The 144,179-nt window shown below is 37.1% G+C and overlaps 2 protein-coding genes, 1 long non-coding RNA gene and 2 pseudogenes across 4 annotated transcripts; all 5 read left to right on the forward strand.

Annotated features, from left to right (window-relative positions):
* Positions 1 to 17,632: 17,632 nt before the first annotated feature.
* On the forward strand, positions 17,633 to 47,449 carry LOC121755592 (annotated as a pseudogene).
* Positions 47,450 to 53,813: 6,364 nt separating this feature from the next.
* LOC121755601 lies at positions 53,814 to 58,893 on the forward strand. 2 transcript variants are annotated; one of them, XR_006040832.1, is made up of 4 exons: positions 53,814 to 53,856; positions 58,036 to 58,134; positions 58,255 to 58,342; positions 58,844 to 58,893. It is a non-coding gene; the product is annotated as an uncharacterized LOC121755601 (long non-coding RNA). The 2 variants fall into 2 exon arrangements; XR_006040831.1 differs by lacking the exon at positions 53,814 to 53,856 and having other exon boundaries at positions 57,224 to 58,134.
* Positions 58,894 to 66,335: 7,442 nt separating this feature from the next.
* Positions 66,336 to 103,736, forward strand: LOC121755593 (annotated as a pseudogene).
* Positions 69,761 to 71,856, forward strand: LOC121754507 (65-kDa microtubule-associated protein 2-like). The gene is made up of 8 exons (XM_042149853.1): positions 69,761 to 69,902; positions 70,209 to 70,273; positions 70,515 to 70,551; positions 70,973 to 71,040; positions 71,145 to 71,219; positions 71,388 to 71,523; positions 71,624 to 71,691; positions 71,755 to 71,856. The coding sequence occupies exons 4-8, from the start codon at positions 70,993 to 70,995 to the stop codon at positions 71,854 to 71,856; spliced, it is 429 nt and encodes a 142-aa protein (XP_042005787.1). The 5' UTR covers positions 69,761 to 69,902; positions 70,209 to 70,273; positions 70,515 to 70,551; positions 70,973 to 70,992.
* On the forward strand, positions 72,312 to 73,600 carry LOC121755596 (protein MOR1-like). Its single transcript, XM_042150915.1, has 5 exons — positions 72,312 to 72,500; positions 72,682 to 72,756; positions 73,084 to 73,172; positions 73,266 to 73,380; positions 73,521 to 73,600. Exons 1-4 carry the CDS (start codon positions 72,395 to 72,397, stop codon positions 73,308 to 73,310), a joined length of 315 nt encoding a protein of 104 aa, XP_042006849.1. The 5' UTR covers positions 72,312 to 72,394; the 3' UTR covers positions 73,311 to 73,380; positions 73,521 to 73,600.
* Positions 103,737 to 144,179: the final 40,443 nt, after the last annotated feature.

Below are 144,179 nucleotides of genomic sequence, written 5' to 3' on the forward strand. Positions count from 1 at the left end.
AGAAATAGAAGCCGCCACCATGATACTCAATTCAAACCGAGCAATGTGATTTGGTAGACCCTCAATTCGTCCGAAACAGCATGGCCAATGGCAGGCTCAAGCCGAAACATTGGAGAGGGGTTAGGCTCGGAGTAAGTATCCCAAGCCATGCAGAACCTCAACGGCCACCGCGGCTTGCAATGATGGTTAAGTGGGAACCATCGGATCAGCCCTGGATAACACTCAACACAGACGGGTCCTTCATTGAAGCAACAAGAAAAGCCGGGGGAGGCGGTCTCATTCGAGACCATTCGGGTAATTTGCTCGTCGCCTATGCGCTCCCCCTCGAAGCACAGTCACCCCTCGAAGCCGAGCTGCTTGCCATGCACCATGGTTTGAAGTTGGCCAAAGATTTCGGGAAGCCAATTTGGCTTGAGTCCGACGCAGAACAAGCACTCAATCTCCTAACAGGGCCAAATTGGGGGCCTGCTCACACCCGTCAAGCCATGGCGCACATGGCCTTACATGAGCGCCTACTTACCCTCCGAACAACCTTCATACACTGAGAAGGCAATAAGGCGGCTGACCTACTTGCGAAGATAGGTGTTGATTTGAGTAATAGTCGAATTATGGAGGCCCAAGACATGCCGAGAGTCGTCCAAGATGTCATCCGAATGGAACGAATGGGGATCCCAAATATCCGGGTCCGCGCCGAGGAAGATGTTTAGAAGGGCACCGTAGAGTAGGCGGGTGTCGAGCCATTTGTGACACGACCTCTACTTACTCTTGTGGTGTTTTTTGTTTTTTGATAGTTCTTGCTTTTGGTTGTAATAGCTACGTGTAATCTTATGTCTTGAGTTAGGGCAATTGTAACCAAGAACTACTTTGCTATATAGGGATGAGGGACTCACGAACCCTCCACCGTGATGGTGTTAAAAAAAACCTCCAAATTTCCTAGGTCAAGTAAATGAATTCCCTAAAATAGCTAGACACAAGGCATGCAAAAGTAAACGACAAAACAGATTTCCCTAACTGGCTACTGACAGAAAGCTGCAACTAACAAACTAAAGCAAACTCGTCTATAACTACCAATCGACTTCATCTTCTTCAGCAAACGAACACGAACTAGAACGAAACATAGCATAGAAACAGAGCACACTTCAAATCGAACGTCAAAACGATTAAGCTAAATATCACCAAATCTAATCTACAAGGTCAAGCAAATTAACAATAACAGACAATTCCATGCAGATCTAGAAAATACGTACTCAGATTCAAACATTAAAAAGGAAATCTACACTAGATCCATCAGATTCAACACCAACAAAACTCAGATCCATAACCTCCAACTCCGATTCAAACCAACAACCAACGAATCCACTCACATCTCTCCGATCTCAACTTCAAACATCCAACAGTTGCGAAAAGCATACAGATCAGTAAATAAACAGTAAAGCATCAGAATCATAGCGGAAACAGAAAATAGAAACTAGATTAAGCATCAAACTGTAAATGTAGCCTCAAAACAGTAGCCGAACTTCCGGCAAGGAAGTCGGCGAGAGTAAGTACGTGCAGAAAATTAAAATTATTTCTTCGCCCTTATTAGGACGGTGTTACACTTCCAAACAACAGAAAACACCACACTATACTACCCCAGATCTCCCACCAAATGCGTGAGCTAAGTGAGTGAATTTAGAGAGCAAGACGAAACACTTAAGGAATTTTCTAACTAAGAGCCTCTCTTTTTTCGCTAGCTTTCTTGTATTTATAGGCGTGGCTCAAATCCCAAGGGAAACGGACTTCGTGATTTGACATTTGTGCCCTTGAGGATTTCACTCTTTTTCTTCACTTTTTCTCTTCTATTTCCTCTGCCCCGGTAATTGATCTTCATTCCTGGGTCTGACAGATTATTCACGCACCTGGACTTATAAGTACACGTTAGCACCGTAGAAAACACAGAATTTATACCCAAAATAGATGCATGAAACGAGCCTTATCAAACTGTTCACACTTAAACCATACTTGTCCTCAAGTATGAAAGACAAGAAAAAGACATAAGGCAAGTTTAAATGCATCCTCCCCTTTTAACCGTCCTAAAAAACGTAAACTCCTAGACCTAGACAAAAAGACTACCATGAAACAAACAGAAAACGCAAGACAGAAAAAGAGAAACATATAAGCGCATAAACTGGAACTTTTCCTAGCAGCCATCCCCACAAGTTTAAGGTCAATCCAAGCGTTTACAGCCTCAATTCTTCCCCCCCCCCTTCTTCTATCTAGTAAAGCTGTCAGTTCGTCAAGATAGCCTCAAATTTTTACTTTTCGTTGTATTCACTTGATCACTCATTCCTCACCAGGGATGTAAGGATCATTCACTCTTCATTTTGCCATACCATTGATGCCTTAAGATTGATTCCACAGAATAGCTCCTTAAGGTCTTTCACTGGGTTGTAATGGGGCTAGGGGATTACAGTGTTTAACGGTGAGAATTCTAAGGGACCTAAGTTCAGCAATATAGGTAAAAACATGACGCAGGCATGTGAACTTAGGGACAAAACTTGGTAACAACCTCCCATGTATGATATCTTCTTTCCCAACATATTGGAGATGTTCCTTGGCGATTTAGCCTTATTTCCCTACTCTATCTTTTCTGGGCAATACAAACTTTTTTCTGCCCCTTTTATTCATAACTCTTTTTTTTTTATTTCTTGGGTCAGGTAATGACTGTTCTGCCCATTTTTTCTAACTTTTCTTTTTCCTGGGCCTGATGACATGTTTATCTATTTTTTTTCTTGCCCACTTTTTCCCGGGTCAAGTTACAACTTCCCTTGCCCATTTATTATTTCATACTTTTTCTCATTTTTCCCTTGTTTCTCAATCTATCTTCTACCCCTACAATCGAGCTACTCCACCCTGCCCCCTCGTTCACATGGCATGAAGGGTAAAGGTTCCAATAAATGGATACAGTTTAGTATAGGCCGAAAGAGTTCACTAAGGGGTGCCTTTCCAATGAGGCAAGATCAGCAAGTTCAAAAGAATTAAGCTCAAAATGGTTATCCCTATTGCCTTTAGTCCTTACTTTCTGTGTCATGTTTCCCTTAGCATCAATGGCAGCCACTCTATTTTCTGTGTATTTAGTAGAAAGTGCTCTACTCTAGGCTTATAACTCCTTTTAAAGAGGGCTTCACAGTAAGCTTAAATTTAGGCATTTTCAATCGTTCTTACTTCTTCCAACTGACTCAGATTTATTAAGGAAAAAGGGATTCACAAATTAGCATGTATTCTCTCTTCAATTACTCTCCCGAAGGGGCTTTTTGCTATTTATTATACCAATTATGCATAAACATAGATCATATAAAAAAACTTCTACTAACTCTTAGACCTAGCAGAATATGTACATGACACTAACTGTACTAACTGCTTACCCCCTCCCACTTCATTTATGCTTGTCCTCAAGCAATCCTCATGAAGTGGAAAGCAGGGCAGTTAGTGGCGACACAAACAGAAAAACAGAAAAACACAAAGCACAAGCTTCTTACACTTAGACCAAACATTGGGCAAGTGTAAGAAGGCAAAGCACAACAACATATATGCAAAACAGTATTCTCACACTTAGGCCAAGCCATGAGCTAAGTGTGAGCATAAATACAAGAAACACAGAAAACAACACATACTAAGCACATAAACTTCTCACACTTAGGCTATGCCATGGCCTAAGTGGAAAAAGGCATAAAAGAAACCTCCTAGCATGCATACTAAAAAAAACTAAAAACATAAATTAAAAATTACTTGGTTACTAGGGGGTGTATCGGATCAATTCTGTCCCTGGTGCTGGTGCATCCTTTCTTGCCTTGGGCAGACTTGGCCTCGGGATCTCTTTGCTGACAATGACATTGGTGGTGGTGGTTCCTTCTTCTCATTTCTGTCTTTTGATTGGTGTGCCGGCAGATTCACTGGTAGTGGATGGGGTGGGATCCTTTCTCTTCTTCACTGGCATGGTAATTGGGGCAGTTGGGACGGACTTCTGTGGAGTAGTTCCTAGGGAAAAGCTTTGTTGAGGTTTAGGGGTCCTTTGTTCCACGAAGTTGACCATCTTCATCATCAGGGTCAAGGCTTCGGTCATTCTGTCGGCGTGTACCCCTAATGGCTCTTTCAGCCCCAGAACAGTCAAAGTCAACACGGATAACTCAGTCTTGAGATCCCGTATATCGGTCCGCACTCCCTCCAACTCCTTTTTCCATTCTAGCGTGGTCGTATCAATCACTGAGCTTCCTCCCGCCTTAATGGCCGCTTCAGTCTGTCCCACCTCATAGAAGTAGACTTCGTCGTCTTTCGTGTTCAACAACCCTTTATTAAGGAAGAAATCCACAATAAAATGCTCCGGGGGGTCACACATTTCTAGAGATGGCACTGACTTCACGATTTTCATCGTTACATTCCGCTGCAGATACGCCTCAAGAAGATGGCACGTATAGAGATGGCGAGAGGTGTGGGTAGTCATTAGATGGCACGCCTGAGCTAACCAGTACCCGAGGTGGACTTTCACACCCTTCAACATACACCAGGTGAAGTAAAGTTCAGGTGTTGTTAGGGTGGAGCTGACCTGCCCCATCAGATTATAGTCGATAAAAATCTGGGCAAAACGGAGAAGGTGGTTGGTGATGTGAACTCCCCGTGATATGCTGGTCTTGAAGCGCCCTCCACATTTGTGCGTGATGAGCTCCCAAGCTTGCTGTGTGTCAAATCCTGGGGTTTCCTAGGGGGACCGATCTGTCTTTCATCCCAACCCCCGCTGATGTCCTCCTCCATAGTCAACAGCCCCAACCTCAGGGACCACACTCTGATGCTCATCGTGGTATCAACATTGAACAGACGAAATAATATCGAGTCAGTGTCAGTGTCTGTGGTAAACTTGAACTTGAACATTGTGAAAAATTCCTTAGCAAGGGCCACCGACACCTCTATTGTGCTATGGCTCAGCAGCCATTCAAATCCGATTGCGCTGATATAAGATAGGAACTCTTCCTCTGATTCGATATCTTGAAGGGATTCGGGATGGTAGCTTTTCCCTGACTTAGCCTGCTTCCCCTTCGTTCCTCGCTCTGCATACGTTTGGGCTTTCTTAGGATCACTGAAATAGGCCATCTCTCCCAAGAGTTTCTTCGTGACCATAACTTCTTCTGGCAGATAAATGTGTTCCTCGGTACCGTCATTCTCGGATTCTCCGTCATCCTCCCCTGCATCCTCTTTAGTATATCTTGAGCGAAAGGCACTTTGATTGGCTTGGTAGTGGGTTCGCTCGTCTTCTCAGAGCTTATTGGTTTCTTGGATGTGGCTATTGTCGGTTGCTTTCCTTTGCGATTGCGCTGCATGCCATAGCTCTTGTTCGCGTTATCCTCTACCTCTTTTTCGCTCGCCGAGCGATCAGACCTCGATTTCTTCGGCCTAGTGGCCACTATCACCTCTTTCACCTGTTTATCCTTCTGCGTTTTCCTGTTGTCCTCCGGAGCATCCTCACTCTCCGGTTCCTCAATTTCTTCTTATTCTTCTTCTTCTTCTTCTTCTTCTTCTTCTATCACTTCATTTTCAGTCTCCTCGCCTTCTCTAACGGCTTCTTCGTTTTCCTCACACTCTTCTCCACTCTCATTACCCTTGTCGCCTTCCACTAAACCTTCATCCTTTGCAAACTCGTCTCCTTCCTCCAAACGAGTATGGTGCATGCAGAGGTCAGGACTGATTCCCACTAGGTCTGACAAAGTCCATCCTATGGCTTTCTTGTTCCTCCCGAGGACTTCCAGTAATTCCGCTTCTTAATCCCCGGTTAGGTTGCTGTTAACGATCACCGGGAATATCTCGTTCTCCTCCAAATAAGCATACCTTAGACCAGGTGGCAATGTCTTCTGCTCTTTCTTTGGTGAATTTGCCTCCTGAGGTAATGGATTCTTTTTCGTCTCCTTGGTGAGGAATCCTTCGGGTCCAGGCAAATTTTCTACACTGGCTGCGTAGGCTGATCCCTTAGACCTGGCAGATTCAGGACTCTTACAAAATTCGAAGATTGCTTCTGCTAACTCTTCATCTGTCATTCCAGTGTGTTTATTGCCTCGCACCAATTGGCCCCCTCCTTGTCAATGGAGTGACTCAACTCCGAATTTTCCACCTGTTCCTACATCAATTCTGTCTCAAGAAATTCTTGGACCAGTGGGTTAATTACATCTACAACATGCATATTTTCTATATCTAGTGGTTTTTTCATGGCCACATCAATGTTAAAAGTAAACTTATCTCCATGATAATCTAAGCAAATAGTTCCATCAAAAACATCAATGATTGTCTTAGCGGTGCGTAAAAATGGTCTTCCTAAAAGCACTCTGCTAGACTCAGTAGACTGGTACTCACTCATCTTAATAACATGGAAATCAGCGGGGTATAGAAAATCATGCACCTTGACTATTACATTCTCTAACACACCCTCGGGACTGATGCACGACCTATCAGCTAATTGAATTACCACTTCCGTATCAACCATTCTCATTCCTTCCAGTTTCTTATAAAGGGAAAGCGGTAAAATATTTATTGATGCACCTAGATCACCATAGCATGCTCGACTTTAATGTTCCCAATTGAAATGGGGAGAGTGAACATACCTGGATTAGTACGCTTGGAGGGCATTCTTCTCTTCTGAATCACTACCAATACGGTTTCTCCAATCACTATTTTGCCGTTGGGTTTAGTCTTCCCGGCAATAAACTCCTTGATAAACTTGCTGAAGATGGGCAGCTTTAAAGCTTGGAGAAACGGCATGTTAATTTCCAGCTTCCCGAAAATTTCCATGAAGTCCGCTGGATCCTCCTTTTTCTTCTTGAGTTACCCTCTGTCGGGAAAGGGTTTCACTTGCTTTTCCTGGTGGCTGATATCTCCCTTGGAAGATTCTCCAGCCTCTCTTCTGATTTCTTCTACCTCCACCTTAACTCCTGGGCCTGAGAAGTGTTGGTCAGCTTCTTAGGGTACTGGTTTTTCATCGTTTTTGCTCTGGTCATCATCCTCTGTTCTGACCTCCCCTGTTTTGACTTCCCCTGTTTCGGCTTCCCCTGTTTCCAGTGGAGTTGGAGTGGACCATTCATCCTTCTGTATTTTCGGACCTTCATACCCTCGTCCAGATCTGAGGGTGATCTGACTGATGTTCGCCCTATCTGGTGGCTTAACTGAGGCATGGATCCTTCCTTCGTTTCCGCGCATCTCACTCAAGGAAGTCGCGATTTGAGATAGCTGCTTTGCTAGCATGTCCATGGCTGCCTTCTGCTCGACTTGAGCGTCTTGAAGTTTATGCACCACGTCATTGTTGGACTGCATGTTGTTCTGAATGTGTTGTTGCGAGCTAACCAAATCGTTCACCATATCGTCTAGGTTCTTCGGCAGCCTGGAGTTCTACTGACTAGTGTTTGGTCCTTGCGGATGGTTCAGACCATGTCCTTGGTTCGGACGGAAGTTTTCTTGTCCTCCAGAATTGTTGTTGTATTGATGGCTCGACCCTTGATATCCTTGGTTTCCTTGGTAGTTGGGCTGGGAGCTTTGGTTATTGCTTTGGTAGTTCCTCTGGTGTGGTGGCACGTAGGAGTTGGCTGGGTTGTTCTGATTCATATTTACCCAATTAGATTGGCCGTCTTGCTGCCGATTGCCCCAATTGTTCCCCTCTTGATTTCTGGCCACCCAGTTTGGTTGTCGCTCCTGAGGGTTTGAATAGTTTGTGTTCTGTTGTTGGGGTGGCGGTTTGGGTTATTGTCGGACCATTTGAAGTTTGGGTGATCCCTCCAGGGGGCATCCCTCTGCTTGCATGGGTTCCAACTTCCATTCGGGTTCTAGCTTCCCATTGCATTCTCCTGAGCTTGGATTTCTCCATTGCCTTGTTGACCGTAGCATGGGTATCCCTCTTCTGGACCTGGTATTTGCTTGATCTTCTCGGCTGGGTCCGGTGAATTGTTCTTCCCTAAGGCGATCAGAATTGCCTTCTCCAGCTTATCCATCCTCACGTACATCCGATCTTCACTTTGCACGCTCACTGCTTCCACACTCCCCCTCTTAAGGATAGTACGAGGGGAGTCATACGCCTTCTTAGCATCAATCAACCTTCCCAAGATCTCTCTGGCTTCACTTACTCGTTTCTTTGGGAAATTCCCCCCGCTTGAAGAGTTTAGTAAATCATTAGATTCTGGATTCTCTCTTTCATAGAAAATGTTGTAGACTTCTGCTTCGCACATCCGATTGTTGGGACATGAATCAAGCAATCCTTTGAACCTCGACCAATATTGGCTCAAGGACTCATCATAGTCCTGTCTGCATGCCATAATCTCCTTCTTGATGGCATTGGTCTTGTTCGATGGAAAGAAATAATCCAAGAAAAGCAGCCTGAAGTCTGACCATGTACTGATATAATTGGCCGGTAACCTCAGTAGCCATGTGTTGGCCTCCCCCTTCAGTGCAAATGGGAGAGCTTGCAACCTATAATCTTCTTCTGTCGAGTTTGGGGGGCCTCTTCTGGATGCTGCAGAGTTTGCAGAACTCATGTAGAAACTCGTAAGGGCATTCTATCTTTCGGCCGTAGAAGTGTGGCATTACAGCCAACACATTGGTCTTGATATCGATCAATCTTTGGGCTGGGGTATCACTATGGCCTGGGCTGGCTCGCCGTTCAGATGGGCGTTCAGCGAGCCGATCTCTGGATCGTTGTCTGGTTCAGCCGCCATTTTAACGGCTTGTTCTTCTTCTGAGCCTGCAGTAGACTCGACTACTTCCTTCATTGGTGGGGCTAGATCTTTGTCACTTTCCGAACTCAACTGGACTGGATCTCCTGTTGTCAACCCAGACCGGGTGGTAACAGGGGAGACTGATTTCTTGATCTGCCAACTAGTTTGAGCGTCTTTCCAACCAAATGAGCTATTCCATTGTCCAGACCTTGTACCTCTGCTCATAAACTGAAAAAGAAAATCAAACTATATACGCCAAAACCTCTTAATGCAAACGTAAACAACGCCATCCATCCCCGGCAACGGCGCCATTTGAAGAGCGGGATGTGTGTGTGCGGTCGGCGTAAGAATGCTACTATTTGCAAAAGTAAACTCTTAGGTCCTGAAGATTCGCTAGAGCACATGGTCTAGGAGATCATGAACTTTCAGAATTCAGTCGTTGTCACAGCAACCCCGCTTCAAAACCTCAACCCTCTATACTATTGGCTAGTATAGGAAAGTCGGGATCGAATCCACGAGGATGGAAGGGTTAGAATGCATTAAGAACACTTTGGAGGGTTCGGCTGCTGCCACGCAACGAGAGGGTTGAGTTTTAACTACTAGACCTGAGAAATTAAACCTAATCTATCCTGACTACTAGATCTGAAGAATTAAAAATGCTTTAAATAACAATGCAATCATGATTCGAGAGAAACTTATGATCATCCTCTAAATTTCCTAGGTCAAGTAAATGAGTTCCCTAAAATAGCTAGACACAAGGCATGCAAAAGTAAACGACAAAACAGATTTCCCTAACTGGCTACTGACAGAAAGCTGCAACTAACAAACTAAAGCAAACTCGACTATAACTACCAATCGACTTCATCTTCTTCAGCAAACGAACACGAACTACAACGAAATAGAGCACACTTCAAATCGAACGTTAAACAAAACGATTAAGCTAAATATCACCAGATCTAATCTACCAGGTCAAGCAAATTAACAATAACAGACAATTCCATGCAGATCTAGAAAATAAGTACTCAGATTCAAACATTAAAAAGGAAATCTACACTAGATCCATCAGATTCAACACCAACAAAACTCAGATCCATAACCTCCAACTCCGATTCAAACCAACAACCAACGAATCCACTCAGATCTCTCCGATCTCAACTTAAAACATCCAACAGTTGCGAAAAGCATCCAGATCAGTAAATAAACAGTAAAGCATCAGAATCAGAGCGGAAACAGAAAATAGAAACTAGATTAAGCATCAAACTGCAAATGTAGCCTCAAAACAGTAGCCGAACTTCCGGCAAGGAAGTCGGCGAGAGTAAGTACGTGCAGAAAATTAAAATTGTTTTTATCGCCCTTATCAGGGCGGTGTTACACTTCCAAACAACAGAAAACACCACACTATACTACCCCAGATTTCCCACCAAATGCGTGAGCTAAGTGAGTGAATTTAGAGAGCAAGACGAAACACTTAAGGAATTTTCTAACTAAGAGCCTCTCTTTTTTCGCTAGCTTCCTTGTATTTATAGGCGTGGCTCAAATCCCTAGGGAAACGGACTTCGTGATTTGACATTTGTGCCCTTGAGGATTTCGCTCTTTTTCTTCACTTTTTCTCTTCTATTTCCTCTGCCCCGGTAATTGATCTTCATTCCTGAGTCTGACAGATTATTCACGCACCTAGACTTATAAGTACGCGTTAACACTGTAGAAAACACAGAATTTATACCCAAAATAGATGCATGAAACGAGCCTTATCAGTATGTCATAAATTAATTATCACTCTCATCCACTATTATTTTCTTGGAACTCTTGACGCACCGGAATAGACCGACCCTTATATTCAATGGGCTAAAACTCCATAGCATAAAAATATTCCTACCTCATATCCTAAGATGAGATGAGACTGATATAAACTACTCCTATGGAAATAGTTATTTTTTTATTTTTGTAATTTTGGTCTATTATACTCCCTCCGTCCGATAGAAATAGGTCATATTTCCTTCTTCGTCCGTCCCATAGAAATAGTCCTTATCCATTTATAAAAACTTTTCTCCTTCTTTTTCCTTTATCATTTATGGGCCCCACAGTCCACTACACAATTTCAACTACATTTTCCCCTTCTCTCTTATTTTACCAATTAAACATTAAAACTTATACCGACCCCAAATGACATATTTCTATAGGACGGAGGGAGTATAAAAATAGTCTCCTACAATTTTAGCTAGTTTTTCTTTCTTATGAAGTGAACTCATTCACCAATACTAATATTTGACATTAAAACTCGTGTCGTTCCCAAAATCTATATTTTTATGAGGAAAGGAAGTAGAATATAAAAATAAAAGATACTTTATGTTCCATAAAAATAGACAATAATTTCTTTACATGTCTGTTAGACAATAAAAAATCTTTTTTTTATTTTTATTCACTTTTTTGTCCCTAATGAAGTGAGCTACACTCCTACTTTATTGATATTTTCTTTCCATCTCTCTCCTACTTCACCAATTACGTATTAAAATTCGTCAAGTTTCAAAAGTGTCTACTATTATATCAGAGAAAGTAATATAAATACATTTCTTGTAGGACTACATTGTATTAAACTTTTAATATTCTTATTCTATTATAGTCATCACCCTTTTATAGGATGTTCTAAGTTTTCTTTTTATTTTTTTTAATTTTTATATTCAAAGAGGATTAACAATGGTTTCCTTTGTATCCCATGATGACTCGAACACCGGACCTATCATTAAAGTTGAAACGTCTTACCAACTGAGTTGTGCTTCATTGTCTCCAAGTACATGTATAAAATATTTTAGTTTGTATGTTTTTAAGGATCTTGATTTTATTCTCCTCGATTTCGTACACAATCATTGCTTGATTTCTTGATCTTAGATATTTTCATTCCAACACTCTCCTCAAGTTGTATTTATGCTTAATTTACAACGATCTTCAGTTTAATAAATAGTTTATACTCATATCCAAGAATTCTACAATTTTCCTTAATAATTTATGCTCATAATATGGAGCTTCTTTCTTTTTTATTGAAAGCTTAGGCTCATTTCAAGGAGTTTTTACAATTTCATTGATAGTTTATGCTTGTACCAAGAAGTTCTTCAGTTTTATGTTGACAACACTTCAGTTTTCATCATTGATAGTAACTCGGGTCAAATAGCTAATCCAGTCACTCTTAACCATGCCTGTGAAACACTTCAATTTTAAAATATAATATTGGATAATAAATTAGTACTATTATAAATAACATTGACGAATCATAGCTGCAGCATGCATGCCATGATAGATATTAGACCATGAAGATAAAAGACAATGCAAAAAGTAAAAGCTAAAATTCTTGAAGAACTACATTATACTTCCTACGTCCCACAATAGGAGTCACATTTGTTGTGGACACGAGTTTTAAGAAATACTATAAAGAATAGTGGTTGAAAAGTTAGTGGAATATGAGGTCTACTTTTTTATATTATTTTTATAATAGGATGTGAGTGAAATGGGTTAGTTGAATATAAGACATACTTACCATTTATGGTAAAAGTGAAATGTGACTCTTATTGTGAGATGAAGCAAAATGACAAAATGTGACTCTTATTGTGGGATGGAGGGAGTATTAAACTTTTAATATACTTATTCTATTCCATTCATCACTCTTTTATAAGTTGTTCTAAATACATAAATACGAAAGATTTTAACTTCTGAGTTTACAAGGATCGTGATTTGATTTTTTAATAATTATTCCCTTAAGAGTAAAGGTCAAATGTGGTCCTAAACATATGACGTTTTTACGATTTTGGTCTTAGACTTTACTTTTTGAATTATTTCATCCACATATTTGAAATCGAGCCAGACTCAGTCCAAAATGGACGGTGCCGAGAAAAACAAACGGTCAACAGTTGTTTAGCCAATTTTGACCCATTTAAGTATTTTAATTATGAAATTATTTTTTTAAAAATAAAAAGTTATTACTCTTAAAAAACTAAATATAAAGAACCCTTCCCTCTTTCTTATTCTGCTTTCCTGCCGCTTTTTCTTCACCGCCGCCACCACCCCCGCCCTGCCCCTTCGGCGACGCCGTCACATTCCTCATCACCTCCGCTGTCCTCCAAAACCCCCCACACCCTCCTCCCCGCCGACTTCCCCCCTCAAGATTCCTACCTCGCTGTCGAATTCGACACCAACGACAACTACATCGCAATCGCCATCGCCATCGCCATCGACAACTCCATCATCCTAATTTTCTCCTCCACCGCGAGAATCAGCCTCAAAGACGGCAAAGAAATAAATAGTAGTAATTAAATAGATTACAATAGCACACGAGGTAATTCCAAGATAGCTTACATAAGTTCCATTTCCACACCAACTTCAATAACATCCCGAATCTGTTTCTGCAGAATTGGAAACATACAACTCAATGATGCACTTTTTATTAGTACTATAAATACTTGCTAGTATACATAGTAGGAATAGTATAGCTAAAGGTTAGTACCATATATCGATCACGGGGAAAACAAACACATATTGTCTATCTTCTACTAAAACTCAATTACTATTTGGAAAAACGAAAGTTTTGGAGATTTTTAAAAACAAAGAACTTTTGAAAGTAAAGAAACAACTAATTGCAAATAAACACGAAGATAAAAGTATAGAGATAAGGGAATTCCAGGGATGTACTTTCACAATTATGGTTATACAAATTCCAACTACAACACCCTAGCACAGTTCTTGCTTTGATAGAATGAGTCACATAGGTTATGCTCATGCGATACAAACGTTGATTACAAACATTAGGGTTGTCAATCCTAAATACGTAAATCCTAAAAGCTCCTAAGACCCTTAAAAAGTCCCCACTCTCAATTAACATGTCGTTTTAAAGGAAGCTAATTGTAGTGTCTACTAAGTTGATCTAACTCGCCAACCTCCTCTCACGATTATGTAGCAAGTTATATTAAATCATCACTGAATGTGTCACTCAAGCGTGAAGCATTATCCATTAACTTAAGGAAGAAATAAAGTAAGAACAATCGGATGTTAAATAGAAAGAAGAATTGTATAAACCAATAAAAGTTACTAACACATCCCTAGAATCCTATGAGTTTAGTAACACATGATAGAATAAGCTAAAAACATAGATTGAAGGGAAAACAATGAAAGCATAAGAACTAAAGCAATAAAACTCAAAGGTTGAATTCTTGTAGCCTTGATTATCTTGAATCCTTTTTCAACTCCTTGCAGAATGAAACACTCTAACTTTTAAGCTTTGGAAATATTTGGCAAAGAGAAGATCTGTTTTTGATGAAGCTTTGGGGGCTATTTATAGGGGGAAAATCGTCCCTTATCAAATAAGGAAAAATATTGCAAAATATGGTAAATCTTGGAGAGAAAGTAGGGCAAATTCTGATCGCCGCTATTTCCCAGCAGGCCGCTGCACCTTGGCCAGCGGTCACTGATGGTTGGTCCGAGGCTTCTGTCTCCTGGCTGGCGGGCCGCTGCACCTGTTCCAGCGGTCGCTAGTCATCATCCCGTAACTCTCTAGACTCTCGGTAGCGGTCGCCACGCATTCTCTAGCGGTCGCTGGGCATGTCTTGACTTCATGCACAACTTTCCCGGAGCGGGCCGCTACTAGCTTAGCGGTCGTTGGGCGCTTTCCAACTTCACGTTTTGGCTCCCCTTTTAGGCTCAAATATGCACATTTCTCACAAAACATGTCAAAATATCAAAATAGATAAAATATGCAAATAATGGACATGTAATGCAACTTTGACATTGAAAACGGACCAAAAGATGACCTTAAAACCGTGCAAAATCTGAGCGTATCACTCAACAAGAAGAAGAATAAAATACAGTACAAGAGATTTCAGAATAAGAGATTAAATCCGCTGACCTTCGAAATTTAGCATTAAATTTGCAAACGTTTCGGAATATGGGATCGCGGTATGCAAATTTTACAGAATAAGAGATTTTCTAATTTTTCTCTCTTTTTTTATATATTTTACAGAATATGGGATCACGGCATGCAAAGATGAAATATGGACTTATTTTATACTATGTTCTATAAAGAACATTATAAAAAAAAGTGTATTGAGAGACAAAATTTTTCTAAACCACGATCAATTGCTGGAAGAATTGATATTGACTGTTATTTTTTAGAGTGATTAATTGTATAAAATCTCTAAGTTATGCTGATAAGTTGGACAAATTATAAACTAACTAACGGTGTTTAAATTATTTAACGAAATGTATTAACTTAAAACACTTCGTAAACTTTTTGTATGTAATATGTAAACTTAATACTTTTTGTACTAAATTGAAACAAATGTAAAATATTTTGTATAAGAGTGAACTACAAAAATGGTCCTTGGACTATGAGTTTATCTCGCCCATATTCCCTTGACTTTAAAAGTATCGCCAGACATCCCTAAACTAAGGGTTTATCTCTAAATTGGTCCTTTTGGCATTTTTTATACGAAAATAACCTTGTGAGGGTTTGGGCAATTTGGTCTTTTTACACTTTTAACATTTTAAATCTGATATTATTTCCGTGATGTACTAATTCTGATATTATTTCAAAATTATTATTCTTCTTCCCGTTTGTCATCCTTCATTTTGTTTATTTATTTCAATATTAGATTTAATTTTATAAAGTTTAATTTTAAATTAAAATTTTTAAATATAAATAAATTTTTATTAATTATTAAAATTATTAAATAACAAAAATTAATAGTTATAATCAATATTTGATAGTGTCTAATATTTAATCAATAAGGTATGCCGACGACAACTTAGTTTTAATCAATATTTAATAGTTTTAATCATAAATAGATCATATAACATGATTATTCTGAAATAAATATGCATCTAATGTAAGACTAATATAGTTTTCATTTATTTATTTGAAAATAATCAAAATTAACTAGAAAATTTAAACAAAATACTCCTATATAAATTTTAAAGTACTATCAAATTTTTAGTCAACTTCATAATATATAATTATAAGCAATTATAACAACCGAATGAAGGCTAAGTAGAATAGCTCTTATTTTTCCATCATGATTAATCTTATTTTTATGTACTTCTTCGATTCAACTAAATATTACAAAAATTAACAGTTTTAATCAATATTTATAGTGTCCATGAATTAATAATTTTAATTGATAAAAATTTATTGATATTTAAAAATCTAAATTTAAAATTTAGTTTTATAAAATTAAATCTAATATTGAAATAAAGAAACAAAGTGAATGATGACAAAAGGGAAGAAGAATGATGATTTTGAAATAATATCAGATTTAATACATTACTGAAATAATATTAGATTTAAAATGTTAAAAGTCTAAAAATACCAAATTGCCCAAACCCTCACAAGGTATTTTTATATAAAAAAATGGCAAAAGGACCAATTTCGAGATAAACCCTTAGTCCAGGGTTGTCTGGCGATACTTTTAAAGTCCAGGGAATATGGGCGAGATAAACCCATAGTCCATGGACCATTTTTGTAGTTCACTCTTTGTATAAAATACTTATGAATTAACCAAACTATCCCTATAATATTTTTACCCCAATTCTGATACCTCTTATTTTCTCCCCTAAAATTAAGTATTCCTCCGTCCCATGTTACTCGTACTTTTCATTTTAGGCCGTAAATTTGGGATTGATTTTTAAGCACAAACGAAACTAGAATTAATCTGATACCTCAAGAAATTTATAGAACTGGACAAGCACCTAGTGTCCGTTTCAATAACGGCGAGTGTTTGGGCATATCCAAAGAGTCTGGAGATGGTATCAACGGCTTTGAAGTGATTCTCGACGGAATAGTTGAATTCAGAACCCAAAATCTTCGGCGGAGCAGGCTGTTTGTATTTAGTTTTTTAAGAAATTAAATTTCGTAATTAAAATGCATAAATGGGTCAAAATCAGCTAAACAACCGTTGACCGTTTATTTTTCATGGTACTGTCCATTTTGGACCGAGTCTGGCCCGATTTCAAATATGTAGGAAAAAATCATTCAAAACGGAATGTCTAGGACAAAAATCGTAAAAACGTCATATGGTTAGGACCACATTTAACCTTTACTCTTCCCTTAAAAACAATGAGTCATACCTTTTTATAGTATTAGTTTTGTAATAAAATGAGAGTAGGATGAGTTAATGGAAAATGAAGTTTATGGTTTAGGATGAGTAGGATGAAGTTAATTACCAAAAATAGTGCTCCCTTTTCATTTTAGTCCATCCGCCAATAGGAGTCACGGTTCATTTTTACTATGTATGGCAATAGGTCTCACATTCCACTAACTCATTTCACTCACATTTCATTTAAAACTAATACTATATTCAAATGAGACCTATATTCCACTAATTTTTCTCCATCTACTTTTCTTAATATTTCTTAAAATCCGTGCAGCCAAGAAATGAGTTTTCTAATAGCGGACGGAGGGAGTAAAGAGTAAACGTGACAAGTACCGTTACATGGACAAAAAAAGAAAACTTATGACAAGTAACGGCAGACGGAGGTAGTACATTTTTCCGTTTTGGAACGTTTACCTACAAACACACATTTATTTATTTTTTTTCCATTTTTGGTAAGGAGTCCTACACCTGACGGGGTAGCATTCATCACCATTTTAGAATCACTTTACGTGCTATATTGTCGAATATTTGCATATTGAATAATAAATATATTCCCTAATTAAATATAATTAACTATAAAAATTAAAAATAAGGATAAAATATTTTCGAGAAATTCATTTATTATAAAATTGATAATCATAATTAATATATTACAATTCAAAATTGTATACTAATAAGGTTAAATAAGAATGAAAATATTATTAAAGAAAAAGAGAAACGATTCGAGCTGCCGTTTCATGTCATTTTTGCGTTTTCTCCTCGTACAATATGCCAATCTTCAAGTTTTCAACGGTTGGAAATCTGAAAATCTAATTCATCTCCCAAACCTAGGGGCAGTGAGAGAGACGATTGCACATGAAATCTAATTCATCTCCCAAACCTAGAGGGGGCAGTGAGAGAGACGATTGCACTTGAAATCTAATTCATCTCCCAAACCTAGAGAAAGAGAGAGGGGGAGAGTGCGAGAGACACGACTGCACAATTGGGAGAAAACTATTACGCTCGAGGTCGAATCGAGCGACAATGTCAAGGCCAAAATCCAATAAAGGGAAGGAATTCCTCCGGATCAGCGTCTGATCTTTGATGGCAAGCACCTGGAAGATGGCCGGACGCTCGCCGATTACAATACCCAGAAAGAATCGACGTTGCATTTGGTTTTGAGGCTTCGTGGAGGAATTATCGAGCTTTCCTTGATGATCTGCTGCAAATGTTACGCCCTATAGAAAGAAGAAGTGTGGGCACAGTAACCAGTTGAGACCCAAAAAGAAGGTCAAGCATCCAGTGTTCTGCAAATTATCAACGGTACCACTCCATTTGCAACTGCTTTTATTGGTAGCTCTCTATCTGCTCGAAAATATCCACTTCTCTCTCTCCCCTGATATGGTAATTAAGCAGTTCGTTGGTTGCTAGTTGGAGTTGCGCAGTTGGGGGATTGAAGAAATTCGAGTTGAGATAATTGTTCCCTCGGTCGGAGGGCGATTTGCTGGCGGCGAGATGAGTGCGTCTAGATTTATTAAGTGCTTGACCGTGGGTAAAACATGCACTAGCAACAATTTTCCAACGGATTATGTACCTACTGTTTTCGATAATTTTAGTGCCAATGTTGTAGTGGATGGTAGCACTGTTAATCTGGGATTGTGGGATACTACGGGTCAAGAGGATTACAATAGATTGAGACCGTTGAGCTACTGTGGGGCTGATGTCGTTATGCTCGCCTTCTCTCTAATTAGCAAGGCCAGTTATGAGAATGTCTCCTAGAAGTGGATACCTGAATTAAGGCGTTATGCTCCCGGAGTTCCAATAATCGTTGTGAGGACAAAGCTCAATCTTCGAGAGGATAAGCAGTTCTCCGTGGACCACCCTAGAGCAGTGCCTATCACAACAGCACATGGAGGGGAGATGACTTGAAGAAATCTATTGGAGCTGCTGCTTACATTTAATGTAGTGCTAAGACACAACAAAATGTGAAGGCTGTCTTTGATGCAGCGATCTGCAGCCACCCAAGCAAAAGAAGAAAAAGAAGAGAAAGGGGCAAAAAGCATGCAGCATATTATAATTGGCAAAGAGGATTCACATCAATTATTTGATGATTTCTCTTGTTGTTTAGAAGTGTACTACTCTACTCGTACTCCCCCTTGAAGATGCAATGACCTTTATATTTTGGACTGACTGTATTAGGGAGATATGTTGAAGCATTAACTTAGTCGATTTCACATTCTTAGCAGAAGTTTTCACTATGTACGTTTGTGATTGAGACGTGTGGTAGTATGAAAAATTGCTCCAATTAGGCCTTAGATTGAAAAAAAAAACTTCGGTAGTTAGAGGGAAGACCGACCCGGATTCATTTTTGTGGAAATTTTGGGATGCTTGGAGAGGGAGGGAGTGTTGTATATGGTGTCTAGACCCCACCACACTATTCCATCCGTCCTCTTCTCAATTTACTTATGTCTCTCTTTCTATCCTTCGCATCTCACTCTCGCTCACTCAACCATCACTCAAGCTACCATCAAAGTACATAAAACCTGAGCCTACATATCCCGCAACCCGACCCGCCTACTACGATCCGGTAACTCCTCCTCTCTGTAATTTGTTCCAAATGTTGAGAATGCTCGTGTAATGCTTGAGTGTTTAACTGTTGTGGAGTTGTATCTCGATTCAATTGACAATGGTTTTTAAAGAGATCCACTTACTCCGAAGTTGACTTTACCGATTATGTGTGTTGAATGTGAGTGTGCAGTGCTGCATTGAGTTTCTGATTATCGTCAATTTTTTGTCGAAGCTGCTATAAGATTAAGTTCTACATATACTTTGATATTCAAAGTTGCAGTTCTTGATCTTTTACGAATTAGGTCGAGCTGAATTAAAGTGATCCGTGTGGGGTTTAACTCACATTAGGTAGTGGTCTACTAGAATATGGTGAAATTCATGATTCATCTTTTTTTACAGGTTTCATTTGAACTAGTAGAATGGATATGAAGCAAACCACTTGCGGATCTTTGCTGCAGCAATTGCAGGTAATTTCTCATCGAAGGCTAATTTAGGATCTTGGCTGAGTGCTTCAGTTGCCCTCGAGTTGTTGCGTTCTGACACAGAAATGAATCTTTTTTCCTGCAGAAAATTTGGGATGAAGTTGGTGAAAATGACGAAGAACGTGACAAAATTCTTCCCAATTGGATCAAGAGTACTTGGATGTGTACAAGAGGAAAGTTGACCTGACTGTGAAATCTAGAGCCCACCTTCTTCAGACATTGGCAGATGCTAGAGTTGAACTCACCAATCTATTATCAGCTTTTGGAGAAAAGAAAGGAAAAAAAAGAAAAAATGGAAAAAGGATGAAAAAAGGAAAAGATAAAGAAAAAAAAAGATAAAAAAGAGAAAAAAAAGAAAAAAATATTGTTGTTGCAGTTGAAGGTATTAAAGCACCAGGCAACCTTGCAGGGTCTGAGAGCCCATTTTTCGGCCAGTTGTCGCTTCTTATTGCATCTACTACTGGTTAGTCCATAACTGTGTTATTTTATTTTTTAAATTACACTGCCCTATAAAAATGATAATGCATGTGTTTTTGAGTAGTTATTTGAATTTTTCATTCTAGGGGATTATCGTTGATGTGTAAATTGTACAAATGTCATATTTAGGTTTGCAATTGTTTCCTTTTCTAATTAGAGTTGGAATAGAGATAACACCCGGCAGCCCTTAGAGTTAATAAGATATAATCTCAGTCCAGTCACTCCCTAAGCTTGTAAATGCATCTGTGAATTTTGATTATTGCTTAATATGATGTTGATTTTTGGTGACGGTGTGTAGGAGAAATTGAAGGAGAAGGAAGAAACCTTCTTCAACGGGAGGCCCTTGCCCAACTCTTCAGGCAATGCTCAAGTCCGGATAGTTGCATGATCTTCCTTTATTTCAGTTCTGGACTGTGCAAGCCTCCTTGTGCTGCGTTATTGATCACATGCTAACTAAATGAAGTGTTCTCGAGCACTGGAATTAACGGTCTTAAGTTGCATAAGATATGAATGTATTTTCTAGTAGTTTCTGTTACCTACTTGGAAATATGTTCTGAAATTACTACAAAATCACATAATTTGGCTTACCTATTGTTTGAACCAATAAATTATATGCATGATTAATTAAGGAACAAAAGAAGATGTGGTTTTGATTTTGGTTTGTAATGAGAGAGTTCTTTCTACGGGTTTAATCCTACTGATTATTAGTTTTCTTGCAGATATGAAGGTGGCAGTGAAAAACAAAGTTCCTCTTGTAAGATCGTTGACGTTGAGCTGTGTTACATTACTGTATTAAAAGCGACCATACTTAAGGTTCACAAGGAATATGTTCCCATATATGCATGGAGGTTAGTTAGTAGCATAATGTGTTCTCTCACCTGATTTAGTTATATATTGGGTAACTGAATTATAGTTATATTTGATGTTTTTTTATAGGAATATGTTTTAACCTTTGTCATTTTACTCTCAGGTGTGGTTCAATCTCCTCGAGGAGTTATAACCACGGGGTAAATTTTCAAACGTAACTATATTTTTCTCATTATTGTGTAATGAGCTCATTGCGAAGCACTATTACGATTTGACTATAATCTGAAATAAAGAAGAGATCATGAAATTTAGAATCATTTTCTATTATCTTCTGACATACCAATGGGATGAAATTGATTGGTATCTTAGGGACTAACGTGTAACTTTGAAACCACATTCAATGTTCTTAAATGCTCTTGATTTCTTTAGGCTGTGCAGTAGCCTTTGATATAGTTATTTATAAAATCTTTGATAATATGGAGAGCTTAGCCCTTTAATGAGATTGTGTCCGTGATTCCATATGCACTCTTCTCCTTATCCTGAAATTATTGCTGATGTAAGTTGTGCCAGATTGCAGTGTCTACGAGGTATGGTGGAATTCATGATTCATCTTTTTTTACAGGTTTCCTTTGCACTAGTAGAATGAATATGAAGCAAACCACTTGCGGATCTTTGCTGCAGCAACTTCATGTAATTCCTCATTGAAGTCTAATTTGGGTACTTTGCTGAGTGTTTCAGTTGCCCTTGAGTTGTTGAATTCTGTCACAGAAATGAATCATTGTTGCATTATTCAGAGACTGGCAGATGCTAGAGGCTTGAGTTGAACTCACCAATCTCTTATCAGCTTTTGGAGAAAAGACTTATGCCGGAATTGTAAGTGATGGACCTCATGGTATTCAATAATGACATTTTCTTAAAGCTCTAGATGTTATAGCAATGCGGTAATCATTTCAAGCTAGTGGCATATGTGTAAAATTATTGTTGCTGAAGATAATCTCAATTAGTAAATTTACAATGTTTGGTTTGTGTACTTTTTTGCAGCCTGACAAGACGTCAGGAACGAATAAGGAACAGCTTCAAGCTATAGCTCCTGCACCGGATAAACTATGGAAACAAAAGGATGAGAAGACGAAAGAGAATTCTGATGTTCAATCTCAAATACAGAAGATATCTGCGGAGATTGTTGGAACTAGGGTCCAGGGTGAGAATATCACAGTTGAGGAGTTCAATCTATCCATCAAAAAAATAGATGAGTTTAATGCTCAGCTTCAAGATCTTCAAAAGGAAAAGGTGACTACTTTTTTCATGCTGAGTTTGGTAAATGCTTTTGGACTATCTCTCTAAAGTCGAAACAGTGAACTGTTCTTGGCTTGTTTATCTTGGTTTTCTAAAGTGACAGGCTGCACAAGGTTATTGACTTGTCACCACAGTCACAATCTTTGTGCTTGTCCTTGGCATGGACTTCTTTACTATTGTCACATAAGTACATCCAAGGCTGAATGACGCAACTAGTGTTCAGTCAGAAGCATCTGCAATGACACCCTTGCTGAGCTGGCGAGGCTGTTTTAGCACTAAAGGAAGACAAGAAGCAAAGATTGCAAAAGGTTGTTACTTTTTTGGATGATTTATGATTGTTACTTTTGAATGCAACATGTATAAAATGAATTTTCTTATGATCGAGATCATTATATCTTGCATTTTCTATTTTCCAGCAGGACAAGGAGCTCGAACCAGAGGAGCTTCTCCTAAGGCTGTGGGTTCTGTACCCACTGAGGAGAGTGTAGCTGATGGTATGTGTACAGTGTAGTCATTGTTTGGCATTTGAACAATGTTTCTGGCCAATGTTGTGAACTCCCCACGTAGCTTAGGATTGAGGCAATTCAATGCTGTCTCTTACTTTTGCAAAATCTGTCCACCCCCTGGCCTATCCCAATCCTCATTAGGTTCTAGGTTTTACTTGAACCACAATTTTATGTGCAACACTGTTTTGGCCCAACCATCTTAAGCTTTAAAAATTGAAGCTGGCTTTGTAAATGATACTGCTATTATACCTTCTTGTTTAGAGGCTTAGATTTATAGCTATCTTTTACGACTCTTAAGATATCTTCCTTGACATCTGGAGATAGATGAGTATGATGACCTTGTTTGTCCAGTTGATACATTCAATCCTTTGGAGAAGTCTGAATTTTGGGAAGGGTGGTACGTGGCCTATCTTTATCGTTTACCTATAACAAATATTCAAAAAATAATTTAATCTAACCTTTTATTCATACTTTTTGTGTTTTATTTTCAGAATGCTTCAAAACGGTGTGATATGAAATGGCTGTTGCTGAACTAACCGAACTTGCATCCACCAAAAAGATTGCTCCAGCTGATTTTTCAGAACCCTGTCAGCACCTGAGGAGATAGATGAGTATGATGACCTTGTGTGTCCAGTTGATACATTCAATCCTTTGGAGAAGTTTGGATTTTGGGAAGGGGTGGTAAGTGGCCTATCTTTGTCATTTACCTATAATAAATATTCAAACAATAATTTAATGTAGCCTTTTTATTCCTACTTTTTGTGTTTTATATTCAGAAAGCTTCAAAACGGTGTGAGAGGAAATGGTTGTTTCTGAACTAACCGAACTTGCATCCACCAAAAAGATTGCTCCAGCTGATTTTTCTGAATTTTGTTTAACATTAAAAAAGGTATGCTATGGTTTCCTTGACCACAAGTCCACAACTTAATCCAGGGTTTTTATTTTATTTTATGCAGAACATATTGTTGGTGTTATTATCGTGACCAAGTAATTGGTGTTGCCTGCACAACATATTTGAATTTTGCAGGTTATCACAGGTGTACATTACTGTGGGAAGAAAAAAAAGGAAAGAAAAAAGAAAAAAAGGAAAAAAGATGGAAAAAGGAAAAAAAAAAGATAAAAAGGAAAAGATAGAAAAAAAAAAGAAAAAGAAAAAAGAAAAAAAATATTGTTGTTGCAGTTGACGGTATTCAAGCTCCCGGACAACCTTGCAGTGTTCTGATAACTCATTTCTCGGCCAGTTATCGCTTCTTATTGCCTCTACTACTGGTTAGTCCATAACTGTGTCATATTATTTTTTAAATTACACTGCCCTATAAAAATGATAATACATGTGTTTTTGAGTAGTTATTTGAATTTTTCATTCTAGGGGATTATCGTTGATGTGTAAATTGTACAAATGTCATATTTAGGTTTGCAATTGTTTCCTTTTCTAATTAGAGTTGGAATAGAGATAACACCCGGCAGCCCTTAGAGTTAATAAGATATAATCTCAGTCCAGTCACTCCCTAAGCTTGTAAATGCATCTGTGAATTTTGATTATTGCTTAATATGATGTTGATTTTTGGTGATGGTGTGTAGGAGAAATTGAAGGAGAAGGAAGAAACCTTCTTCAACGGGAGGCCCTTGCCCAGCTCTTCAGGCAATGCTCAAGTCCGGATAGTTGCATGATCTTCCTTTATTTCAGTTCTGGACTGTGCAAGCCTCCTTGTGCTGCGTTATTGATCACATGCTAACTAAATGAAGTGTTCTCGAGCACTGGAATTAACGGTCTTAAGTTGCATAAGATATGAATGTATTTTCTAGTAGTTTCTGTTACCTACTTGGAAATATGTTCTGAAATTACTACAAAATCACATAATTTGGCTTACCTATTGTTTGAACCAATAAATTATATGCATGATTAATTAAGGAACAAAAGAAGATGTGGTTTTGATTTTGGTTTGTAATGAGAGAGTTCTTTCTACGGGTTTAATCCTACTGATTATTAGTTTTCTTGCAGATATGAAGGTGGCAGTGAAAAACAAAGTTCCTCTTGTAAGATCGTTGACGTTGAGCTGTGTTACATTACTGTATTAAAAGCGACCATACTTAAGGTTCACAAGGAATATGTTCCCATATATGCATGGAGGTTAGTTAGTAGCATAATGTGTTCTCTCTCCTGATTTAGTTATATATTGGGTAACTGAATTATAGTTATATTTGATGTTTTTTTATAGGAATATGTTTTAACCTTTGTCATTTTACTCTCAGGTGTGGTTCAATCTCCTCGAGGAGTTATAACCACGGGGTAAATTTTCAAACGTAACTATATTTTTCTCATTATTGTGTAATGAGCTCATTGCGAAGCACTATTACGATTTGACTATAATCTGAAATAAAGAAGAGATCATGAAATTTAGAATCATTTTCTATTATCTTCTGACATACCAATGGGATGAAATTGATTGGTATCTTAGGGACTAACGTGTAACTTTGAAACCACATTCAATGTTCTTAAATGCTCTTGATTTCTTTAGGCTGTGCAGTAGCCTTTGATATAGTTATTTATAAAATCTTTGATAATATGGAGAGCTTAGCCCTTTAATGAGATTGTGTCCGTGATTCCATATGCACTCTTCTCCTTATCCTGAAATTATTGCTGATGTAAGTTGTGCCAGATTGCAGTGTCTACGAGGTATGGTGGAATTCATGATTCATCTTTTTTTACAGGTTTCCTTTGCACTAGTAGAATGAATATGAAGCAAACCACTTGCGGATCTTTGCTGCAGCAACTTCATGTAATTCCTCATTGAAGTCTAATTTGGGTACTTTGCTGAGTGTTTCAGTTGCCCTTGAGTTGTTGAATTCTGTCACAGAAATGAATCATTGTTGCATTATTCAGAGACTGGCAGATGCTAGAGGCTTGAGTTGAACTCACCAATCTCTTATCAGCTTTTGGAGAAAAGACTTATGCCGGAATTGTAAGTGATGGACCTCATGGTATTCAATAATGACATTTTCTTAAAGCTCTAGATGTTATAGCAATGCGGTAATCATTTCAAGCTAGTGGCATATGTGTAAAATTATTGTTGCTGAAGATAATCTCAATTAGTAAATTTACAATGTTTGGTTTGTGTACTTTTTTGCAGCCTGACAAGACGTCAGGAACGAATAAGGAACAGCTTCAAGCTATAGCTCCTGCACCGGATAAACTATGGAAACAAAAGGATGAGAAGACGAAAGAGAATTCTGATGTTCAATCTCAAATACAGAAGATATCTGCGGAGATTGTTGGAACTAGGGTCCAGGGTGAGAATATCACAGTTGAGGAGTTCAATCTATCCATCAAAAAAATAGATGAGTTTAATGCTCAGCTTCAAGATCTTCAAAAGGAAAAGGTGACTACTTTTTTTCATGCTGAGTTTGGTAAATGCTTTTGGACTATCTCTCTAAAGTCTAAACAGTGAACTGTTCTTGGCTTGTTTATCTTGGTTTTCTAAAGTGACAGGCTGCACAAGGTTATTGACTTGTCACCACAGTCACAATCTTTGTGCTGTCCTTGGCATGGACTTCTTTACTATTGTCACAGAAGTACATCCAAGGCTGAATGACGCAACTAGTGTTCAGTCAGAAGCATCTGCAATGACACCCTTGCTGAGCTGGCGAGGCTGTTTTAGCACTAAAGGAAGACAAGAAGCAAAGATTGCAAAAGGTTGTTACTTTTTTGGATGATTTATGATTGTTACTTTTGGATGCAACATGTATAAAATGAATTTTCTTATGATCGAGATCATTATATCTTGCATTTTCTATTTTCCAGCAGGACAAGGAGCTCGAACCAGAGGAGCTTCTCCTAAGGCTGTGGGTTCTGTACCCACTGAGGAGAGTGTAGCTGATGGTATGTGTACAGTGTAGTCATTGTTTGGCATTTGAACAATGTTTCTGGCCAATGTTGTGAACTCCCCACGTAGCTTAGGATTGAGGCAATTCAATGCTGTCTCTTACTTTTGCAAAATCTGTCCACCCCCTGGCCTATCCCAATCCTCATTAGGTTCTAGGTTTTACTTGAACCACAATTTTATGTGCAACACTGTTTTGGCCCAACCATCTTAAGCTTTAAAAATTGAAGCTGGCTTTGTAAATGATACTGCTATTATACCTTCTTGTTTAGAGGCTTAGATTTATAGCTATCTTTTACGACTCTTAAGATATCTTCCTTGACATCAGGAGATAGATGAGTATGATGACCTTGTTTGTCCAGTTGATACATTCAATCCTTTGGAGAAGTCTGAATTTTGGAAAGGGTGGTACGTGGCCTATCTTTATCATTTACCTATAACAAATATTCAAAAAATAATTTAATCTAACCTTTTATTCATACTTTTTGTGTTTTATTTTCAGAATGCTTCAAAACGGTGTGATATGAAATGGCTGTTGCTGAACTAACCGAACTTGCATCCACCAAAAAGATTGCTCCAGCTGATTTTTCAGAACCCTGTCAGCACCTGAGGAGATAGATGAGTATGATGACCTTGTGTGTCCAGTTGATACATTCAATCCTTTGGAGAAGTCTGGATTTTGGGAAGGGGTGGTAAGTGGCCTATCTTTGTCATTTACCTATAACAAATATTCAAAACAATAATTTAATGTAGCCTTTTTATTCCTACTTTTTGTGTTTTATATTCAGAAAGCTTCAAACCGGTGTGAGAGGAAATGGTTGTTTCTGAACTAACCGAACTTGCATCCACCAAAAAGATTGCTCCAGCTGATTTTTCTGAATTTTGTTTAACAATAAAGAAGGTATGCTATGGTTTCCTTGACCACAAGTCCACAACTTAATCCTGGGTTTTTATTTTATTTTATGCAGAACATATTGTTGGTGTTATTATCGTGACCAAGTAATTGGTGTTGCCTGCACAACATATTTGAATTTTGCAGGTTATCACAGGTGTACATTACTGTGGGAAGAAAAAAAAGGAAAGAAAAAAGAAAAAAAGGAAAAAAGATGGAAAAAGGAAAAAAAAAAGATAAAAAGGAAAAGATAGAAAAAAAAAAGAAAAAGAAAAAAGAAAAAAAATATTGTTGTTGCAGTTGACGGTATTCAAGCACCCGGACAACCTTGCAGTGTTCTGATAACTCATTTCTCGGCCAGTTATCGCTTCTTATTGCCTCTACTACTGGTTAGTCCATAACTGTGTCATATTATTTTTTAAATTACACTGCCCTATAAAAATGATAATACATGTGTTTTTGAGTAGTTATTTGAATTTTTCATTCTAGGGGATTATCGTTGATGTGTAAATTGTACAAATGTCATATTTAGGTTTGCAATTGTTTCCTTTTCTAATTAGAGTTGGAATAGAGATAACACCCGGCAGCCCTTAGAGTTAATAAGATATAATCTCAGTCCAGTCACTCCCTAAGCTTGTAAATGCATCTGTGAATTTTGATTATTGCTTAATATGATGTTGATTTTTGGTGACGGTGTGTAGGAGAAATTGAAGGAGAAGGAAGAAACCTTCTTCAACGGGAGGCCCTTGCCCAACTCTTCAGGCAATGCTCAAGTCCGGATAGTTGCATGATCTTCCTTTATTTCAGTTCTGGACTGTGCAAGCCTCCTTGTGCTGCGTTATTGATCACATGCTAACTAAATGAAGTGTTCTCGAGCACTGGAATTAACGGTCTTAAGTTGCATAAGATATGAATGTATTTTCTAGTAGTTTCTGTTACCTACTTGGAAATATGTTCTGAAATTACTACAAAATCACATAATTTGGCTTACCTATTGTTTGAACCAATAAATTATATGCATGATTAATTAAGGAACAAAAGAAGATGTGGTTTTGATTTTGGTTTGTAATGAGAGAGTTCTTTCTACGGGTTTAATCCTACTGATTATTAGTTTTCTTGCAGATATGAAGGTGGCAGTGAAAAACAAAGTTCCTCTTGTAAGATCGTTGACGTTGAGCTGTGTTACATTACTGTATTAAAAGCGACCATACTTAAGGTTCACAAGGAATATGTTCCCATATATGCATGGAGGTTAGTTAGTAGCATAATGTGTTCTCTCACCTGATTTAGTTATATATTGGGTAACTGAATTATAGTTATATTTGATGTTTTTTTATAGGAATATGTTTTAACCTTTGTCATTTTACTCTCAGGTGTGGTTCAATCTCCTCGAGGAGTTATAACCACGGGGTAAATTTTCAAACGTAACTATATTTTTCTCATTATTGTGTAATGAGCTCATTGCGAAGCACTATTACGATTTGACTATAATCTGAAATAAAGAAGAGATCATGAAATTTAGAATCATTTTCTATTATCTTCTGACATACCAATGGGATGAAATTGATTGGTATCTTAGGGACTAACGTGTAACTTTGAAACCACATTCAATGTTCTTAAATGCTCATGATTTCTTTAGGCTGTGCAGTAGCCTTTGATATAGTTATTTATAAAATCTTTGATAATATGGAGAGCTTAGCCCTTTAATGAGATTGTGTCCGTGATTCCATATGCACTCTTCTCCTTATCCTGAAATTATTGCTGATGTAAGTTGTGCCAGATTGCAGTGTCTACGAGGTATGGTGGAATTCATGATTCATCTTTTTTTACAGGTTTCCTTTGCACTAGTAGAATGAATATGAAGCAAACCACTTGCGGATCTTTGCTGCAGCAACTTCATGTAATTCCTCATTGAAGTCTAATTTGGGTACTTTGCTGAGTGTTTCAGTTGCCCTTGAGTTGTTGAATTCTGTCACAGAAATGAATCATTGTTGCATTATTCAGAGACTGGCAGATGCTAGAGGCTTGAGTTGAACTCACCAATCTGTTATCAGCTTTTGGAGAAAAGACTTATGCCGGAATTGTAAGTGATGGACCTCATGGTATTCAATAATGACATTTTCTTAAAGCTCTAGATGTTGTAGCAATGCGGTAATCATTTCAAGCTAGTGGCATATGTGCAAAATTATTGTTGCTGAAGATAATCTCAATTAGTAAATTTACAATGTTTGGTTTGTGTACTTTTTTGCAGCCTGACAAGACGTCAGGAACGAATAAGGAACAGCTTCAAGCTATAGCTCCTGCACCGGATAAACTATGGAAACAAAAGGATGAGAAGACGAAAGAGAATTCTGATGTTCAATCTCAAATACAGAAGATATCTGCGGAGATTGTTGGAACTAGGGTCCAGGGTGAGAATATCACAGTTGAGGAGTTCAATCTATCCATCAAAAAAATAGATGAGTTTAATGCTCAGCTTCAAGATCTTCAAAAGGAAAAGGTGACTACTTTTTTTCATGCTGAGTTTGGTAAATGCTTTTGGACTATCTCTCTAAAGTCTAAACAGTGAACTGTTCTTGGCTTGTTTATCTTGGTTTTCTAAAGTGACAGGCTGCACAAGGTTATTGACTTGTCACCACAGTCACAATCTTTGTGCTGTCCTTGGCATGGACTTCTTTACTATTGTCACAGAAGTACATCCAAGGCTGAATGACGCAACTAGTGTTCAGTCAGAAGCATCTGCAATGACACCCTTGCTGAGCTGGCGAGGCTGTTTTAGCACTAAAGGAAGACAAGAAGCAAAGATTGCAAAAGGTTGTTACTTTTTTGGATGATTTATGATTGTTACTTTTGGATGCAACATGTATAAAATGAATTTTCTTATGATCGAGATCATTATATCTTGCATTTTCTATTTTCCAGCAGGACAAGGAGCTCGAACCAGAGGAGCTTCTCCTAAGGCTGTGGGTTCTGTACCCACTGAGGAGAGTGTAGCTGATGGTATGTGTACAGTGTAGTCATTGTTTGGCATTTGAACAATGTTTCTGGCCAATGTTGTGAACTCCCCACGTAGCTTAGGATTGAGGCAATTCAATGCTGTCTCTTACTTTTGCAAAATCTGTCCACCCCCTGGCCTATCCCAATCCTCATTAGGTTCTAGGTTTTACTTGAACCACAATTTTATGTGCAACACTGTTTTGGCCCAACCATCTTAAGCTTTAAAAATTGAAGCTGGCTTTGTAAATGATACTGCTATTATACCTTCTTGTTTAGAGGCTTAGATTTATAGCTATCTTTTACGACTCTTAAGATATCTTCCTTGACATCAGGAGATAGATGAGTATGATGACCTTGTTTGTCCAGTTGATACATTCAATCCTTTGGAGAAGTCTGAATTTTGGAAAGGGTGGTACGTGGCCTATCTTTATCATTTACCTATAACAAATATTCAAAAAATAATTTAATCTAACCTTTTATTCATACTTTTTGTGTTTTATTTTCAGAATGCTTCAAAACGGTGTGATATGAAATGGCTGTTGCTGAACTAACCGAACTTGCATCCACCAAAAAGATTGCTCCAGCTGATTTTTCAGAACCCTGTCAGCACCTGAGGAGATAGATGAGTATGATGACCTTGTGTGTCCAGTTGATACATTCAATCCTTTGGAGAAGTCTGGATTTTGGGAAGGGGTGGTAAGTGGCCTATCTTTGTCATTTACCTATAACAAATATTCAAAACAATAATTTAATGTAGCCTTTTTATTCCTACTTTTTGTGTTTTATATTCAGAAAGCTTCAAACCGGTGTGAGAGGAAATGGTTGTTTCTGAACTAACCGAACTTGCATCCACCAAAAAGATTGCTCCAGCTGATTTTTCTGAATTTTGTTAACAATAAAGAAGGTATGCTATGGTTTCCTTGACCACAAGTCCACAACTTAATCCTGGGTTTTTATTTTATTTTATGCAGAACATATTGTTGGTGTTATTATCGTGACCAAGTAATTGGTGTTGCGTGCACAACATATTTGAATTTTGCAGGTTATCACAGGTGTACTTTACTGTGGGAAGAAAAAAAAGGAAAGAAAAAAGAAAAAAGGAAAAAAGATGGAAAAAGGAAAAAAAAAAGATAAAAAGGAAAAGATAGAAAAAAAAAAAAGAAAAAAAAAACAAAAAGAAAAAAGAAAAAAAATATTGTTGTTGCAGTTGACGGTATTCAAGCACCCGGACAACCTTGCAGTGTTCTGATAACTCATTTCTCGGCCAGTTATCGCTTCTTATTGCCTCTACTACTGGTTAGTCCATAACTGTGTCATATTATTTTTTAAATTACACTGCCCTATAAAAATGATAATACATGTGTTTTTGAGTAGTTATTTGAATTTTTCATTCTAGGGGATTATCGTTGATGTGTAAATTGTACAAATGTCATATTTAGGTTTGCAATTGTTTCCTTTTCTAATTAGAGTTGGAATAGAGATAACACCCGGCAGCCCTTAGAGTTAATAAGATATAATCTCAGTCCAGTCACTCCCTAAGCTTGTAAATGCATCTGTGAATTTTGATTGTTGCTTAATATGATGTTGATTTTTGGTGACGGTGTGTAGGAGAAATTGAAGGAGAAGGAAGAAACCTTCTTCAACGGGAGGCCCTTGCCCAGCTCTTCAGGCAATGCTCAAGTCCGGATAGTTGCATGATCTTCCTCTATTTCAGTTCTGGACTGTGCAAGCCTCCTTGTGCTGCGTTATTGATCACATGCTAACTAAATGAAGTGTTCTCGAGCACTGGAATTAACGGTCTTAAGTTGCATAAGATATGAATGTATTTTCTAGTAGTTTCTGTTACCTACTTGGAAATATGTTCTGAAATTACTACAAAATCACATAATTTGGCTTACCTATTGTTTGAACCAATAAATTATATGCATGATTAATTAAGGAACAAAAGAAGATGTGGTTTTGATTTTGGTTTGTAATGAGAGAGTTCTTTCTACGGGTTTAATCCTACTGATTATTAGTTTTCTTGCAGATATGAAGGTGGCAGTGAAAAACAAAGTTCCTCTTGTAAGATCGTTGACGTTGAGCTGTGTTACATTACTGTATTAAAAGCGACCATACTTAAGGTTCACAAGGAATATGTTCCCATATATGCATGGAGGTTAGTTAGTAGCATAATGTGTTCTCTCACCTGATTTAGTTATATATTGGGTAACTGAATTATAGTTATATTTGATGTTTTTTTTATAGGAATATGTTTTAACCTTTGTCATTTTACTCTCAGGTGTGGTTCAATCTCCTCGAGGAGTTATAACCACGGGGTAAATTTTCAAACGTAACTATATTTTTCTCATTATTGTGGAATGAGCTCATTGCGAAGCACTATTACGATTTGACTATAATCTGAAATAAAGAAGAGATCATGAAATTTAGAATCATTTTCTATTATCTTCTGACATACCAATGGGATGAAATTGATTGGTATCTTAGGGCCTAACGTGTAACTTTGAAACCACATTCAATGTTCTTAAATGCTCATGATTTCTTTAGGCTGTGCAGTAGCCTTTGATATAGTTATTTATAAAATCTTTGATAATATGGAGAGCTTAGCCCTTTAATGAGATTGTGTCCGTGATTCCATATGCACTCTTCTCCTTATCCTGAAATTATTGCTGATGTAAGTTGTGCCAGATTGCAGTGTCTACGAGGTATGGTGGAATTCATGATTCATCTTTTTTTACAGGTTTCCTTTGCACTAGTAGAATGAATATGAAGCAAACCACTTGCGGATCTTTGCTGCAGCAACTTCATGTAATTCCTCATTGAAGTCTAATTTGGGTACTTTGCTGAGTGTTTCAGTTGCCCTTGAGTTGTTGAATTCTGTCACAGAAATGAATCATTGTTGCATTATTCAGAGACTGGCAGATGCTAGAGGCTTGAGTTGAACTCACCAATCTGTTATCAGCTTTTGGAGAAAAGACCTATGCCGGAATTGTAAGTGATGGACCTCATGGTATTCAATAATGACATTTTCTTAAAGCTCTAGATGTTATAGCAATGCGGTAATCATTTCAAGCTAGTGGCATATGTGTAAAATTATTGTTGCTGAAGATAATCTCAATTAGTAAATTTACAATGTTTGGTTTGTATACTTTTTTGCAGCCTGACAAGACGTCAGGAACGAATAAGGAACAGCTTCAAGCTATAGCTCCTGCACCGGATAAACTATGGAAACAAAAGGATGAGAAGACGAAAGAGAATTCTGATGTTCAATCTCAAATACAGAAGATATCTGCGGAGATTGTTGGAACTAGGGTCCAGGGTGAGAATATCACAGTTGAGGAGTTCAATCTATCCATCAAAAAAATAGATGAGTTTAATGCTCAGTTTCAAGATCTTCAAAAGGAAAAGGTGACTACTTTTTTTCATGCTGAGTTTGGTAAATGCTTTTGGACTATCTCTCTAAAGTCTAAACAGTGAACTGTTCTTGGCTTGTTTATCTTGGTTTTCTAAAGTGACAGGCTGCACAAGGTTATTGACTTGTCACCACAGTCACAATCTTTGTGCTGTCCTTGGCATGGACTTCTTTACTATTGTCACAGAAGTACATCCAAGGCTGAATGACGCAACTAGTGTTCAGTCAGAAGCATCTGCAATGACACCCTTGCTGAGCTGGCGAGGCTGTTTTAGCACTAAAGGAAGACAAGAAGCAAAGATTGCAAAAGGTTGTTACTTTTTTGGATGATTTATGATTGTTACTTTTGGATGCAACATGTATAAAATGAATTTTCTTATGATCGAGATCATTATATCTTGCATTTTCTATTTTCCAGCAGGACAAGGAGCTCGAACCAGAGGAGCTTCTCCTAAGGCTGTGGGTTCTGTACCCACTGAGGAGAGTGTAGCTGATGGTATGTGTACAGTGTAGTCATTGTTTGGCATTTGAACAATGTTTCTGGCCAATGTTGTGAACTCCCCACGTAGCTTAGGATTGAGGCAATTCAATGCTGTCTCTTACTTTTGCAAAATCTGTCCACCCCCTGGCCTATCCCAATCCTCATTAGGTTCTAGGTTTTACTTGAACCACAATTTTATGTGCAACACTGTTTTGGCCCAACCATCTTAAGCTTTAAAAATTGAAGCTGGCTTTGTAAATGATACTGCTATTATACCTTCTTGTTTAGAGGCTTAGATTTATAGCTATCTTTTACGACTCTTAAGATATCTTCCTTGACATCAGGAGATAGATGAGTATGATGACCTTGTTTGTCCAGTTGATACATTCAATCCTTTGGAGAAGTCTGAATTTTGGAAAGGGTGGTACGTGGCCTATCTTTATCATTTACCTATAACAAATATTCAAAAAATAATTTAATCTAACCTTTTATTCATACTTTTTGTGTTTTATTTTCAGAATGCTTCAAAACGGTGTGATATGAAATGGCTGTTGCTGAACTAACCGAACTTGCATCCACCAAAAAGATTGCTCCAGCTGATTTTTCAGAACCCTGTCAGCACCTGAGGAGATAGATGAGTATGATGACCTTGTGTGTCCAGTTGATACATTCAATCCTTTGGAGAAGTCTGGATTTTGGGAAGGGGTGGTAAGTGGCCTATCTTTGTCATTTACCTATAACAAATATTCAAAACAATAATTTAATGTAGCCTTTTTATTCCTACTTTTTGTGTTTTATATTCAGAAAGCTTCAAACCGGTGTGAGAGGAAATGGTTGTTTCTGAACTAACCGAACTTGCATCCACCAAAAAGATTGCTCCAGCTGATTTTTCTGAATTTTGTTTAACAATAAAGAAGGTATGCTATGGTTTCCTTGACCACAAGTCCACAACTTAATCCTGGGTTTTTATTTTATTTTATGCAGAACATATTGTTGGTGTTATTATCGTGACCAAGTAATTGGTGTTGCCTGCACAACATATTTGAATTTTGCAGGTTATCACAGGTGTACATTACTGTGGGAAGAAAAAAAAGGAAAGAAAAAAGAAAAAAAGGAAAAAAGATGGAAAAAGGAAAAAAAAAAGATAAAAAGGAAAAGATAGAAAAAAAAAAGAAAAAGAAAAAAGAAAAAAAATATTGTTGTTGCAGTTGACGGTATTCAAGCACCCGGACAACCTTGCAGTGTTCTGATAACTCATTTCTCGGCCAGTTATCGCTTCTTATTGCCTCTACTACTGGTTAGTCCATAACTGTGTCATATTATTTTTTAAATTACACTGCCCTATAAAAATGATAATACATGTGTTTTTGAGTAGTTATTTGAATTTTTCATTCTAGGGGATTATCGTTGATGTGTAAATTGTACAAATGTCATATTTAGGTTTGCAATTGTTTCCTTTTCTAATTAGAGTTGGAATAGAGATAACACCCGGCAGCCCTTAGAGTTAATAAGATATAATCTCAGTCCAGTCACTCCCTAAGCTTGTAAATGCATCTGTGAATTTTGATTATTGCTTAATATGATGTTGATTTTTGGTGACGGTGTGTAGGAGAAATTGAAGGAGAAGGAAGAAACCTTCTTCAACGGGAGGCCCTTGCCCAACTCTTCAGGCAATGCTCAAGTCCGGATAGTTGCATGATCTTCCTTTATTTCAGTTCTGGACTGTGCAAGCCTCCTTGTGCTGCGTTATTGATCACATGCTAACTAAATGAAGTGTTCTCGAGCACTGGAATTAACGGTCTTAAGTTGCATAAGATATGAATGTATTTTCTAGTAGTTTCTGTTACCTACTTGGAAATATGTTCTGAAATTACTACAAAATCACATAATTTGGCTTACCTATTGTTTGAACCAATAAATTATATGCATGATTAATTAAGGAACAAAAGAAGATGTGGTTTTGATTTTGGTTTGTAATGAGAGAGTTCTTTCTACGGGTTTAATCCTACTGATTATTAGTTTTCTTGCAGATATGAAGGTGGCAGTGAAAAACAAAGTTCCTCTTGTAAGATCGTTGACGTTGAGCTGTGTTACATTACTGTATTAAAAGCGACCATACTTAAGGTTCACAAGGAATATGTTCCCATATATGCATGGAGGTTAGTTAGTAGCATAATGTGTTCTCTCACCTGATTTAGTTATATATTGGGTAACTGAATTATAGTTATATTTGATGTTTTTTTATAGGAATATGTTTTAACCTTTGTCATTTTACTCTCAGGTGTGGTTCAATCTCCTCGAGGAGTTATAACCACGGGGTAAATTTTCAAACGTAACTATATTTTTCTCATTATTGTGTAATGAGCTCATTGCGAAGCACTATTACGATTTGACTATAATCTGAAATAAAGAAGAGATCATGAAATTTAGAATCATTTTCTATTATCTTCTGACATACCAATGGGATGAAATTGATTGGTATCTTAGGGACTAACGTGTAACTTTGAAACCACATTCAATGTTCTTAAATGCTCATGATTTCTTTAGGCTGTGCAGTAGCCTTTGATATAGTTATTTATAAAATCTTTGATAATATGGAGAGCTTAGCCCTTTAATGAGATTGTGTCCGTGATTCCATATGCACTCTTCTCCTTATCCTGAAATTATTGCTGATGTAAGTTGTGCCAGATTGCAGTGTCTACGAGGTATGGTGGAATTCATGATTCATCTTTTTTTACAGGTTTCCTTTGCACTAGTAGAATGAATATGAAGCAAACCACTTGCGGATCTTTGCTGCAGCAACTTCATGTAATTCCTCATTGAAGTCTAATTTGGGTACTTTGCTGAGTGTTTCAGTTGCCCTTGAGTTGTTGAATTCTGTCACAGAAATGAATCATTGTTGCATTATTCAGAGACTGGCAGATGCTAGAGTTGAACTCACCAATCTGTTATCAGCTTTTGGAGAAAAGACTTATGCCGGAATTGTAAGTGATGGACCTCATGGTGTTCAATAATGACATTTTCTTAAAGCTCTAGATGTTATAGCAATGCGGTAATCATTTCAAGCTAGTGGCATATGTGTAAAATTATTGTTGCTGAAGATAATCTCAATTAGTAAATTTACAATGTTTGGTTTGTGTACTTTTTTGCAGCCTGACAAGACGTCAGGAACGAATAAGGAACAGCTTCAAGCTATAGCTCCTGCACCGGATAAACTATGGAAACAAAAGGATGAGAAGACGAAAGAGAATTCTGATGTTCAATCTCAAATACAGAAGATATCTGCGGAGATTGTTGGAACTAGGGTCCAGGGTGAGAATATCACAGTTGAGGAGTTCAATCTATCCATCAAAAAAATAGATGAGTTTAATGCTCAGCTTCAAGATCTTCAAAAGGAAAAGGTGACTACTTTTTTTCATGCTGAGTTTGGTAAATGCTTTTGGACTATCTCTCTAAAGTCTAAACAGTGAACTGTTCTTGGCTTGTTTATCTTGGTTTTCTAAAGTGACAGGCTGCACAAGGTTATTGACTTGTCACCACAGTCACAATCTTTGTGCTGTCCTTGGCATGGACTTCTTTACTATTGTCACAGAAGTACATCCAAGGCTGAATGACGCAACTAGTGTTCAGTCAGAAGCATCTGCAATGACACCCTTGCTGAGCTGGCGAGGCTGTTTTAGCACTAAAGGAAGACAAGAAGCAAAGATTGCAAAAGGTTGTTACTTTTTTGGATGATTTATGATTGTTACTTTTGGATGCAACATGTATAAAATGAATTTTCTTATGATCGAGATCATTATATCTTGCATTTTCTATTTTCCAGCAGGACAAGGAGCTCGAACCAGAGGAGCTTCTCCTAAGGCTGTGGGTTCTGTACCCACTGAGGAGAGTGTAGCTGATGGTATGTGTACAGTGTAGTCATTGTTTGGCATTTGAACAATGTTTCTGGCCAATGTTGTGAACTCCCCACGTAGCTTAGGATTGAGGCAATTCAATGCTGTCTCTTACTTTTGCAAAATCTGTCCACCCCCTGGCCTATCCCAATCCTCATTAGGTTCTAGGTTTTACTTGAACCACAATTTTATGTGCAACACTGTTTTGGCCCAACCATCTTAAGCTTTAAAAATTGAAGCTGGCTTTGTAAATGATACTGCTATTATACCTTCTTGTTTAGAGGCTTAGATTTATAGCTATCTTTTACGACTCTTAAGATATCTTCCTTGACATCAGGAGATAGATGAGTATGATGACCTTGTTTGTCCAGTTGATACATTCAATCCTTTGGAGAAGTCTGAATTTTGGAAAGGGTGGTACGTGGCCTATCTTTATCATTTACCTATAACAAATATTCAAAAAATAATTTAATCTAACCTTTTATTCATACTTTTTGTGTTTTATTTTCAGAATGCTTCAAAACGGTGTGATATGAAATGGCTGTTGCTGAACTAACCGAACTTGCATCCACCAAAAAGATTGCTCCAGCTGATTTTTCAGAACCCTGTCAGCACCTGAGGAGATAGATGAGTATGATGACCTTGTGTGTCCAGTTGATACATTCAATCCTTTGGAGAAGTCTGGATTTTGGGAAGGGGTGGTAAGTGGCCTATCTTTGTCATTTACCTATAACAAATATTCAAAACAATAATTTAATGTAGCCTTTTTATTCCTACTTTTTGTGTTTTATATTCAGAAAGCTTCAAACCGGTGTGAGAGGAAATGGTTGTTTCTGAACTAACCGAACTTGCATCCACCAAAAAGATTGCTCCAGCTGATTTTTCTGAATTTTGTTTAACATTAAAGAAGGTATGCTATGGTTTCCTTGACCACAAGTCCACAACTTAATCCAGGGTTTTTATTTTATTTTATGCAGAACATATTGTTGGTGTTATTATCGTGACCAAGTAATTGGTGTTGCCTGCACAACATATTTGAATTTTGCAGGTTATCACAGGTGTACATTACTGTGGGAAGAAAAAAAAGGAAAGAAAAAAGAAAAAAAGGAAAAAAGATGGAAAAAGGAAAAAAAAAAGATAAAAAGGAAAAGATAGAAAAAAAAAGATAAAAAGGAAAAGATAGAAAAAAAAAAGAAAAAAAGAAGAAAAAAAATATTGTTGTTGCAGTTGACGGTATTCAAGCACCCGGACAACCTTGCAGGGGTCTGAGAACTCATTTCTCGGCCAGTTATCGCTTCTTATTGCCTCTACTACTGGTTAGTCCATAACTGTGTCGTATTATTTTTTAAATTACACTGCCCTATAAAAATGATAATACATGTTTTTTTAAGTAGTTATTTGAATTTTTCATTCTAGGGGATTATCGTTGATGTGTAAATTGTACAAATGTCATATTTAGGTTTGCAATTGTTTCCTTTTCTAATTAGAGTTGGAATAGAGATAACACCCGGCAGCCCTTAGAGTTAATAAGATATAATCTCAGTCCAGTCACTCCCTAAGCTTGTAAATGCATCTGTGAATTTTGATTATTGCTTAATATGATGTTGATTTTTGGTGACGGTGTGTAGGAGAAATTGAAGGAGAAGGAAGAAACCTACTTCAACGGAGGCCCTTGCCCAACTCTTCAGGCAATGCTCAAGTCCGGATAGTTGCATGATCTTCCTTTATTTCAGTTCTGGACTGTGCAAGCCTCCTCGTGCTGCGTTATTGATCACATGCTAACTAAATGAAGTGTTCTCGAGCACTGGAATTAACGGTCTTAAGTTGCATAAGATATGAATGTATTTTCTAGTAGTTTCTGTTACCTACTTGGAAATATGTTCTGAAATTACTACAAAATCACCTAATTTGGCTTACCTATTGTTTGAACCAATAAATTATATGCATGATTAATTAAGGAACAAAAGAAGATGTGGTTTTGATTTTGGTTTGTAATGAGAGAGTTCTTTCTACGGGTTTAATCCTACTGATTATTAGTTTTCTTGCAGATATGAAGGTGGCAGTGAAAAACAAAGTTCCTCTTGTAAGATCGTTGACGTTGAGCTGTGTTACATTACTGTATTAAAAGCGACCATACTTAAGGTTCACAAGGAATATGTTCCCATATATGCATGGAGGTTAGTTAGTAGCATAATGTGTTCTCTCACCTGATTTAGTTATATATTGGGTAACTGAATTATAGTTATATTTGATGTTTTTTTTATAGGAATATGTTTTAACCTTTGTCATTTTACTCTCAGGTGTGGTTCAATCTCCTCGAGGAGTTATAACCACGGGGTAAATTTTCAAACGTAACTATATTTTTCTCATTATTGTGGAATGAGCTCATTGTGAAGCACTATTACGATTTGACTATAATCTGAAATAAAGAAGAGATCATGAAATTTAGAATCATTTTCTATTATCTTCTGACATACCAATGGTATTATCGTTGATGTGTAAATTGTACAAATGTCATATTTAGGTTTGCAATTGTTTCCTTTTCTAATTAGAGTTGGAATAGAGATAACACCCGGCAGCCCTTAGAGTTAATAAGATATAATCTCAGTCCAGTCACTCCCTAAGCTTGTAAATGCATCTGTGAATTTTGATTGTTGCTTAATATGATGTTGATTTTTGGTGACGGTGTGTAGGAGAAATTGAAGGAGAAGGAAGAAACCTTCTTCAACGGAGGCCCTTACCCCAAACTCTCTAGGCAATGCACAAGTCCGGATGCTTGAGTCTAACTGACACTTTTGAAGGCATGATCTTCCTTTATTTCAGTTTTGAACTGTGTTTAACCTCTGCATAGTATCATTTCCATGTGCTTAGAAGTAGTAAGTATCTTGTTTGCTTGAGTCTAATGACACTGTTGAGTACACAGCTCTCAGCCTCTACAAAAAATGCAACTTGTATAAAATAAATATTCTTATGATCGAGATCATTATATCTTGCATTTTCCATTCATCAGGTTTGAGCAGGACAAGGGAGCCCGAACTAGGAGCTGTTTCTAAGGCTATGGGATCTGTACCAACTGAAGAGAGTGTTGTTGATGGTATGTGTACTCTGAAGTAATTGTTTGGCATTTGAACAATGTTTCTGGCCAATGTTGTCAAGTCACCACGTAGCCTAGGAACGAGGCAATTTAATGTTTTCTCTTACTTTTGTAGAATCTGTCCACCCCCTAGCCTAGCCCAATTCTAGGTTTTGTTTGAACTGCAATTTTATGTGCAACACTGTTTTGCCCAAGTCTCAACCATCTTAAGCTATAATAAATTGAAGTGTCTCTGTAAATGATACTGCTAGGTTTTGTACGAACCGCAATTTTATGTGCATCACTGTTTCTTGCCCAAATCCCAACCATCTAAACCCTAAATGGTACTGCTGCAATTATACTTTCGCTTAGTTTAACTTAGTGGCATTGATTTATGGCTGTCTTTTACGAGTCTAAGATATATTCCTATCAATCTCAGGATATAGATGAGTATGGATGACCTTGTCGGTCCAGTTGATATATTGAAGCCTTTGGAGAAGTCTGGATTTTGGGAAGGGGTGGTAAGTGGCTTATCAATGTCATTTATAAATATTCAAAAAATTATTTAATGTAACCTTTTATTCATACTTTTTTGTATTTTATTTTTAGAAAGTTTCAAAATGGTGAGAGAGGAAAGAGGCAGTTGCTGAACTAACCGAACTTGCATCAACCAAAAAGATTGCTCGTGAAGTTTTCTTGACCACAAGTCCGTAACTCAATCCAGGTTTTCTTGACCACAAGGCTTGATTGATCATTTACATGAATGTGGCTCATGCATTGTATTCTTTTAGATGTCTTGAAATGCCTTGGCGACAACAAAAAGCATATGCTTGAGTGTGCATTGTGTACCTTGGATACTTGGCTTGGTGTTGCTCATTCTGATAAAATGGTCTGTAGTCTATTCGGAAAAGAGTGTTTTTCGAACTCCTGCTTTGAGTATCGTTGACCTCATCGTTTGTTGCTGTCTTCCACTACCATATATTACAGCTGTTCTCACAGACGCTAAAGTAGGCGCAAAAGGGCGCAAGGATTTTTTTTATTGGCTATCAAGACAACTTGCTGGATTGGTTGAGTGACGGCGCCAGACCTATCTTATATCTCTCCCCTTATAGTGTCCAAAAATTTGAGAGATATACAAGGTTCTGTGCTTTAGCTATTATTGGCATACAACTGAAGCCATATGGAGCTTTGCAAGGTATTATGTTACTTTCCATTAACTCACTCATCTCCTAATAAAAAATATATTATGTTACTCCTCTTTTTCATATCATTTTATTATTTTTCTTATGCCACACATGCATTGCAGATAATTATGAATCTGGTGGATATGTTTCGTCAAGCACCACGTCAGAAAGCAGCCTAATGACAGCAAAACCAAATGGTCATGGCAACCACGAATCCTGGCATGGAAGCAGAAATGCATCTTCAGTATGTTTTCTGTGGTTAATATCTTTCTTCTGGACCATAATGTATTTTTTAATTGATGTCCTGTTTATTTAGATAGCTGAACCTAACAAGGGATCCAGGCAGTTTTTTCAAGACATTAACTTTCAGTTACAACAAGGTGACACGTTGTATTTTTAGGGAAACAAGGTGCAATTATTTTGGTAACGCTGCAAACAGTGCTGTATCTTTTATGGCAAGAAAGTAGATTATTAACTTAGTGTTACTCTCGCAGGATGACAGAGAAAGGATTATTGTTCGCAGATTCAAATTAGAAGAATTGCGTATAGAGGAAATTCAAGATCTTGAGGTTTCTGCTCTCTTTTAAGATTTCTATATTGATTTTATGAGATTAGCTTTTCAATACCACTGAGATGGCCTTCATACAACTTTTTTAGTAGAACTTTTTAGGACTTATTTTGATGTTGTGTGGCTTATGTATTGTTTTTGCATATGACGATATACTACATTCTTTATAGATGTTCGTAAGTGGCTTTGCTTACTTCTCAAACAGAATGATGTCATGAAACACTTTCGAGAGGATCTGCATTGGGCTGACTTCAAAAAGCTAAGTTGATGGAGTTGAGTCTCTAGTGCTTTCTTGTCTTTGTATGCTATATCTTTCCATGTGTTCCTCTTGGCAGATAAGTAGCCGGTTAAAATCCTTGCACTGCTGAACGAGATGGAGACACCCTCAAAGTTGCATCCAAATACTTTGGCGATAGGCTATAAGATTCTTGGTGAGCTTATAACTAACTATTGTTGGGTTGTTCATTTAGACTTTTCATACGAGTGATGGAGAAGAGAAAGGCAAGCCAGGAGATCCTAGAGCTGCCCTAAGATGCTCCGAGCGAGAATGTGTACGATTTTGACTGGTGCCTTTTCAAGATCTTGTAAATATGTCCTGACTGACCTTTTAACTAATAACGCCCCTAATATTGAAGATTCATGTCATGATTTTGATTAGTTGGGTGTTAATTGAGGTCTGAAGTTGTTATTGCTTTAGTTGCAGACTTTTTTTGAAGGCTTGCTTATACAGTTAAGGAGAGTACTCTTGATAGTTTCATCACGGAACTGTTGCTATGGCCTTTGGAAGTCAACTTTTGATAGGGTTCCACAGATGGATGATGGAAATCAACTTTTGAGAGCTTTGAATGTTCTGATGTTAAAGATTCTAGTAACTATCACTGTAAAACTTATTTGGCAAGCATGGCTAGTTTTTCTCTCTTCTTATGAATATAATTGTTGTTGGTGGCCGTATTGCACATGCAGGATAACGCATAACGCAGAGCGTACTTCATCATTTGATGTGCTTATAATCTCTTAAGATTTGATTATTACTACTTTGTCAACAATTGGTGCTCTTGGGACTGCAATGGGACAGCCACTTGAGAAGTCAAGCAAGGTATTCTCTTATACTATCAGTTACAGGTTTATTATGAGTCTTTTGCGCTACTAACATAGATTTACAATCATAATATTATAAATAGTTGAATCATTTAGAAACTCCCGAATTCTTCAAAAGACAATTATTGTACCTTCAAATCCCAATACTGAAACTCTTATGTCATGTATATAACTCCTGTGAAGGCTTGATCATTTACATGAATGTGGCTCATGCAGTGGCGCCACCCCAATGCTCTAGTTTCCCTGCCGCCCCCGCCTTAGTTGAATGATGTAATGATAATTAAAATTTTATTAATAAATAATAATAATCATTTTAATATAATCAAAAATATTAAACTTATTTTAAAATTTTCTTACTTAATTATTTATTAAAAACATAATAATAATAATAATAATTATTATTATTATTATTATTATTATTATTATTATTATAATGCATAATTTTAATAATTTGATTCAATTTTCATATTAAGTTAGTTCAAGTATGTAACATAATAATAAGAAATAATATAATAATACTACTAATAATAATTATAGTCATTATTTTAAATTTTCATAATTAGTTATTTCTAAATTATAATAAAAACATAAAATAATAAAAATAATTATTATTATAATGATGACGGTTTTGTGTTTTGATTATTGAACCATAAGTATTAGGCATATTATATAATTGGTTATGACATTATGCTTTCTTTAATAGCACATATATTACATTATGACATTGTTTTAATAGCAGATATAATTCATTTTTTTTATTTTCTAATTTTTGAATTGATATGTATGTATATTCATAATATTTTATCGATTGCCATATCCCGCGCCATACCTTTACGCCATATCCCAGTGGCGGTTTTTGCGTTGGCCGTCATACGCCATCCATAACATTGTTAATTACTAGTATTCTTTATGATAAATTTCTCTTATTTTTGCCGAGGATTATGGAATAGGAATACATCATTCGCCGTAAGTATATGATCACAAACATGCTCATGCTTAGTGGAAAGAAGCCTATTGTTGCCTTGGTAAGTACAATGTAAAATATTACTATTACACAAGGAGACACATTATGAGCACGTATTCTAGACGCCTAGCTACTTCACATAAACATATGGTTAACCACTGTTGACTCTCCCGTTTTGCTTGTTTTATGCACATCTCTTTCTTAGTCGGCTGCCACTAAGAAAGCCACGTCTGGAAAATCTTGTATTAACAAGAAGGGTGATGGAGGACAAAAAACAAAAGTTTCTAAGCCTATGGAGCATGAAGATGTCAAGGTCAGAGCTGCTGTTTTTCCCCTCTTACCTGTTGTATGCTGAATACATTATTAGGGACACCCACGATAGATTTTGACTAACTAAAACAGTTTTCTTTACAGCAAACTGAAATGAGTTTGGAAGAGATTTAGAGCAGATTAGGATCCCTTATTCAAGTAGAGACAATTACTCAACTAAAAAGTGTTGCGTGGAAAGAGCTGCTTGAAGGTTAGGGTTCAAATTACTGTTTGACCTTATTTGTAACAGTTGCATATTTAGGTCATATGTATGTGTTTTCCCACTTAAATTATGGTTTTGCATCGTGCGTACATTTTATTATATCCCACTTTTTTGGGTGTAAACCTGTCCCTCAAACATATGAATTGCAACTTACTGAAAACAATGATTGCATGTTTGACTGCATGCTTTAATGAAATATTGAGGGTTTGTGGATGAGAAACTGTATGAATATCCAAAAATTTTATTACTTGATTGAGGTTTGCATCTCTTTTAGCTGCCGGATGGCGCTAGACCTATCTTATATCTCTCCCCTTATAGGTATCAAAAAATTTGAGAGATATACAAGGTTCTGCTTTGGCTATTATTTGATAACGACTGAAGTCATATGGAGTTTTCAAGGTAGATTTGTTTAGTCAAGCATCGCGTTTAAAAGCAGCCTAAAGACAGAATAAATGGTCATGGCGACCGCGAATCTGGGCATGGAAGTAGAAATGCACCTTCAGTATGCGTTCTGTGGTTAATATCTTTCTTCTCAACCATATATCTTTCTTTTGAACCATAATTTTTTTGTTAATTGATGTCCTGTGTTAAAGACATCAACATTAGCATGAAGGATTCAACCAAGGTTGGTACAAATTTATTTGTTAGGGAAACAAGGTGCAAATATTTTGGTAACTACAGGCTACAAACAGTGCTGTATCTTTTATGTAAACAAAGTATATTATTAACTTAGTCTTACTCTCGTTGGTTGACACGGAAAGGATTATTGTTGCCAGATTCAAAATCGAAGAATTGCGTATAGAGCAAATTCAAGATCTTTAGGTTTCTGTTCTCTTTTAAGATTTCTTTATTAATTTTGTGGGATGCCTTCATACAACTTTTTAGAACTTTTGTCAGCTTTTGGGTTTGGGTAAATGGTGTAAGACCATCAGTGCTGACTTGTTTTTGCATCTGTGTGGCTTATGTAATTATTTTGCATCTGATGATATGTTTCATTCTTATAGATGTTAGAAAGTGACTTTGCTTACTTCTCAAACAGAATAATGTCATGAAATCTTTTGGGAGGATCTGATCGGAGGCTCTTAAGTGCTGACTTCAAAAGCGAGTTGATGGCATTGAGATGCTGCAGAAGGTTATTTCAACATAAATTCTAGTTTTGATTGTGTAACTTTTGAAATTTTCATTAAACCTTCGATTTGTTCATAATACACAGGCTCTTCCATCCATGGGAAGGGAGGTGATTGAAGTCTTAGATATATACTCTTGAAGTGGTTTGTGTTGTGGTTTTTGAATCCAACACATCATGCTTATTAAAGGTAAATAGGATTTTATTAATTTGTTTGCAGCATGCCCGTGGGCTTTGCTCTCTGAATTTATCAAATGGTATTTTTGAAAAAGAAATGAGTGATACCATATTTGATGAGTATACTCAGGAGACTTGTTATTGAACATTTGATTATTCAAAATGTTTGTGGAATTGATGAATTACAAATTGTTATTGATTCTCTAATATCTAGCTCTCTAAGAGTGTTATAGCCCGTTAATATATATGTTCTTATAATTCTTATTTACCATATTTAAACTATCTCGGATCATTTCTTGACTCTTGACCTTCTGTAACTTTGATAAGGTACTTGAATTTCTTCGCGTGCTTCAGGATATGTTGAGAAGTGTGGGCTACATTGTGGTACCCATCTTTCTTCCTAGCTTGGTTGAAAATGTAATGATGTGTTAAAGGTTTAGGGTTTACTGTCTATGTCTCAACCAGTATCCAAAGTCTTATTAAGCTAAGGAAGTTGTGGCAAGTGAATGCATAGTTATTACTCCCTCCGTCCCCCAAAATTCGTCACCATTTGACCCGGCACGGGTTTTAATAAATGTAATAGAAAGTGGGTTGAAAAAGTTGGTGGCATGTGGGTCCTACTTTTATATATTAGTTTTATAATAAAATGTGAGTGTGAATGAGTTAGTGGAATGTAGGGTCCACTACCAAAAATGGTAAAAGTGAAAGGTGACAAATTTTTAGGGACGGACGAAAAAGGAAATAGGTGACAAATTTTCAGGGACGGAGGGAGTACTTTTGTTTTGAACATCGTCTTTCTTGATAATTCTGCAAATTATGTAGGTGATAATATTTGGAGATATTTGGAAGCTTACTTAGAAGTTTAGTAAGTTGAGGTTCACATCAATTTTTCATCTGGTTCTTCCACTATAACAGTTCTTATGCCTTTTTGATTCGTGCACAAGAGATGGAGAAGAAGAAGGAATGCAAGCCTTGAGAAGCTAGAGCTGCCCTAAGACTACTCTCCGTCCGAGAAAATATGTGCAGTTTGTGTATACTTCCTAATCTGTGCAATGTGTATATTGTATTTATATTTGTATATAGTGTGTTTATAGCATGTGTATTATGTGCAGTGTGTATATGTGTGTAGTGCTTGTATTTTGTATTTAGTGCGCGTAATTTTTGTATAGTGTGTTTATAGTATGTGCTATGTGTATTTTCAGTTCATGTATATCTTGTATCTTGTGTATAGTGTGTATTTTTTGGTAGAATGTGTAGTGTGTTATTCGTATTTTTGCATAATGTGTGCAGTGTGTTACACTTTGTATATTGTGTGTGTAGTGTATATTTTCTATGTGTATGTCTAGTGCTTGCATTTTGTGTATATAGTGTATATTTGGTTTATAGCGTGTAATTTGCGTATTTTGTATATATAGTGTGTAATGTGTAGTGTTGTATATGTGTATATTTTGTGTATGCTTTGTATATTTTTTGTATGTGTGTGTAGCGCATTGTTATTTTGTGTTTACAGGGCATGTACTTTGTTTATAGGTTGCGTAAGTATGTGTGTTGTGCATGTATTTTTGTGTATATATGCCTGTAGTGTATATTTTTTGTAGTTGTGTGTTTGTATAGTGTGTGATGGATTTTTTGTTTACATTGCGTTTACTTTGTTTATAGGTTAGTATGAATGCGTAATGTGTGTACTTTGCTTATAAAATGTGTAGTTTGTGTATATTGTGTAATTTATGCAGTGTGAATTTACCTACATGAGTATTTTTTATTTATAGCGTAGGTGTTTGTATTGTGTGTGCGGTGTGTATAATGTATATATATTTTGTGTAATATAGTTTGTGTGTAGCGTCGTGTTTGTTATAGCTTGTGTATTGTGTGCAATGTAAGTAGTGTGGAGCGTGTAAAGTATGTGCATTGTTGTGTAAAGTATGTGCATTGTGGGTATAGTGCGTGCATAGTGTGAAGTATGTGTATTTTGTGGATAGTGCGTGTGATTTGTGTATATTGTATTTTGTCCGTTTGTCTTGTGTATAGTGTATTTTGTCCGTATTTTATGTGTAGTGTGAAGTTTGCACTTCGTGTATAGTGTGTGTGTAATGTGTTCAACGTATGTAGTGTGTAGTGTGAAGTTTGCACTTCGTGTATAGCGTGTGTGTATTGTGTTCATAGTGCATGTATAATTTATGTAGTGTATAGTGTGTGTACTACGTCGTAGCGTCGTAGTGTATACCGTTAGTAGCATATTTATTTTGTGTATATTGTGTGTATTTTGTGCAGTGTGTAAATTGTTTGTATTTTGTGTATGGTTCGATAGTTCGATTAATATGTTCGGTTTGTGTATGATTGAAATGTATTGTGTGTATAGTGTGTGTAATGTGTATTTTTGTTTAGTGCGTAGTATGTGAAATTTGTGTATTTTTTTCATAGTGTGTAAAGTGTACTGAGTGTTTTGTGTATAGAAAATTAGTATATTTGGTTGCAATGTATTGTGTTATTTTGTGTTTAGTGTACGATATGTGAAGTATGTGTATTTTGTGTTTACTTTGTGTATAGTGTGTGTTAAACTTGTATCCAGTGCGTGTATTTTGTGTGTTACTTGTACCCAGTGCGTGTATTTTTGTATAGTGTGTGCTATGTGTAGGTACATGGTGTGTGTGTTTTTTGTATAGTTTGTGACCAGTGCGTGTATTTTGCGTATAGTGTGTTATGTGTCTTATTTTCAATTTATCTATATTTTGTGTATATGGTGTGTTTTTAAAGCATATTTAGTATGTATATTTTGTGTGTGTAGTTGTGTATTTTTTGTAAAATGTTTGTAGTGAATTACACATTGAGAATTGTGTGTATAGTATGTATTTTCTGTATATATGCTAGTAACAGTATTTTGTGTGTGTAATGTGTGTATTTTTTGCATAGTGTATGTGTAAATTGTTTGTTTTTTGTGTATAGTTTGTATTGTGTGTATTTTTTGCATAGTGTATGTGTAAAGTGTGTGTTTTGTCTATAGTTTGTAATGTGTTTATTTTTCATAGTGTATGTGTAAAGTGTTTGTTTTTTGTGTATAGTTTGATTAGTATATTTGGTTTGTGTATGATTGCAATGTACCGTGCGTGCATGTAATGTGTGTATTTTTGTTTGCTGTGTAGTATGTGAAGTTTACTCAGTGTTTTGTGTATAGAAAATTAGTATATTTGGTAGCAATGTATTGTGTTATTTTGTGTTTAGTGTATGATATGTGAAGTGTGTGTATTTTGTGTATACTTTGTGTATAGTTTGTGTTATCCAGTGCGTGTATTTTGTGTGTTATTTGTACCCAGTGCGTGTATTTTTTGTATAGTGTGTGCTATGTGTAGGTACATGGTGTGTGTGTTTTTTGTATAGTTTGTGTCAAGTGCGTGTATTTTGCGTATAGTGTGTTATGTGTCGTATATTCAATTTATCTATATTTTGTGTATATGGTGTGTTTTTTAAGCATATTTAGTATGTATATTTTGTGTGTGTGTATTGTGTTCAACGTATGTAGTGTGTAGTGTGAAGTTTGCACTTCGTGTATAGCGTGTGTGTATTGTGTTCATAGTGCATGTATAATTTATGTAGTGTATAGTGTGTGTACTACGTCGTAGCGTCGTAGTGTATACCGTTAGTAGCATATTTATTTTGTGTATATTGTGTGTATTTTGTGCAGTGTGTAAATTGTTTGTATTTTGTGTATGGTTCGATAGTTCGATTAATATGTTCGGTTTGTGTATGATTGAAATGTATTGTGTGTATAGTGTGTGTAATGTGTATTTTTGTTTAGTGCGTAGTATGTGAAATTTGTGTATTTTTTTCATAGTGTGTAAAGTGTACTGAGTGTTTTGTGTATAGAAAATTAGTATATTTGGTTGCAATGTATTGTGTTATTTTGTGTTTAGTGTACGATATGTGAAGTATGTGTATTTTGTGTATACTTTGTGTATAGTGTGTGTTAAACTTGTATCCAGTGCGTGTATTTTGTGTGTTACTTGTACCCAGTGCGTGTATTTTTGTATAGTGTGTGCTATGTGTAGGTACATGGTGTGTGTGTTTTTTGTATAGTTTGTGACCAGTGCGTGTATTTTGCGTATAGTGTGTTATGTGTCTTATTTTCAATTTATCTATATTTTGTGTATATGGTGTGTTTTTAAAGCATATTTAGTATGTATATTTTGTGTGTTTAGTTGTGTATTTTTTGTAAAATGTTTGTAGTGAATTACACATTGAGAATTGTGTGTATAGTATGTATTTTCTGTATATATGCTAGTAACAGTATTTTGTGTGTGTAATGTGTGTATTTTTTGCATAGTGTATGTGTAAATTGTTTGTTTTTGTGTATAGTTTGTATTGTGTGTATTCTTGCATAGTGTATGTGTAAAGTGTGTGTTTTGTCTATAGTTTGTAATGTGTTTATTTTTCATAGTGTATGTGTAAAGTGTTTGTTTTTTGTGTATAGTTTGATTAGTATATTTGGTTTGTGTATAGTTTGATTAGTATATTTGATTTGTGTATGATTGCAATGTACCGTGCGTGCATGTAATGTGTGTATTTTTGTTTGCTGTGTAGTATGTGAAGTTTACTCAGTGTTTTGTGTATAGAAAATTAGTATATTTGGTAGCAATGTATTGTGTTATTTTGTGTTTAGTGTATGATATGTGAAGTGTGTGTATTTTGTGTATACTTTGTGTATAGTTTGTGTTATCCAGTGCATGTATTTTGTGTTTTATTTGTACCCAGTGCGTGTATTTTTTGTATAGTGTGTGCTATGTGTAGGTACATGGTGTGTGTGTTTTTTGTATAGTTTGTGTCAAGTGCGTGTATTTTGCGTATAGTGTGTTATGTGTCGTATATTCAATTTATCTATATTTTGTGTATATGGTGTGTTTTTTAAGCATATTTAGTATGTATATTTTGTGTGTGTGTATTGTGTTCAACGTATGTAGTGTGTAGTGTGAAGTTTGCACTTCGTGTATAGCTTGTGTGTATTGTGTTCATAGTGCATGTATAATTTATGTAGTGTATAGTGTGTGTACTACGTCGTAGCGTCGTAGTGTATACCGTTAGTAGCATATTTATTTTGTGTATATTGTGTGTATTTTGTGCAGTGTGTAAATTGTTTGTATTTTGTGTATGGTTCGATAGTTCGATTAATATGTTCGGTTTGTGTATGATTGAAATGTATTGTGTGTATAGTGTGTGTAATGTGTATTTTTGTTTAGTGCGTAGTATGTGAAATTTGTGTATTTTTTTCATAGTGTGTAAAGTGTACTGAGTGTTTTGTGTATAGAAAATTAGTATATTTGGTTGCAATGTATTGTGTTATTTTGTGTTTAGTGTATGATATGTGAAGTGTGTGTATTTTTGTGTGTATACTTTGTGTATAGTGTGTGTTAAACTTGTATCCAGTGCGTGTATTTTGTGTGTTACTTGTACCCAGTGCGTGTATTTTTTGTATAGTGTGTGCTATGTGTAGGTACATGGTGTGTGTGTTTTTTGTATAGTTTGTGTCAAGTGCGTGTATTTTGCGTATAGTGTGTTATGTGTCGTATATTCAATTTATCTATATTTTGTGTATATGGTGTGTTTTTAAAGCATATTTAGTATGTATATTTTGTGTGTAGTTGTGTATTTTTTGTAAAATGTTTGTAGTGAATTACACATTGAGAATTGTGTGTATAGTATGTATTTTCTGTATATATATGCTAGTAACAGTATTTTGTGTATATAGTGTATGTGTAATTTGCGTATTTTGTGTGTGTAATGTGTGTATTTTTTGCATAGTGTATGTGTAAATTGTTTGTTTTTTGTGTATAGTTTGTATTGTGTGTATTTTTTGCATAGTGTATGTGTAAAGTGTGTGTTTTGTATATAGTTTGTAATGTGTGTATTTTTCATAGTGTATGTGTAAAGTGTTTGTTTTTTGTGTATAGTTTGATTAGTATATTTGGTTTGTGTATGATTGCAATGTACTGTGAGTGCATGTAATGTGTGTATTTTTGTTTGCTGTGTAGTATGTGAAGTTTACTGAGTGTTTTGTGTATAGAAAATTAGTATATTTGGTAGCAATGTATTGTGTTATTTTGTGTTTAGTGTATGATATGTGAAGTGTGTGTATTTTGTGTATACTTTGTGTTTAGTTTGTGTTATCCAGTGCGTGTATTTTATGTATATGTGTGTGTGCAGTGTATGTTTTATGTACTTGTACGAATTTTCTGTATAGTGTGTGTATTGTGTATGGATTTTTTGTATAGTGTATTTTGTGTGTTTGCAGTGCATTGTATTTTGTGTTTACAAAGCATACACTTTGTTATGTGTTTGGAGTACTTGTATTTTGTGTATAGTATGTATTTTGTGCTTGTGTATTGTGAGTTTGAAATGCGTGTAGCATATGTAGTGTGTGTCTTTTGTGTATAGTGTGTTTATAGTATGTGCTATGTGTATTTTCAGTTCATGTATATCTTGTATCTTGTGTATAGTCTGTATTTTTTGGTAGAATATGTAGTGTGTTGTTCGTATTTTTTGGATAATGTGTGCAGTGTGTTACACTTTGTATATTATGTATGTAGTGTATATTTTCTAATGTATATGTCTAGTGCGTGCATTTTGTGTATATAGTGTATATTTGGTTTATAGCGAGTAATTTGCGTATTTTGTATATATAGTGTGTAATGTGTAGTGTTGTATATGTGTGTATTTTGTGTATGCTTTGTATATTTTTTGTATGTGTGTGTAGCGCATTGTTATTTTGTGTTTACAGGGCATGTACTTTGTTTATAGGTTGTGTAAGTATGCGTGTTGTTTATAGGTTGTGTAAGTATGTGTGTTGTGCATGTATTTTTGTGTATATATATGTGCCTGTATATTTTTTGTAGGTGTGTGTTTGTATAGTGTGTGATGGATTTTTTGTTTACATTGCGTTTACTTTGTTTATAGGTTAGTATGAATGCGTAATGTGTGTACTTTGCTTATAATATGTGTAGTTTGTGTATATTGTGTAATTTATATTTTTTATTTATAGCGTAGGTGTTTGTAGTGTGTGTGGGGTGTGTATAATGTATATATATTTTGTGTAATAGTGTGTGTGTAGCGTCGTGTTTGTTATAGCTTGTGTATTGTGTGCAATGTAAGTAGTGTGGAGCGTGTAAAGTACGTGCATTGTTGTGTAACGTATGTGCATTGTGTGTATAGTGCGTGCATAGTGTGAAGTATGTGTATTTTGTGTATAGTGCGTGTGATTTATGTATATTGTATTTTGTCCGTTTGTCTTGTGTATAGTGTATTGTGTGTATTTTATGTGTAGTGTGAAACTTGCACTTCGTGTATTGTGTTCAACGTATGTAGTGTGTAGTGTGAAGTTTGCACTTCGTGTATATCGTGTGTGTATTGTGTTCATAGTGCATGTATAATTTATGTAGTGTATAGTGTGTGTACTACGTCGTAGCGTCGTAGTGTATACTGTTAGTAGCATATTTATTTTGTGTATATTGTGTGTATTTTGTGCATAGTGTGTGTAAATTGTTTGTATTTTGTGTATGGTTCGATAGTTCGATTAATATGTTTGGTTTGTGTATGATTGAAATGTATTGTGTATAGTGTGTGTAATGTGTATTTTTATTTAGTGCGTAGTATGTGAAATTTGTGTATTTTTTTCATAGTGTGTAAAGTGTACTGAGTGTTTTGTGTATAGAAAATTAGTATATTTGGTTGCAATGTATTGTGTTATTTTGTGTTTAGTGTATGATATGTGAAGTGTGTGTATTTTGTGTATACTTTGTGTATAGTTTGTGTTATTGTAACACTCGTACTTTTTAAGTACTAAATTAATATATGTCATGAAATAATTAATTAAGATTGAAGTCCAAATGTTTATATAAAAAAATGGCTTTGGGCCATAACAATTTAAAAACCTAACCAATTAATAATATTACAAACTTGGGCTTACAACCAAATGAGTCCAAAACAATTTAATTAAAATATGTTGAGCCCAATACATTTCCAAGAATTTGGGAACAAGCCCAACATCCTTTTTCTTCCCTTCCTTTCTCTCCCTCACGGCTGATCACCCCCCATGAAGACTCCCCACCTTTCAACTTCTCCACTCTCCATCTTCCACAATAAATCCTACAACCAAAGGACACACACCCCCCATGAAGACTCTCCCTCACGTGCATTGTTGTGTAATGTATGTGCATTGTGTGTATAGTGCGTGCATAGTGTGAAGTATGTGTATTTTGTGCATTGTGTGTATAGTGCGTGCATAGTGTGAAGTATGTGTATTTTGTGTATAGTGCGTGTGATTTATGTATATTGTATTTTGTCCGTTTGTCTTGTGTATAGTGTATTGTGTGTATTTTATGTGTAGTGTGAAACTTGCACTTCGTGTATTGTGTTCAACGTATGTAGTGTGTAGTGTGAAGTTTGCACTTCGTGTATATCGTGTGTGTATTGTGTTCAACGTATGTAGTGTGTATTGTATTCATAGTGCATGTATAATTTATGTAGTGTATAGTGTGTGTACTACGTCGTAGCGTCGTAGTGTATACTGTTAGTAGCATATTTATTTTGTGTATATTGTGTGTATTTTGTGCATAGTGTGTGTAAATTGTTTGTATTTTGTGTATGGTTCGATAGTTCGATTAATATGTTTGGTTTGTGTATGATTGAAATGTATTGTGTATAGTGTGTGTAATGTGTATTTTTATTTAGTGCGTAGTATGTGAAATTTGTGTATTTTTTTCATAGTGTGTAAAGTGTACCGAGTGTTTTGTGTATAGAAAATTAGTATATTTGGTTGCAATGTATTGTGTTATTTTGTGTTTAGTGTATGATATGTGAAGTGTGTGTATTTTGTGTATACTTTGTGTATAGTTTGTGTTATTGTAACACTTGTACTTTTTAAGTACTAAATTAATATATGTCATGAAATAATTAATTAAGATTGAAGTCCAAATGTTTATATAAAAAAATGGCTTTGGGCCATAACAATTTAAAAACCTAACCAATTAATAATATTACAAACTTGGGCTTACAACCAAATGAGTTCAAAACAATTTAATTAAAATATGTTGAGCCCAATACATTTCCAAGAATTTGGGAACAAGCCCAACATCCTTTTTCTTCCCTTCCTTTCTCTCCCTCACGGCTGATCACCCCCCATGAAGACTCCCCACCTTTCAACTTCTCCACTCTCCATCTTCCACAATAAATCCTTCAACTAAAGGACACACACCCCCCATGAAGACTCTCCCTCACGTGCATTGTTGTGTAATGTATGTGCATTGTGTGTATAGTGCGTGCATAGTGTGAAGTATGTGTATTTTGTGTATAGTGCGTGTGATTTATGTATATTGTATTTTGTCCGTTTGTCTTGTGTATAGTGTATTGTGTGTATTTTATGTGTAGTGTGAAACTTGCACTTCGTGTATTGTGTTCAACGTATGTAGTGTGTAGTGTGAAGTTTGCACTTCGTGTATATCGTGTGTGTATTGTGTTCAACGTATGTAGTGTGTATTGTATTCATAGTGCATGTATAATTTATGTAGTGTATAGTGTGTGTACTACGTCGTAGCGTCGTAGTGTATACTGTTAGTAGCATATTTATTTTGTGTATATTGTGTGTATTTTGTGCATAGTGTGTGTAAATTGTTTGTATTTTGTGTATGGTTCGATAATTTGATTAATATGTTTGGTTTGTGTATGATTGAAATGTATTGTGTATAGTGTGTGTAATGTGTATTTTTATTTAGTGCGTAGTATGTGAAATTTGTGTATTTTTTTCATAGTGTGTAAAGTGTACTGAGTGTTTTGTGTATAGAAAATTAGTATATTTGGTTGCAATGTATTGTGTTATTTTGTGTTTAGTGTATGATATGTGAAGTGTGTGTATTTTGTGTATACTTTGTGTATAGTTTGTGTTATTGTAACACTTGTACTTTTTAAGTACTAAATTAATATATGTCATGAAATAATTAATTAAGATTGAAGTCCAAATGTTTATATAAAAAAATGGCTTTGGGCCATAACAATTTAAAAACCTAACCAATTAATAATATTACAAACTTGGGCTTACAACCAAATGAGTCCAAAACAATTTAATTAAAATATGTTGAGCCCAATACATTTCCAAGAATGTGGGAACAAGCCCAACATCCTTTTTCTTCCCTTCCTTTCTCTCCCTCACGGCCGATCACCCCCCATGAAGACTCTCCACCTTTCAACTTCTCCACTCTCCATCTTCCACAATAAATCCTCACAATACACTCCTTGCAACAAGAACAGAGAGAGAGGGGCACGACAGCAGTGGTGGGCCGACGACGAAGGGAGTGATGATGAGTTGTAATAACGAGAGGGAGGAGACGTCGATGGCGGTTGGTGAACGGAGCTGAGACGGCTGGAGCTCAGCGGTGACGGAGAGGCAGCAGCGCCGCGGCGGTAGCAGCAGCAGAGACTGAGCGACAACTGTGGCGACGGGCTGGTCTCAACGCAGCAGCATCAGGGAACGGCGGAGGATCGACGGATTTGAGAAGGGTACGCCGACAGCGATGGCACAGTGAGGTCTCGGAGTCGCGAGCAGCAGCGGCGATGCGACGTCGAATGCACCGTGACAGCAGCTCACGGACCGCAGCTCGCGAACAGCAGCAACGGTGCCGGCGTCGAGTGGGAACAGCTCCGTGACCGGCGGACAGCAGCTCGCGTTGATAAATCAGCGGCCAAGATGAGCAGCGACGGTGCTGTGATGGAGACGGTGAGGAGAAAGGCCGGGGCAGCGGCGTGAACCAGCAAAGTGACGATCTCGCCGCTGTGATTACCACGACAATGGTGCTGCAAATTAAGTGAAGAAGAGAGATTAGGAATTTCACTCCTATTTTGGCTTTTCACGTGAGGTGAGAAGTAATGAAGTTTTGGGCCTTTTCTTTATTTAAATGATTGGGCCATGTGAATTAATTTTAAGTGTTTGGCCATGTGAATTAATTTTAAGTGTTGGGCCATGTGTTTTGATTAAGGAAATGGATTACATTAAATCAAAGGGTGACTCTATGCACGCTCCTCGATAACGGAATGGAAGACAAGTTAAGGCTTTAAACGAATGAGGTGGGCTTTATTACTTAAACTCCTTTATTTGCAATGATATGTAAATGGTGAGATAAGGGTGGTTTAAATGTTATGTCATGCCGTACTTTATGTTTTGAATTGCCTATCTGATTGTCTACTAGGATAATATCCTACTAGACTTTGATGGTTAACGAATTCGGGTCTGACTAGGGAGTGAGTCCCTACTCAGACTAGTGCACTGATGGGGATCGTGAGCCGTCCTTTGTGGTCGGCCGGTCCAGTGATCGAGTTTGTGGCCACATTCTCGTTTCACATGATGGTTCAGATATGGTATAATGATGGAGGATGATGATGATGGGCTGCGCAGCCATGTTTTACGATGGAAATGATTTTAGTGTTTCTCGGCATTTTTTAAAAGTAAAACCCGAGTTTCACTCAATGATGGCTTGACATAACTTTATTGATGAAATGTATTTTTGGGCATGAGTTCACTGAGTGCATCAAGTACTCAGCCCCTGCATATGTTTTCCCTATGTGCAGGTTGAGCGTGGACGGGAGACGGAGGATGTTGAGCATTTGGACAAAGACAGTATTCAATAAATGTTCCGGTTGCTATTGTGTCTTCATACATAGTAGTAGCTAACTCTCAAATGCTTCCGCTACGTCAAGTTTTAGAACTCTGATGTTTTCTTTATTCCGTTGGATTATTTTTATTCAAACTATGTTGCTTCGTGATCTGAGACTATGATTTGATAATGAAGTTTCGTCTTTTGATCTACATATCGTACCCCCTTGATTGTTTTCCCCCTTCTTCCCCGCTTCTTAATTCCCCCATTAGTCGCGATCCACCGTGCTTTCTATATTTAGGAAGTGCGGTCGTGACAGTTATCCAGTGCGTGTATTTTGTGTGTTACTTGTACCCAGTGCGTGTATTTTTTGTATAGTGTGTGCTATGTGTAGGTACATGGTGTGTGTTTTTTGTATAGTTTGTGTCCAGTGCTTGTATTTTGCCTATAGTGTGTTATGTGTCTTATTTTCAATTAGCAACGACATGTATTTTTTAACAACGACTTGTATTTTTAACAAGTACGGCATGTACGGCAGAAAGGCTGCAATTAACAAGTACGGCATGTATGGCAGAATTAGCAAGTACGGCAGAAAGGCTGCAAATAACAAACTAAAACTCTAACTAACTACGACATGTATTTTTTAACTGAATCAAAAATGAAGATGAAGAAAACAGAGCATGTACCTAGATTCGAACAGAATATAAAAGTTGGGGTCGTCGAAAACTTGCAACAAACCGGAAATAACAATGATCTACATGTACTCAACGGAATGAAATGAAAACATGAAGGCTAGGCATAAATTTAAACCAACTCTGCTTGGATTCAGGTCGGATGCTTAATCCACTCCGGATCCAAGCGATCCGAACCAAACAACAACCTCAATCAACTCCATAACTTCCGATCTAACAGATCTAAACCGATCAACACCGAATTCAAACGATTCCACTCAACTCAGCTACAACACCAAATTCAAACCTCCGATTCAACCAACAACAAACTTGATCAACCCGATCCAGTCATTACTCTGCACAGATTCAGTGAACAATTGCGAAACGCATCCAACACAAGTAAACTAACTCAAACTCCAGATAATCACAGAAAGGAAATCAGAAATCAACATCAACAACATGACAGAAAATTAAACTTGCATTAAACACAGAAATATTCGGTAAAAAAAACAGAGGGCCGAGCTCCGAACAGCGAAGCTCGGTGAAATCCACAAAATACGAGAAAATAAAATGGAACTTGTTTCTTCGCCCTCGACAGGACGGTGTTACAACCCAACTGAAATGCGAGAAAGCGAAAAGTGAACCCAAAATGCAAACCCCCAGAATTTCCCTCTAAAGAACCCAAGTGTGTAAAAGAAAAAAGTGAGCTACGAGCCACAGACTATTAATGAGGCCTCCACCGAGAAGAGCCCTCCAGAATGCATGATTCCTTCCTTATATAGGTGCGGACATAATCTTCTAGAAGCCTTCGTAGAAATCTCCATTTTACCCTTCAGCTCCGAGATTTCCTCCGTCTTGCAATTTGCTCCACAATGCTCACTCATTCGCCAGTTTCCTCGGACCATGTGATTGTCCTCTCTCTTTCCTGAACCTGGCGAAATTCTTCTACACACCTGGCTTAAAACGTATGTTAGACCCCGTAATTATATGAATTTATCCCCTAGACCTATGCATGAAATTAGCCTTATCAACTATTATTTTCTTGCAACTCTTGACGCACCGGAATAGACCGACCCTTATATTCAATGGGCTAAAACTTCATAGCATAAAAATATTCCTACCTCATATCCTAAGATGAGATGAGACTGATATAAACTACTCCTATGGAAATAGTTATATTTTTTATACCATGCCCATGAAACACTTCAATTTTAAAATATAATATTGCATAATAAATTAGTACTATTATAAATAACATTGACGAATCATAGTTGCAGCAAGCATGCCATGATAGATATTAGACCATGAAGATAAAAGACAATGCAAAAAGTAAAAGCTAAAATTCTTGAAGAACTACATTATACTTCCTCCGTCCCACAATAGGAGTCACATTTGTTGTGGACACGAGTTTTAAGAAATACTATAAAGAATAGTGGTTGAAAAGTTAGTGGAATATGAGGTCTACTTTTTGATATTATTTTTATAATAGGATGTGAGTGAAATGGGTTAATTGAATGTAACACATACTTACCATTTATGGTAAAAGTGAAATGTGACTCTTATTGTGAGATGAAGCAAAATGACAAAATGTGACTCTTATTGTGGGATGGAGAGAGTATTAAACTTTTAATATACTTATTCTATTCCATTCATCACTCTTTTATAAGTTGTTCTAAATACATAAATACGAAAGATTTTAACTTCTGAGTTTACAAGGATCGTGATTTGATTTTTTAATAATTATTCCCTTAAGAGTAAAGGTCAAATGTGGTCCTAAACATATGACGTTTTTACGATTTTGGTCTTAGACTTTACTTTTTGAATTATTTCATCCCACATATTTGAAATCGGGCCAGACTCAGTAAAAAATGGACGGTGCCGAGAAAAACAAACAGTCAACAGTTGTTTAGTCAATTTTGACCCATTTAAGTATTTTAATTATGAAATTATTTTTTAAAAAATAAAAAATTATTACTCTTAAAAAACTAAATATAAAGAACCTTTCTCTCTTTTCCTGCCGCTTTTTCTTCACCGCCGCCACCTCGCTGTCGAATTCGACACCAACGACAACCACATCGCAATCGCAATCGCCATCGCCATCGACAACTCCATCATCCTAATTTCCTCCTCCACCGCGAGAATCAGCCTCAAAGACGGCAAAGAAATTAATAGTAGTAATTAAATAGATTACAATAGCACACGAGGTAATTCCAATATAGCTTACATAGGTTCCATTTCCACACCAACTTCAATAACATCCCGAATCTGTTTCTGCAGAATTGGAAACATACAACTCAATGATGCAATTTTTATTAGCACTATAAATACTTGCTAGTATACATAGTAGGAATAGTATAGTTAAAGGTTAGTACCATATATCGATCACGGGGAAAACAAACACATATTGTCTATCTTCTACTAAAACTCAATTACTATTTGGAAAAACGAAAGTTTTGGAGATTTTTAAAAACAAAGAACTTTTGAAAGCAAAGAAACAACTAATTGCAAATAAACACGAAGATAAAAGTATAGAGATAAGGGAATTCCAGGGATGTGCTTTCACACTTATGGTCATACAAATTCCAACTACAACACCCTAGCACAGTTCTTGCTTTGATAGAATGAGTCACATAGGTTATGCTCATGCGATACAAACGTTGATTACAAACATTAGGGTTGTCAATCCTAAATACGTAAATCCTAAAAGCTCCTTAAAAGTCCCCACTCTCAATTAACAGTGTCGTTTTAAAGGAAGCTAATTGTAGTGTCTATTAAGTAGATCTAACTCGCCAACCTCCTCTCACGATTATGTAGCAAGTTATATTAAATCATCACTGAATGTGTCACTCAAGTGTGAAGCATTATCCATTAACTTAAGGAAGAAATAAAGTAAGAACAATCGGATGTTAAATAGAAAGAGGAATTGTATAAACCAATAAAAGTTACTAACACATCCCTAGAATCCTATGAGTTTAGTTACACATGATAGAATAAGCTAAAAACATAGATTGAAGGGAAAACAATGAAAGCATAAGAACTAAAGCAATAAAACTCAAAGGTTGAATTCTTGTAGCCTTGATTATCTTGAATCCTTCTTCAACTCCTTGCAGAATGAAACACTCTAACTTTTAAGCTCTGGAAATATTTGGCAAAGAGAAGATTTGTTTTTGATGAAGCTTTGGGGGCTATTTATAGGGGGAAAATCGTCCCTTATCAAATAAGGAAAAATGTTGCAAAATATGGTAAATCTTGGAGAGAAAGTAGGGCAAATTCTGATCGCCGCTATTTCCCAGCAGGCCGTTGCACCTTGGCCAGCGGTCACTGATGGTTGGTCCGAGGCTTCTGTCTCCTGGCTGGCGGGCCACTGCACCTGTTCCAGCGGTCGCTAGTCATCATCCCGTAACTCTCTGGACTCTCGGTAGCGGTCGCCACGCATTCTCTAGCGGTCGCTGGGCGTGTCTTGACTTCATGCACTACTTTCCCGGAGCGGGCCGCTACTGGCTTAGCGGTCGTTGGGCGCTTTCCAACTTCGCGTTTTGACTCCCCTTTTAGGCTCAAATATGCGCATTTCTCACAAAACATGTCAAAATATCAAAATAGATAAAATATGCAGATAATGGACATGTAATGCATCTTTGACATTGAAAACGGGCCAAAAGATGACCTTAAAACCGTGCAAAATCCGAGCGTATCACTCAACAAGAAGAAGAATAAAATACAGCACAAGAGATTTCAGAATAAGAGATTAAATCCGCTGACCTTCGAAATTTAGCATTAAATTTGCTAACCTTTCGGAATATGGGATCGCGGTGTGCAAATTTTACAGAAGAAGAGATTTTCTAGTTTTTCTCACTTTTTTTATATATTTTACAGAATATGGGATCACGGCATGCAAAGATGAAATATGGACTTATTTTATACTATGTTCTATAAAGAACATTATAAAAAAAGTGTATTGAGAGACAAAATTTTTCTAAACCACGATCAATTGCTGGAAGAATTGATATTGATTGTTATTTTTTAGAGTGATTAATTGTATAAAATCTCTAAGTTATGCTGATAAGTTGGACAAATTATAAACTAACTAATGGTGTTTAAATTATTTAACGAAATGTGTTAACTTAAAACACTTCGTAAACTTTTTGTATGTAATATGTAAACTTAATACTTTTTGTACTAAATTGAAACAAATGTAAAATATTTTGTATAAGAGTAAACTACAAAAATGGTCCATGGACTATAGGTTTATCTCGTCCATATTCCCTGGACTTTAAAAGTATCGCCAGACAACCCTGGACTAAGGGTTTATCTCTAAATTGGCCCTTTTGGCATTTTTTTATACGAAAATACCCTTGTGAGGGTTTGGGCAATTTGGTCTTTTTACACTTTTAACATTTTAAATCTGATATTATTTCCGTGATGTACTAATTCTGATATTATTTCAAAATTATTATTCTTCTTCCCGTTTGTCATCCTTCACTTTGTTTATTTATTTCAATATTAGATTTAATTTTATAAAGTTTAATTTTAAATTAAAATTTTTAAATATAAATAAATTTTTATTAATTATTAAAATTATTAAATAACAAAAATTAATAGTTTTAATCAATATTTGATAGTGTCTAATATTTAATCAATAAGGTATGCCGACGGCAACTTAGTTTTAATCAATATTTAATAGTTTTAATCATAAATAGATCATATAACATGATTATTTTGAAATAAATATGCATCTAATGTAAGACTATTATAATTTTCATTTATTTATTTGAAAACAATCAAAATTAACTAGAAAATTTAAACAAAATACTCCTATATAAATTTTAAAGTACTATCAAATATTTAGTCAACTTCATAATATATAATTATAAGCAATTATAACAACCGAATGAAGGCTAAGTAGAATAGCTCTTATTTTTCCATCATGATGAATATTATTTTTATGTACTTCTTCGATTCAACTAAAATTAATAGTTTTAATCAATATTTATAGTGTCCATGAATTAATAATTTTAATTGATAAAAATTTATTGATATTTAAAAATCTAAATTTAAAATTTAGTTTTATAAAATTAAATCTAATATTGAAATAAAGAAACAAAGTGAATGATGACAAAAGGGAAGAAGAATGGTGATTTTGAAATAATATCAGATTTAATACATTACTGAAATAATATTAGATTTAAAATGTTAAAAGTGTAAAAAGACCAAATTGCCCAAACCCTCACAAGGTATTTTTGTATAAAAAAATGGCAAAAGGACCAATTTCGAGATAAACCCTTAGTCCAGAGTTGTCTGGCGATACTTTTAAAGTCCAGGGAATATGGGCGAGATAAACCCATAGTCCATGGACCATTTTTGTAGTTCACTCTTTGTATAAAATACTTATGAATTAACCAAACTATCCCTATAATATTTTTACCCCAATTCTGTTACCTCTTATTTTCTCCCCTAAAATTAAGTACTCCCTCCGTCCCATGTTACTCGCACTTTTCATTTTAGGCCGTAAATTTGGGATTGATTTTTAAGCACAAACGAAACTAGAATTACTCTGATACCTCAAGAAATTTATAGAACTGGACAAGCACCTAGTGTCCGCTTCAATAACGTCGAGTGTTTGGGCATATCCAAAGAGTCTGGAGATGGTATCAACGACTTTGAAGTGATTCTCGACGGAATAGTTGAATTCAGAAACCAAAACCTTCGGCGGAGCAGGCTGTTTGTATTTAGTTTTTTAAGAAATTAAATTTCGTAATTAAAATGCATAAATGTGTCAAAATCAGCTAAACAACCGTTGACTTTTTATTTTTCATGGTACTGTCCATTTTGGACTGAGTCTGGCCCGATTTCAAATATGTAGGAAAAAATAATTCAAAACGGAATGTCTATGACCAAAATCGTAAAAACGTCATATGGTTAGGTCCACATTTAACCTTTACTCTTCCCTTAAAAACAATGAGTCATACCTTTTTATAGTATTAGTTTTGTAATAAAATGAGAGTAGGATAAGTTAATGGAAAGTGAAGTTTATGGTTTAGGATGAGTAGGATGAAGTTAATTACCAAAAATAGTGCTCCCTTTGTCTGCGAATAAGAGTCCCGTTTTTTCATTTTAGTCCGTCCGCCAATAGGAGTCACGGTTCATTTTTACTATGCATGGCAATAGGTCTCACATTCCACTAACTCATTTCACTCACATTTCATTTAAAACTAATTCTATATTCAAATGAGACCTATATTCCACTAATTTTTCTCCATCTACTTTTCTTAATATTTCTTAAAATCCGTGCAGCCAAGAAATGAGTTTTCTAATAGCGGACGGAGGGAGTAAAGAGTAAACGTGACAAGTACCGTTACATGGACAAAAAAAGAAAACTTATGACAAGTAACGGCAGACGGAGGTAGTACATTTTTCCGTTTTGGAACGTTTACCTACAAACCCACATTTATTTATTTTTTTCCATTTTTGGTAAGGAGTCCTACACCTGACGGGGTAGCATTCATCACCATTTTAGAATCACTTTTCGTGCTATATTGTCGAATATTTGCATATTGAATAATAAATATATTCCCTAATTAAATATAATTAACTATAAAAATTAAAAATAAGGATAAAATATTTTCGAGAAATTCATTTATTATAAAATTGATAATCATTTATTACAATTCAAAATTGTATACTAATAAGGTTAAATAAGAATGAAAATATTATTAAAGAAAAAGAGAAACGATTCGAGCTGCCGTTTCATGTCATTTTTGCGTTTTCTCCTCGTACAATATGCCAATCTTCAAGTTTTCAACGGTTGGAAATCTGAAAATCTAATTCAAATGAAATCTAATTCATCTCCCAAACCTAGGGGCAGTGAGAGAGACGATTGCACATGAAATCTAATTCATCTCCCAAACCTAGAGGGGGCAGTGAGAGAGACGATTGCACTTGAAATCTAATTCATCTCCCAAACCTAGAGAAAGAGAGAGGGGGAGAGTGCGAGAGACACGACTGCACAATTGGGAGAAAACTATTACGCTCGAGGTCGAATCGAGCGACAATGTCAAGGCCAAAATCCAATAAAGGGAAGGAATTCCTCCGGATCAGCGTCTGATCTTTGATGGCAAGCACCTGGAAGATGGCCGGACGCTCGCCGATTACAATACCCAGAAAGAATCGACGTTGCATTTGGTTTTGAGGCTTCGTGGAGGAATTATCGAGCTTTCCTTGATGATCTGCTGCAAATGTTACGCCCTATAGAAAGAAGAAGTGTGGGCACAGTAACCAGTTGAGACCCAAAAAGAAGGTCAAGCATCCAGTGTTCTGCAAATTATCAACGGTACCACTCCATTTGCAACTGCTTTTATTGGTAGCTCTCTATCTGCTCGAAAATATCCACTTCTCTCTCTCCCCTGATATGGTAATTAAGCAGTTCGTTGGTTGCTAGTTGGAGTTGCGTAGTTGGGGGATTGAAGAAATTCGAGTTGAGATAATTGTTCCCTCGGTCGGAGGGCGATTTGCTGGCGGCGAGATGAGTGCGTCTAGATTTATTAAGTGCTTGACCGTGGGTAAAACATGCACTAGCAACAATTTTCCAACGGATTATGTACCTACTGTTTTCGATAATTTTAGTGCCAATGTTGTAGTGGATGGTAGCACTGTTAATCTGGGATTGTGGGATACTACGGGTCAAGAGGATTACAATAGATTGAGACCGTTGAGCTACTGTGGGGCTGATGTCGTTATGCTCGCCTTCTCTCTAATTAGCAAGGCCAGTTATGAGAATGTCTCCTAGAAGTGGATACCTGAATTAAGGCGTTATGCTCCCGGAGTTCCAATAATCGTTGTGAGGACAAAGCTCAATCTTCGAGAGGATAAGCAGTTCTCCGTGGACCACCCTAGAGCAGTGCCTATCACAACAGCGCATGGAGGGGAGATGACTTGAAGAAATCTATTGGAGCTGCTGCTTACATTTAATGTAGTGCTAAGACACAACAAAATGTGAAGGCTGTCTTTGATGCAGCGATCTGCAGCCACCCAAGCAAAAGAAGAAAAAGAAGAGAAAGGGGCAAAAAGCATGCAGCATATTATAATTGGCAAAGAGGATTCACATCAATTATTTGACGATTTCTCTTGTTGTTTAGAAGTGTACTACTCTACTCGTACTCCCCCTTGAAGATGCAATGACCTTTATATTTTGGACTGACTGTATTAGGGAGATATGTTGAAGCATTAACTTAGTCGATTTCACATTCTTAGCAGAAGTTTTCACTATGTACGTTTGTGATTGAGATGTGTGGTAGTATGAAAAATTGCTCCAATTAGGCCTTAGATTGAAAAAAAAAACTTCGGTAGTTAGAGGGAAGACCGGCCCGGATTCATTTTTGTGGAAATTTTGGGATGCTTGGAGAGGGAGGGAGTGTTGTATATGGTGTCTAGACCCCACCACACTATTCCATCCGTCCTCTTCTCAATTTACTTATGTCTCTCTTTCTATCCTTCGCATCTCACTCTCGCTCACTCAACCATCACTCAAGCTACCATCAAAGTACATAAAACCTGAGCCTACATATCCCGCAACCCGACCCGCCTACTACGATCCGGTAACTCCTCTCTGTAATTTGTTCCAAATGTTGAGAATGCTCGTGTAATGCTTGAGTGTTAACTGTTGTGGAGTTGTATCTCGATTCAATTGACAATGGTTTTTAAAGAGATCCACTTACTCCGAAGTTGACTTTACCGATTATGTGTGTTGAATGTGAGTGTGCAGTGCTGCATTGAGTTTCTGATTATCGTCTATTTTTTGTCGAAGCTGCTATAAGATTAAGTTCTACATATACTTTGATATTCAAAGTTGCAGTTCTTGATCTTTTACGAATTAAGTCGAGCTGAATTAAAGTGATCCGTGTGGGGTTTAACTCACATTAGGTAGTGGTCTACTAGAATATGGTGAAATTCATGATTCATCTTTTTTTACAGGTTTCATTTGAACTAGTAGAATGGATATGAAGCAAACCACTTGCGGATCTTTGCTGCAGCAACTGCAGGTAATTTCTCATCAAAGGCTAATTTAGGATCTTGGCTGAGTGCTTCAGTTGCCCTCGAGTTGTTGCGTTCTGACACAGAAATGAATCTTTTTTCCTGCAGAAAATTTGGGATGAAGTTGGTGAAAATGACGAAGAACGAGACAAAATTCTTCCCAATTGGATCAAGAGTACTTGGATGTGTACAAGAGGAAAGTTGACCTGACTGTGAAATCTAGAGCCCACCTTCTTCAGACATTGGCAGATGCTAGAGTTGAACTCACCAATCTATTATCAGCTTTTGGAGAAAAGAAAGGAAAAAAAAGAAAAAATGGAAAAAGGATGAAAAAAGGAAAAGATAAAGAAAAAAAAAGAAAAAAGGAAAAAAAGAAAAAAATATTGTTGTTGCAGTTGAAGGTATTAAAGCACCAGGCAACCTTGCAGGGTCTGAGAGCCCATTTTTCGGCCAGTTGTCGCTTCTTATTGCATCTACTACTGGTTAGTCCATAACTGTGTTATATTATTTTTTAAATTACACTGCCCTATAAAAATGATAATGCATGTGTTTTTGAGTAGTTATTTGAATTTTTCATTCTAGGGGATTATCGTTGATGTGTAAATTGTACAAATGTCATAGTATTTAGGTTTTGCGATTATTTCCTTTACTAATTAAAGTTGGAATAGAGATGACACCCGACAGCCCTTAGAGTTAATAAGATATAATCTCAGTCTAGTCACTCCATAAGCTTGTAAATGCATCTGTGAGTTTTGATTATTGCTTAATATGAGGTTGATTTTTGCCGACTATGTGTAGGAGAAATTGAAGGAGAAGGAAGAAACTTCTTCAACGGAGGCCCTTACCGAAACACTTCAGGCAATGCACAAGTCCGGATGGTTGAGTCTAACTGACACTGTTGAAGGCATGATCTTCCTTTATTTCAGTTCTGGCACATGCTATCTAAATGAAGTGTTCTCGGACACTGGAATTAACGGTCTCAAGTTGCATAAGATATGAATGTATTTTCTAGTGGTTTCTATTACCTACTTGGAAATATGTTCCGAAATATTCACAAAATCACCTAATTCGGCTTACCTATGGTTTGAACAAATAGATTATATGCATGGTTAATCAAGGAATAAAAGAAGATGGTGTTTTTATTATGGTTCGTAATGAGAGAGTTCTTTCTACAGGTTTAATTATTAGTTTTCTTGCAGATATGAAGGTGGCAGTGAAAAATAAAGTTCCTCTTGTAAGATCGTTGACATTCAGATGTGTTACATTCTGTATTAAAACAGTGACAAAGCAACCATACTTAAGGTTCACAAGGAACATGTTCCCATATGTATGGAGGTTAGTTAGTACCATAATGTGTTCTCTCAACTATACATATTTATTTTTTGATTTTTTTAATCAATTACTTCTTGACACCTGATATTGATTATTTAATCAATAATATGTCTCATAATCATATTGTTTGAATTGAATAGCTCTGATGTAAATAACTTTATATCTTATTTATAGATTTTGCTTAGCTATATGTACATTGTTTCAAAAAGCATGAAATTCTTTTTGTGTTGAGCCACTATTCAAATTGTTTTATCATTGTATCATTAGAAACTTTTTGTGTTCTCTAAATTTATCTGCATGGATTATCAGTCCCTAATGATGGAACTCCTGATGTGAGGAATGCAGCATTCTCAGCTTTAGCGGCTATTTCCAAGGTAATTATTTCAAGATTTTCCATCTATATCTCATTACTTTTAAATTTCCAATTTAGCTGTTTTGACATCTATGTTATTTAGATGGTTGGTATGAGACCCTTGGAGAAGTCTCCAGAAAAATCTAGATGCTGTTTAGGGTTTGGCTTCTGATTTAGTTATATACTACTGGGTAACTGAATTATAGTTATATTTGAGGTTTTTTTATTGGAAAATATTTTAACCTTTGTCATTTTACTCTCAGGTGTGGTTCAATCTTCTCGAGGAGTTATGACCACGTGGTAAATTTTCAAACGTAACTATTTTTTTCTCATTATTGTGGAATGAGCTATTGCGAAGCACTACTATGATTTGACTATAATCTGAAATAAAGAAGAGATCATGAAATTTAGAATCACTTTCTATTATCTTCTGACATACCAATGGGATGAAATTCATTGGTATCTTAGGGCCTAACGTGTAACTTTGAAACCACATTCAATGTTCTTAAATGCTCATGATTTCTTTAGGCTGTGCAGTAGCCTTCGATATAGTTATTTATAAAATCTTTGATAATATGGAGAGCTTAGCCCTTTAATGAGATTGTGTCCGTGATTCCATATGCACTCTTCTCCTTATCCTCAAATTATTGCTGATGTAAGTTGTGCCAGATTGCAGTCTCTACGAGGTATGGTAGAATTCATGATTCATCTTTTTTTACAGGTTTCCTTTGAACTAGTAGAATGAATATGAAGAAACCACTTGGCGGATCTTTGCTGCAGCAACTTCATGTAATTCCTCATTGAAGTCTAATTTGGGATCTTTGCTGAGTGTTTCAGTTGCCCTTGAGTTGTTGAATTCTGTCACAGAAATGAATCTTTGTTGCATTATTCAGAGACTGGCAGAAGCTAGAGTTGTTGAACTCACCAATCTCTTATCAGCTTTTGGAGAAAAGACTTATGCCGGAATTGTAAGTGATGGACCTCATGGTATTCGATAATGACATTTTCTTAAAGCTCTAGATGTTATAGCAATGCGCTAATCATTTCATGCTAGTGGCATACGTGTAAAATTATTGTTGCTGAAGATAATCTCAATTAGTTAATTTACAATGTTTGGTTTGTGTACTTTTTTGCAGCCCGACAAGACGTCAGGAACGAATAAGGAACAGCTTCAAGCTATAGCTCCTGCACTGGATAAACTATGGAAACAAAAGGATGAGAAGACAAAAGAGTATTCTGATGTTCAATCTCAAATAAAGAAGATATCTGCAGGTAATTTCTCATTGAAGGCTAATTTAGGATCTTTGCTGAGTGTTTCAGTTGCCCACGAGTTGTTGCATTCTGACACAGAAATGAATCTTTTTTCCTGCAGAATATTTGGGATGTAAGTTGGTGAAAATGACGAAGAACGTGACAAAATTCTTCTCAATTGGATCAAGAGTACTTGGATGTGTACAAGAGGAAAGTTGACCTGACTGAAATCTTAGAGCCCACCTTCTTCAGACATTGGCAGATGCTAGAGTTGAACTCACCAATCTATTATCAGCTTTTGGAGAAAAGACATATGTCGGAATTGTAAGTGATGAACCTCATGGTGTTCGATAATGACATTTTCTTAAAGCTGTAAATGATATAGTAATGCGGCAATCAGTAAATTTTTTGTAGAATTATTTTTGCCGAAGAGTATCTCAGTTAGTAAAATTTACAATGTTTGGTTTATTTACTTTTTTGCAGCCTAGGAATAAACAAGGAACAGCTTGAACCTATAGCTCCTGCACTGGATAAACTATGGAAACAAAAGGATGAGAAGAGTTTTCTGATGTTCAATGTCAAATATAGAAGATAAACTACGGAGATTTCTGATGTGTCCAATCTATCCATGAAAAAGTTAGATGAGTTTAAACTCAGCTTCAAGGTCTTCAAAAGGAAAAGGTGACTACTTTTTTTCATGTTGAGTTTGTTAAATGCTTTCGGACTATCTCTCTAAAGTGTAAACATTGAACTGTTCTTGGCTTGACTTTCTTGGTTTTCTAAAGTGACTGGCTGCACAAGGTTATTGCCTTGTCACCACAGTTCCACAATCTTTGTGCTGTCCTTGGCATAGACTTCTTTACTACTATCACAGAAGTACATCCAAGCCTGAATGACGCCACTGGTGTTCAGTCAAAAAGCATCTGCAATGACACCCTACCTGGGCTGCCGAGACTGTTTTAGCACTAAAGGAAGACAAGAAGCAAAGATTGCAAAAGGTTGTTACTTTTGGATGATTTATGATTGTTACTTTTGGATGCAACTTGTATAAAATTAATTTTCTTATTATTTAACGTATGCGACTCTCATTCTCTATTTAAAAAGCAACTTGTATAAAATGAATTTTCTTATGATCGAGATCATTATATCTTGCATTTTCTATTTTTCCGATTTGAGCAGGACAAGGTGCTCGAACCAGAAGAGCTTCTCTTAAGGCTGTGGGTTCTGTACCGACTGAGGAGAGTGTATCTGATGGTATGTGTACAGTGTAGTCATTGTTTTGCATTTGAACAATGTTTCTGGCCAATGTTGTGAACTCCCCACGTAGCCTAGGATTGAGGCAATTCAATACTGTCTCTTACTTTTGCAAAATCTGTCCACCCCCTGGCCTATCCCAATCCTCAATTAGGTTCTAGGTTTTGCTTGAACCTCAATTTTATGTGCAACACTGTTTCTGGCCCAACCTTCTTAAGCTTTTAAAATTGAAACTGGCTTTGTAAATGATACTGCTATTGTACCTTCATGTTTAGAGGCTTAGATCTATGGCTGACTTTTACAAGCCTAAGATAGCTTCCCTGTCAGCACCTCAGGAGATAGATGAGTATGATGACCTTGTCTGTCCAGTTGATACATTCAAGCCTTTGGAGAAGTCTGGATTTTGGGAAGGGGTGGTAAGTGTCCTATCTTTGTCATTACCTATAACAAATATTCAAAAAATAATTTATTGTAGCCTTTTATTCATACATTTTGTGTTTTATTTTCAGAGAGCTTCAAAATGCTGTGAGAGGAAATGGCTGTTGCTGAACTAACCGAACTTGTATCCACCAAAAAAAGATTGCTCCAGCTGATTTTTCAGAACTTTGTTGAAAATTAAAGAAGGTATGCTATGGTTTCCTTGACCACAAGTCCACAACTTAATCCAATTATTTTTTTTATAATTTTATGCAGAACATATTGGTGGTGTTATTATTTTGACGAAGTAATTGGTGTTGCCTGCACAACATTTTTGAATTTTGCAGGTTATCAGGTGTAAAAACATTACTGTACGAAGAAAAAAAAAAGGAAAAAAAAAAGAAAAAAAAGGAAAATGGATGAAAAATAGGAAAAAAAAAGAAAAAAGGAAAATGATAAAGAAAGAAAAAGAAAAAAGAAAAAAAGGAAAAGATAAAGAAAAAAAATATTGTTGTTGCTGTTGAAGGTATTAAAGCACCAGGCAACCTTGCAGGGTCTGAGAGCCCATTTTTCAGCCAGTTGTCGCTTCTTATTGCCTCTACTACTGGTTAGTCCATAACTGTGTTATATTATTTTTTAAATTACACTGCCCTATAAAAATGATAATGCATGTGTTTTTGAGTAGTTATTTGAATTTTTCATTCTAGGGGATTATCGTTGATGTGTAAATTGTACAAATGTCATAGTATTTAGGTTTTGCGATTATTACCTTTACTAATTAGAGTTGGAATAGAGATGACACCCGACAGCCCTTAGAGTTAATAATATATAATCTCAGTCCAGTCACTCCCTAAGCTTGTAAATGCATCTGTGAGTTTTGATTATTGCTTAATATGATGTTGAATTTTGGTGACGATGTGTAGGAGAAATTGAAGGAGAAGGAAGAAACCTACTTCAACGGAGGCCCTTACCGAAACTCTTCAGGCAATGCACAAGCCCGGATGGTTGAGTCTAACTGACACTGTTGAAGGCATGATCTTCCTTTATTTCAGTTCTGGCACATGCTATCTAAATGAAGTGTTCTCGGACACTGGAATTAACGGTCTCAAGTTGCATAAGATATGAATGTATTTTCTAGTGGTGTTTCTATTACCTACTTGGAAATATGTTCCGAAATATTCACAAAATCACCTAATTCGGCTTACCTATGGTTTGAACCAATAGATTATATGCATGGTTAATCAAGGAATAAAAGAAGATGTGGTTTTTATTATGGTTCGTAATGAGATAGTTCTTTCTACAGGTTTAATTATTAGTTTTCTTGCAGATATGAAGGTGGCAGTGAAAAATAAAGTTCCTCTTGTAAGATCGTTGACATTCAGATGTGTTACATTCTGTATTAAAACAGTGACAAAGCAACCATACTTAAGGTTCACAAGGAACATGTTCCCATATGTATGGAGGTTAGTTAGTACCATAATGTGTTCTCTCAACTATACATATTTATTTTTTGATTTTTTTAATCAATTACTTCTTCACACCCGATATTGATTATTTAATCAATAATATGTCTCATAATCATATTGTTTGAATTGAATAGCTCTGATGTAAATAACTTTATATCTTATTTATAGATTTTGCTTAGCTATATGTACATTGTTTCAAAAAGCATGAAATTCTTTATGTGTTGAGCCACTATTCAAATTGTTTAATTTATCATTGTATCATTAGAAACTTTTTGTGTTCTCTAAATTTATCTGCATGGATTATCAGTCCCTAATGATGGAGCTCCAGATGTGAGGAATGCAGCTTTCTCAGCTTTAGCGGCTATTTCCAAGGTAATTATTTCAAGATTGTCCATCTACATCTCATTACTTTTAAATTTCCTATTTAGCTGTTTTGACATCTATGTTATTTAGATGGTTGGTATGAGACCCTTGGAGAAGTCTCCAGAAAAATCTAGATGCTGTTTAGGGTTTGGCTTCTGATTTAGTTATATACTACTGGGTAACTGAATTATAGTTATATTTGAGGTTTTTTTATTGGAAAATATTTTAACCTTTGTCATTTTACTCTCAGGTGTGGTTCAATCTTCTCGAGGAGTTATGACCACGTGGTAAATTTTCAAACGTAACTATTTTTTTCTCATTATTGTGGAATGAGCTATTGCGAAGCACTACTATGATTTGACTATAATCTGAAATAAAGAAGAGATCATGAAATTTAGAATCACTTTCTATTATCTTCTGACATACCAATGGGATGAAATTGATTGGTATCTTAGGGCCTAACGTGTAACTTTGAAACCACATTCAATGTTCTTAAATGCTCATGATTTCTTTAGGCTGTGCAGTAGCCTTCGATATAGTTATTTATAAAATCTTTGATAATATGGAGAGCTTAGCCCTTTAATGAGATTGTGTCCGTGATTCCATATGCACTCTTCTCCTTATCCTCAAATTATTGCTGATGTAAGTTGTGCCAGATTGCAGTGTCTACGAGGTATGGTGGAATTCATGATTCATCTTTTTTTACAGGTTTCCTTTGAACTAGTAGAATGAATATGAAGAAACCACTTGCGGATCTTTGCTGCAGCAACTTCATATAATTCCTCTTTGAAGTCCAATTTGGGATCTTTGCTGAGTGTTTCAGTTGCCCTTGAGTTGTTGAATTCTGTCACAGAAATGAATCTTTGTTGCATTATTCAGAGACTGGCAGATGCTAGAGTTGAACTCACGAATCTCTTATCAGCTTTTGGAGAAAAGTCTTATGCCGGAATTGTAAGTGATGGACCTCATGGTATTCAATAATGACATTTTCATTAAGGTCTAGACGTTGTAGCAATGCGGTAATCATTTCAAGCTAGTGGCATATGTGTAAAATTATTGTTGCTGAAGATAATCTCAATTAGTTAATTTACAATGTTTGGTTTGTGTACTTTTTTGTAGCCCGACAAGACGTCAGGAACGAATAAGGAACAGCTTCATGCTATAGCTCCTGCACTGCATAAACTATGGAAACAAAAGGATGAGAAGACAAAGGAGTATTCTGATGTTCAATCTCAAATAAAGAAGATATCTGCAGGTAATTTCTCATTGAAGGTTAATTTAGGATCTTTGCTGAGTGTTTCAGTTGCCCTCGAGTAGTTGCATTCTGACACAGAAATGAATCTTTTTTCCTGCAGAAAATTTGGGATGAAGTTGGTGAAAATGACGAAGAACGAGTCAAAATTCTTCTCAATTGGATCAATAGTACTTGGATGTGTACAAGAGGAAAGTTGACCTGACTGTGAAATCTAGAGCCCACCTTTTTCAGACATTGGCAGATGCTAGAGTTGAACTCACCAATCTATTATCAGCTTTTGGAGAAAAGACCTATGTCGGAATTGTAAGTGATGAACCTCATGGTGTTCGATAATGACATTTTCTTAAAGCTGTAAATGATATAGTAATATTGCAATCAGTAAATTTTTTGTAGAATTATTTTTGCTGAAGAGTATCTCAATTAGTAAAATTTACAATGTTTGGTTTATTTTGTTTATTTACTTTTTTGCAGCCTAGGAATAAACAAGGAACAGCTTGAAGCTATAGCTCCTGCACTGGATAAACTATGGAAACAAAAGGATGAGAAGAAAAGAGTTTTCTGATGTTCAATGTCAAATATAGAAGATAAACTACGGAGATTTCTGATGTGTCCAATCTATCCATGAAAAAGTTAGATGAGTTTAAACTCAGCTTCAAGGTCTTCAAAAGGAAAAGGTGACTACTTTTTTTCATGCTGAGTTTGTTAAATGCTTTCGGACTATCTCTCTAAAGTGTAAACATTGAACTGTTCTTGGCTTGACTTTCATGGTTTTCTAAAGTGACAGGCTGCACAAGGTTATTGACTTGTCACCACAGTTCACAGTCTTTGTGCTGTCCTTGGCATAGACTTCTTTACTACTATCACAGAAGTACATCCAAGCCTGAATGACGCCACTGGTGTTCAGTCAAAAGGCATCTGCAATGACACCCTAGCTGGGCTGGCGAGACTGTTTTAGCACTAAAGGAAGACAAGAAGCAAAGATTGCAAAAGGTTGTTACTTTTGGATGATTTATGATTATTACTTTTGGATGCAACTTGTATAAAATGAATTTTCTTATTATTTAACGTATGCAACTCTCATTCTCTATTTAAAAAGCAACTTGTATAAAATGAATTTTCTTATGATCGAGATCATTATATCTTGCATTTTCTATTTTTCCGGTCTGAACAGGACATGGTGCTCGAACCAGAAGAGCTTCTCCTAAGGCTGTGGGTTCTGTACCGACTGAGGAGAGTGTATCTGATGGTATGTGTACAGTGTAGTCATTGTTTTGCATTTGAACAATGTTTCTGGCCAATGTTGTGAACTTCCCACGTAGCCTAGGATTGAGGCAATTCAATGCTGTCTCTTACTTTTGCAAAATCTGTCCACCCTCTGGCCTATCCCAATCCTCGATTAGGTTCTAGGTTTTGCTTGAACCTCAATTTTATGTGCAACACTGTTTCTGGCCCAACCTTCTTAAGCTTTAAAAATTGAAGCTGGCTATGTAAATGATACTGCTATTGTACCTTCATGTTTAGAGGCTTAGATCTATGGCTGACTTTTACGTGCCTAAGATAGCTTCCCTGTCAGCACCTCAGGAGATAGATGAGTATGATGACCTTGTCTGTCCAGTTGATACATTCAAGCCTTTGGAGAAGTCTGGATTTTTGGGAAGGGGTGGTAAGTGTCCTATCTTTGTCATTACCTATAACAAATATTCAAAAAATAATTTATTGTAGCCTTTTATTCATACATTTTGTGTTTTATTTTCAGAGAGCTTCAAAATGCTGTGAGAGGAAATGGCTGTTGCTGAACTAACTGAACTTGTATCCACCAAAAAAAGATTGCTCCAGCTGATTTTTCAGAACTTTGTTGAAAATTAAAGAAGGTATGCTATGGTTTCCTTGACCACAAGTCCACAACTTAATCCAATTATTTTTTTTATAATTTTATGCAGAACATATTGGTGGTGTTATTATTTTGACGAAGTAATTGGTGTTGCCTGCACAACATTTTTGAATTTTGCAGGTTATCAGGTGTAAACATTACTGTACGAAGAAAAAAAAAGGAAAAAAAAAGAAAAAAAGGAAAATGGATGAAAAAAAGGAAAAAAAAAGAAAAAAGGAAAAGATAAAGAAAAAAAAGAAAAAAAGAAAAAAAAGGAAAAAAAAAGAAAAAAAATATTGTTGTTGCAGTTGAAGGTATTAAAGCACCAGGCAACCTTGCAGGGTCTGAGAGCCCATTTTTCAGCCAGTTGTCGCTTCTTATTGCCTCTACTACTGGTTAGTCCATAACTGTGTTATATTATTTTTTAAATTACACTGCCCTATAAAAATGATAATGCATGTGTTTTTGAGTAGTTATTTGAATTTTTCATTCTAGGGGATTATCGTTGATGTGTAAATTGTACAAATGTCATATTTAGGTTTTGCAATTATTTCCTTTTCTAATTAGAGTTGGAATAGAGATAACACCCGGCAGCCCTTAGAGTTAATAATATATAATCTCAGTCCAGTCACTCCCTAAGCTTGTAAATGCATCCGTGAGTTTTGATTATTGCTTAATATGATGTTGAATTTTGGTGACGATGTGTAGGAGAAATTGAAGGAGAAGGAAGAAACCTACTTCAACGGAGGCCCTTACCGAAACTCTTCAGGCAATGCACATGCCCGGATGGTTGAGTCTAACTGACACTGTTGAAGGCATGATCTTCCTTTATTTCAGTTCTGGCACATGCTATCTAAATGAAGTGTTCTCGGACACTGGAATTAACGGTCTCAAGTTGCATAAGATATGAATGTATTTTCTAGTGGTTTCAATTACCTACTTGGAAATATGTTCCGAAATATTCACAAAATCACCTAATTCGGCTTACCTATGGTTTGAACCAATAGATTATATGCATGGTTAATCAAGGAATAAAAGAAGATGTGGTTTTTATTATGGTTCGTAATGAGAGAGTTCTTTCTACAGGTTTAATTATTAGTTTTCTTGCAGATATGAAGGTGGCAGTGAAAAATAAAGTTCCTCTTGTAAGATCGTTGACATTCAGATGTGTTACATTCTGTATTAAAACAGTGACAAAGCAACCATACTTAAGGTTCACAAGGAACATGTTCCCATATGTATGGAGGTTAGTTAGTACCATAATGTGTTCTCTCAACTATACATATTTATTTTTTGATTTTTTTAATCAATTACTTCTTCACACCTGATATTGATTATTAAATCAATAATATGTCTCATAATCATATTGTTTGAATTGAATAGCTCTGATGTAAATAACTTTATGTCTTATTTATAGATTTTGCTTAGCTATATGTACATTGTTTCAAAAAGCATGAAATTCTTTTTGTGTTGAGCCACTATTCAAATTGTTTAATTTATCATTGTATCATTAGAAACTTTTTGTGTTCTCTAAATTTATCTGCATGGATTATCAGTCCCTAATGATGGAACTCCTGATGTGTGAGGAATGCAGCTTTCTCAGCTTTAGCGGCTATTTCCAAGGTAATTATTTCAAGATTGTCCATCTACATCTCATTACTTTTAAATTTCCTATTTAGCTGTTTTGACATCTATGTTATTTAGATGGTTGGTATGAGACCCTTGGAGAAGTCTCCAGAAAAATCTAGATGCTGTTTAGGGTTTGGCTTCTGATTTAGTTATATACTACTGGGTAACTGAATTATAGTTATATTTGAGGTTTTTTTATTGGAAAATATTTTAACCTTTGTCATTTTACTCTCAGGTGTGGTTCAATCTTCTCGAGGAGTTATGACCACGTGGTAAATTTTCAAACGTAACTATTTTTTTCTCATTATTGTGGAATGAGCTATTGCGAAGCACTACTATGATTTGACTATAATCTGAAATAAAGAAGAGATCATGAAATTTAGAATCACTTTCTATTATCTTCTGACATACCAACGGGATGAAATTGATTGGTATCTTAGGGCCTAACGTGTAACTTTGAAACCACATTCAATGTTCTTAAATGCTCATGATTTCTTTAGGCTGTGCAGTAGCCTTCGATATAGTTATTTATAAAATCTTTGATAATATGGAGAGCTTAGCCCTTTAATGAGATTGTGTCCGTGATTCCATATGCACTCTTCTCCTTATCCTCAAATTATTGCTGATGTAAGTTGTGCCAGATTGCAGTGTCTACGAGGTATGGTGGAATTCATGATTCATCTTTTTTTACAGGTTTCCTTTGAACTAGTAGAATGAATATGAAGAAACCACTTGCGGATCTTTGCTGCAGCAACTTCATGTAATTCCTCTTTGAAGTCCAATTTGGGATCTTTGCTGAGTGTTTCAGTTGCCCTTGAGTTGTTGAATTCTGTCACAGAAATGAATCTTTGTTGCATTATTCAGAGACTGGCAGATGCTAGAGTTGAACTCACGAATGTCTTATCAGCTTTTGGAGAAAAGTCTTATGCCGGAATTGTAAGTGATGGACCTCATGGTATTCACTAATGACGTTTTCATAAAGCTCTAGATGTTGTAGCAATGCGGTAATCATTTCAAGCTAGTGGCATATGTGTAAAATTATTGTTGCTGAAGATAATCTCAATTAGTTAATTTACAATGTTTGGTTTGTGTACTTTTTTGTAGCCCGACAAGACGTCAGGAACGAATAAGGAACAGCTTCATGCTGTAGCTCCTGCACTGGATAAACTATGGAAACAAAAGGATGAGAAGACAAAAGAATATTCTGATGTTCAATCTCAAATACAGAAGATATCTGCAGGTAATTTCTCGTTGAAGGTTAATTTAGGATCTTTGCTGAGTGTTTCAGTTGCCCTCGAGTAGTTGCATTCTGACACAGAAATGAATCTTTTTTCCTGCAGAAAATTTGGGATGAAGTTGGTGAAAATGACGAAGAACGAGACAAAATTCTTCTCAATTGGATTAATAGTACTTGGATGTGTACAAGAGGAAAGTTTACCTGACTGTGAAATCTAGAGCCCACCTTTTTCAGACATTGGCAGATGCTAGAGTTGAACTCACCAATCTATTATCAGCTTTTGGAGAAAAGACTTATGTCGGAATTGTAAGTGATGAACCTCATGGTGTTCGATAATGACATTTTCTTAAAGCTGTAAATGATATAGTAATGTTGCAATCAGTAAATTTTTTGTAGAATTATTTTTGCTGAAGAGTATCTTAGTTAGTAAAATTTACAATGTTTGGTTTATTTACTTTTTTGCAGCCTAGGAATAAACAAGGAACAGCTTGAAGCTATAGCTCCTGCACTGGATAAACTATGGAAACAAAAGGATGAGAAGATAAAGAGTTTTCTGGTGTTCAATGTCAAATATAGAAGATAAACTACGGAGATTTCAAAAAGCATATGCAATGACACCCTAGCTGGGCTGGCTAGACTGTTTTAGCACTAAAGGAAGACAAGGAGCAAAGATTGCAAAAGGTTGTTACTTTTGGATGATTTATGATTGTTACTTTTGGATGCAACTTGTATAAAATGAATTTTCTTATTATTTATTTAACGTATGCAACTCTCATTCTCTATTTAAAAAGCAACTTGTATAAAATGAATTTTCTTATGATCGAGATCATTATATCTTGCATTTTCTATTTTTCCGGTCTGAGCAGGACAAGGTGCTCGAACCAGAAGAGCTTCTCCTAAGGTTGTGGGTTCTGTACCGACTGAGGAGAGTGTATCTGATGGTATGTGTACAGTGTTGTCATTGTTTTGCATTTGAACAATGTTTCTGGCCAATGTTGTGAACTCCCCACGTAGCCTAGGATTGAGGCAATTCAATGCTGTCTCTTACTTTTGCAAAATCTATCCACCCCCTGGCCTATCCCAATCCTCAATTAGGTTCTAGGTTTTGCTTGAACTGCAATTTTATGTGCAACACTGTTTTGGCTCAACCATCTTAAGCTTTAAAAATTGAAGCTGACTTTGTAAATGATACTGCTATTATACCTTCTTGTTTAGAGGCTTAGATTTATAGCTGTCTTTTACGACTCTAAGATATCGTCCCTGACATCAGGAGATAGATGAGTATGATGACCTTGTTTGTGCAGTTGATACATTCAATCCTTTGGAGAAGTCTGAATTTTGGGAAGGGTGGTACGTGGCCTATCTTTTGTAGGAATATATGTAGGTTTTTAAAGAGATTGAATACTTGGATAATTTAGAATCGTGTGAAAAACACTTTCAGATCAAGTATTTTGTGGATACAAAATCTATGATCGGATAAGACTAAATTCATCTATATCTTTTAGTTTAGAATTTCTGTTTATATTTATACACAACACTACAGAATTAACTGCCACGACAGTTAATTTAACCGCCAAAATGGGTAACTGTTTTGTGCAGTTTTGGCGCTAATGACAAACTGTTATTAACTGCCAAACAGTTAACGTCATTTAAATGTATAACAGAATTATGAAATACTGAGTTTCATAATAACCTTAATACATTTAATACCAGCAAATCATATCATTAATATATTATAAAGTATTTAGTAATACTTTCATATAATACACTAAAATTCCAACATTCCTCCCCCATTTTAGTGTTACCATAAAACAAAACAGAAAATAAAATTGTGCATAAATGAAAATATCCTAAGGATTGAATTTTCATCTTAGCATGTTAATATACAAATATTCGAATATAAGAGTGTTCTGAGAATTGAACTCTTATTATTACATTGAATATCAGATTTAACATACACACAATTTTCAAACTAAAATCTAAACATGACACTTATTTAAAACAAGTCTAGTGTCCTTATCCTTCAATGAACATGTATAAAGCTAAGTCCAAAGCTTTACTGGAACAACTTGGATTCCATGTTCATATAGGTAATCTTTTCATCTTGTTCTGCCAAAACACTTGTCAAAAGATTATTAAGAAGTGAAACTTCAACCTTAGTTATGCTGACAGTTGTAAACACATACCTTGAGTGATTAAACATGTGTCAAATCCTACTGTTTGGCTTTCCACATTGAATTTCACATTTAACATTTAGTTAAAAGGAAATTGGGTATCCAAACATTAGAATTATATGAACTTTAAACCCACCCTTTTAGCAGACTTGTGCACTAAGTCTCTTGCTAAACCCTTGGTTAGATGATCTGCCAGATTTTGTTGAGTCCCAACAAATTCTACTGATATCACACCATTCGTGATCAATTCCCTAACCATGCTATGTCTAACACCTAAATGTCTAGACTTGCCATTGTAAACTTGACTATATACCTTAGCCAATGTAGCAGCACTATCACACCTCATGGATATAGGTGAGATAGGTTTTGGCCACAGAGGAATTTCATAGATTAAATTCCTTAACCACTCAGCCTCTTTGCCTGCTGCTGCTAATGCAACAAATTCAGACTCCATGGTTGAATTTGTTATGCATGTTTGCTTCTTTGATGCCCAAGAGATTGCTCCTCCTCCAAGTAGAAATATCCATCCACTTGTTGAGGAATGATCTTCTAAGTTAGTAATCCAACTAGCATCCGAATATCCTTCTAAAACAGACGGAAATTCATTGTAAGCCAAGCAATAATTCTGTGTTCCTTTCAAATACTTAAACACCCTCCTTATGGCCTGCCAGTGATGAATGCTAGGATTATGAGTATACCTACTCAATTTTCCCACTGCAAATGCAATATCAGGCCTTGTACTAATCATTGCATACATCAGACAGCCAATGGCCTTTGAGTATTCCAATTGCGAAATTGCATTGCCTTTGTTTGGCAATAATTTGATATTGGGATCAATAGGAGTACTAACGGGTGCACAGTCACCATGATTGAATTTCTTCAACACCTTCTCAATATAGTGAGATTGAGAGATAGAAATCTCCTTAGAGGAATTTCTTTTGATCCTAATTCCCAAAATGACCTCTGCCTCTCCTAAGTCTTTCATAGAAAACTTAGAAGATAGAAAATCTTTGGTTTGATCAATCTGATCTTGACTGGTTCCAAAGATGAGCATGTCGTCAACATAAAGACAAATGATGACCCCATTTCCTGATTTGTCAAATCTGGAATAAACACATTTATCTGCTTGATTCAGTGTGAATCCATTTGATAAAACAGTGTCATCAAACTTTTGATGCCATTGCTTAGGTGCTTGTTTCAATCCATACAAGGATTTTACCAATTTGCACACTTTGTATTCATTACCAGGAAGTATAAATCCTTCAGGCTGTTTCATGTAGACTTCTTCATTCAAGTCTCCATTTAAAAATGCTGTCTTTACATCCATTTGATGGATTAAAAGTTTATGAATAGCAGCCATAGCTACTAGCAGCCTTATGGTTGAAATCCTAGCCACAGGTGCATAGGTGTCAAAATAATCTATGCCCTCCTTTTGTCTAAAACCTTGAATCACAAGCCTTGCCTTGAATTTATCAATTGACCCATCAGTTTTCATTTTTTTCTTGAAAATCCATTTACATCCCAGAGGTTTACAACCAAGGGGTAAATCAGTCAATTCCCATGTGTTATTTTGCAGAATGGAATCCATTTCATCATCAATGGCTTCCTTCCAAAATGACACATCTCTAGAATTCATAGCTTCATTGAATGTCTTAGGATCTTCTTCTATGTTGAAACAATAGAAGTACTGAGATTGAATCTCATCTCTCGATCCTTCAATCAAATGGAGCTGAAAATTTCCATCCATGCCCACAGGTTTCCTTGGTCTTACACTTCTTCTTACCCAATGCTGAGTAGAAGGTTCATCAGAATCTTGTTGATCATTCAACATTCTGTTTTCTTGAATTGGGTTTAAATCCTTAGGTCTTGAAATAGAAGTGAATCTATTTTCATCAAATATAGCATCTCTGGATTCCATAACAGAATTCACAGAAACAGCTTTGTTTGGTTCTAGGACAAAGAACCTATAAGCTTTAGAATGTTGTGCATATCCAATGAAAATGCAGTCAATTCCTTTTTCACCTAAGGTTTTTCTTTTAGGATCATTTAACCTGACCACAGCCCTGCAGCCCCAAACCTTAAAGTAACTCAGGTTTGGAGGTTTTCCAAACCATAATTCATAGGGAGTTGCCTTACTTTTGTTGTTTGGTACCCTATTTAAAATGTAACAGGCTGTTAACATAGCTTCTCCCCAAAATCCTTCATTTAAACCAGAATAAGAAAGCATAGAGTTTACCATTTCCTTTAGCACTCTATTTTTCCTTTCTGAAATTCCATTTTGTTGTGGGGTATATGGGGCTGTTACTTGATGTATTATTCCAACTGATTGAAAGTATTCAGGGTCATAATACTCACCTCCCCTATCTGATCTAAACACTTTAATCATCTCACCCTTTTGGAGTTCAACCTCTGTTTTGTATATCTTAAATTTGTCCAAAGCCTCATCTTTGGTGTTTAGAAGATATACATAACAATACCTAGTTGAATCATCTATGAAAGTAATGACATACCTTTTATTTCCCATAGATGGGGTTGAGTGAAAGTCACATAAATCACTGTGGATTAATTGCAAAGGTTTAGATTCCCTAACAACATCCTTAAATGGGAGCCTGGTTATTTTGGTTAACATGCATGTTTTACATCTGTCATTGTTGACAGTAAATGCAGGAATAAGACTGTTTTTGGACATTTCTACAATTCTTTTATAGTGCACATGTCCTAGTCTTTCATGCCAAAGCTTAGAGTTTGGAGAATTACTAGAAGTGACGACAAAGGCATTTTTGTCTTTAAATGGTAAATTAAGATTCAGCCTAAACATTCCATCACATAAATATCCAAAGCCAACAAATACACCATGCTTAGATAATACATATTTATTAGATTCAATAACTTGTTTATATCCAAGGTTATTTAGAACCGGACTAGACAACAAGTTTTTCCTAACATTAGGTACATACAATACATTTCTTAACAGTAAACAGTTTCCAGAAGTAAATACTATCTTAATATTTCCTATTCCTTCAATTGATTCAGAAGTCCTGTTGCCCATTCTAACTTCAGACCCATCCACATTAGTTTGCAATGATGTGAACCACCTTCTATCCTTGCAAACATGACTTGTGGCCCCTGAATCAACCCACCAATTGTTCTCATCATCCTGCAAATAAGTTGCAGTTGATGTTTCAGAAATTTGGTTTAAATTAGGAATATTAAGATAAGGTAAAACCATACCCTTTTGTGCATCCGGATCTTGTGATCCAGAGTTGTCAGGTTTGGTTCTACTAGAACTTGCACCATTCTTCTTGTTCTTTTTACCACTTCTGCAGTCCTTCTTAAAGTGACCCTCCTTTCCACATTTCCAACAAGTAAATTTGGATTTCTTGTTTGTGTAATTGTCACCAAAGTTGCCCTTTCTTTTGCCTTTGGACTTGTTACCAGTATCCATCATGTTAACAGATGGATTAACAGCCACACCCTTATCTTTGGGTTTTCCTTTCTCTTGATTCCTTAAGGATTCTTCAATTCTGAGATGGCTGCCCAATTGGACCAAGGAAAGTTCTTCCTTTTGATGTTTAAGGGTGTGTTTAAAGTCCCTCCAAGATGGGGGCAGTTTGTCAATCACACTGGAAACAGAAATGGATTCATCCATTTTCATGTGGTGTTGTTCAAACTGTCCCAGAATCCGGAGTAGTTCATTGTATTGTTCCATAACTGGCCTTGAGTCTATCATTTTGTAGTTATTGAAATCACTTACAAGGAATTTCCGGCTTGAAGCATCTTCAGCCATGTATTTGGCTTCCAAAGAATCCCAAAGTTCCTTGGCAGATTCTGCATTTTGATAGATGTCGAACAGGGAATCATTCATACCAGTCAAGATGTGCCCTAAGCATGTGTAGTCATCAGTTTCCCACTTCTTTCTCCTTCTGGTCTGTTCCAGGGTTTCTTCTTCTCCTTCATTAGACACAGGCATCGGGGTACTCAGAACATACACCACCTTCATTGATGTCAGAAAGAAGTGCATCTTTTTCTGCCATCTTCTGAAATCTACCCCTTCAAACTTGTCGAGTCTTGTGATTCTGGATGCCATGTCTCTCACAGTTTCTCCTCCAGTCATCTTGTACAATTTACTTGATCTTTGTAGGAATATATGTAGGTTTTTAAAGAGATTGAATACTTGGATAATTTAGAATCGTGTGAAAAACACTTTCAGATCAAGTATTTTGTGGATACAAAATCTATGATCGGATAAGACTAAATTCATCTATATCTTTTAGTTTAGAATTTCTGTTTATATTTATACACAACACTACAGAATTAACTGCCACGACAGTTAATTTAACCGCCAAAATGGGTAACTGTTTTGTGCAGTTTTGGCGCTAATGACAAACTGTTATTAACTGCCAAACAGTTAACGTCATTTAAATGTATAACAGAATTATGAAATACTGAGTTTCATAATAACCTTAATACATTTAATACCAGCAAATCATATCATTAATATATTATAAAGTATTTAGTAATACTTTCATATAATACACTAAAATTCCAACATCTTTATCGTTTACCAATAACAAATATTCAAAAAATAATCTAATTTAGCCTTTTATTCGTACTTTTTGTGTTTTATTTCCAAAAAGCTTTAAAACGGTGTGATAGGAAATGGCTGGTGCTGAATTAACCGAACTTGCATCCACCAAAAAGATTGCTCCAGCTGATTTTTCAGAACTTTGTTGAACATTAAAGAAGGTATGCTATGGTTTCCTTGACCACAAGTCCACAACTTAATCCAGTTTTTTTTTTAATTTTATGCTGAACATATTGTTGGTGTTATTATCGTGACCAAGTAATTGATGTTGCCTGCACAACACTTTTGAATTTTGCAGGTTGTCACAGGTGTAAACATTACTGTATGAAAAAAAAATGAAAAAAGGAAAGAAAAGAAAAAAAGGAAGAGATAAAGAAAAAAAAGAAAAAAGAAAAAAAAATTTGTTGTTGCAGTTGAAGGTGTTAAAGCACCAGGCGACCTTGCAGGGGTCTGAGAACCCATTTTTCGGCCGGTTGTCGCTTCTTATTGCCTCTACTACTGGTTAGTCCATAACTGTGTTATATTTTTTTAAAATTACACTGCCCTATAAAAATGATAATACATGTGTTTTTGAGTAGTTATTTGAATTTTTCATTCTAGGGGATTATCGTTGATGTGTAAATTGTACAAATGTCATATTTAGGTTTTGCAATTATTTCCTTTTCTAATTAGAGTTGGAATAGAGATAACACCCGGCAGCCTTTAGAGTTAATAATATATAATCTCAGTCCAGTCACTCCCTAAGCTTGTAAATGCATCTGTGAGTTTTGATTATTGCTTAATATGATGTTGAATTTTGGTGACGATGTGTAGGAGAAATTGATGGAGAAGGAAGAAACCTACTTCAACGGAGGCCCTTGCCCAACTCTTCAGGCAATGCTCAAGTCCGGATAGTTGCATGATCTTCCTTTATTTCAGTTCTGGACTGTGCAAGCCTCCTTGTGCTGCGTTATTGATCACATGCTAACTAAATGAAGTGTTCTCGAGCACTGGAATTAACGGTCTTAAGTTGCATAAGATATGAATGTATTTTCTAGTAGTTTCTGTTACCTACTTGGAAATATGTTCTGAAATTACTACAAAATCACCTAATTTGGCTTACCTATTGTTTGAACCAATAAATTATATGCATGATTAATTAAGGAACAAAAGAAGATGTGGTTTTGATTTTGGTTTGTAATGAGAGAGTTCTTTCTACGGGTTTAATCCTACTGATTATTAGTTTTCTTGCAGATATGAAGGTGGCAGTGAAAAACAAAGTTCCTCTTGTAAGATCGTTGACGTTGAGCTGTGTTACATTACTGTATTAAAAGCGACCATACTTAAGGTTCACAAGGAATATGTTCCCATATATGCATGGAGGTTAGTTAGTAGCATAATGTGTTCTCTCACCTGATTTAGTTATATATTGGGTAACTGAATTATAGTTATATTTGATGTTTTTTTATAGGAATATGTTTTAACCTTTGTCATTTTACTCTCAGGTGTGGTTCAATCTCCTCGAGGAGTTATAACCACGGGGTAAATTTTCAAACGTAACTATATTTTTCTCATTATTGTGGAATGAGCTCATTGCGAAGCACTATTACGATTTGACTATAATCTGAAATAAAGAAGAGATCATGAAATTTAGAATCATTTTCTATTATCTTCTGACATACCAATGGGATGAAATTGATTGGTATCTTAGGGCCTAACGTGTAACTTTGAAACCACATTCAATGTTCTTAAATGCTCATGATTTCTTTAGGCTGTGCAGTAGCCTTTGATATAGTTATTTATAAAATATTTGATAATATGGAGAGCTTAGCCCTTTAATGAGATTGTGTCCGTGATTCCATATGCACTCTTCTCCTTATCCTGAAATTATTGCTGATGTAAGTTGTGCCAGATTGCAGTGTCTACGAGGTATGGTGGAATTCATGATTCATCTTTTTTTACAGGTTTCCTTTGCACTAGTAGAATGAATATGAAGCAAACCACTTGCGGATCTTTGCTGCAGCAACTTCATGTAATTCCTCATTGAAGTCTAATTTGGGTACTTTGCTGAGTGTTTCAGTTGCCCTTGAGTTGTTGAATTCTGTCACAGAAATGAATCTTTGTTGCATTATTCAGAGTCTGGCAGATGCTAGAGGCTTGAGTTGAACTCACCAATCTCTTATCAGCTTTTGGAGAAAAGACTTATGCCGGAATTGTAAGTGATGGACCTCATGGTATTCATTAATGACATTTTCTTAAAGCTCTAGATGTTATAGCAATGCGGTAATCATTTCAAGCTAGTGGCATATGTGTAAAATTATTGTTGCTGAAGATAATCTCAATTAGTAAATTTACAATGTTTGGTTTGTGTACTTTTTTGCAGCCTGACAAGACGTCAGGAACGAATAAGGAACAGCTTCAAGCTATAGCTCCTGCACCGGATAAACTATGGAAACAAAAGGATGAGAAGACGAAAGAGAATTCTGATGTTCAATCTCAAATACAGAAGATATCTGCGGAGATTGTTGGAACTAGGGTCCAGGGTGAGAATATCACAGTTGAGGAGTTCAATCTATCCATCAAAAAAATAGATGAGTTTAATGCTCAGCTTCAAGATCTTCAAAAGGAAAAGGTGACTACTTTTTTTCATGCTGAGTTTGGTAAATGCTTTTGGACTATCTCTCTAAAGTCTAAACAGTGAACTGTTCTTGGCTTGTATATCTTGGTTTTCTAAAGTGACAGGCTGCACAAGGTTATTGACTTGTCACCACAGTCACAATCTTTGTGCTGTCCTTGGCATGGACTTCTTTACTATTGTCACAGAAGTACATCCAAGGCTGAATGACGCAACTAGTGTTCAGTCAGAAGCATCTGCAATGACACCCTTGCTGAGCTGGCGAGGCTGTTTTAGCACTAAAGGAAGACAAGAAGCAAAGATTGCAAAAGGTTGTTACTTTTTTGGATGATTTATGATTGTTACTTTTGGATGCAACATGTATAAAATGAATTTTCTTATGATCGAGATCATTATATCTTGCATTTTCTATTTTCCAGCAGGACAAGGAGCTCGAACCAGAGGAGCTTCTCCTAAGGCTGTGGGTTCTGTACCCACTGAGGAGAGTGTAGCTGATGGTATGTGTACAGTGTAGTCATTGTTTGGCATTTGAACAATGTTTCTGGCCAATGTTGTGAACTCCCCACGTAGCTTAGGATTGAGGCAATTCAATGCTGTCTCTTACTTTTGTAAAATCTGTCCACCCCCTGGCCTATCCCAATCCTCATTAGGTTCTAGGTTTTACTTGAACCCCAATTTTATGTGCAACACTGTTTTGGCCCAACCATCTTAAGCTTTAAAAATTGAAGCTGGCTTTGTAAATGATACTGCTATTATACCTTCTTGTTTAGAGGCTTAGATTTATAACTATCTTTTACGACTCTTAAGATATCTTCCTTGACATCAGGAGATAGATGAGTATGATGACCTTGTTTGTCCAGTTGATACATTCAATCCTCTGGAGAAGTCTGAATTTTGGGAAGGGTGGTACGTGGCCTATCTTTATCATTTACCTATAACAAATATTCAAAAAATAATTTAATCTAACCTTTTATTCATACTTTTTGTGTTTTATTTTCAGAATGCTTCAAAACGGTGTGATATGAAATGGCTGTTGCTGAACTAACCGAACTTGCATCCACCAAAAAGATTGCTCCAGCTGATTTTTCAGAACCCTGTCAGCACCTGAGGAGATAGATGAGTATGATGACCTTGTGTGTCCAGTTGATACATTCAATCCTTTGGAGAAGTCTGGATTTTGGGAAGGGGTGGTAAGTGACCTGTCTTTGTCATTTACCTATAACAAATATTCAAACAATAATTTAATGTAGCCTTTTTATTCCTACTTTTTGTGTTTTATATTCAGAAAGCTTCTAAACAGTGTGAGAGGAAATGGTTGTTTCTGAACTAACCGAACTTGCATCCACCAAAAAGATTGCTCCAACTGATTTTTCTGAATTTTGTTTAACATTAAAGAAGGTATGCTATGGTTTCCTTGACCACAAGTCCACAACTTAATCCAGGGTTTTTATATTATTTTATGCAGAACATATTGTTGGTGTTATTATCGTGACCAAGTAATTGGTGTTGCCTGCACAACATATTTGAATTTTGCAGGTTATCACAGGTGTACATTACTGTAGGAAGAAAAAAAAGGAAAGAAAAAAGAAAAAAAGGAAAAAAGATGGAAAAAGGAAAAAAAAAGATAAAAAGGAAAAGATAGAAAAAAAAGAAAAAAAGAAGAAAAAAAAGGAAAAAGAAAAAAGAAAAAAAATATTGTTGTTGCAGTTGACAGTATTCAAGCACCCGGACAACCTTGCAGGGGTCTGAGAACTCATTTCTCGGCCAGTTATCGCTTCTTATTGCCTCTACTACTGGTTAGTCCATAACTGTGTCATATTATTTTTTAAATTACACTACCCTATAAAAATGATAATACATGTGTTTTTGAGTAGTTATTTGAATTTTTCATTCTAGGGGATTATCATTGATGTGTAAATTGTACAAATGTCATATTTAGGTTTGCAATTGTTTCCTTTTCTAATTAGAGTTGGAATAGAGATAACACCCGGCAGCCCTTAGAGTTAATAAGATATAATCTCAGTCCAGTCACTCCCTAAGCTTGTAAATGCATCTGTGAATTTTGATTATTGCTTAATATGATGTTTGTTGGGATTTACGCACACAAGGTTTTCACACACTCAATAAGATCACACACACACTCACTGTTGTATGAGATCACACAATGCAGAAAACACACACACTCACACTTTGAGTATTGAAGATGATAATCTTGGAGATAAAACTGGAAAACTCTTTATTGATTAAACTCTACTCTAAACTACATACACGGTGAGCTATTTAAAGCTCTATAATCACGTAGCAACTGCTACTAACTAACTACAAGAAGAATCAAGAAAGCAAGAAGAATAACCGCTACATCTCAGCTAACTAACTGCTGCTCCAACGGCTAGTTCGGCTAGGTTGCTTCTACCTTCTCGGTTCAAGACCGAACTCCTTCTTCGGCTCAATACCGAACTCCTTCTCGGCTTACAACCGAACTCTTCCTTCTCGGCTCATTCCAGCTCAACGCCGAGCTTCCTTACCGAGCTTCCATACCGAGCTTCCATACCGAGCTTCTTTACCGCTGAGCTTACCGACTTCTGCCTTCTTCTTCTTCTCGGCTAGTTCCAGGCTAGTTCCAGCTCGGTAAGCCGAGCTTACCGAACTCCTTTCTAGCCGAGCTTCTTCCAACTGAAATGAGCACTCCATTATTACAATTCTCCACCTGAGGGCTCATCTCAGTTCTTGCACAAACATTGATCCATTTCTTGCAATGATCAAACTTGTCTCTACCTAGAGACTTTGTTAGCATGTCAGCCGGATTGTGCAAGGTGTTAATCTTAATCACCTTCACTCTCCCCTTTTCAATCTCATCTCTAATGAAATGCAACTTTATGTCTATGTGCTTGCTCCTTTCATGAAAACCCGGATGTTTAGCCAAGCACATAGCTGAGCTGCTGTCACAATGAATCACCATTGTCTTTTGGTCAAAACCAAAGTCAGAAATCACTCCCTGAATCCAAAAACTCTCCTGTACAGCTGCAGTGAGAGCTATATACTCTGATTCTGTTGTTGAGAGAGCAACAACACTTTGCAACCCTGACTTCCAGCTGATTACAGTTCCAAACATGGTGAAAAGATAACCTGTTTGGGACTTTCTGTTGTCCAGGTTTGCAGCATAGTCTGCATCACAATAGCCCTGCACAACCTCCTCAGATTCACCTTCCCAGCCATTGAACACAATCCCCCAGTCCTTAGTTGACTTCATGTACCTCAATATCCACTTAAGAGCATTCCAATGCTCCTTCCCCGGGTCTGCCATGTATCTGCTAGTCACTGAGATAGCATGAGCCAAATCTGGTCTTGTACAAATCATAGTGTACATAACACTTCCAACCACACTAGCATAAGGGATAGCCTCCATCTCATCAGCCTCTTGCTTAGTTTTAGGGGCTTGTTCCTTTGATAGCTTAAAACTCTGGGACAGAGGAGTTGATGCAGCTTTTGCATTTTCCATTTTGAATCTCTGCAAAACTTTCTCAATATAGTCAGTTTGCAGCATCCACAGCTTCTTGCAGCCTCTATCTCTCTGAATATGTATGCCTAGGATCTTCCTTGACTCTCCTAGATCCTTCATTTCAAAGCTTGACTTCAGATCTTGTTTAACTTTCTGAATTTCTGTCATAGAAGGCCCTGCAAGTAGCATATCATCCACATAGAGTAATAGGTAGGCAATGGGAGTCTTGCCTGCCTTCTTGATGTAGATGCAATCATCATATTCTGACTTGGAGAAGCCAATCTTCTTCATCTGTGCATCAAACTTCTTATTCCACTGTCTAGGACTTTGCTTAAGTCCATAAAGACTTTTCTGTAACAGGCACACCTTGCCTTCTTCTCCAATCTTCACATAGCCCTCTGGCTGTTCCATGAAGATAGTTTCCTCTAGATCTCCATTGAGGAAGGCTGTCTTCACATCAAGCTGTTGTAGCTCCCAGTCAAGCTGATTCACCACAGCCAATAGAATCCTAATCGAAGTGTGCTTCACAACAGGTGCAAACACTTCATTGAAATCGATTCCCTCCTGCTGTGTAAAGCCTCTAGCCACCAGCCTTGCCTTGAACCTGATTCTGTCTTTATCAGTGGTTTCTACCTTCTTTTTAAACAACCACTTGCAACTGATCAGCTTCCTCTCCTTTCCATCTGTATTCAGCTTGGATTTGTCCACCAAAATCCATGTTTTGTTCTTGAGTAAAGACTCTATTTCCTCATTCATGGCTTCAATCCATCTTTCTCTATCTTTACTCTGCATAGCTTCTTTATATGTGAGTGGATCTGCACCATCAATACCTTCAGCTGCACACAGAGCATAATACACAACATCAGAGAACTTTGTTGGGGGCCTTGTTTCTCTTCTAACTCTGTCCCTTGCAAGCTGATAGTCCCTGATAGAGTCTGATATAGACTCACCAGCCTGGTTGCCCTGAGTTGGAGCCTCTTCTTTATCTGAATCAGACTCACTCCCTGAGTCAATAACTCCACCTGCTCCTAGGCCAACCCCCACAGGCTCCACCTTGAAGAAATCACCCTCATCTTCATTGGAGTCCGGCTTATCTTTCAGGAATGGCATCTGATCCTCCAAGAACACCACATCCCTACTCACCAAGACCTTCTGCTTACCGGGCTCAATACACCAGAGCCTATACCCCTTAACACCTCTCTGATACCCCAGCAAGATACATTTCAGAGCCCTAGCTTCAAGCTTACTTTGCCTAGCATGAGCATAGGCTGCACACCCAAACACCTTGTATTTTGAGTAGTCACTGTGAGCTCCATACCACATGTAATCAGGAGTTTCAGATTTCAGGGCAGTAGATGGGCATTTATTGATGAGATAGGCTGCTGTATACACAGCCTCACCCCAGAATCTGCTGCTCAAACCAGACCCAAGAAGTAGGCACCTCACCCTCTCTAGGATTGTCCTATTCATCCTCTCCACAACACCATTTTGCTGAGGATTACCAGGAACAGTCCGGTGCCTCTTCATACCCTTCTCTTTACAAAACAGATCAAACTCAGCAGACAAGAACTCTAGGCCATTGTCTGTCCTTAAGCATTTAACACTTCTACCCTTCTCTAGCTCAACCTCCTTACACCATATCTTGAACTTTGTGAGTGTTTCAGATTTTTCTTTAAGAATATATACCCACAACTTCCTTGTATAGTCATCAATGATAGCTAGATAATACTTTCCTCCACCAATTGAACACACCGGTGAAGGCCCCCAAAGATCACTATGTATGTAGTCTAAAGGGGCTGTAGAAGAGTGAATACCTGTAGGATAGGGTGCCTTCTTAGCCTTCTTAGCCTGTTCCAGCATTCCCAATGAGATGAGGTTCCTCTTTACTTCTGGAATATACCTCACCCCAGTTAGGATCTTTATAGAGCCATCTTGTAGGCTTAGCTTTACCTTCCCTATTCCTTTGATCTGACAAATGTGGTTATTACCAAGAACAACCGTACCCGATGCTTCTTGAAGATCATGAAACCAGCTTCTATTGGGGCACATATGGAAGCTGCACCCCGAGTCCATAATCCACCTATGACTGACCCCACTATCACTGATATTCATGAGTTGAGCCGGGGGATCAGCACTCTCCACACAATCAGATTGATTGTGTCCCTCTGAGGCCATCTTTCTCTTCCATGCATGACAATCTTTCTTCAAATGTCCAGGTTTCTTGCACCAATAGCAAGCTCTGGTTTCCTTCTGAGCATCTGAACTTGAGGGTTTAGGGCCCTCAAACTTCTTCTTGAAGTTCTGCTTCTTGAACTTCTTCACATTCAAGGCCTCTGCAGCTTGAACATTGGAGCTTGCAGAGCCTCTGTTGGCTGTCTTCTGGAGTTCTTTGGCCATCAAGGCTGAATAGACTTCTGCATAGGTGATAGGTTTATCTCTTCCATAGATAATTGCATCACTTAGCTGGTCATACGAGCTAGGCAAGGCATTCAATGTGAGAATGGCCTTATCCTCATCTGAGATCTTGACATCAACAGATCCCAGGTCATCAATGATCTTGTTGAACTCCTCTAGCTGCTCAATGATGGACCTATCTCCAGAAAAACTATAGGCATACAGCCTCGTCTTGAGATACAGCCGGTTAGCCAAGGATTTGGCCAAGTAAACTTCATCTAACTTGTCCAAGATCTCCACCGCAGTCTTGGCTTCTTGAACTTCCCTCAAGACCTTATCTCCAAGGCACAGAATCACTGCAGAATGTGCCTTGAGCTGCATCTCCTCCATCTTTGCCTGAGCTTTTTCATCAAGCACTGGAGCCTTTCCTTTCTCATCTGGTTTTGCAAGAACTGCCGCCAAGCCTTGTTGAATTAAAACCGCCTTCATCTTCATCTTCCACAGGCCATAATCATTCTTGCCTGTGAACTTCTCTGCATCAAGCCTTGCTGCCATCTCTGAAACCGTTTGATCCTCTGCAAATCAGCTTCAATATCCCTTTCCCACAGACGGCGCCACTTGTTGGGATTTACGCACACAAGGCTTTCACACACTCAATAAGATCACACACACACTCACTGTTGTATGAGATCACACAATGCAGAAAACACACACACTCACACTTTGAGTATTGAAGATGATAATCTTGGAGAGAAAACTGGAAAACTCTTTATTGATTAAACTCTACTCTAAACTACATACACGGTGAGCTATTTAAAGCTCTATAATCACGTAGCAACTGCTACTAACTAACTACAAGAAGAATCAAGAAAGCAAGAAGAATAACCGCTACATCTCAGCTAACTAACTGCTGCTCCAACGGCTAGTTCGGCTAGGTTGCTTCTACCTTCTCGGTTCAAGACCGAACTCCTTCTTCGGCTCAATACCGAACTCCTTCTCGGCTTACAACCGAACTCTTCCTTCTCGGCTCATTCCAGCTCAACGCCGAGCTTCCTTACCGAGCTTCCATACCGAGCTTCCATACCGAGCTTCTTTACCGCTGAGCTTACCGACTTCTGCCTTCTTCTTCTTCTCGGCTAGTTCCAGGCTAGTTCCAGCTCGGTAAGCCGAGCTTACCGAACTCCTTTCTAGCCGAGCTTCTTCCAACTGAAATGAGCACTCCATTATTACAATGTTGATTTTTGGTGACGGTGTGTAGGAGAAATTGAAGGAGAAGAAACCTTCTTCAACGGAGGCTCTTACCCCAAACTCTTCAGGCAATGCACAAGTCCGGATGCTTGAGTCTAACTGACACTTTTGAAGGCATGATCTTCCTTTATTTCAGTTTTGAACTGTGTTTAACCTCTGCATAATATCGTTTCCATGTGCTTAGAAGTAGTAAGTATCTTGTTTGCTTGAGTCTAATGACACTGTTGAGTACACAGCTCTCAGCCTCTACAAAAAATGCAACTTGTATAAAATAAATATTCTTATGATCGAGATCATTATATCTTGCATTTTCCATTCATCAGGTTTGAGCAGGACAAGGGAGCCCGAACTAGGAGCTGTTTCTAAGGCTATGGGATCTGTACCAACTGAAGAGAGTGTTGTTGACGGTATGTGTACTCTGAAGTAATTGTTTGGCATGTGAACAATGTTTCTGGCCAATGTTTTCAATTCACCACGTAGCCTAGGAACGAGGCAATTTAATGTTTTCTCTTACTTTTGTAGAATCTGTCCACCCCCTAGCCTAGCCCAATTCTAGGTTTTCTTTGAACTGCAATTTATGTGCAACACTGTTTCTTGCCCCAAGTCTCAACCATCTTAAGCTATAATAAATTGAAGTGTCTCTGTAAATGATACTGCTAGGTTTTGTACGAACCGCAATTTATGTGCATCACTGTTTCTTGCCCAAATCCCAACCATCTAAACCCTAAATGGTACTGCTGCAATTATACTTTCGCTTAGTTTTACCTTAGTGGCATTGATTTATGGCTGTCTTTTACGAGTCTAAGATATATTCCTATCAATCTCAGGATATAGATGAGTATGGATGACCTTGTCGGTCCAGTTGATATATTGAAGCCTTTGGAGAAGTCTGGATTTTGGGAAGGGGTGGTAAGTGGCCTATCAATGTCATTTATAAATATTCAAAAAATTATTTAATGTAACCTTTTATTCATACTTTTTTGTATTTTATTTTTAGAAAGTTTCAAAATGGTGAGAGAGGAAAGAGGCAGTTGCTGAACTAACCGAACTTGCATCAACCAAAAAGATTGCTCGTGAAGTTTTCTTGACCACAAGTCCGTAACTCAATCCAGGTTTTCTTGACCGCAAGGCTTGATTGATCATTTACATGAATGTGGCTCATGCATTGTATTCTTTTAGATGTCTTGAAATGCCTTGGCGACAACAAAAAGCATATGCTTGAGTGTGCATTGTGTACCTTGGATACTTGGCTTGGTGTTGCTCATTCTGATAAAATGGTCTGTAGTCTATTCGGAAAAGAGTGTTTTTCGAACTCCTGCTTTGAGTATCGTTGACCTCATCGTTTGTTGCTGTCTTCCACTACCATATATTACAGCTGTTCTCACAGACGCTAAAGTAGGCGCAAAAGGGCGCAAGGATTTTTTTTATTGGCTATCAAGACAACTTGCTGGATTGGTTGAGTGACGGCGCCAGACCTATCTTATATATCTCTCCCCTTATAGTGTCCAAAAATTTGAGAGATATACAAGGTTCTGTGCTTTAGCTATTATTGGCATACAACTGAAGCCATATGGAGCTTTGCAAGGTATTATGTTACTTTCCATTAACTCACTCATCTCCTAATAAAAAATATATTATGTTACTCCTCTTTTTCATATCATTTTATTATTTTTCTTATGCCACACATGCATTGCAGATAATTATGAATCTGGTGGATATGTTTCGTCAAGCACCACGTCAGAAAGCAGCCTAATGACAGCAAAACCAAATGGTCATGGCAACCACGAATCCTGGCATGGAAGCAGAAATGCATCTTCAGTATGTTTTCTGTGGTTAATATCTTTCTTCTGGACCATAATGTATTTTTTAATTGATGTCCTGTTTATTTAGATAGCTGAACCTAACAAGGGATCCAGGCAGTTTTTTCAAGACATTAACTTTCAGTTACAACAAGGTGACACGTTGTATTTTTAGGGAAACAAGGTGCAATTTTTTTGGTAACGCTGCAAACAGTGCTGTATCTTTTATGGCAAGAAAGTAGATTATTAACTTAGTGTTACTCTCGCAGGATGACAGAGAAAGGATTATTGTTCGCAGATTCAAATTAGAAGAATTGCGTATAGAGGAAATTCAAGATCTTGAGGTTTCTGCTCTCTTTTAAGATTTCTATATTGATTTTATGAGATTAGCTTTTCAATACCACTGAGATGGCCTTCATACAACTTTTTTAGTAGAACTTTTTAGCACTTATTTTGATGTTGTGTGGCTTATGTATTGTTTTTGCATATGACGGTATACTACATTCTTTATAGATGTTCGTAAGTGGCTTTGCTTACTTCTCAAACAGAATGATGTCATGAAACACTTTCGAGAGGATCTGCATTGGGCTGACTTCAAAAAGCTAAGTTGATGGAGTTGAGTCTCTAGTGCTTTCTTGTCTTTGTATGCTATATCTTTCCATGTGTTCCTCTTGGCAGATAAGTAGCCGGTTAAAATCCTTGCACTGCTGAACGAGATGGAGACACCCTCAAAGTTGCATCCAAATACTTTGGCGATAGGCTATAAGATTCTTGGTGAGCTTATAACTAACTATTGTGGGGTTGTTCATTTAGACTTTTCATACGAGTGATGGAGAAGAGGAAGGCAAGCCAGGAGATCCTAGAGCTGCCCTAAGATGCTCCGAGCGAGAATGTGTACGATTTTGACTGGTGCCTTTTCAAGATCTTGTAAATATGTCCTGACTGACCTTTTAACTAATAACGCCCCTAATATTGAAGATTCATGTCATGATTTTGATTAGTTGGGTGTTAATTGAGGTCTGAAGTTGTTATTGCTTTAGTTGCAGACTTTTTTTGAAGGCTTGCTTATACAGTTAAGGAGAGTACTCTTGATAGTTTCATCACGGAACTGTTGCTATGGCCTTTGGAAGTCAACTTTTGATAGGGTTCCACAGATGGATGATGGAAATCAACTTTTGAGAGCTTTGAATGTTCTGATGTTAAAGATTCTAGTAACTATCACTGTAAAACTTATTTGGCAAGCATGGCTAGTTTTTCTCTCTTCTTATGAATATAATTGTTGTTGGTGGCCGTATTGCACATGCAGGATAACGCATAACGCAGAGCGTACTTCATCATTTGATGTGCTTATAATCTCTTAAGATTTGATTATTACTACTTTGTCAACAATTGGTGCTCTTGGGACTGCAATGGGACAGCCACTTGAGAAGTCAAGCAAGGTATTCTCTTATACTATCAGTTACAGGTTTATTATGAGTCTTTTGCGCTACTAACATAGATTTACAATCATAATATTATAAATAGTTGAATCATTTAGAAACTCCTGAATTCTTCAAAAGACAATTATTGTACCTTCAAATCCCAATACTGAAACTCTTCTGTCATGTATATAACTTCTGTGAAGGCTTGATCATTTACATGAATGTGGCTCATGCAGTGGCGCCACCCCAATGCTCTAGTTTCCCTGCCGCCCCCGCCTTAGTTGAATGATGTAATGATAATTAAAATTTTATTAATAAATAATAATAATCATTTTAATATAATCAAAAATATTAAACTTATTTTAAAATTTTCTTACTTAATTATTTATTAAAAACATAATAATAATAATTATTATTATTATAATGCATAATTTTAATAATTTGATTCAATTTTCATATTAAGTTAGTTCAAGTATGTAACATTATAATAAGAAATAATATAATAATACTACTAATAATAATTATAGTCATTATTTTAAATTTTCATAATTAGTTATTTCTAAATTATAATAAAAACATAAAATAATAATAATTATTATTATTATAATGATGACGGTTTTGTGTTTTGATTATTGAACCATAAGTATTAGGCATATTATATAATTGGTTATGACATTATGCTTTCTTTAATAGCACATATATTACATTATGACATTGTTTTAATAGCAGATATATTTCATTTTTTTTTATTTTCTAATTTTTGAATTGATATGTATGTATATTCATAATATTTTATCGATTGCCATATCCCGCGCCATACCTTTACGCCATATCCGAGTGGCGGTTTTTGCGTTGGCCGTCATACGCCATCCATAACATTGTTAATTACTAGTATTCTTTATGATAAATTTCTCTTATTTTTGCCGAGGATTATGGAATTGGAATACATCATTCGCCGTAAGTATATGATCACAAACATGCTCATGCTTAGTGGAAAGAAGCCTATTGTTGCATTGGTAAGTACAATGTAAACTATTACTATTACACAAGGAGACACATTATGAGCACGTATTCTAGACGCCTAGCTACTTCACATAAACATATGGTTAACCACTGTTGACTCTCCCGTTTTGCTTGTTTTATACACATCTCTTTCTTAGTCGGCTGCCACTAAGAAAGCCACGTCTGGAAAATCTTGTATTAACAAGAAGGGTGATGGAGGACAAAAAACAAAAGTTTCTAAGCCTATGGAGCATGAAGATGTCGAGGTCAGAGCTGCTGTTTTTCCCCTCTTACCTGTTGTATGCTGAATACATTATTAGGGACACCCACGATAGATCTTTTTGACTAACTAAAACAGTTTTCTTTACAGCAAACTGAAATGAGTTTGGAAGAGATTTAGAGCAGATTAGGATCCCTTATTCAAGTAGAGACAATTACTCAACTAAAAAGTGTTGGGTGGAAAGAGCTGCTTGAAGGTTAGGGTTCAAATTACTGTTTGACCTTATTTGTAACAGTTGCATATTTAGGTCATATGTATGTGTTTTCCCACTTAAATTATGGTTTTGCATCGTGCGTTCATTTTATTATATCCCACTTTTTTGGGTGTAAACCTGTCCCTCAAACATATGAATTGCAACTTACTGAAAACAATGATTGCATGTTTGACTGCATGCTTTAATGAAATATTGAGGGTTTGTGGATGAGAAACCGTATGAATATCCAAAAATTTTATTACTTGATTGAGGTTTGCCAACTCTTTTAGCTGTCGGATGGCGCTAGACCTATCTTATATCTCTCCCCTTATTGGTATCAAAAAATTTGAAAGATATACAAGATTCTGCTTTGGCTATTATTTGATAACGACTGAAGCCATATGGAGTTTTCAAGGTAGATTTGTTTTGTCAAGCATCGCGTTTAAAAGCAGCCTAAAGACAGAATAAATGGTCATGGCGACCGCGAATCTGGGCATGGAAGTAGAAATGCACCTTCAGTATGCGTTCTGTGGTTAATATCTTTCTTCTCAACCATATATCTTTCTTTTGAACCATAATTGTTTTGTTAATTGATGTCCTGTTTAGCCTAACAAGGGATACAGGCAAGAATCCATCTTGTGTGTTCAAGACATCAACATTAGCATGAAGGATTCAACCAAGGTTGGTACAAATTTATTTTTTAGGGAAACAAGGTGCAAATATTTTGGTAACTACAGGCTACAAACAGTGCTGTATCTTTTATGTAAACAAAGTGTATTATTAACTTAGTCTTACTCTCGTTGGTTGACACGGAAAGGATTATTGTTGCCAGATTCAAAATCGAAGAATTGCGTATAGAGCAAATTCAAGATCTTTAGGTTTCTGTTCTCTTTTAAGATTTCTTTATTAATTTTGTGGGATGCCTTCATACAACTTTTTAGAACTTTTGTCAGCTTTTGGGTTTGGGTAAATGGTGTAAGACCATCAGTGCTGACTTGTTTTTGCATCTGATGATATGTTTCATTCTTATAGATGTTAGAAAGTGACTTTGCTTCTCAAACAGAATAATGTCATGAAATCTTTTGGGAGGATCTGATCGGAGGCTCTTAAGTGCTGACTTCAAAAGCAAGTTGATGGCATTGAGATGCTGCAGAAGGTTATTTCAACATAAATTCTAGTTTTGATTGTGTAACTTTTGAAATTTTCATTAAACCTTCGATTTGTTCATAATACACAGGCTCTTCCATCCATGGGAAGGGAGGTGATTGAAGTCTTAGATATATACTCTTGAAGTGGTTTGTGTTGTGGTTTTTGAATCCAACACATCATGCTTATTAAAGGTAAATAGGATTTTATTAATTTGTTTGCAGCATGCCCGTGGGCTTTGCTCTCTGAATTTATCAAATGGTATTTTTGAAAAAGAAATGAGTGATACCATATTTGATGAGTATACTCAGGAGACTTGTTATTGAACATTTGATTATTCAAAATGTTTGTGGAATTGATGAATTACAAATTGTTATTGATTCTCTAATATCTAGCTTTCTAAGAGTGTTACATCCCGTTAATATATATGTTCTTATAATTCTTATTTACCATATTTATACTATCTCGGATCATTTCTTGACTCTTGACCTTCTGTAACTTTGATAAGGTACTTGAATTTCTTCGCGTGCTTCAGGTTATGTTGAGAAGTGTGGGCTACATTGCGGTACCCCATCTTTCTTCCTAGCTTGGTTGATAAGGTAATGATGTGTTAAAGGTTTAGGGTTTACTGTCTATGTCTCAACCAGTATCCAAAGTCTTATTAAGCTAAGGAAGTTGTATTTAGAGCGTGTAATTTTTGTATAGTGTGTGTCTTTTGTGTATAGTGTGTTTATAGTATGTGCTATGTGTATTTTCAGTTCATGTATATCTTGTATCGTGTGTATAGTGTGTATTTTTTGGTAGAATGTGTAGTGTGTTGTTCGTATTTTTGCATAATGTGTGCAGTGTGTTACACTTTGTATATTGTGTGTGTAGTGTATATTTTCTATGTGTATGTCTAGTGCGTGCATTTTGTGTATACAGTGTATATTTGGTTTATAGCGTGTAATTTGCGTATTTTGTATATATAGTGTGTAATGTGTAGTGTTGTATATGTGTGTATTTTGTGTATGCTTTGTATATTTTTTGTATGTGTGTGTAGCGCATTGTTATTTTGTGTTTACATGGCATGTACTTTGTTTATAGGTTGTGTAAGTATGTGTGTTGTGCATGTAGTTATTTTTGTGTATATATGCCTGTAGTGTATATTTTTGTAGGTGTGTGTTTGTATAGTGTGTGATGGATTTTTTGTTTACATTGTGTTTACTTTGTTTATAGGTTAGTATGAATGCGTAATGTGTGTACTTTGCTTATAATATGTGTAGTTTGTGTATATTGTGTAATTTATGCAGTGTGAATTTACCTACATGAGTATTTTTTATTTATAGCGTAGGTGTTTGTATTGTGTGTGCGGTGTGTATAATGTATATATATTTTGTGTAATATAGTTTGTGTGTAGCGTCGTGTTTGTTATAGGTTGTGTATTGTGTGCAATGTAAGTAGTGTGGAGCGTGTAAAGTATGTGCATTGTTGTGTAAAGTATGTGCATTGTGGGTATAGTGCTGCATAGTGTGATTTGTGTATATTGTATTTTGTCCGTTTGTCTTGTGTATAGTGTATTTTGTCCGTATTTTATGTGTAGTGTGAAGTTTGCACTTCGTGTATAGTGTGTGTATTGTGTTCAACGTATGTAGTGTGTAGTGTGAAGTTTGCACTTCGTGTATAGCGTGTGTATATTGTGTTCATAGTGCAATGTATTGTGTTATTTTGTGTTTAGTGTATGATATGTGAAGTGTGTGTATTTTGTGTATACTTTGTGTATAGTTTGTGTTAAACTTGTATCAGTGCGTGTATTTTGTGTGTTACTTGTACCCATTGCGTGTATTTTTTGTATAGTGTGTGCTATGTGTAGGTACATGGTGTGTGTGTTTTTTGTATAGTTTGTGTCAAGTGCGTGTATTTTGCGTATAGTGTGTTATGTGCCTTATTTTCAATTTATCTATATTTTGTGTATATGGTGTGTTTTTTTAAGCATATTTAGTATGTATATTTTGTGTGTGTAGTTGTGTATTTTTTGTATAATGTTTGTAGTGAATTACACATTGAGAATTGTGTGTATAGTATGTATTTTCTGTATATATGCTAGTAACAGTATTGTGTATATAGTGTATGTGTAATTGCGTATTTTGTGTGTGTAATGTGTGTATTTTTTGCATAGTGTATGTGTAAATTGTTTGTTTTTTGTATAGTTTGTAATGTGTGTATTTTTTGCATAGTGTATGTGTAAAGTGTTTTTTTTTGTGTATAGTTTGATTAGTATATTTGGTTTGTGTATGATTGCAATGTACTATGCGTGCATGTAATGCGTGTATTTTGTTTGCTATGTAGTATGTGAAGTTTACGTATTTTGTTCACAGTGTGTGTGTTTTGTGTATAGTTTAAGTAGTATGTTCGGTTGCAATGTATTGTGTGTATAACGTGTATAATGTGTATGTGTGTATTTTCAGTTCTTGCATTTGTTGTGTATGGTGTGTGTTTTTTATAGTGCACGCGCGGTTTGTATCTTCTGTATGTATGTATAGTGCGTGCATATTGTATATATAATATGTATTTGGTTTATAGTGTATGTGTAACTCGTGCATTTTGTGTATAGTGTGCGTAATGTGTACCGTGTAGTATATATGTAGTGTTATATATTTAGTAGGGTGTGTAGCTGATAGTATTTTTTGCATAATGTGTGCAATGTGTTTCACCTTTTATATTATGTGTGTGCAATATGTATTTTGTGTGTGTTGTGTGTTTTGTGTAGTGCATGTATTTTTTGTATATGTGTGTGTGCAGTGTATGTTTTATGTACTTGTACGAATTTTCTGTATAGTGTGTGTATTGTGAATGTATTTTTTGTATGGTGTATTTTGTGTGTTTGCAGTGCATTGTATTTTGTGTGTACAAAGCATACACTTTGTTATGTGTGTTTTGAGTACTTGTATTTTGTGTATAGTATGTATTTTGTGCTTGTGTATTGTGAGTTTCAAATGCGTGTTGCATATGTAGTGTGTGTCTTTTGTGTATAGTGTGTTTATAGTATGTGCTATGTGTATTTTCATTTCATGTATATCTTGTATCTTGTGTATAGTCTGTATTTTTTGGTAGAATGTGTAGTGTGTTGTTCGTATTTTTTGGATAATGTGTGCAGTGTGTTACACTTTGTATATTGTGTGTGTAGTGTATATTTTCTAATTTATATGTCTAGTGCGTGCATTTTGTGTATATAGTGTATATTTGGTTTATAGCGTGTAATTTGCATATTTTGTATATATAGTGTGTAATGTGTAGTGTTGTTGTATATGTGTGTATTTTGTGTATATGTGTGTGTAGCGCATTGTTATTTTGTGTTTACAGGGCATGTACTTTGTTTATAGGTTGTGTAAGCATGTGTGTTGTGCATGTATTTTTGTGTATATATATGCCTGTAGTGTATAATTTTTGTAGGTGTGTGTTTGTATAGTGTGTGATGGATTTTTTGTTTACATTGCGTTTACTTTGTTTATAGGTTAGTATGAATGCGTAATGTGTGTACTTTGCTTATAATATGTGTAGTTTGTGTATATTGTGTAATTTATGCAATGTGAATTTACCTACATGAGTATTTTTTTATTTATAGTGTAGGTGTTTGTATTGTGTGTGCGGTGTGTATAATGTATATATATTTTGTGTAATATAATGTGTGTGTGTAGCATCGTGTTTGTAATAGCTTGTGTATTGTGTGCAATGTAAGTAGTGTGGAGCGTGTAAAGTATGTGCATTGTGTGTATAGTGCGTGCATAGTGTGAAGTATGTGTATTTTGTGTATAGTGCGTGTGATTTGTGTATATTGTATTTTGTCCGTTTGTCTTGTGTATAGTGTATTGTGTGTATTTTATGTGTAGTGTGAAGTTTGCACTTCGTGTATTGTGTTCAACGTATGTAGTGTGAAGTTTGCACTTCGTGTATAGCGTGTGTGTATTGTGTTCAACGTATGTAGTGTGTATTGTATTCATAGTGCATGTATAATTTATGTAGTGTATAGTGTGTGTACTACGTCGTAGCGTCGTAGTGTATACCGTTAGTAGCATATTTATTTTGTGTATATTATGTGTATTTTGTGCATAGTGTGTGTAAATTGTTTGTATTTTGTGTATGGTTCGATAGTTCGATTAATATGTTTGGTTTGTGTATGATTGAAATGTATTGTGTGTATAGTGTGTGTAATGTGTATTTTATTTAGTGCGTAGTATGTGTAATTTGTGTATTTTTTTCCTAGTGTGTAAAGTGTACTGAGTGTTTTGTGTATAGAAAATTAGTATATTTGGTTGCAATGTATTGTGTTATTTTGTGTTTAGTGTATGATATGTGAAGTGTGTGTATTTTGTGTATACTTTGTGTGTAGTTTGTGTTATCCAGTGCGTGTATTTTGTGTGTTACTTGTACCCAGTGCGTGTATTTTTTGTATAGTGTGTGCTATGTGTAGGTACATGGTGTGTGTGTTTTTTGTATAGTTTGTGTCCAGTGCGTGTATTTTTTGTATAGTGTGTGCTATGTGTCTTATTTTCAATTTATCTATATTTTGTGTATATGGTGTGTTTTTTAAGCATATTTAGTATGTATATTTTGTGTGTGTAGTTGTGTATTTTTTGTAAAATGTTTGTAGTGAATTACACATTGAGAATTGTGTGTATAGTATGTATTTTCTGTGTATATATGTTAGTAACAGTATTTTGTGTATATAGTGTATGTGTAATTTGCGTATTTTGTGTGTGTAATGTGTGTATTTTTTGCATAGTGTATGTGTAAATTGTTTGTTTTTTGTGTATAGTTTGTATTGTGTGTATTTTTTGCATAGTGTATGTGTAAAGTGTGTGTTTTGTGTATAGTTTGTAATGTGTGTATTTTTTGCATAGTGTATGTGTAAAGTGTTTGTTTTTTGTGTATAGTTTGATTAGTATATTTGGTTTGTGTATGATTGCAATGTACTGTGCGTGCATGTAATGTGTGTATTTTTGTTTGCTGTGTAGTATATGAAGTTTATGTATTTTGTTCACAGTGCGTGTGTTTTGTGTATAGTTTCGGTTGCAATGTATTGTGTGTATAATGTGTATGTGTGTATTTTCAGTTCATGTATATGTTGTGTATGGTGTGTGTTTTTTTAGTATGTGTAGTGTGTGTAGTTTGTATTTTTTTACATAATGTCTGCAGTGTGTATTGTGTGTGCACGCGCGGTTTGTATCTTCTGTATGTATGTATAGTGCGTGCATATTGTGTATATAATGTGTATTTGGTTTATAGTGTATGTGTAACTCGTGCATTTTGTGTATAGTGTGCGTAATGTGTACCGTGTAGTGTATGTGTAGTGTTATATATTGAGTAGGGTGTGTAGCTAATAGTATTTTTTGCATAATGTGTGCAGTGTTTTTCACCTTTTATATTATGTGTGTGCAATATGTATTTTGTGTGTGTTGTGTGTTTTGTGTAGTGCATGTATTTTTTGTATATGTGTGTGTGCAGTGTATGTTTTTTGTACTTGTACGAATTTTCTGTATGGTGTGTGTATTGTGTATGGATTTTTTGTATAGTGTATTTTGTGTGTTTGCAGTGCATTGTATTTTGTGTTTACAAAGCATACACTTTGTTATGTGTGTTTGGAGTACTTGTATTTTGTGTATAGTATGTATTTTGTGCTTGTGTATTGTGAGTTTGAAATGCGTGTAGCATATGTAGTGTGTGTCTTTTGTGTATAGTGTGTTTATAGTATGTGCTATGTGTATTTTCAGTTCATGTATATCTTGTATCTTGTGTATAGTCTGTATTTTTTGGTAGAATGTGTAGTGTGTTGTTTGTATTTTTGGATAATGTGTGCAGTGTGTTACACTTTGTATATTGTGTGTGTAGTGTATATTTTCTAATGTATATGTATGTCTAGTGCGTGCATTTTGTGTATATAGTGTATATTTGGTTTATAGCGTGTAATTTGCGTATTTTGTATATATAGTGTGTAATGTGTAGTGTTGTATATGTGTGTATTTTGTGTATGCTTTGTATATTTTTTGTATGTGTGTGTAGCGCATTGTTATTTTGTGTTTACAGGGCATGTACTTTGTTTATAGGTTGTGTAAGTATGTGTGTTGTTTATAGGTTGTGTAAGTATGTGTGTTGTGCATGTATTTTTGTGTATATATATGCCTGTAGTGTATATTTTTGTAGGTGTGTGTTTGTATAGTGTGTGATGGATTTTTTGTTTACATTGCGTTTACTTTGTTTATGGTTAGTATGAATGCTTAATGTGTGTACTTTGCTTATAATATGTGTAGTTTGTGTATTATATTATGTATAGTGTGTATTGTGTATGGATTTTTTGTATAGTGTATGTTTTTTGTACTTGTACGAATTTTCTGTATGGTGTGTGTATTGTGTATGGATTTTTTGTATAGTGTATTTTGTGTGTTTGCAGTGCATTGTATTTTGTGTTTACAAAGCATACACTTTGTTATGTGTGTTTGGAGTACTTGTATTTTGTGTATAGTATGTATTTTGTGCTTGTGTATTGTGAGTTTCAAATGCGTGTTGCATATGTAGTGTGTCTCTTTTGTGTATAGTGTGTTTATATTATGTGCTATGTGTATTTTCAGTTCATGTATATCTTGTATCTTGTGTATAGTCTATATTTTTTGGTAGAATGTGTAGTGTGTTGTTTGTATTTTTGGATAATGTGTGCAGTGTGTTACACTTTGTATATTGTGTGTGTAGTGTATATTTTCTAATGTATATGTCTAGTGCGTGCATTTTGTGTATATAGTGTATATTTGGTTTATAGCGTGTAATTTGCGTATTTTGTATATATAGTGTATAATGTGTAGTGTTGTATATGTGTGTATTTAGTGTATGCTTTGTATATTTTTTGTATGTGTGTGTAGCGCATTGTTATTTTGTGTTTACAGGGCATGTACTTTGTTTATAGGTTGTGTAAGCATGTGTGTTGTGCATGTATTTTTGTGTATATATATGCCTGTAGTGTATAATTTTTGTAGGTGTGTGTTTGTATAGTGTGTGATGGATTTTTTGTTTACATTGCGTTTACTTTGTTTATAGGTTAGTATGAATGCGTAATGTGTGTACTTTGCTTATAATATGTGTAGTTTGTGTATATTGTGTAATTTATGCAGTGTGAATTTACCTACATGAGTATTTTTTATTTATAGTGTAGGTGTTTGTATTGTGTGTGCGGTGTGTATAATGTATATATATTTTGTGTAATATAGTGTGTGTGTGTAGCATCGTGTTTGTAATAGCTTGTGTATTGTGTGCAATGTAAGTAGTGTGGAGCGTGTAAAGTATGTGCATTGTGTGTATAGTGCGTGCATAGTGTGAAGTATGTGTATTTTGTGTATAGTGCGTGTGATTTGTGTATATTGTATTTTGTCCGTTTGTCTTGTGTATAGTGTATTGTGTGTATTTTATGTGTAGTGTGAAGTTTGCACTTCGTGTATTGTGTTCAACGTATGTAGTGTGTAGTGTGAAGTTTGCACTTCGTGTATAGCGTGTGTGTATTGTGTTCAACGTATATAGTGTGTATTGTATTCATAGTGCATGTATAATTTATGTAGTGTATAGTGTGTGTACTACGTCGTAGCGTCGTAGTGTATACCGTTAGTAGCATATTTATTTTGTGTATATTATGTGTATTTTGTGCATAGTGTGTGTAAATTGTTTGTATTTTGTGTATGGTTCGATAGTTCGATTAATATGTTTGGTTTGTGTATGATTGAAATGTATTGTGTGTATAGTGTGTGTAATGTGTATTTTTATTTAGTGCGTAGTATGTGAAATTTGTGTATTTTTTTCCTAGTGTGTAAAGTGTACTGAGTGTTTTGTGTATAGAAAATTAGTATATTTGGTTGCAATGTATTGTGTTATTTTGTGTTTAGTGTATGATATGTGAAGTGTGTGTATTTTGTGTATACTTTGTGTGTAGTTTGTGTTATCCAATGCGTGTATTTTGTGTGTTACTTGTACCCAGTGCGTGTATTTTTTGTATAGTGTGTGCTATGTGTAGGTACATGGTGTGTGTGTTTTTTTGTATAGTTTGTGTCCAGTACGGTTATTTTGCGTATAGTGTGTTATGTGTCTTATTTTCAATTTATCTATATTTTGTGTATATGGTGTGTTTTTTAAGCATATTTAGTATGTATATTTTGTGTGTGTAGTTGTGTATTATTTGTAAAATGTTTGTAGTGAATTACACATTGAGAATTGTGTGTATAGTATGTATATTCTGTGTATATATGTTAGTAACAGTATTTTGTGTATATAGTGTATGTGTAAATTGTTTATTTTTTGTGTATAGTTTGTATTGTGTGTATTTTTTGCATAGTGTATGTGTAAAGTGTGTGTTTTGTGTATAGTTTGTAATGTGTGTATTTTTTGCATAGTGTATGTGTAAAGTGTTTTTTTTTTGTGTATAGTTTGATTAGTATATTTGGTTTGTGTATGATTGCAATGTATTGTGCGTGCGTGTAATGTGTGTATTTTTGTTTGCTGTGTAGTATGTGAAGTTTATGTATTTTGTTCACAGTGTGTGTGTTTTGTGTATAGTTTCGGTTGCAATGTATTGTGTGTATAATGTGTATGTGTGTATTTTCAGTTCATGTATATGTTGTGTATGGTGTGTGTTTTTTTAGTATGTGTAGTGTGTGTAGTTTGTATTTTTTTACATAATGTCTGCAGTGTGTATTGTGTGTGCACGCGCGGTTTGTATCTTCTGTATGTATGTATAGTGCGTGCATATTGTGTATATAATGTGTATTTGGTTTATAGTGTATGTGTAACTCGTGCATTTTGTGTATAGTGTGCGTAATGTGTACCGTGTAGTGTATGTGTAGTGCTATATATTGAGTAGGGTGTGTAGCTGATAGTATTTTTTGCATAATGTGTGCAGTGTTTTTCACCTTTTATATTATGTGTGTGCAATATGTATTTTGTGTGTGTTGTGTGTTTTGTGTAGTGCATGTATTTTTTGTATATGTGTGTGTGCAGTGTATGTTTTTTGTACTTGTACGAATTTTCTGTATGGTGTGTGTATTGTGTATGGATTTTTTGTATAGTGTATTTTGTGTGTTTGCAGTGCATTGTATTTTGTGTTTACAAAGCATACACTTTGTTATGTGTGTTTGGAGTACTTGTATTTTGTGTATAGTATGTATTTTGTGCTTGTGTATTGTGAGTTTGAAATGCGTGTTGCATATGTAGTGTGTCTTTTGTGTATAGTGTGTTTATAGTATGTGCTATGTGTATTTTCAGTTCATGTATATCTTGTATCTTGTGTATAGTCTGTATTTTTTGGTAGAATGTGTAGTGTGTTGTTCGTATTTTTTGGATAATGTGTGCAGTGTGTTACACTTTGTATATTGTGTGTGTAGTGTATATTTTCTAATGTATATGTCTAGTGCGTGCATTTTGTGTATATAGTGTATATTTGGTTTATAGCGTGTAATTTGCGTATTTTGTATATATAGTGTGTAATGTGTAGTGTTGTATATGTGTGTATTTTGTGTATGCTTTGTATATTTTTTGTATGTGTGTGTAGCGCATTGTTATTTTGTGTTTACAGGGCATGTACTTTGTTTATAGGTTGTGTAAGCATGTGTGTTGTGCATGTATTTTTGTGTATATATATGCCTGTAGTGTATAATTTTTGTAGGTGTGTGTTTGTATAGTGTGTGATGGATTTTTTGTTTACATTGCGTTTACTTTGTTTATAGGTTAGTATGAATGCGTAATGTGTGTACTTTGCTTATAATATGTGTAGTTTGTGTATATTGTGTAATTTATGCAGTGTGAATTTACCTACTTGAGTATTTTTTTATTTATAGTGTAGGTGTTTGTATTGTGTGTGCGGTGTGTATAATGTATATATATTTTGTGTAATATAGTGTGTGTGTGTAGCATCGTGTTTGTAATAGCTTGTGTATTGTGTGCAATGTAAGTAGTGTGGAGCGTGTAAAGTATGTGCATTGTGTGTATAGTGCGTGCATAGTGTGAAGTATGTGTATTTTGTGTATAGTGCGTGTGATTTGTGTATATTGTATTTTGTCCGTTTGTCTTGTGTATAGTGTATTGTGTGTATTTTATGTGTAGTGTGAAGTTTGCACTTCGTGTATTGTGTTCAACGTATGTAGTGTGAAGTTTGCACTTCGTGTATAGCGTGTGTGTATTGTGTTCAACGTATAGTGTGTATTGTATTCATAGTGCATGTATAATTTATGTAGTGTATAGTGTGTGTACTACGTCGTAGCGTCGTAGTGTATACCGTTAGTAGCATATTTATTTTGTGTATATTATGTGTATTTTGTGCATAGTGTGTGTAAATTGTTTGTATTTTGTGTATGGTTCGATAGTTCGATTAATATGTTTGGTTTGTGTATGATTGAAATGTATTGTGTGTATAGTGTGTGTAATGTGTATTTTTATTTAGTGCGTAGTATGTGAAATTTGTGTATTTTTTTCCTAGTGTGTAAAGTGTACTGAGTGTTTTGTGTATAGAAAATTAGTATATTTGGTTGCAATGTATTGTGTTATTTTGTGTTTAGTGTATGATATGTGAAGTGTGTGTATTTTGTGTATACTTTGTGTGTAGTTTGTGTTATCCAGTGCGTGTATTTTGTGTGTTACTTGTACCCAGTGCGTGTATTTTTTGTATAGTGTGTGCTATGTGTAGGTACATGGTGTGTGTGTTTTTTGTATAGTTTGTGTCCAGTGCGGGTATTTTGCGTATAGTGTGTTATGTGTCGTATATTCAATTTATCTATATTTTGTGTATATGGTGTGTTTTTAAGCATATTTAGTATGTATATTTTGTGTGTGTAGTTGTGTATTTTTTGTAAAATGTTTGTAGTGAATTACACATTGAGAATTGTGTGTATAGTATGTATTTTCTGTGTATATATGTTAGTAACAGTATTTTGTGTATATAGTGTATGTGTAATTTGCGTATTTTATGTGTGTAATGTGTGTATTTTTTGCATAGTGTATGTGTAAATTGTTTATTTTTTGTGTATAGTTTGTATTGTGTGTATTTTTTGCATAGTGTATGTGTAAAGTGTGTGTTTTGTGTATAGTTTGTAATGTGTGTATTTTTTGCATAGTGTATGTGTAAAGTGTTTTTTTTTTGTGTATAGTTTGATTAGTATATTTGGTTTGTGTATGATTGCAATGTATTGTGCGTGCGTGTAATGTGTGTATTTTTGTTTGCTGTGTAGTATGTGAAGTTTATGTATTTTGTTCACAGTGTGTGTGTTTTGTGTATAGTTTCGGTTGCAATGTATTGTGTGTATAATGTGTATGTGTGTATTTTCAGTTCATGTATATGTTGTGTATGGTGTGTGTTTTTTTAGTATGTGTAGTGTGTGTAGTTTGTATTTTTTTACATAATGTCTGCAGTGTGTATTGTGTGTGCACGCGCGGTTTGTATCTTCTGTATGTATGTATAGTGCGTGCATATTGTGTATATAATGTGTATTTGGTTTATAGTGTATGTGTAACTCGTGCATTTTGTGTATAGTGTGCGTAATGTGTACCGTGTAGTGTATGTGTAGTGTTATATATTGAGTAGGGTGTGTAGCTAATAGTATTTTTTGCATAATGTGTGCAGTGTTTTTCACCTTTTATATTATGTGTGTGCAATATGTATTTTGTGTGTGTTGTGTGTTTTGTGTAGTGCATGTATTTTTTGTATATGTGTGTGTGCAGTGTATGTTTTTTGTACTTGTACGAATTTTCTGTATGGTGTGTGTATTGTGTATGGATTTTTTGTATAGTGTATTTTGTGTGTTTGCAGTGCATTGTATTTTGTGTTTACAAAGCATACACTTTGTTATGTGTGTTTGGAGTACTTGTATTTTGTGTATAGTATGTATTTTGTGCTTGTGTATTGTGAGTTTGAAATGCGTGTTGCATATGTAGTGTGTGTCTTTTGTGTATAGTGTGTTTATAGTATGTGCTATGTGTATTTTCAGTTCATGTATATCTTGTATCTTGTGTATAGTCTGTATTTTTTGGTAGAATGTGTAGTGTGTTGTTTGTATTTTTTGGATAATGTGTGCAGTGTGTTACACTTTGTATATTGTGTGTGTAGTGTATATTTTCTAATGTATATGTCTAGTGCGTGCATTTTGTGTATATAGTGTATATTTGGTTTATAGCGTGTAATTTGCGTATTTTGTATATATAGTGTGTAATGTGTAGTGTTGTATATGTGTGTATTTTGTGTATGCTTTGTATATTTTTTGTATGTGTGTGTAGCGCATTGTTATTTTGTGTTTACAGGGCATGTACTTTGTTTATAGGTTGTGTAAGTATGTGTGTTGTTTATAGGTTGTGTAAGTATGTGTGTTGTGCATGTATTTTTGTGTATATATATGCCTGTAGTGTATATTTTTTGTAGGTGTGTGTTTGTATAGTGTGTGATGGATTTTTTGTTTACATTGCGTTTACTTTGTTTATGGTTAGTATGAATGCTTAATGTGTGTACTTTGCTTATAATATGTGTAGTTTGTGTATTATATTATGTATAGTGTGTATTGTGTATGGATTTTTTGTATAGTGTATGTTTTTTGTACTTGTACGAATTTTCTGTATGGTGTGTGTATTGTGTATGGAATTTTTGTATAGTGTATTTTGTGTGTTTGCAGTGCATTGTATTTTGTGTTTACAAAGCATACACTTTGTTATGTGTGTTTGGAGTACTTGTATTTTGTGTATAGTATGTATTTTGTGCTTGTGTATTGTGAGTTTGAAATGCGTGTTGCATATGTAGTGTGTCTCTTTTGTGTATAGTGTGTTTATAGTATGTGCTATGTGTATTTTCAGTTCATGTATATCTTGTATCTTGTGTATAGTCTGTATTTTTTGGTAGAATGTGTAGTGTGTTGTTCGTATTTTTTGGATAATGTGTGCAGTGTGTTACACTTTGTATATTGTGTGTGTAGTGTATATTTTCTAATGTATATGTCTAGTGCGTGCATTTTGTGTATATAGTGTATATTTGGTTTATAGCGTGTAATTTGCGTATTTTGTATATATAGTGTAATGTGTAGTGTTGTATATGTGTGTATTTTGTGTATGCTTTGTATATTTTTTGTATGTGTGTGTAGCGCATTGTTATTTTGTGTTTACAGGGCATGTACTTTGTTTATAGGTTGTGTAAGTATGTGTGTTGTTTATAGGTTGTGTAAGTATGTGTGTTGTGCATGTAGTTATTTTGTGTATATATATATGCATGTAGTGTATATTTTTGTAGGTGTGTGTTTGTATAGTGTGTGATGGATTTTTTGTTTACATTGCGTTTACTTTGTTTATAGGTTAGTATGAATGCTTAATGTGTGTACTTTGCTTATAATATGTGTAGTTTGTGTATTATATTGTGTATAGTGTGTATTGTGTATGGATTTTTTGTATAGTGTATGTTTTTTGTACTTGTACGAATTTTCTGTATGGTGTGTGTATTGTGTATGGATTTTTTGTATAGTGTATTTTGTGTGTTTGCAGTGCATTGTATTTTGTGTTTACAAAGCATACACTTTGTTATGTGTGTTTGGAGTACTTGTATTTTGTGTATAGTATGTATTTTGTGCTTGTGTATTGTGAGTTTCAAATGCGTGTTGCATATGTAGTGTGTGTCTTTTGTGTATAGTGTGTTTATAGTATGTGCTATGTGTATTTTCAGTTCATGTATATCTTGTATCTTATGTATAGTCTGTATTTTTTGGTAGAATGTGTAGTGTGTTGTTCGTATTTTTTGGATAATGTGTGCAGTGTGTTACACTTTGTATATTGTGTGTGTAGTGTATATTTTCTAATGTATATGTCTAGTGCGTGCATTTTGTGTATATAGTGTATATTTGGTTTATAGCGTGTAATTTGCGTATTTTGTATATATAGTGTGTAATGTGTAGTGTTGTATATGTGTGTATTTTGTGTATGCTTTGTATATTTTTTGTATGTGTGTGTAGCGCATTGTTATTTGTGTTTACAGGGCATGTACTTTGTTTATAGGTTGTGTAAGTATGTGTGTTGTTTATTGGTTGTGTAAGTATGTGTGTTGTGCATGTATTTTTGTGTATATATATGCCTGTAGTGTATATTTTTTGTAGGTGTGTGTTTGTATAGTGTGTGATGGATTTTTTGTTTACATTGCGTTTACTTTGTTTATAGGTTAGTATGAATGCGTAATGTGTGTACTTTGCTTATAATATGTGTAGTTTGTGTATTATATTGTGTATAGTGTGTATTGTGTATGGATTTTTTGTATAGTGTATGTTTTTTGTACTTGTACGAATTTTCTGTATGGTGTGTGTATTGTGTATGGATTTTTTGTATAGTGTATTTTGTGTGTTTGAAGTGCATTGTATTTTGTGTTTACAAAGCATACACTTTGTTATGTGTGTTTGGAGTACTTGTATTTTGTGTATAGTATGTATTTTGTGCTTGTGTATTGTGAGTTTGTGATACGAGTATTCTACCATTATTTATTAGTTTAGATATATTAGGGATTTGCATATCTTTTCTTATATTTGTTTCTTGTTTCCTAAGCTAGTATTCTAGTATTATAAATAGGGCTAGGTTGTTATCGTTTTAATCATTCAATGAATATATTATTTTCCACAACTTGTCTTGAGTAACAAGAATATCATATTTCGTTTCCAAATTGTTGTTCATCGGAGAACGTCCGAAAATCAGCAATTCGTGAGCTTTCCTTCGAGCACGTCGAAGGTTTGATCACCTTATCTCTCCGAGAAGTTAGCCATCCGGCCTCGTTACGGATAACGTCCGTAACAACTGGTGCTTTCATCCCGTACTCATGACGTCAACATACCATGGCCCATCTACGTCGGAACGGCCCACGAGGGAAGCGACGCCGGCACTGCATATAGGCCCGCCATGTCGTCCCGACCAAATGGGGAAGGCTTCGGTCGACCCAATCACATTAGGGTTTGATAAATTAAATGCACGCCTCGACAGTATGGATCGACGGGTGGACAAATTGGAGTCGCGTATGAACGCGAACAACCGACGACTGGGGAAGTTTCGACCTCCACAACGGCCTGATCCGGAACCACCTTACGGTCTTCCTGATCGTGGTGGCGCTGATTGGGACAAGCAGCATCGACGTTACACCCAGCCTACGTACCGGCGGCCACAACACCACCAGTCGGATAGGTACCCACCGCCGCCTCCGTATCAGCCGGATAGACGCCGGCCGTACCACCTCCACCAAACTCGTTATCCACTGCCCGAACACTATCAACCCTTCGACTATGGAGAGGTCATTACTCACACGCATTCGCCAACACGAGACGGCGACGGGGAGCTGTGTGATTCAGAGGACTCCATATTAGATGCAGAGCTTTGTGATTCAGAGAACTCCATATTAGAGGCAGTAGCAAAGAAACTCATGGATCGTGGCTTGCCTAGTGAGAATTGGGGATCTAGGGAAGGTAGAGATGGCAGACTCGAAGACCAACAAGTTCCATCTTTTGATGAAATTGACCCACCGTGCAGCCCTGATATGAGTAAAGAGACGGAGGAAGAGGCATTATTAGACGATGTAGAGGAGGTTGATTCCATTGAGGAAGTGAAGAAGGCTGTCGTTGCTCGAGTGACATCCCAAGATGTTGTTGGGAATTGTTTGGGTGAAAAGGGAGAGTTGCGTGATAGTGATGTTGCAAGAATATTTCAGCGACCGACATTGCTTGCCATCGATGCACGGATGGTCCCGCCGTGAAATTACACGGCGGGTTTGGGAGTTCGTGGACGTGTTAACAAGCTTCACGTTTTAGCGCTGAATTTTGACGACTGTTTTGATCCTACCTTGATGATTTTTTATGGAGAAGGTGAAGTGACACGTCCAACTATTCGGTATGCGTTTGATCCAGGAGGAGACGCCTCGCCAAGCTTGTGCTTTCAACTCTCGTCTTTGGTTCGTGGTTCCCACCTTGAGGACAAGGTGGATTTTAACCGTGGGGGAGTTGATACGAGTATTCTACCATTATTTATTAGTTTAGATATATTAGGGATTTGCATATCTTTTCTTATATTTGTTTCTTGTTTCCTAAGCTAGTATTCTAGTATTATAAATAGGGCTAGGTTGTTATCGTTTTAATCATTCAATGAATATATTATTTTCCACAACTTGTCTTGAGTAACAAGAATATCATATTTCGTTTCCAAATTGTTGTTCATCGGAGAACGTCCGAAAATCAGCAATTCGTGAGCTTTCCTTCGAGCACGTCGAAGGTTTGATCACCTTATCTCTCCGAGAAGTTAGCCATCCGGCCTCGTTACGGAGAACGTCCGTAACAGTTTCAAATGCGTGTTGCATATGTAGTGTGTCTTTTGTGTATAGTGTGTTTATAGTATGTGCTATGTGTATTTTCAGTTCATGTATATCTTGTATATTGTGTATAGTCTGTATTTTTTGGTAGAATGTGTAGTGTGTTGTTTGTATTTTTTGGATAATGTGTGCAGTGTGTTACACTTTGTATATTGTGTGTGTAGTGTATATTTTCTAATGTATATGTCTAGTGCGTGCATTTTGTGTATATAGTGTATATTTGGTTTATAGCGTGTAATTTGCGTATTTTGTATATATAGTGTGTAATGTGTAGTGTTGTATATGTGTGTATTTTGTGTATGCTTTGTATATTTTTTGTATGTGTGTGTAGCGCATTGTTATTTTGTGTTTACAGGGCATGTACTTTGTTTATAGGTTGTGTAAGTATGTGTGTTGTGCATGTATTTTTGTGTATATATGCCTGTAGTGTATATTTTTTGTAGGTGTGTGTTTGTATAGTGTGTGATGGATTTTTTGTTTACATTGCGTTTACTTTGTTTATAGGTTAGTATGAATGCTTAATGTGTGTACTTTGCTTATAATATGTGTAGTTTGTGTATTATATTGTGTATAGTGTGTATTGTGTATGGATTTTTTGTATAGTGTATGTTTTTTGTACTTGTACGAATTTTCTGTATGGTGTGTGTATTGTGTATGGATTTTTTGTATAGTGTATTTTGTGTGTTTGCAGTGCATTGTATTTTGTGTTTACAAAGCATACACTTTGTTATGTGTGTTTGGAGTACTTGTATTTTGTGTATAGTATGTATTTTGTGCTTGTGTATTGTGAGTTTCAAATGCGTGTTGCATATGTAGTGTGTGTCTTTTGTGTATAGTGTGTTTATAGTATGTGCTATGTGTATTTTCAGTTCATGTATATCTTGTATCTTATGTATAGCCTGTATTTTTTGGTAGAATGTGTAGTGTGTTGTTCGTATTTTTTGGATAATGTGTGCAGTGTGTTACACTTTGTATATTGTGTGTGTAGTGTATATTTTCTAATGTATATGTCTAGTGCGTGCATTTTGTGTATATAGTGTATATTTGGTTTATAGCGTGTAATTTGCGTATTTTGTATATATAGTGTGTAATGTGTAGTGTTGTATATGTGTGTATTTTGTGTATGCTTTGTATATTTTTTGTATGTGTGTGTAGCGCATTGTTATTTGTGTTTACAGGGCATGTACTTTGTTTATAGGTTGTGTAAGTATGTGTGTTGTTTATAGGTTGTGTAAGTATGTGTGTTGTGCATGTATTTTTGTGTATATATATGCCTGTAGTGTATATTTTTTGTAGGTGTGTGTTTGTATAGTGTGTGATGGATTTTTTGTTTACATTGCGTTTACTTTGTTTATAGGTTAGTATGAATGCGTAATGTGTGTACTTTGCTTATAATATGTGTAGTTTGTGTATTATATTGTGTATAGTGTGTATTGTGTATGGATTTTTTGTATAGTGTATGTTTTTTGTACTTGTACGAATTTTCTGTATGGTGTGTGTATTGTGTATGGATTTTTTGTATAGTGTATTTTGTGTGTTTGCAGTGCATTGTATTTTGTGTTTACAAAGCATACACTTTGTTATGTGTGTTTGGAGTACTTGTATTTTGTGTATAGTATGTATTTTGTGCTTGTGTATTGTGAGTTTCAAATGCGTGTTGCATATGTAGTGTGTCTTTTGTGTATAGTGTGTTTATAGTATGTGCTATGTGTATTTTCAGTTCATGTATATCTTGTATATTGTGTATAGTCTGTATTTTTTGGTAGAATGTGTAGTGTGTTGTTTGTATTTTTTGGATAATGTGTGCAGTGTGTTACACTTTGTATATTGTGTGTGTAGTGTATATTTTCTAATGTATATGTCTAGTGCGTGCATTTTGTGTATATAGTGTATATTTGGTTTATAGCGTGTAATTTGCGTATTTTGTATATATAGTGTGTAATGTGTAGTGTTGTATATGTGTGTATTTTGTGTATGCTTTGTATATTTTTTGTATGTGTGTGTAGCGCATTGTTATTTTGTGTTTACAGGGCATGTACTTTGTTTATAGGTTGTGTAAGTATGTGTGTTGTTTATAGGTTGTGTAAGTATGTGTGTTGTGCATGTATTTTTGTGTATATATATGCCTGTAGTGTATATTTTTTGTAGGTGTGTGTTTGTATAGTGTGTGATGGATTTTTTGTTTACATTGCGTTTACTTTGTTTATAGGTTAGTATGAATGCTTAATGTGTGTACTTTGCTTATAATATGTGTAGTTTGTGTATTATATTGTGTATAGTGTGTATTGTGTATGGATTTTTTGTATAGTGTATGTTTTTTGTACTTGTACGAATTTTCTGTATGGTGTGTGTATTGTGTATGGATTTTTTGTATAGTGTATTTTGTGTGTTTGCAGTGCATTGTATTTTGTGTTTACAAAGCATACACTTTGTTATGTGTGTTTGGAGTACTTGTATTTTGTGTATAGTATGTATTTTGTGCTTGTGTATTGTGAGTTTCAAATGCGTGTTGCATATGTAGTGTGTGTCTTTTGTGTATAGTGTGTTTATAGTATGTGCTATGTGTATTTTCAGTTCATGTATATCTTGTATCTTATGTATAGTCTGTATTTTTTGGTATAATGTGTAGTGTGTTGTTCGTATTTTTTGGATAATGTGTGCAGTGTGTTACACTTTGTATATTGTGTGTGTAGTGTATATTTTCTAATGTATATGTCTAGTGCGTGCATTTTGTGTATATAGTGTATGTTTGGTTTATAGCGTGTAATTTGCGTATTTTGTATATATAGTGTGTAATGTGTAGTGTTGTATATGTGTGTATTTTGTGTATGCTTTGTATATTTTTTGTATGTGTGTGTAGCGCATTGTTATTTGTGTTTACAGGGCATGTACTTTGTTTATAGGTTGTGTAAGTATGTGTGTTGTTTATAGGTTGTGTAAGTATGTGTGTTGTGCATGTATTTTTGTGTATATATATGCCTGTAGTGTATATTTTTTGTAGGTGTGTGTTTGTATAGTGTGTGATGGATTTTTTGTTTACATTGCGTTTACTTTGTTTATAGGTTAGTATGAATGCGTAATGTGTGTACTTTGCTTATAATATGTGTAGTTTGTGTATTATATTGTGTATAGTGTGTATTGTGTATGGATTTTTTGTATAGTGTATGTTTTTTGTACTTGTACGAATTTTCTGTATGGTGTGTGTATTGTGTATGGATTTTTTGTATAGTGTATTTTGTGTGTTTGCAGTGCATTGTATTTTGTGTTTACAAAGCATACACTTTGTTATGTGTGTTTGGAGTACTTGTATTTTGTGTATAGTATGTATTTTGTGCTTGTGTATTGTGAGTTTCAAATGCGTGTTGCATATGTAGTGTGTCTTTTGTGTATAGTGTGTTTATAGTATGTGCTATGTGTATTTTCAGTTCATGTATATCTTGTATATTGTGTATAGTCTGTATTTTTTGGTAGAATGTGTAGTGTGTTGTTTGTATTTTTTGGATAATGTGTGCAGTGTGTTACACTTTGTATATTGTGTGTGTAGTGTATATTTTCTAATGTATATGTCTAGTGCGTGCATTTTGTGTATATAGTGTATATTTGGTTTATAGCGTGTAATTTGCGTATTTTGTATATATAGTGTGTAATGTGTAGTGTTGTATATGTGTGTATTTTGTGTATGCTTTGTATATTTTTTGTATGTGTGTGTAGCGCATTGTTATTTTGTGTTTACAGGGCATGTACTTTGTTTATAGGTTGTGTAAGTATGTGTGTTGTTTATAGGTTGTGTAAGTATGTGTGTTGTGCATGTATTTTTGTGTATATATATGCCTGTAGTGTATATTTTTTGTAGGTGTGTGTTTGTATAGTGTGTGATGGATTTTTTGTTTACATTGCGTTTACTTTGTTTATAGGTTAGTATGAATGCTTAATGTGTGTACTTTGCTTATAATATGTGTAGTTTGTGTATTATATTGTGTATAGTGTGTATTGTGTATGGATTTTTTGTATAGTGTATGTTTTTTGTACTTGTACGAATTTTCTGTATGGTGTGTGTATTGTGTATGGATTTTTTGTATAGTGTATTTTGTGTGTTTGCAGTGCATTGTATTTTGTGTTTACAAAGCATACACTTTGTTATGTGTGTTTGGAGTACTTGTATTTTGTGTATAGTATGTATTTTGTGCTTGTGTATTGTGAGTTTCAAATGCGTGTTGCATATGTAGTGTGTGTCTTTTGTGTATAGTGTGTTTATAGTATGTGCTATGTGTATTTTCAGTTCATGTATATCTTGTATCTTATGTATAGTCTGTATTTTTTGGTAGAATGTGTAGTGTGTTGTTCGTATTTTTTGGATAATGTGTGCAGTGTGTTACACTTTGTATATTGTGTGTGTAGTGTATATTTTCTAATGTATATGTCTAGTGCGTGCATTTTGTGTATATAGTGTATATTTGGTTTATAGTGTGTAATTTGCGTATTTTGTATATATAGTGTGTAATGTGTAGTGTTTGTATATGTGTGTATTTTGTGTATGCTTTGTATATTTTTTGTATGTGTGTGTAGCGCATTGTTATTTTGTGTTTACAGGGCATGTACTTTGTTTATAGGTTGTGTAAGTATGTGTGTTGTTTATAGGTTGTGTAAGTATGTGTGTTGTGCATGTATTTTTGTGTATATATATATGCCTGTAGTGTATATTTTTTGTAGGTGTGTGTTTGTATAGTGTGTGATGGATTTTTTGTTTACATTGCGTTTACTTTGTTTATAGGTTAGTATGAATGCGTAATGTGTGTACTTTGCTTATAATATGTGTAGTTTGTGTATATTGTGTAATTTATGCAATGTGAATTTACCTACATGAGTATTTTTTATTTATAGTGTAGGTGTTTGTATTGTGTGTGCGGTGTGTATAATGTATATATATTTTGTGTAATATAGTGTGTGTGTGTGTAGCGTCGTGTTTGTTATAGCTTGTGTATTGTGTATATTGTATTTTGTCCGTTTGCCTTGTGTATAGTGTATTGTGTGTATTTTATGTGCAGTGTGAAGTTTGCACTTCGTGTATAGTGTGTGTATTGTGTTCAACGTATGTAGTGTGTAGTGTGAAGTTTGCACTTCGTGTATAGTGTGTGTGTATTGTGTTCAACGTATGTAGTATGTAGTGTGTAGTGTGAAGTTTGCACTTCGTGTATAGCGTGTGTGTATTGTGTTCAACGTATGTAGTGTGTATTGTATTCATAGTGCATGTATAATTTATGTAGTGTATAGTGTGTGTACTACGTCGTAGCGTCGTAGTGTATACCGTTAGTAGCATATTTATTTTGTGTATATTGTGTGTATTTTGTGTATACTTTGTGTATAGTTTGTGTTAAACTTGTATCCAGTGCGTGTATTTTGTGTGTTACTTGTACCCAGTACGTGTATTTTTTGTATAGTGTGTGCTATGTGTAGGTACATGGTGTGTGTATTTTTTGTATAGTTTGTGTCCAGTGCGTGTATTTTGCGTATAGTGTGTCATGTGTCTTATTTTAAATCTATATATATTTTGTGTATATGGTGTGTTTTTTTAAGCATATTTAGTATGTATATTTTGTGCGTGTAGTTGTGTATTTTTTGTAAAATGTTTGTAGTGAATTACACATTGAGAATTGTGTGTATAGTATGTATTTTCTGTATATATGCTAGTAACAGTATTTTGTGTATATAGTATATGTGTAATTTGCGTATTTTGTGTGTGTAATGTGTGTATTTTTTGCATAGTATATGTGTAAAATGTTTGTTTTTTGTGTATAGTTTGTATTGTGTGTATTTTTGCATAGTGTATGTGTAAAGTGTGTGTTTTGTGTATAGTTTGTAATGTGTGTATTTTTTGCATAGTGTATGTGTAAAGTGTGTGTTTTGTGTATAGTTTGTAATGTGTGTATTTTTTGCATAGTGTATGTGTAAAGTGTTTGTTTTTTGTGTGTAGTTTGATTAGTATATTTGGTTTGTGTATGATTGCAATGTATTGTGCTTGCGTGTAATGTGTGTATTTTTGTTTGTTGTGTAGTATATGAAGTTTATGTATTTTGTTCACAGTGCGTGTGTTTTGTGTATAGTTTAAGTAGTATGTTCGGTTGCAATGTATTGTGTGTATAACGTGTATAATGTGTATGTGTGTATTTTCAGATCATGCATATGTTGTGTATGGTGTGTGTTTTTTTTAGTATGTGTAGTGTGTGTACATTTTCTATATTTTGTGTTTACAAAGCATATATTATGTATGTTTGCAGTACATGCATTGTCTGTAGTGTGTATTTTGTGTGTAAAGGGTGTTGTGAGTTTGAAGTGCGTGTTGCGTATGCAGTGTGTGTTTCCAGTGCATGTATTTTGTGAATGTCTGTAGTATATTTTGTATATGATACATGTAGTTTGTGTATATTGTGTGATATGTGCCATGAGTATTTTTTGTTTAACATGTGTGTTTGTATAGTGAGTGTGGTATGTATATTGTATATATTTTGTGTATAGTGTGTGTAATGACTATGTGTATGTGTAGTGCAGTGTTTGAGGAATGTATATAGTGTGTAGTGTGTGTGCAATGTTTGATGTGTCTGAATTGTCTGTATTTTGTGTATTATGTGAGTGTTTTATGCAAGGTGTGTAAAGTGTGCGTATTTTAAATATAGTGTGTGCAATGTGTACTTTGTGAATTGTGCATATTGTGCGTATACTTTGTGTATACTGTAAGTCTGTTTGTTTTGTGAATGTGTGTACAGTGTGTATTGTGTGTTTATGCTTTGAGTATAGTGTGTGTTTATACGGTGTGTCGTCTGTCTTATGTGTGTATTTTTTGTACATGTGTATTTTTTGGATAATGTGTGGTGTGTTTTGTGTAGTGTGTATTTTAGGTATTGTGTGTATTGTTTAATTTATGTAGTGTGTAGTGCATTGTTATTTTGTATTTACTATGTACTTTGTTTATAGTTGATTGTGTAAGTGTGTATTGTGCATCTATTTGTGTATATATATGTGTTGTGTATATTTCTGTATAGTGTGTTCAGTATAGTGTGTGTAGCATATTGTCTATATTTTGTTCATTGTTTGATTAGTATGTTAGGTTTTTATATAATTGCAATGTATAATGTGTACATTGTGCTTGTAGTGTGTGTATTTTGTGTATAGTTTGATTAGTCTGTTTGGTTGTAATGTACTATGTAAATTTTGTGTTTAGTGTATGTTTTGGACCAAATTCGTATTTTGGTTAGTCTCTTTCAAAAAGTAAATGTTTTGAACCAAATTCGTAATTTGGTCATATGTTTATAATATATGAAGTGGGTGTATTTTGTGTATTCTTTTTGTATATAGCGTGTGTTTAAGTGCTATGTATGCAGTTTGTAGTGTGTCTATGTATGCATATAGTTCTTGTATTTTGTGTATGACATGTGTCCAGTGCGTACATTTTATGTATAGTGTGTGTTATGCGTGTATTTTTGCTACATGTATATTTGGTGTAAAGTCTAGTTTGTTTATTTGTTTATATAGTGTGTTTGTAATGTGCGTATTTTGTGTTTAGTGTGTAGTCTGTAGTATGTGCCGTGTGTTTTGTGTATAGTGTGTCCAAAATGTGTATTTTTTGTATAGTGTATTTTTAGTGTGTTATGTGTCTATTTACAGTTCATGTATATTTTGTATATAGTGTGGTTTTTTTTAGTATATTTAATTTGTGTATTTTGTATATGTAGAATTGTTTGTATTTTTGCCTTAATGAGACACTGTGTATTGTATGTGTGCAGTGTGTATTTTATGTGTGTATGTTTAGTGCGTGTATTTTTTGCATAATGTGTGCCACTTTGTGTATTGTATGTGTGTGCACTATGTATTTTCTGTATGTATGTCTAGTGTGTACAGTGTATGTGTAATTTGCATATTTTGCGTATGTGTAGTGTGTGTATTTTGTATATTTTGTGCATAGTGTGTGTGTAAAGTGTGTTGTTTGTGTATAGTTTGATAAGTATATTTGGTTTGCAATGTATTGTGTGTATTTTTGTTTTGTGGGTAGTATAAGAAGTTTATGTATTTTGTTCGTAGTGTGTGTTTTGTGTATTGTTTTAATTAGTATGTTTGGTTGCAATGTATTGTGTGTATTTTGTATATATATTTTGTGTATAGTGTGCGTATAGCGCGTATATTATGTGCAATGTATGTAGTACGTGTATGTTTGGTTTATAACGTATGTGTAACTAGAGTATTTTGTATATAGTGTGTAACGCAGTGTTCTGAGTAGTGTGTGATAGTTTGTATTTTTAGTATAATGTGTGTTGTGTGTTACACTTTGTATATTGTGTGCACAATGTATTTTGTGTATTTTGCAATGCGTGTTGCGTGTGTTTTGTGTATAGTGCATGTATTTTTTGTATATTTGGTTTATAGTGTATGTGTAATTTGTGTATTTTGCGTATGTGTAGTGTGTATTTTGCTTAATGAGTATGCAGTGTGTGTATTTTGCGTATTTTGAAGTGCATGTTTGCGTATGTTGCATAATATACCCCACATAAGAGCATTAGCAATGGGGCGCCCTAAGGCGCGCCACGTTAGCAGTTTTATCCTCCTACCTCCCCACATGCAGTGGGGCGCCCTAAGGTGCGCCCTATGGCGCGCCACATCATCATTTTATTGTTTTGTTTAATTAATTTAACTGTTTTCAAATAACAAGTAACGAGTAAATAAAAAACGGTCTAAATAACAAACGGCGAAGTTTTAATAAAAAAAAGTTAAATCATTGAACTAATAAAAAAAACTAAGTCGGACCAATTCCCAACTTCCGACGCAGCTCATCGAGTAACGCCCGGAGATATTCGGCTTCGTCGGGGTCGGTACACTTCTTAAGGGCCCTGTGCGTCTGCAACATCGTCCTTGCCATCGACGCTGTTGCTAACGACTCAAACGCGGTGGCCGTCTGGGTCGGGAGCTCTACCGGGACCGGAGCTTGGGTTGCAGCGGTCGACGATGAGGTCGCGGTCGCCTTCCCCTTGGCCTTCGCAGCCTTGACGTCGGGAGGACGCCGAAAGGACACCGGTGTGCCGGAACTCCCTTCATCCACGTACGTCCGGTTGAGGTCAACCGAATGGTTGCCGCTGCCGCTGCTCGTGTAATCACCAGCTTCAGTGGTCTTCATCCTCTTCGGCGCACCAGTGTGCAGAATTCCACCTTGGAACTTCTGCTTGTCCCTCAAGAGCGCCCAGATGGCCTCGTGCTTGAAGTCGTCGTACATCGACCGGTACGACAACAGCGCTTTAGCGCGCACGTCGCTCAAGCTCTCGCCGCTCCCCTGTGACCGCGTGAACTTCTCGAACTCCGCCACGTACAAGTTCACTTGCTTCTTGACTTGATCCCAGTGCTTGCGGAGTTGCTCACGCTTGCGCTTGTACGCGGTCGGCGGCTTCACCGAAATGCAGAGGTCCGCGATGCGTTCCCAGTACGCGATCTGTCGCTGGTTGTTCGCGAATATCGGATCTTCCGATATATCTACCCAACACCGGGCCAAGGTGAGAGTTTCGTCGTCGTTGTAGTTCGTACAGCCGGGGGCGTACTGATCGCAATCACCGGGAGGCGGCAACTTCTGCGCCCGCTGCCGGCTCCGCTTCTTTCTGGCTGGGGCGGAAGCGGTCGCGGCGGGATCGGCCGCTGCGGTTGGGCGGTGCGGAGACGGCTCCATGTCAGACAACACATACGATTCCGTACTTAAATCGGGATTGTAATGGGTGTTGGTGTAGAACGAACGATAATCGCCGGGTTTTGTACCCGTCCAATGCGCCCCTGCGCTAAACGTAGGACTATTGGGGCTTGAATCCATTTCGTAGTAATTATGTAATTGTAAGTTTCGAAAATGAAATCGAGTGAAATGAAATGTTACAAATGAACGGTATTTATAAAAAAACGAAACCGCGTGCCATCGTCCGCGGTTGATCGTCCGCGACCTCCACAATGGGGCGGACGATGGTGCGGACGATGGCCATCGTCCGCGCTATCCTCCGCGACCGAAGTATAGGGCGCGACTATCGTCCGCGCCCTATGGCGCGCACCCGCAATGGGTGCGGACGATGGATGGCGCGGACGATGCGCGCCATCGGGCGTGCCATCGTCCGCCCATTGCGGATGCCCTAATCTCATACAATATGATTCCATCTTTTAGAGATCCAACAATTTCGTAATTGAAAGATTGTGGGTAATTTGGTTTTAAAAGGCTTGCTTGTTTGCCAAGTAAACCCAAATATAAAGAGTTATGTTTTAAATGAATTTCCACAAGGGAACAATGATTATGATGCTCTATTGACAAAAATAATCTTGTCTTCGGTGCCATTACATTACAGACATCACACATTGTATATATGTGGGCAATTTCGATTCAGAACGTTTGCTTATTGACCAAGTAAACACATATATAAGTTATACTTCGAATATGCTTTCAAAATTTGACAATAACTTTGATGTTATATCGACCTAAACGATCCTATCTTGATGCTTACCAAAATGAAAGTTTGTATTTGGATTGAAATGGTTTGCTTGGCCAATTAAACCTAAATTTAAATAGTTATGCTTTACATGAACTTCCACGATTCTCTATTGACCTAAATGATCTTGTCTTCGTTGCCATTACATTACAGACGTCTCACATTTTATGTGTGTAGGCAATTTCGATTCAACACTTTTGCTTTTTTTTATTAAACACCCCGAGGGTGGAGGGTTAAGGCGGACCCACATCTGTGCATTACCAACGACAATTACAAACCAAACAAACAACCACAGAGCCGCCCAAAAGTGACGGCTCGCCTCGACCAATTAGAGTACAACTAGAGCCTCCCTATCAACTAGGGAGGTCATATATATACTCTTAGCATCCCTACGCATCTCAAAAAACCTAAGAACGACACCTAATTGAGGCCCGCAATAGGGATACCTCCGCAGGGGAGAATCTCTCCTGGATCATCCTCGATGAAGCCCTCCATTTCCCGGTTTGGGAACCCACATGATACACTCATTGGGCCATTGCTCGGCTCATTGGCACTCGGGCTGTCTACCCCAAATGTAACCTAGGGCTGGCATTTTTTTATCCGACACGATAATCCGCACGAAGTTAACCCGACACGAACACGCACTTTTAGGATTTGGGTCCTTATAGGGTCGACCCAATAAGAACCCGAAAATTTTGGGTTGGGTTGGGTTAGGTCGAATTTGGGTCGGGTTGGGTTATCCGTTCAGAAAAAAAATAATCATTTTGATTATTTTTTTAATTAAAATAATATATTAAATTTTAATTTTAATTATTTTTATTAATTAAAAAAATATTATATTTTAATTTTATTAGTAAAAATATGATTAATACTATTATTAATTATTTTTTATGATAAAAAATATTACTGCATATTTAAATTTTATTAAAAAATAATTATTTTAATTATTTTAACTTTATTATTTAGATTTAATTTTAATATACTTTAATTTTATTATTTGGATTTAAAAATTATTTAAATTATTTATTTTAATTTTGTAATATCTTATTTTATCGTGTGATATCAAATTTTAATTATATAATATCATATGTCGATCGTTATCGTATAGCGTTAAACTATATTGTGTAGTGACTTTCTATCATTAAAAGATGACTGATATTTGTTTGGATGACACGAAATCCGCACGAATCCGACACTCTATTGGGTTGTACTCGATAAGAACACGATGATTTTGGGTTGGGTTGGGTTGGGACTCGATAAGGTTGGGTCGATATTGGATTGACCCGATAGTGACCCAATCCGTACGATTTGCCAGCCCTAGTAGCTACATTTTCCTTTAGATGCCACTTATCATTGTTTAGGGCTTTGATGTACCCATCACCCTCGTGTACCTTGCCTTTCCTCTTCCACGATACCAATTGGAAACCATCATCATCCACCCTTGGTTGCTCCTACTCTCCATTCTTGTCTTTAACGGATCCGTATTCGTTGTAACCTCCTTTGTCTCGCTAGGTTGTCACACTCTTTAGCCTTGTTCGAATGCCTTCCGGTTGATGGAGTGCCGACCCACGTATCCGCCTTTGGGCGCCATTCTCGGCGGGTGGTCTTGGAGGCTTGGCTCGAGTAATGCGCCTTTGTTGGTGCTCGGAGATCCTTGCCTCTCCCGCGTTCCTTTCTTCCCAATGCATGACAATCTTCTTTCACGTGCCCAACATGTTTACAATTGGCACAAAACAAAGGAATACGATCCCATGCCACTTTGTACCTTGAATCTTTACCTCGAATATTGAGAATGATCTCTTCCGGCGGGGGATAGAGGTGTCGATCTCTACACATATCCTAGCAAAGGAAAGCCGGCTTTGATAAATTGTGGCATGGTCGGCTTGAAGTGGCTTGCTTAGGAGTTTACCAATTGCCATTAGAGTCGATTCCTCAAAGAGATGCGCCGGGATTCCCATGATGTTGCACCAAACGGAAACAATCGGCGACTCAAAGAATGTATCGAAGTCCGACGCCCATTTGAGCACCCTCATCGGGGTGGATATCGACATACCAAATCGGGTGTCCATTAGGACCATTTAATACCTTAGCATAGTCGGCCATCTCTTGGAATTGGATTAAGATGTGCTTAGCATTTAAGTATTTTCAAGTGAATGCACCAACTAGCCCCAAACCTCCTAGGCGTTTTTGTATTTGGAAAGTAGATGGGAGCGAATGGGAAAACTTTCCAACAACGATCAGCCCTAGCTTCTCCGAGAGGTATTCCGTTTCTAAATCGGAGAAGGACCTTGGATGGTGTACCTTCAAAACTTCTGGCTATCCCCAAGGCTTTGATCTTGGTGGCATCCAACGGGATTGGCTCGGCCTTTTGGGGCTTATGAGCGGCTGGTGCTCCTTCTACGGATCCCATCCCCCCGCGGGAGATGGGTACTTTCGCCGCCTTCTAAGCTCCCGCCAGCGGCACCGGCTTTTCCGGCGAGGGTTCCGGCGGCTGTGCACCGGGGACCCGGTTACCCTTGCATCCATCCAAGCCGAGGTGGGGGGAAGGAGGGTGTGTAGCAAATGTTGTTGCATTTGAATTCAAATTGGCATTTTTCAAAAATGGGCCAACATTTCCTTGCCCATGCAAAGTAGACTTTGGCCTATCCTCCTTTTGTGAGTCACATGCGTCCACCTCCTCACATGCCACCCCCCATCAACTAGCTTAGGATTCACATGTGACATTGTACTATCAACGTTCAAATGGTTGACCAGCACCATCTCCTTGCGTGGCTCACCATGATTCCAGCCAGCCGGCGCCGGCGACATTCCGGCCACCCCCTCCCATTCGGTTCCATCCAATTCACACGCCGGCGCACTCATTCCCTTAGCCATTTGCGCTAGAGAACTCAACATTTCCCCAACAAGAACTTGTTCATTTTCCGGCGTCCCCTTCCCCTCTCCATGGAGTTCGGCACGTTTGAGGGCTCGTTGTACTTTCTCCGGGTGTGGAGTGCCCACCCTCTTTGTTTTTGGTCGTGCAATCGGCGAGAAGTTCTATTCCGGCGAGGAGAGGGGCTGCCTCGTTTGTACCAAGGCCGAACCCTCCCCCCCCCGGCATCATTCCACCAGATTTCACCATGTAGACGGGTTCAAACACATGTCACCTCCAGCCGAACAAGAATTGCCTAGGCCGAGAGACCGCACGCGCCCCCTCGGCGGACTCGTCGGCGGGGAAGCGGCCTCGGTAACCGCCGTTCACGTGATTTTAGAGAGAGAAGTTAGAGAGAAGGGAGAGCGTTTTTTAGGAGGACTGATTCAACACTTTTGCTTATTGGTCAAGAAAATGCATATATAAGAGTTTTACTTCGAATAAGCTTTTAAAATATGACAATTACTGTGATGTTGTAGAGAGCAAAATGATCATATCTTGATGCTATCATCTAACAAAGATCGTAAATGAAAGATTGTGGGTAATTTGGTTTTAAAAAGCTTGCTTGTTCGTCAAGTAAACCCAAATATAAAGAGTTATGTTTTAAATGAATTTCCACAAGGGAACAATGATTATGATGCTCTATTGACAAAAATAATCTTGTCTTCGGTGCCATTTTTAAAAAAAAATTAACTCATATATAAGGGAGACATCACACATTGTATTTGTGTGGGCAATTTCGATTCAAAATGTTTGTTTGTTGACCAAGTAAACACATATATAAGAGTTAGTTATTCCAATTCTAGAGAGAGACGCTCCCCCTTCTCTCTAGCAATTCCCCCACCTTGATCCTTTTCGCCGTCCACCCACTCACACCCACGACCCGCCGCGACTCCCTCACGCCGACCACCACACCTCACCCCCCCACAACCCGCCGAGACCTTTTCCACGCCGGTCGTGTCACCATCCCTCCTCAACTCCACCGTCTCCCCACCTTGGTTCGGCGCTGCGGTCACACCCTCGGCTGGCCATGCCGGACCCCCCCACGAACCCAACCCCGGCCCCACCAGACCCCGAGGAGGCTAGGTCTATCCCGGACCATTTTATGATTTTTCACTCATGTGATGACCCAACACCAAAGGTCTCGGCCAAAGATTTGAAAATGCAAAGCAAGAAGAGTAGGATGATGGCTAGGAAGAGCACGCCGGCACCTCTCACAAAAGGTCATGGCCGGAAAAGGTTCGTACCTTCTCCACTCCCGGAGGACAAACAACTTAGGAAGAAGCTCGACTTTGGAGAAGGGGAGACCTCCGAGCCCGAGTCACCCGCCCCGAGCCCCGACCTTGATAGCCTTAAATCCAAGGTAAATCTTTTTCCGGCTTGCTCCATTGATAGCAAGGAAGTACTTGGCCTAGGAGCCCTTCCTAAAGCCCCCACATCCGAGGATGGGGTCCAAATGGAATTGGTGGTTCACGGAGATGCACCGGCGGCGGAGGTGGCGCCACCCTTCGACCATGGACCCGTCATGAGCGAGATGACCGTTGGAGGGGATGATGTCGGACCCCTAAACGTATCCCAAGAGGATTTGACCATAGCATGTGTGCCAAAAAGTACATTGGGGAGTGAGATAGTCAACTTACCCGAATTGGGCATGGGAACAAATCACCTTTCGGAAAGCGCTTTTGCCCCTTACCAAAACCGGAAGTCACATGTGGAGCCTTGCTCACCCCTACCAATGCAGCAAATGAATACAAACAAGAGTGATATCCTCCAAATCATTCACCTGGCCGCGGCGGAGATGCTTGATGCGGCGGCGGCGCAGCCCCTCCTCGCCGAACCCTCACCGGCCACGGACTACACGGCGAAGGTCACCCTTCTCCCAGATCGGAGAGACAAAGATATTGATCCATGCGCGCCTCTCATTGAACATGGCCCTTCCCTTGAAGATTTCCCACCTCTCGAAAAGGGAAGGACCCGGAAAATCCGAGCATCGTTCGAAGCCGGCTCGGCATTAGTGAGTACGGGATGGCCGAGGACCAATGCAATCCGCAACCCCCCTCGAGACACGTCCGCGCCTTCGGCCTCGGACATGCAAGCGATGGACCCGACGCCGACCGAGATGGACATAGAAATGCCGCGGCCTCCTTACGCACCCAGGGTCGAGAGGGTCTCGTGTGATGAACCGCGAACCGACCCAAACGGTGTGGCTAAATCAAAAGATAAGCCGACAAACAACCCTTTAGGAGGCAATACCGAGCCGGGCGTGAGGAACCCCACCAAGCCAAAATCCATGGCCGACATGGTGCGGGGGCCATCGGCGGTTGAAGGCCCGCAAGTCTTTGTCCCGGAGAACATCCAAAATATCAGCTTTGCTTCCACGTCAAACGGAGTGCCATCCATTTACTTCTCCGGGTCAGAAATCCAAAGGTTGGCCTCGTCCCTCGGCCATGCTATTGTAGGTAAGTTCTCGCACTCAATCCCGGCTTCCTATCAAATCCAAAAGGCTCTAGACAACATTAAGTTTTGTCGTGGCTATACTTGGAAATATATTAACGCCAAACATATTCTTGTTCAATTTGAGGACATGACGGATTATGCTCGACTCCTAAGTGGACCCAAAGGGACACCGGTATGGTTCATTGATCGGCATCCGATGAGAGTTTTCAAATGGTCTCCGGAATTTGACGCCTATTGTGAATCTCCGATTGCGGCTATATGGTGCAACCTAATTGGACTCCCGATCCACCTATTTGATCAATCGGCCCTCTATGCCATTGGGAAACTCCTTGGTAACCCGATCCAAGTAGATAGAGCGACGGCCAACAAATCAAGACTCTCCTTTGCGCGGCTATGCATTGAGATCGACATTACAAAGCCGCCACCCGACGAGATCATCCTTGACATTTGTGGGCGTCCTCTGGTGCAGCAAGTAAAGTGGGATAAGATCCCGTCCTACTGTGGAGAATGCAAACATGTCGGTCACAGGAGTGAAGTTTGTTACGCTTCCGGGAAGGCGGATCGACCTCCAAAACGAAATTACAACTTAGCAACACCAAAACAACCACAACACGGAGGAATAGGAGCTAAGAAGAACAATACTGATCCGAGGCACACCGATAATAACATGGAATGGAAACAACAAGGGAAACACAAGGGAAAGGAAGGCAACATCCGGATGAACCCGAGAGCCAATATGTACTCGGGGGCGGAGTGGTCGGGGCCGGACTTTTTGGGTGATATGCAAGGTGCCGGGAGTAAGGACATGATCATCATCCATGATGAGCATACCACCACTTCACCTAAAGGGGTGCTCGCTAAATTCCCCTCTTTTGGAAATGGGCGCGGGGGTACGCCAAGAGGAGCGGATATGGCGCGGCGAGAAGTGAACCCGACTTCGGGGGCCCTTGTGCAACCGAAAGGCTTCTTTAAACCCTTCGACCTAGAGAAAACCGAGGCACAAGGGCCATCAAGTCACTTGAGTACTAACCGATATTTCACCCTCATGGCTCAAGAGAACTTCGTGGAGAATGATATGGAAGACGAGGAAAATTGGGATGATACCATCTCCCATAATGAAATCGATGAGGGCGCCAATCCCGCCTTTTTGGAGGCCGCGGCATCTCATGGGGAGAAGGACCTTCAAATCATTGAATTCCAAGGAGGGGGGTCAATCCCGCCGGGTACGAACTCCTCTTGTTAATCATGTCGTTAAATTTTCTATTTTGGAACGTTAGGGGAATCGCGAATGCGTCAACCCAAAACGTCCTAAAAAGACTAATTAAATCTCATAATATTTGTTTTCTTGCAATAATGGAGCCGCTTACCTCCCCTAATCCGGACAAATTCTCGAAAGTGTTGGGGCTGACCTACAAGGGGACGAACACCAATGGGAAAATTTGGATTTTTGTGGAGGAAGGGATGGATTTTGTTGTGATGGATGACACGGACCAGCTGCTTCATGGGAGGCTCACTTGTCCTCGGATTTCAACCCCTATTATGATCTCGGCCGTGTATGCTAAATGCACGAGAGGAGAGCGGCATGCCCTTTGGGAAAAGATGAGAGATATTGCCCAAGTTTCGGAGGGAATATCGTGGTTCATTGGAGGGGACTTCAACACAATCCTCTCCACTCGAGATAGGACGGGAAGCGACACAAATCGTCAGGCCGAAATGGTGGATTTCACCGAGGCCATTGAGGATTGCAGACTAATGGACCCAGGCTATGATGGGGCTGAATTCACCTGGGCAAAAAACGGCCTCATGGAAAGGCTGGATAGGGTGTTGATCAGTGAGATGACGCCCCAATTGTTTGATGCAATAAGAGTCACTAACCTACCCCGTATTGCTTCGGACCACGGGCCTCTCCTCGTCAGATGCAGGCTACCTAATGCCCACGGGGGTGGTAGAGCCTTCCGGTTCCAAAACATGTGGGTCCGGCATGAGGGTTTTGGGGAGTTGGTGCAAGAAGATTGGATGGCTCCCACGGAGACTGTGGGCCTCCTCAATTTGAAGATCAAGCTTGCTAGGATCAAACAGACGCTTAAAAGATGGAACAAGGAGGTTTTTGGGAATATACACGCCAGCCTCAAAACTTGTGAAGAGAACATTGCGCTGGCTCAATCGGCGTTTGAAGGTGACCCCTCGGCCCGGAATAGAACAGGGGTCAACAAACAAATTGCTGAGTACATCCTTCTCCTTAAGATGGAGAAAGATTTTTGGCGTCAGAAGGCGGCCCTCCGTTGGTTGGAAGAAGGGGATAAAAACACTAGATTTTACCAAAGTTGGGTGAAGCAGAAGAGGATTCGGCTACGTATCCACAAGATTAACGCTAATGGGCGTGAACTTACGGATGACACGGCCATCAAAGAATCGGCGGTTGAGTTCTTTCAAAACCTCCTAGCCCCAAGCTACCCGGAGCTTGTGGATCCGGACCTCAGCCTCTTACATCCACTCCCTCCCTCGGAGCAGTTGGCGGGCCTCCCCAAACCCCCGGATGCGGATGAGGTGAAACGAGCTGTCTTCGATATCTCGGCCAATAGCGCGCCCGGCCCGGATGGCTTCTCGGCATTGTTCTTCCAAGCTTGTTGGGGCATTGTGGGGCCAGACGTGGTGGAAGCGGTTAGGCAATTTTTTGGTGGGGCTTTCCTCCCCCGCAGCTTCACGGCCACGAGTATCGTCCTCATCCCCAAGAAGCCTTTACCCGAGACTTGGGGAGACTATAGGCCCATTAGCTTGTGTAACGTGATCAACAAGGTGATTACTAAAGTCCTCACGAGGCGCCTTGCCCCATTCCTTCCAAGTGTTGTTGCACCGAATCAAAGCGGGTTTGTCAAAGGGAGGCTCCTCAATGACAATGTACTCCTTGCACAGGAGATGTTCCATGAGCTCCATAGAAGTACACCAGCCCCTAATGTTGCTATCAAGATTGACATGGCTAAGGCCTACGATAGGGTTCAATGGCCGTTCCTCCTAAAAGTCCTCAAGCAAATGGGCTTCCCCGAACCTTGGGTGGCGCTCATAGAAAGGTGCATCGGGACATGCTGGTTCTCGATCCTTATCAACGGGGCCCCGACGGGCTTTTTCAAATCCACTCAAGGCCTTAGACAAGGGGACCCCATTTCCCCCGCCCTCTTCGTCCTTGCTGCGGACTATCTCTCGAGATCACTCGATAAACTTATCCTCGGAGACAAAGAGATGACATACAAAGCAACCCGAGGCAGCATGGAGATCAGCCACCTCGCCTATGCGGACGACATCATCATCTTCACGCAAGCGGCCGTAAACCCCCTCCGGAGGCTACGTGCATGTCTTGAGCATTATGCCGAGGTGTCCGGACAACAAATCAACCTCGGCAAGAGCAATTTCTACATCTCCGAGGCGCATGAAGGCTGGTCAAACACAATCCAAAGTGAAGGAGGTTTCTCACGAGGTACGTTCCCCTTCCTCTACCTTGGTGTCCCTATTTACCGGGGGGTGAAGCGCACGGATATGTTCATGTTTCTTCGAGAGAAAATCTCGGCTAGGATATCTGGTTGGGCTCACCGACACCTTTCCTTTGGGGGGAGACTAACCTTGATAAAAAGCACACTTGAGGCGATTCCCTTACATATTTTTCAAGCGATCGAGCCAACCGGCGGAGCCCTCAAGCAATTAGATCAACAAGTGGCTCGCTTCTTTTGGGGGTCGAGTAATGAGAAGAAAAGGACGCACTGGATAGGATGGGATCAGGTTTGCCTACCCACGGCCGAAGGGGGCTTGGGCATTCGGAAGATCAAGGAGGTCTTACGTGCCTTTAATATTAAATTATGGTGGAGATTCCGGGAACAAAACTCCCTTTGGGCTACGTACATGATGACTAAATATTGCCTTAAGGCGTCCCCACTCACAGCTAGAGCCTCGGGGAGGTGTAGCCCTACCTGGAAGAGGCTCTTGAAGGCTCGGGCACAGGCGCAACCGTACATTCGTTGGGTGGTGCGAGAAGGTAAGATATCATTTTGGGATGACCTATGGCTAGGAGAGGTTCCTTTGAGAGAACTTTGTCTTGATGATAGGGGAGGCCCTCTTGTCCATGTTGCTGATTACATTATCAATGGATCTTGGAATGAAGCCAAGTTGCGGATTCTCCAAGCGCAAGCCGGCCTTACACATTATCCAAGCCCCTTGGCCTAGCGGTAAAGGGTGCTGGATACCGCGTCCATCCTGGAGGTCTCGAGTTCGAACCCTGGGTGGCGTAATTTGTCTTTCCTCCTTGTTGTAGGAGTTGATTTGTAATTTCCTCCTTCATATATATGATATAAATATATGAAGTTAATTTTTAAAAAAAAAAAAAAAAAAAAAAAAGCCGGCCTTACACAACACATCGTCCGGAAGATCCTTGACACGCCAATCATCCCGGAGGGGCCGGATGTGCCGAGATGGAGGCTTTCACACAATGGGGAGTTCTCACTAGCATCAACTTGGGAGATCATCCGAACTCAAAGACCTATCATCCAAGGCCTTGATGACTTATGGAAAGCAGGCCTCACGTCTTCTATTGCTATCTTCATTTGGAGACTCCTTTCCAACCGAATACCGGTGGATACGAAGCTACAGTGGAGAAGAATGGAAATGGCATCTAAGTGCCAATGCTGCCCTCATAGACCGGGCATCGAATCACTGCAGCATCTCTTCATCCAAGGGGCTGGCGCCCGAGGTGTGTGGAGGGAGTTTGACTCCTGGTTCGAGGGATCTTCACCACCTCTCCGGATCAATGACACCATCCCTGAGAGGCTCGAAGTTTGGGCACGGAGAGTCCAACAACCCGGTAAGAAACACCTCAGTCGGGCGATGCCGTACCTTATTCTTTGGTTCATTTGGGCTGAGCGAAACAGGAGTCGTCATCAATCGGTGCAATTTAAGCCTTTCAATGTGGTATGGCAAGTGCAAATGTTCCTTAGAAATAGCATGGCCAATGGATCCTACAAATCGAAGCATTGGAAAGGAGTCCGCCTCAAGATCAACGTCCCGAGTCAGGCCGAGCCACGAAGGACCAGGCCCCTCGCGATGGTGGTCAAATGGAACCCGCCGGATGAACCGTGGATCAAACTCAACACTGACGGAGCATACATGGAGGCAACGGATAAAGCCGGGGGGGGGAGGACTTGTTCGTGACCACGAGGGCAACATGCTTGCAGCCTTTACCTCCCCACTCGAGGCTCATTCAGCCCTCGAAGCGGAGCTTATGGCCATCCAATTCGGGTTGACGCTCGCCGCAGAATTCAGAAGGCCTATATGGGTTGAGTCGGATGCACAACAAGCGGTTAAGCTCCTAAATGGCACGCACTGGGGACCGGCCCATATTAGTCGGGTGATGGCGCGACTAGCAATCCTCAAGCGCCAACAAGACACCCGTATCACCTTCATCCACCGGGAAGGGAATAGAGCAGGAGATCTCCTCGCCAAAATGGGATTAGAAAGAAATGACTACTGGCGTATGAATGCCCTCACGGCACCAAGGCACCTCACAGCGATGATTAGGATGGATGCAATGGGTATCCCGAACATTCGGGTCCATAATGAAGAGGAAGAATAGGCTCGAGTTTTGGTGGAAAGGGATCTATAGTCTTTCTTTTTTGGTTGAATTGTATTTTACCTTTTGAAAGGGAGTATGATGAGGTCCGGGCTTGTGGAACCGGACCGCATACTACTCCTAATTTCCGTGTAGGCACACCACTTTCGGGTGTGGCCACGTTTTGTACTCAACCACTTTTGAAATATAGGGATGAGGGACCCACGAACCCCCCACCGTGAAGGTGTTTGAATAAAAAAAAATATATATATATATATATAAGAGTTAGTTATACTTCGAATTTGCTTTTAAAATTTGACAATAACTTTGATGTTATATCGACCTAAACGATCCTATCTTGATGCTTACTAAAATGAAAGTTTGTGTTTGGATTGACTTGATTTGCTTGTTGGCCAAGTAAACCCAAATTTAAATATTTATGCTTTAAATGAAATTCCACGATACTCTATTGAACAAAATGATCTTGTCTTCGGTGCAATTACATTACAGACGTCACATTGTATGTGTGTAGGCAATTTCGATTCAACACGTTTGCTAATTGGTCAAGAAAACGCATATATAAGAGTTTTACTTCGAATAAGCTTTTAAAATATGACAATTACTGTGATGTTGTATAGAGCAAACTGATCATATCTTGATGCTATCGGCTAACAGAGATCGTAAATGAAAGATTGTGGGTAATTTGGTTTAAAAAGGCTTGCTTGTTCGCCAAGTAAACCCAAATATATAGAGTTTTATTTTAAATGAATTTCCACAAGGGAACAATGATTATGATGCTCTATTGACAAAAATGATCATGTCTTCGGTGCCATTTATTTATTTATTTATTTATTAAACTCCATTACGGTGGAGGGTTCGCGGGTCCCTCATCCCTATATTTCAAAATAGGCTAATTACAAAGCGTGGCCACACCCGAAAGTTGTGTGCCTTGACAATAACCAAGAGTAGTATGCGGTCCGAACCCACAAGGGTCGGACCTCATCATACTCCCATCAGTAGTACAACTACATAAAACCAAGACACTCTGGCCTACCATCTACTCATGTCCGAAACCTAGGAACCATCCCCTCCGAGGCGCCGCAGTGTTAGGACTCCCATTTGCTCCTATTGGATGATGTCCATAAGCTTTTCCGGGGCTGAGGCCTGGTGCACTCGTATGCCGCTATCCTGCTCAAGTCCCATAGCAGATCCGCCGCTTTATTTCCTTCTCGATGGATGAACGTCGCTCAAAATTTGAGGTGGCGCTTGTGCGCGCGCAATTGCGCCACAGCGTGCCGAGTGAGCGCCGGACCCCGACCTGCGCCATTGACCAGTTTGATTGCTTGCTCGACATCTGATTCGATCCAGATTGGTAGAGCGAATTCCTTGGCTATGCCCAGCCCATGGATCATGGCCATTAACTCGGCCTCCAGAGCCGAATGTGCTTCAAGGGGTGTACTAAAGGCTACAATCATCCTGCCCAAAAAGTCCCGTATGATTCCTCCCCCTCCTGCTTTATTGGTCGCTGCATTGAAGGAGCCATCCGTGTTTAGTTTTATCCAAGGTTGGTCTGGGGGGTTCCATTTGATCGCCATGATTAGCAGTCGCGGCCAAGCTTCCGCATGTTGAGGGATGTTGAGTCCAAGTTTAACTCATTTCCAATGCTTCGGCTTCAAGCTCCCGTTGGTCATAGAGTTTTGGACGAACTTGAGGACCTGCCATACCACATTGTGAGGTTTAAACTGTGTGTTCTGATGACGGCTCATGTTTCTCTCCGACCAGAGAAACCACAAGATGAGGTAGGGCATGGCTCGGCTCAGCAGATGCTTCTTGTTCGGTTGTTGGCACCTTTGCGCCCATACTTCAATTCTCATTGGGATTGTATCATTAATGTGGAGGCGGGGGGATGCACCTTCAAACCAAGTGTCAAACTCGCACCAAACTCGGCGGGCTCCATAACCCTGTATGAAGAGGTGTTGGAGGGACTCAATGTTCGGTCGGTGGGGGCAGCATTGGCACTTGGAGGTTAGCTCAATTTCCCGCCATTGGAGTTTTGTGTCAACCGGCACCCGATTGGAGAGTAGTCTCCAGATGAAGATGGATATGGAGGTCGTGAGTCCCGCCTTCCAAACGTCACCCAGTCCGTGAACAATCGGTCTCCGCCCTCGGACTGTATCCCAAGTTGAAGCCATCGTGAAATCCCCCTGCTTCGACAAGGTCCATCTCGGGATATCCTGTTCGTCTTGGAGGATCGGGGTATTGAGGATGCGTCCAATAATGTGCTGTGGGAGGCCGGCCTGATCATGGAGGAGTTGGAGCTTGGGTTCATCCCAGATACCATTACGAATAAAGTCCGAAACCCGGGTGGTCGGTCTTCCCCTTTCATCGAGGCATCGGTCCAGAAGAGTGGTATTACCTAGCCAGATGTCATCCCAAAAATAGATGTTTCCTTTTCCCACAAGCCACCGAATGTGTGGTTGCGCGAGGGTCCAGGCTCTAGAAAGCCTTCTCCACGTGGGGCTACTCCTACTCGGCATTCTCGAGGTAAAAGGCGAGGAGTTGGAGCAATATTTGGCCATCATGTATTGTGCCCAAAGGGAGTTTTGCTCCCGGAAGCGCCACCAAAGTTTAATGTTAAAGGCACGAAGGACCTCCTTAGTTTTGCGTATCTCGAGGCCCCCTTCATCAGTAGGGAGGCACATCTGATCCCAACCAACCCAATGGGTCCGTTTCCTCTCACTCGTGGAGCCCCAAAAAAATCGGGCCATTTATTGGTCAAGCTGTTTTAGAGAGCCGGCAGTGGGCTCAATGGCTTGGATGATATGTAAGGGGATCGCTTCTAGCGTACTCTTTATAAGCGTGAGCCTCCCTCCAAAAGATAGGTGTCGATGTGCCCAACCTGAGATCCTTCTTGCGATCTTTTCCCGGAGAAAAAGGAACATGTCCGTGTGCTTGACGCCACGATAAATGGGGATACCTAAGTAGAGGAAAGGGAAGACCCCCCTAGTGAAGCC

Source organism: Salvia splendens, chromosome 11 (genome assembly GCF_004379255.2).
Source record: "Salvia splendens isolate huo1 chromosome 11, SspV2, whole genome shotgun sequence".
In the NCBI taxonomy this organism is placed as follows: Eukaryota; Viridiplantae; Streptophyta; class Magnoliopsida; order Lamiales; family Lamiaceae; genus Salvia; species Salvia splendens.

What these genes read in the sequence shown, in the direction of transcription:
- LOC121754507 (XM_042149853.1), top strand. Translation starts at nt 70,993, where the DNA reads ATGAATATGAAGAAACCACTTGGCGGATCTTTGCTGCAGCAACTTCAT. An exon ending in AAAAGACTTATGCCGGAATT is followed by an intron (nt 71,220 to 71,387) that starts GTAAGTGATGGA and finishes ACTTTTTTGCAG; the next exon opens with CCCGACAAGACGTCAGGAAC. An exon ending in AATAAAGAAGATATCTGCAG is followed by an intron (nt 71,524 to 71,623) that starts GTAATTTCTCAT and finishes TTTTTCCTGCAG; the next exon opens with AATATTTGGGATGTAAGTTG.
- LOC121755596 (XM_042150915.1), top strand. Translation starts at nt 72,395, where the DNA reads ATGACGCCACTGGTGTTCAGTCAAAAAGCATCTGCAATGACACCCTAC. An exon ending in AGAAGCAAAGATTGCAAAAG is followed by an intron (nt 72,501 to 72,681) that starts GTTGTTACTTTT and finishes CGATTTGAGCAG; the next exon opens with GACAAGGTGCTCGAACCAGA. An exon ending in TGAGGAGAGTGTATCTGATG is followed by an intron (nt 72,757 to 73,083) that starts GTATGTGTACAG and finishes CTTCCCTGTCAG; the next exon opens with CACCTCAGGAGATAGATGAG.